Here is a 144,179-nt window from a genome sequence, read left to right on the forward strand (position 1 = left end):
AAAGTATGTTTTTTTACGGTTTAACGATGGATAGAAAACATTTGCTCAAAACAATTTACTTTGAGGCTACACATAATCCCTTTAACTTTTAATGTTGTTCATAGTTTATTTTCTAGCATCTTCAATTGTAAAATAACGAAACTATTTGAATACAGGTATCACTCGATTCATGAACGTTCGATTTACGAAATTTCGCGTTCACGCAATTGTCAAATTATGGACACTTCGATTTATGAAATCGAATTTCTGCGTGAACGAAATTTCACATGGCACGTGCCACGAGATCCAACAAGAAGCACCCGGGAGACTGCAACATTCATCCGCGACATCATCACGATATCCTGACAGTGCAACAGTAACGCATCCACATCACCTTTCCAGACATTCCAACAGGCAGATATTATATTTGTTTAAAACCCATTGTTATTCAATCGTTTTTAATGTCTGTTCTGTATTGTTACTTTTCTATTATATATGTGTATATTTTAGGTTAGGAGTATAGTTGTAATGACTGTCCAAAACACATTTCCTTATTTTTAGTATTGAATTCATGGGAATAACGATTCCGATTTTCGAAATTTAGTTTTTCGCGGCGTGTTTTTTGAAGAACACATCCCTTTCGTACATCGAGCTATACCTGTCTTCGCTTAGCAATAAGGATACCAACTAGCAATAAACTTGTGTACATCTTTTATTTTGTGTGTCGGCATAAAGCATGAATAAACTACATTGAATAGTAAAACACTCATCTATATTTAACTAAAGCATGAATTATGTTGAAACAGAGCGGCTATATGTAGCTACATTTCCACCAAAATTTTAATGTAAAAAGGTCTGCATGTGGACATATATTACTCATCAAAACGATAACGAAAAACACAATTGGGCTTAGTAGGGGTGGGATTAAAATTCGCATGCACAATCTTATTTCACTTTCGGAGCTCTGCTTTGCGCAACATTTTGGTGGAAATGTATGAGCAGAGGCCTTCTTCTCCTTATCATGCCTCTACTCGTTCCCCCCATCGTCTTCTTCCTTTCCTCCATCATCCTCTTCCACCTCCATGAGTTCCACCAGCAGCTCACCGGAACAAGAATCCTCTCCGGCCGCGTTCAGGGCCTTGCAGGTGTAACGGGCGTCATCTTCTGCCAACACCTCTGTGATGGTGAGGGTGCACGTGCCATTCTCCTCGTACTCCACTTGCACTCGCAGCGTTTCTTCGATCACGTCATCGTTCTTGTACCAGGTCACTTCGGGGTCAGGGTTGCCTAACGTGGTTTGGGAACAGAAATAACACGCAACTCATTATGCTCTGATGTGAAGAGTTTTTGGGTAAGAAAACATCACGGTTAAAAACCACGATGCATTGTTTTTATATATGCGGTTAATGCTGCATTGCTCAAATGAAAAAAAACATTTCATTATACTTCACCTTCAACTTTGCACTCAAACTTTGCAGCACTTCCTTCCACCACCTCCACATCACGGAGAGTCTTGGTGAAACGAGGCTTTATTTGCTGAGCCCCATTATCAGACTTAACAGGGGGTTCTTCTTTCTTTTCTTCTGAAAACAATAATATAATCATAGTAGTAACAAGGATAATTGGACCATTTCATTTGGCATACCTTTGTATACTCTTCATACAAGGACATGTGCTCACCATCATGTTTACACAGTATTTATTTGCACAAACCAGAGCGAGCATAAAAGAGTGGTGTGTGTGTGTAATTTACTGATGACAGCTGAAACGCCGCCGCTGTGCCAGGAAGGCTGTGAGTAAAGTCACACTCATTATTGACTGTACTGGGTGGCCTGCAGGGCCTGCCCTGCAGGCCACCCACTCACAGGGATGGATGGCACCTCGCCGCTTGCGTTAACATAAGCTGAAACGCACCTTAAAGTATTCTAAGCAAAGCATCAGACGATACCGCTCAACCGCGTTTTGAACGTTTGAGTCAATGGACATTGCGTTTGCTGACATTAAAACTGATAACACTCAAGTATGACATTCAACGCTGGAGGAAATCTCTGAAGTCCCTGCTTGTGCCGGGGGCCTTTATGCCGACACGAGCGTGAGCAAGACATCGCTGGGATGCACCTTTACCTCTCGACATTTTTTCCTGCATTTAAACAGCGAAAAAAAACCTACAAATATCCGAATCAATAATCATTCTGCATTCGTTGCAAGGCAAAGCCGCATAACATGCACGCATGATATTTCCAAATTAATCTGGCAAATGTGCACTGCGGTTGGGGTGTGGGGGGTGGGGAAGCAAACCGCAAAGTCGAATCTAATGAGCATCAGCAATCCACCGTTACGCGAGCCTGGTGTCCTCTGCACACACGTACGTTTCTTGACCACGCCGAGGTTGGCTTTGCAGGATGCTTTCCCCGCAGAGTTCTCGGCCAAGCAGACGTACTGGCCAGCGACGTCCTTCCCAGCCTTCGCCACCGTCAGCGTGCACGCGTCTCCTGCGCCGCCAACGTCGAACGGATCGACGAAGAAACGCGACTCAACCACGTGCCATCGCATCTCTAATTGTCTCATCTCCAGCTATATCTATGCGCCGTGCGGGCAGTGAGAGTTGTCGAACGATACTTCGCCACGCTGGTAAATGCGGGTTAGCGAAGGTTGGGGCCAGTGCAGAAAAACGTGATTTTTATGCAGCGATCCTAGACAATTTTGTGTTTCTCTGCATTATTGACGTTTTCACTAAAGCCCAAAAACAACGCATATTCGCATGGTGGTCACCCATCCAAGCACTATCCATGCTCAACCCTGCTAAGCTTCCCAGGTCTGGCTTATATGCACACTTAATCTCTATTACTAAGGCACGAGTTGCGTCAACACACACACACTCACACGCACACACAAGGCAAGGCGCACCTTCCTGCGAGATTGCGAGGTCCTTGGAGGGGCGGACGGCCTTTCCGTTCACGGTCCAGGAGATTTTGGGCGCCGGCTGACCCACAACCCGGCACTGAAGCACAACCTTCTCGCCCTCGAGCACCTCGGCGTCGGACAGAGCCTGCGAGATCTTGGGCGCAGAGGTGGCGACAGCCGGAGGAGCCTCCTTGACCTTGGGAGCAAAGTGCCCTTTCGCGGTTTTGGAGGCTTCCAGCGGCTTGGGCTGCTCACCTTGAGGGCTCTGCTTCGGCTGCAAGAAGATGTTGCCCGATAGTTTCTTCGGCTCGGGGGTTTCTTTCACTTTCACGTGGTTGTCGGGAGATGCCCCAGCGGCTGGCGGGGTCTTCTTCTTGTTTAGCACCGCTCTGAAGTCTACCTGTGGGCTCGGCTCCACTTTGGGCTTTGTCTGATTTAAAGCACGAAAAGCCATGGTCGATGTGGGGGGACGCGTGCCGTCGAGAAGATGTTTCGGTGGTCGCCTTGGGCTTTTGACTGACTGCGCTGCCCTGCTTGTCTGGGTGGGGATGCCTCCTCCTTCTCTGTGTCTCGCCGTGACACCGCTGGGCTGTACGGCTCGCGAGAATGCCGGCTTTCTCTGCAAACGGGAACCCCGTGCAGATGGATCACAACAAGGCATGCCTATATAGGGATAAAAGTTTCGAACACGGCATCACAGAGGCCCCCACGCGGATTTTCACTTCCAGTAAATTCCGCTGGCGGAATACGAAATGTTTCATTTATTTTTGAGTATCCTCTGATGTTTGTTGTTGTTGTTGAGGTTGGATTGGTGCCAATTTTAGAAGCAAGATCAAAAGTTTCGATGGATATTTTTTTTATATAATGTAATATAAACGTGCTTTTTTCACTTTTACCGGCAGTCTTTTTATAATGGTTTTTTTTCTCCCGTCGCGTGATCAATTGTTTTACTCCGGAGGTTAAAACTCCACTCTGCCCACACCGCTGCAGCTATTACACAATAATATATGGTAACACTACCTCGTTAATCATCATGGTGGGTATTTTAGCGTCTCTAGCTTATACACACTGCAGGACCTACAGGCTGTTTGACAGCTATCCTAATTGAAGGGGGTGGGGATATGAATGTGCAAGGATATTGGTAAAGACATGTGGATGTTACATTACACCACGCGGAAGCATATGCAGCCCTTTGTCAGTCCATTTGCTGGATGACAGCCTCCCCACGCTGCGCTGCCCGGTGGGGATTATATGACCATACTTCACCACGCTGATCAGTGCGGGTTGAAGGCAGGGAGCATAGACGTGGGAGCATAGACATACCATACAACACGATGGTTGTAGTACCCTCCTGCTGCCCATCACGTAGCCCCGTACGTACTATGCCAATCCTTTACCTACCACGTACAACAGCACATTGTTCCCATGCACAGCAACCTGCTACCATGCGCAACCTTCTTCAACATTCTGTTGTGCATGGTAACGTGTTGGGGACTACAGCCACAATTGTACCGTGGGCCATTGATTGTTGATATCGAGTCGAAATCTACAAAGTGCAGCAGCCACGGAGAGAAGGACATGTTAAATCAATTCACGGGGACAGAGAGGATAAGAGTGGATCCGTTTCTGTGCAGGCAGCAGAGGTTGACGGGGTTAGACATTGCGAACAGCGTGGGAAGGATGAGAAGGAGCATCCCACCCACTGTTCGTGCACCGCAGTATGTTATATGTTAGATAACGTCCACATTACATGTAGAGTTACCTCGATATAATTTTCACGATACGATATTGAGGCTCACGATACGACGATTATCACGACATCAGTTTTCGAGGACGCAATGATTGTATTTTAACGTCCCCGCGTTGATCTTGTGCTCTGCTTTCATTCCATAAGGCGTACAACGCACATGCTGTCAGTCACACGATGAAGGTAAATTAAATATGAAACTCCCGAAGGTCGTGATATAATATAATCGCCAAGCCGTCAATTAGTCCGATTAATATTATGTAGTACTCGTATAATGTACGATATATATTTATTCACAAATTTTTATTTCTGTTTTGAGTTTGTTAAATTCTGGATATCGTGTCAGGAATTAAAAACGTAAGGGAACAAATTCATGAGCAACGATCATCACGATCTAATGATATGCTGCACAACGGACGATACGATTTTTGGTGGATCTTGAATTGTACGATATATCGCAGTATCGCCAAATTGCAATGACCCGAGTATTTATATAGTACCGGTAATGTATCGTGTACTCCAGACAGATTCGCATAGACTCGAATTAAAACTAAGCAGATGTGACTGCATGTCCGCTGCTGCAGTTTCGGGCCATGTAAACCAGATCCCAAACATGGTCTTGCTTGCAGAAAAGTCCCTATCTACGTATGTCGACTGGCCCTTATTTGCACAGACGCCCAATTTGTCATGACAAACGAGAAAGCATCTGACGTCTAAATCAAGGGGGTTAACGGGGCCCGTCGTTGACCTTTTGCGTCCATTCCGCGCAGCCATCTCGGTTATTCTGAAAATGTTTGGTTGTGTTTTGTAACCTTGTATAAAACTGAATGCGACCCCTAATTATGTTTAACGTTGCAGGTCACTTCATGTGGCGTTACATTCACAAGCCTGTGTGACTCCACACAAGTAAGATATGCAGATTGCACAATCACTGTGGGTTGGAGGGTCATGCGGTAATTGAGCCTGAACAAGACACGCATCCGATGGGCGTAGAGGTGCGGTATCGTAGGATACAGTACAGCAAATAGGTTTATTATATAGGGTGTTTTAGTGTTTTCCCAATCTTCTGCTCTAATTTTTAATCTGGGCACTCAACACACAGAAAAATTCAACAAAAGAAAACGTGGCCAAACATCCCAAAGCAGGATCTTCTTGAGAAAGAGATATGAGATTGAGTTAAGCTTTTATGAGTAAACTATGTTGTGGCATGCATCAATTTTGTAACAAAACTACCTTTATAAGGCTGAGCAAAAATAAAAATAAACAATTGGCCTCTTAAAATATGGCAAAAATGTTACGATCTTCACTAATAAGCCTTGATGCGTATTCCATTGTTTGTATGCTGAAGAAGGAAGCGCGCCGAGGCTGTATGGTTCCACATCTATGTATGGAAATTGCTAAAGCGCACCCTTGTCCACGTCAATGGCAACTTCTACGTCAGCGAACTGTCAAGTTACGGATTTATATGGACAAAAAATAAGCAGGTTTTGTCTATAATGGCCACCAACTTTTGTTTAATCTGCAGCCGAAAGTAAATAAGTAACATCCGTTGTATCGATGTTTATGCGTGCTGCACTCTGCACAGAGTGGGTGTCCCAAAATGACCAAAAAATTGCCAGATTTGGCTGGAGGATGTTTACAGCACAGTTATCTCGCATCGCTGCCTCTTATAATTATGGATTTTTGTTGCAATCTATTCCAGATTATATTTTCTCATTAAGGCATTAAACGAATACTGGTGTGCGTGTTAATTGCACCAAAACTCGGTGCATGCAGATGTTGGTTCTCATCTTCACATGTGGTATAACAAGATGGGATCAGATGATGAATGAGGAAAAATACACATTAAATACGGAGGAATAAATCACGATCCTAATCTGACAGCAAGTAGAACGTGGCAATTAATATTATGCTGCGGGCTGGACATTTTCAAATTTCACCAATTATTACGATGAACCCCAGCTGAATAATTTGCAGTGCTATATAAGGGGTGCCCAGAGAAATGTCCTTGTGATTGGTCAAAAATGCATGACGACCAAATAGCTTTCTCTCTCAGCGCATTACTATGCCGTGGAAGAAGGTCCAGTTGCATTGATCTGTGTGTACGCAATGCTTGGCATAGTGCAACCATGGAACGTTTGCCCACCTGACAACACTGATGTCCAACTGGCAGGACTGCTAAAATTAAGACTGTATAGAAAATTCTAAATTGAGAGTGGAGAAATCAACTGGAGAAAAAGAGTAATTGAAGGTGTTCTTGGGGAGGTTAAGAAGGAGAGAAGTTAACTTAGAATGCAATATTTTTTCTAAATATATGCATTGGGCAATCGCAACGATGGAAGCTTGATAAATACATTTCTGGAAGAATATTGTGAAAGAAACCAAGAGATGGAAAAATATGATTTTTTATTAAATTAAAAGAAGGAGGGTATTACGGTGAAATGAAAAAGAAAAATCAAGTTCAGAGAGAGTGGAGAAAGTTTCCACCAACGACCTGCCATTGGGCATTTGATTGAAACAGATAAGTGATGACAAATGCATAAATTTGGTCAAACACAAATGAACACATTTAGATGATACATTTATATTATCTGTAGCTGGCCAATTTTATTAAATAAACCCAAAGTGCATTCACAACAACAAAGCCAGCATCACAAGACATTCATTCGCATGTTTTATTGTTAAGTGCTAATCCATCATAAAGTACCGAAAACAAATAATCTGATGGAATATTTGCATATATTAATTTTGACTACTCATCAGAAGCTGTAAACACATCAAGCATCACATGCAACAACAGGTGCGAGTCAAATAGTGTACTTTATTGCAGGATATTGTGAGTAAAACTTGCATTTATTGACAATATCTGTTAGTAGAAAATATGTAACCATTTGGTATAAGCTGTTAATATGTATAAATTAAACTGAAGCGTTGGGCTTCTAATAAACGGCTATTTTCGATGACAAACATCAATACACATTACTGACAATTACTGGTAACTGGGCTTTTTTTTTTTTATAAATTTTACTTTTTTCAAAATAAAAAATCAGTGAATGTGTTTTTGTTCTGGTTTTACATGAAAATTAAACAGATGTACACCATCAATTAAAATATCACGCAGGAAATAAGATTTTTGAAGTACACTTTTCAAGATACAATGTAAAGTCCCAGTTACAATGATGCTAAAAGTAGTTTTATTTGTAACATGATGTTAATTAAACACATTTGTGGATTTATATATTTTTCAAATCAAACCATTGCAAGGCACAACTGTTTAAAAAAGTACATATTGTAGCTTGAGGGTATATTTTAACAACCCTGTCGTTACCTAATACAGCGTGTTAAAAATTCCATTATTTCTTAACATAGAAATGTTCTATTTAAAGCTTTCGTGACTGCAGGGATTCATCTTCTTGGTTCTTTCGGTAAAGTCACGTAGAAGGGAAATAATAAAATAATACAAATAGAACATTAAATAATTCTCACGACGTTTCGGCCACAATGCAAGCAGCCGTCCTCAGGTGAAGAACAGGTCTGTCGGGAAGACAGCGTCATTCAGACGCTGTCTTCCCGACGGCTGCTTGCGTTGTGGCCGAAACGTCGTGAGAATTATTTTATTATGTTTTATTATTATGATTTTATTATTTGCCTTCTACGTGACTTTACCGAAAGAACCAAGAAGATAGAAATGTTCTGTAGCATAAAGCAAACATTTCCATCAAGAATGTAAATCCTAGAACTATCACTACTATTACAATGAAGAAAAAAAGAAAATAATTTATGCTAATTTGTGCTAATTTATGCAATTGATTTTTTTCCCATGACGGTGGTATCGAGTTGTGGGAATATGTAGCTCACGGACGCACGCAACACGTCACAGAGCACCAGCCTGAGCGACTTCGCCAAGTGGGCCAGCCTCGCAGCCCACTGGGAGTCTGCGATGAAAATTATTTCCCAACAGCAGAACACGTTTACCAAAACCGCAAAATCGCATTTGCTCTCCGCCAACACACTGGCTTAGCAAATCTCTTTCAGCCGTCCTAATATCACTTTCAGCAGAATTACGCATGACAGATTTCTCTTTGCACTTTAGCTCTCGATGGAAACATAGCAGTACATGCATATATAATCAAGGGGTCCTCTAGTCTTTAATAATTGTCCTAAACTCATACCCCCTTCATCACATATCGGAATCCATCTTCAGAGTAAAACAACAAATATTATAAGTACACGGTGCATTTATTAAACAGAGGAATGCATACATGTTTTACAAGTTGATGCTCAATGATACAATTTATAGAACGAGAATGATTTTTATTTCTGCATTAGTTCATTTATGTGTGCATTACAGAAAATAATACTCAAGAGATATTGTACAAATATATATGATTTTTGTAACCATGTTTAGGAGCCAAATATAAAAGATACAAAAGTATTTTTTCGTTTTAACTTTGGACCACAATTAAATGTGGATGGCTTTTAGTAGCATTGTGTACACAATATTCTTAAAATAATCTACCCAATTATCTCCCCATCGTATTTGAAAATGTTCGGGTACTTTTTTTTTGAAGATACAAACAATGTAAATGTAAAAATAACATTAAAACGACAAACTCCATTTTGGAACATTATCTACAGTCTATTTTAGTTGTTCTCATAAACATGTTGCAAAATAAAGTAAAATTTTTAGCAATATAATTAATCTGCTTTATACTTTTTCATGGTGTAGAAACCACAAGCCAATACGGATGGAAAAACACCTGCAAATCTCCATCTTTAAGTGGTCTAAACATTAGATACAAACGCATTACACCGGGCAATATCGCTTGATTATATAAAAAAAAGCAATTACGCAATTAACTCAAAACATTACCAACACATCATTTGTGTACATTCTTCATTAAGCTTTAAATAATGGCCTTGCATACCTTAACAGAAATATATTTAAACTACCTGTAAATATATTAACAATTTTTTTCTCAGCGTGTTCGTGGTGAGAGGATAAAATAACTAAAATCGTAGTTTTTCAACCATTATTTCAGTGTTACTATTTCTATTGCTCGTTGTGTCGCCCATTTTGTTATTTATTGGCGAGAAGACGTGCAGAGCACGTGGCCTCACCAAGGCCATTGATGGCTTTGCAAATGAAGGTGGAGCCGTTCAGCTCCGAGCCATCCGTGATGATGAGGGAGCAGTTGCCTTCCTCGTCGTACTCGATCTGGAGCTGACGCGACTCCTTGATAGGCTGCCCGTTCCGGAACCAGATAACCTCGGGGTCTGGGTAACCTGCCAGAGGAAAAAGGAGGTGTTGAGTACGATGGACTAACGGTTTGCTACCTATCCCAAACCCACAAACAAACGTGTCCATTTGACTTTGATTTAAAAAAAAAACATTGTAACAGCGTGACAGTCATTCTAGCAAGAATGATGATGGTTACACGTATATATGATAAGTTACACGTCATTTCAAAACGTTATACTGAACTTTTTCCTGGGAATGTGATGAATTCCGACAAGTTTATTTCCCCCAGTGTCTAGTGTGTACGTGTGATTCATTTACAATAAGTGCACGATGCTTCACACAACACCAAGTAAAAAAATAAGATTAAAATTACCTTCAATCTTGCACTCAAACCTAGCTGAAGAGCCTGGCACCATTTTGGCATCTTTCATTTTCTTGCTGAAGTATGGTTTCGTTTTCGATTTTTCTTCCGCAACACGGCTGAGTGGATTCACTGTTGGTGAATCTGGTGTCACTAGGGGTACACAGTAGGAAAGCAAACGCTTTCAGTTATTTTACAATGGTTACAATCAAGTGTGCAATCACATTAATCCATTATCAGCTCAAACCGAGATGTATGAATGGACATCGCTCAGCTTTTCGCAAACGTGTTTAGGTATAACGACAATGTGGACTGTTGTTAAATGTTGTTCCTTTAATAAAACCCAAGGCTCAGATGTCCTTCTTTAATTGAAAAGACAGTAGCGGTATTTTATGAGGCAGGCTTTTTGATCATATCATACCCCAAGTGGCCTTCTGAACATTTAACCATGTTTGTGCAAACATAAATGACAAGGCTTGATCTCGTCTTACCAGATACATCGTTAGTGGCAGGCGGAGATTTTGGGCTGGGAGGAGACACACCAGAAGTTCGTTTACCACCAATCCCCAGCATCGCCATAGATGAAAGTCGCCCAAGTGCACGTACAGCATTGCCAGTTTTCTGTCAAACCAAAATATAAACATCTCACCGATTCAGCAATAAACATTTATACTTACGAGTTTGTTTAAACGCTAAAAATGCATTGCATGATGGTGGAACTGTAATTTTTTTAAATGTATGTTCACACATCCGACCATTTGACATATCCGACTATATCTCAATCCTCAGTGAGCCAGATCCGCAACGTTGTAATGTATATATGAAAAATCGACGTCTAACGTTAGCCATAACAATGGCTTCATGAAAACAAAATAATCAAATATGTATGTTTTTACCATAATAGAGGTGTTTGGGTCAAATTGCGTAAATATAAACCCGCCACCACTAATGCTCATTAACAAACCTTACCTTATCAACAAACATTACCTTAGTATGGTTACCTTAGTAAGGTTTGTTTTACACATACTTCACATCTTTAAGGATGCGTCTTGGATTGAACACTGCGAGGACTGGAGCAATAATACACTTGTTGGGGTTTCCCTTGCGGTGTTTGCAGTGCTATCGTTTAAACCGTGGCGCTGCTGGACGGCGTTTTACCTGCCACTTCCTTTTGGTGAGGTAGCGCTTCATCCTCTCCTTTGAGAGCTTCTTGGCTGCCATGTGCTCTGTGTCCATCTGCAGCCAGGGATGCTCCACACACTGTGTGCAAGTCAGACGCTCCCTGGCAAAAAATCAGTTCAGGAATCTTAAAACAGTAAGCGTACAATCGCATGCAAAGTGATGTACATGCACAGCTAATTTTGTGTCAATCTACTTCAGGGCCAGTCAATCGGCATGCCCATACTTCACCACGCTGGTCAGTGCGGGTTGATGGAAGTGGTGAGCGTCGTAGATGTGGGAGCATATAGATACAGTCCAACGATACATTTTACCGTCCTATCCTCTCCTGACCAACACGTTGTACAGTCCTGGAGCACCACCTACGTCAACCTGGCATGCACGGTAGTCGCCCGTCCAAGCACCGTCTAGAATCAACCCTGCTCGGCTTCGGAGATCCGATGAGATCGATGACATTCTGGGTGATTTGGTGTTAAGGCAGCACAATGTTAAATGCATTAATTTGCTTAGGTTATTGACTATTACTGTACTGCCCGGTCACATTATATTCGTGATTCTTTTGTCTCGTTCATTTTCAAAAGCTATTTAATTTTCATAAAAAAATATTTTACGTAATATCCTCATTGTTTCTCTATTTTATTTCAGATTTGTACAATACACTTTACAGGCATGCAAAAGAAAACAACCACGACGTTTGTAGCAAAGGGAAGACAAAAAGTAAAGACGTACAAATTAAATCGCACAAAAAAATACCTTACTTCATGTTTTTCTGTAGAAGTTGACTGATGAAGTCTTTGGAATCTTCAGATATTTCATCGAAGGCCTCGTCGTCAAAATCCCACGTGGCCGATGTGACGTTTGCCAGGGTTTCGTTGTCATTGTCACCCATCAATGGGGACAAACCACTGACGCTGCAAACGAGGCAGCAGTGCAGGTTTAGTGAATACGGTAACCACTGAATAAACTCGTGCAGGGAGAGGTGTGCAGTGCTGAACGAACCAGGAATGTGTTACCACGCAACATATATATCCTTTGAATTAAAACATGTTCCGTAAAATATGACGAGAAAACCCATCACAACGTGAAAAATGCATGCAGGCCGGAAACAGTTATATATCACAACAAAGGCGTGCTCCGAAACAAGGCCGAGTGTATTGTATACGCAATGTGGTGGTCACATGACACGTATGCAATGTAAGGCATAATGGGAGTTGTGAGCACAACTTTTGCGTTTCTTTAAATCTAACTGAGCAAAATCAGTACTTACAGTATGTAACAGATGACACCCACGCTCCACATGTCAGTAGCATATCCAATGGGCTCGTAGTTTATGACCTCAGGTGCCACAAATTCTGGTGTTCCAAACATGACCTTCAGATTCTTGACATTTTCTATGAAATTAGAAAAAAGTCACGAACGTACGTTAGAAAAATGGCACCAACAGTGTGCGTTTTAAAGTATGGATGATGAACATTATACAAGTTTTGAGGAAGAGGTACAACAAAGATTCACCGGCATGTTGTGTTTGTACATTGCAAAGTGTAGTATGCATAGTATCAGTACATGTACAGCTATTTTGTCACTCCACTGCTGGATGAGAGCCTCTCCACATCATGCGGGTTGCGGGGGTTTATTTGACCATACTGTACCTCCATGCTGGTCAGTGTGGATTGGTGAAGGTGGGCAGCATAGACTTGGGGGAGCATAGAAGTACAGTACAAAAGTGGATTTTGCTGCACTGCGCTCTACTGCCCACAATATAGATCCTTAGCGTTATAACAAGCTGAGGTGCACGGTGGTCGCCCATCCGAGCACTATCCAGGCTGAGAGATTTGACAAGGATGAGGTGCACTCAGGGTGATTTGGTCATAAGCATTGTTTATATGCCAACACAAATACACATGCTCACATGCATGGTCTGAATAAAACGTCTCTCCATGCCCAAACATTCAAAAGCATTCAAACGAGCATTGGGAAGTGTTCAGGCCCTGATTCATTTGTGGACATTCTACATTCCAGTGGCAGGGGTCTTGAGTTCCACAGCATAACCACTATAAAGATTGTATATACAGTATATGACATATATATGACAACAACACGTGTCTTGTGCGTCATAAGCAACCCGGCTAGAGTGTGGTTACCCAGTTTGCGAGCTAGCCCGAAGTCGATGATTTTAATGCGGTTGCCGGTCTGGTTGAGGCACATGATGTTTTCTGGCTTGAGGTCCAGATGCACGATGCCCTGCCGATGCATGAACTGCACCCCCTCCACGATCTGCCGCATGTACTTGATGCACTCTCGCTCTGTCAGCTCAAAGTCCTCGTCGATGATGCGCTCAAAAAGCTCCCCGCCAGAAATCCTGAATGCACGTCCAATGCCAACACAACGACAATTACCTTTTACAACGGCCATGCAAGTCATGTCAACGTTATTCATTGTTTACGTATTTCAATAATTCTGTAATCAAGTTATATGGAGATGAAATACTGGTACTTACAGTTCCAAGACCATGATAATATCTGTTTTTGACTCGAATGCATCAACACACTGGACCAGCTTGGGATGATGCAACGAGTTCATAAGAGCAATTTCTTGATGAATGCTTTCCTTGTCCTTTGCTGTGAGGGCCTTTATAAACTTCCCTGCAAAGGTTTTCCCACTCTTCTTTTCCACCAGTTTGAAAACTTGTCCAAACCGTCCCCTGTTAAAAGTTAACAATTGCGTCCCACTGTGCATTAATGCCCATTACTAAGCATTGGGCACACACAAGTTATACTGCATATACCGAAATAATGCGATGGTTATAAGTGTTTGTGAATAAGTAAAAACGTTGTTCCGGAAAAAAAAGAATAAAACTTACGTCCCGAGGCGTTCTTTGACATCATAGATATCGTTTAATTTCTTGTTTGGATTGATAGAAACGTGTCCGTAATCACGAGTTTCATTTTCCTTTTCATCTAGAAAAAGAATAACTCATTATAGTATAAATTATTGCATTATATCAATCATGTATGTAAGGAACAACTGATGCATTAGGCCAAAAAAAGTGTTCATACGAACCATCATCTGAAAACTCCTCTTCTGCTTTAACTGCTATAAAAACACAACCATACCAAAATATATTATTGTTTTGAAGTGTTTTAATGCATCAATCCACCATGCATCTGTATTTAAACTCTCCTGTGATCCCATTGGCACAATGACAATTTTTAAATGGAGGCCTGGTTTAGGCAAAAACATTTTTTTACAATGTAGAAGATTCAGTGCAAAAACTAAAATTATTCTGTATTGGTAAAGGTGCTTCCCTGCAATTGCTTGCTCACAGCACTGATGGTGGAAGGGCCTCCGCTAGTGAGTATTTTGGCCTACTCTTACATGCTGGATAGACATCTTGGAAGAGGTGGGAGTAAACACATCGCACCCTACCACGTGACCTACCAACTGATTAACTGTAGCATACCCATATATACAACTGCCGCGCCTAGAGATTAAACCGGCGGCCTCGGGATTGCAAGTTCAGTGTGTTAACCATTATGCTATGGCAACATCCTATTAGCGTATAACCTTTGGTTATATAAAATGTACGTATAAGCTCACGAGGGAGAACAAAAAAAGGCAAAATTTGGAAAACGTATAATCACTGCTAGATCGTAACGACTGAAATTGTTACTCAAATAAGCATTCATTTGGCGACGAGGTTAGAAAATGTGGAGCACCATTGACGATGCCCGGTGAGACGAGCGGTGACTCCTGGCTGGGCTCGCTGATGCCGTAGATGTTGGCGGCGCGCACTCGGAACTTGTATTGCTTCTGCGGGTCGAGGCCCTGCACGCTGTACGAGGTGCTGTGGCACGTGGAGGTCAGCTCCTTCCACCGGCTCTCCCCCTCGCCCTGCACCTCCACCGTGTATGACTGCACGAGACTGCCCCCGTCGTAGGTGGGGCCGTACCACGACAGCGTCAGTGAGTTCTCCCTGATGTCCGAGGCGCACGGTTGGCCCGCGGGAGGCTCCGGTTTATCTGCAGCAGCGACGGGAAGGTTACGTTAGCTCAGGGGTCGGAAACCAAAATAACAAGCCGAGCTATTATTTTCTAATTCGGTAAAAATAACTAAATATTTCAGAGCCGCAATGTATGTGAATACGAGACGGTCCTTCATAAATAACATCGCGATGCGGCCCTTAAAGATCCGCAGGTTGCCAACCCCTGCATGAGTTGAATTTCGGTGGTGGTGTAATCCAGTTGCTGCTTTCGAGGTGGGATTGGTGGATTCCAAAGATTTGGTCGTGTGCCTGGCTGAAACCTGAGGTGGCCGCTAAAAAGGAAAAGGGGTGTCAATTTGTCTGCTCAGACGTTTGCGCGTTAGCCCATTGATGTGCAAACTTTTCTCTGTGTACTCTGGCTCCCTCCATCATGTGAAAAACATGTGAAGCAATTGGTCAAATGGCCACATTTACGGCCCCCCTGAAATGAGGTGTTTAGATTCAGTGGGACCTTCCCAGATAAATGAAACGCATTTGTTATTTTAAAATTTTCCTGGATGGTTTGAGGTTTGGGTCTTTGATCTTATGATAAACTTGAACCATGCCACTGTACTTCACACACAAATTATTCAGGGCCAGCAGTAAACCATGTCCTTCATTTACAGCACATTACCACTAACGTGCATCATTTACTGCAGCAGTGCACTTCAGAGCGATGCTGAGAACAGAGCCATATATGGCCCATGACGCACGGAGTGGAGAGCTTTGGTTTCTCGTATATAGTCGCTGCTTTTAGTATAATTACATGTAAAAGCTACATTTAAAGGTTCAAAAACGCTCACTTCATAAGCTGCACCAAAATTTGATTTGGCTCTTCATATATACCATATGAACGTGCAATAGTTGGTGTTTGTGCAATTGCTATCGTGGCTACAAAGAATGACACTCACTGTTGCTGTCAGTTTGTTACAAAGTGTAAATAATATGCACAAAACCACTAGAGCATCTGCAAATGTTTACATGTCCATTATATTTCATGAGCAGGAGCATGAGCAGGAGCTTTCACAGCCTACTAAGGAAAATATATATTTTTTTTCACGTCATGCTTTTCCTAATATGGCCTTCGGTTAACAAAGTGATCTACATTCTTGCACTAAAAGCTCACGGGTTATGGACACAGATTATTTTTAGAAGAAATACCAGTTTATGTCTGTACAAGTGAAACGGTGGCACACACAAGAAGTGGAATAACAGGAATAATTTGCGTTTGTTGTATTAAATTCTATAACTATGGCATCAATTTAAAATACAGCTGCCAACAATTATATTGTTACAAGCACACCTTTCGTCAACAAACACGGGCGTTCATGCGATGCACACGCGGAGGTGTTCGTGGTGTGGTGGCAGTGCTAGCCCATTGCTGACCTAAGCAAAAATGACCTTGGGACGCATCACGTGACTACAAACACTATGTAACTTAATGATATCACAGTTGTGTGAAATTATTACGTGAATAGACCAATTATAATTCACATCACTTTAAACTGTTTTTAAAAGCACAAGCTTTTCATCGTTCTTACGAAATTACTTTTGAGCTAATCTTTGCTTGCACCCCTATTTTTTTTTATGAATCTGGGTTTCTTGAACCACTCGGGGTGGGGGGTGTCCTGAACTTTCCCTAAGCTCGCGTACTCCCAGCGCGACCACAGGGCAGCTGTGCACCACTTCCTACCGACGATAGTGACCCCGACGAGCGCCTGGGTGCTCCCATGCTTGTTCTCCAGCACCATCGTGTAGCACCCACAGTCGTTGTGCTGGGACGAGGAAATGGTGAGCCTGCTGCTCGCGTCTTTCGTCTCGATCTTGAGCCGCCCACCCGCAGCAATCTGGCGTGCAAAAACGTTGGATTGTATCACGTCAGCCAGCACCGCGGAAGTTTTCCTTTTTTTTTAAAAGGCTACGTACGGAGAGGGTCACACTTCTACGAGTGGTTGTAAAGCAATACAAGTTTAATTTAAAAACATATGAAATCCACCAAAGGATGAGGGCTTCACCGCGGCCACATCGGTTTGACCGACCACACTTCACCACGCCGGTCATAGGAAGGTTTGGGGAAATGTTAATCATGTTGAATAAACATTTCAAATGCTCAGAGAAGGATGGAGAAGTGTTCAGATTACTTGGTGGTGCAGTCAGTCGTGGAAACATTATCATTCCTATGGCGAAGGGCTGTTTTATTGAGAGGGCAACCATTGTTGATTTCCCACAAATCAGTATTTTATGGCCACAAGGCTGTGGCGCTCACAGAGGACCATGAGTAAAGTGTTCGGCCACAGCAATATCTGGCCAGGTGCAGTATTCTGGCCGGGTACAGAGTTTCAATCAACAACTTATTATTTTACGGAGTTTTAACATCCATTGAAGACCTCACCTCCTTTTTGAACCTCAGCCAAGAAGCCTTGATGGGCGGCGTGCCTTCAAAGGAGCACATTAAATCCACCATCTCACCAGCTCGAACCTTCATATCTTCAGGGAAGCGTGTGATCTGTGGTGCACACGCTGTAGACTGCTTTGCATCTACACAGATTGAAACTCAACATTACACATGCACATAACAGCCTGTGTATGATTCATAATTTAGAATATGCATGAATAATAGAACATATACAATACCTGGTTTAGCAGAAATCTTCGGAGTGGGTTTCTTTTTTGGAATGACTGGTCCTGATGAACATTAAAGAAAACATTGCAATGTAAGCTGGTAACAGCGTAGATTCATGATTTAGTTTTAAACTGAAATCTAAAACAAATTAATCCAAATACACAATTTAATCGAAGCTTTGTGCATAGAGGGGCCTGTGACAGTGCCGTTGCACAACAACAACAACAACACCGTGACACAAAATGAATGTTTGTGGCCAGCTTGGTGGTCCTGCTTCCGCAAACCTCTGCCGCTAACCACCAGGATCGCGTGGTATGTCCTGACAGCTCAGAAGAAGCTGCACAAACACCTAGGAAGTAGAGGGCTCTGTGGGGTAATTTATCTGTCAGCAATTAAATAACTCGCCTGCCTTTCATCACCGCAAATTGCAGTCTGCCTTTATAAACAGTTTAAAGTTGCGGTTCTCCATTCGACAAAACACTCCAGAGAAATGGGAAACTGAGAATGCATTCGCAATGTAAAATTATGAATTAAGTTTACAAAAGGAATAACGTTGTAAAATAGATGTCCATATTTATTCAAATGAGCGATGCAACGATTTCACTTACCATCATTTTCGACTGCACTGACTTGAGTTTTGGGTTCGTTGGTTTTTAGTTTTGATATTGTTGGCTTGACTGAACATGCTGGATCTGTACAATGAAATAAGAATCATTATATAATTATTTAAGGTAAACATTTTAGCTAATTTTATGGCATAACGTAACACACAAAGGAAACATTTTGCATTTAACTGGACATGAACACCATTTGAAATAAATGACAACTTCCATGTACGTATACATTAAATATATTTTTTAAATGTAAATAACAAAAATCACTCATACTTTGGACATCACTTAAAAGGTAAGATGATATCTAAAACAGGAGCCACGGACATGACTCAACAAATTACTTTCTCAAGTGGACATCGACCAGAGTATATATATCTTCGTTTGTCCATTCCATATCCAGTAGAACAAGCAATTACATCCCCGAGTGGCCTCTGGTTGAATAATGAACAACCTGAACAACGATCACGAATAGCTACAGTTTTACCATCTATGTAGACCATGGCCGATGTCTGTGCTTTTCCAGCTCGGTTTTCGACTGAGCATGTGTACTTTCCCTCATCCTCAGGAAGAACCTCTTCAATCGTCAAAGAGCAAAGGTCACCTACAAAAACAAACCCGTACAATTGTTGTTCAACATGTGGCATTGGCATTCACGAGCCTCAAAATTACAAATAAGCACATACTCTTCGTGAACATCTTAAACACACAGCAAGGCTTCGGGAAACAAACGCAAAGCAAGGCGTATGGCGAGCCGTACCTTTCTGAGTGATCATTATGTACTTGGAGGGTTTCAGGACTTTTCCATCGACGCTCCACGTCTCGACGAGGGGAGGCCGCCCCGACACGCGGCACTGCAGCTGGAGGCGCTCGCCGTCCAGCACCCGTGTCACGCGCAGCGGCTCCGTGAACACGGGCAGCGCCTGCTCGTCGCCGCCACTGCCACCGCCACCGCCACCCCCCCGGGAGATCCCACCGGGGGACACGGTCTCGCAGCACCCGTTGGAACCCTTCGTACAGCCCTTAGAAGATGCCATCCCTCCTCCTCCGCTGCCTGCAGACTCCGTCAAGCAGCGAGCCGAGGCCGGGCGACTCTGGCAGCGGGGGCCGTCCTGCACGTCGCACTCCGTGGGGCAGTGCTGTGGATCCGACTCGGAGCAGAGGCTGCTGCTCCCACAGCCAGAGAAGCAACCAGGGTGAGACGACTCCGACGAACACTGCTCTGGCTCTTGCTCGGGTGGATCACCGCAATCCTGTAGGTGTATCCGGCGAAAACTTGGTTGCTTGGGTTTTGGCGCCGGAGGTGGTGGCTTACGCGATGGGGCTTTCTTGCAGGCCAATGTTGCTCGGAAATCCACTTGTTCAGCCTCGCGTTCCTTTATCTCTTCTTCACACAGGGATTTTGTCTTTACTCGTCGCGAAAGGTTTCCACGGAAGTCCAGCTGCTCAGCCTCTCTTTGTTGGCTCTCTTCTTCGGATGAGTGCTTGGTAGAGCTCGATTTCTTGGCCGCACCACTGAGGACGCTACGGAAGTCTTTCTGCTCCGCCTCCTGCTGTTTCTGTACCTCCTCCAAGCGCTCCTTTGTTTGGACCTTACGGCGCAGAACACCTCGGAAGTCTGTCTGATCGGGCTCGGATCCCTTGCATTCCCACTGCTGTTCAGGGTTTTCTCCACTCGGGCTGCAGCTCTGCCTGACGTTTGTGCTGGAGCAAAGGCTCTCCGAGTCTCTTCCCCTACAAGGCAAAAAGAGTTTTGATCACACAGTTGAATTGCTGGCCTGTGAACTGGAGCCAGCTGGCTGCACTCCCAAGTGACGTTTGTTTAAATGAATAAAGCCAGACACTGGGAAAGAGGCAGCGAACTTGAATTTGCATCGGTTACCGGTGACTGCTAAGAGCCCTTTTTGAAATGTAACCACGCCGCATGAAAGCGCACGTCTCAAGTGTGTTTGAATTTTTGTCAGCATCAAGCATTACTTTTAATTGATATCACACTTACCACCTTTGGTGTACGGAGCCAGGGCCTCCACCCTCCTTTACCACCAGCGATACTGTGCAGTTTGACGAGCCAACAGTGTTTCTGTGAAGAGCAAAAAACACATGTAAATTAATATCGCAATTAATCATTCAACTCTACATTTATTTCAAAATAAAATGACCTACCCGAGCATGTACAAACACAGGTTTTAACTGTATGCAGGTTTAATCAATTAAGCGGAAAGTGGAACTAACTCAGAATGACAATCTCAAAATAAGTCATGACAGCTTATTAGCTCTCAATGGATAGTGATCCATGAAGCGACCTCCCAGTTGGCTTGTGTGCCCTCCACAAAACTGTGGGAAAGAGGAAAGTGCCCCGCTCTCGCATTCTCTCTGCCCAAACTGCGTCATCGGCAGGGGAGAGTTGCACCGCCCCAGGACCCTGAGCTACATGTGATTATATGTAGAACCAACTTTACAGTTACCCTCAGGGGCTTCGTTTTCAGCGCTAGAGAATGTCCAGAGTTTATCTTTCCATCAAGTATAGAGGGGAAAACTGGTGGTGGTGTATTTGTCCCGTTGCTAAATAAAGCTCGGAAGGGCACTGTTTTTGTTTCAAATATTTTCCAGAAAAACAGGACAGATAATAACTTTAATTGGGGCATTACGGGCAAAGACATTGCAGGTAATTTAATCTCACTAGTGAATTGGTCCCCTTGGGCCAGCAACAGTATGCTCACGCACTAAACGCCGATTTTCATGGCAAACCCTGCATGTTTTCCAAAACTGATGATATTTTTACAAACTCCGTCCATAGGTGGCCAAATTCTTGAAATATTTCATCGGGTGTAAGAGGCAGTGTACAGTTGCCGTTTATTGCAGCTGATTGCTCTAAATTGAACTTGTAAATTAATGAGTCCAAACTCAGATTTCCCAAGTAGAATTCTAAAACGATCAATTATGCTATTAATAAACACATGTTTCATCCTTGCAGCAAGATTTATTTTTGTGTTGCGAGAAGAGCACCACTTATGTAAGGATATAACAGGTCATTTACATTTCAGGAATTGTTTTACCTTTCAGAAATGTATTACAACGTCCATTAGCAGAAAACGATACAATATCACATCTTTGCTTCTCACTGAGCAAGGAACCTCTTCAGCTGATTTCCCCAAACGGGAACGAATGATAATACAAACACCTCTCCTTGGCCATTAATCACTGCATAAATTAGATAAGGGGTGGAAGAGAGGTGCAGTTGTTACCACACTGCGGTATGAACCCAGTGACCTGATTTTGATTCCTGGCCACGGCGAACATCATTGGCCAAAGTTGGTGAAGTATGGTCAAACAACCTCCATGTGATTGACAAAATGCTAAACATTATTATTTGTATTGCTTTAAATTTGGAAAATGTGTAAAAGCACATACACGTGCTGTTAAAGCTTCCTTAGTATTATTTCCCACTACAAAAAGAGTTGCGAGCCAATGGAATATGTTTGGTATTTTTAATCTGCTTCACCACTGCAACTTGTAAATTGCACCACTGCCCATTGTCTCTAAACCCTGAAGGAGCTCAGCATCGCCCATGAGCATGGAGCCCATTTGACTTTTACTTGACTCACTTTTTTCATTGTAAAGTAATAACATTGCTATTATCTGTACAGACGCAACTGATAAAATGACAGCAACAATGATTAAAACGAAATAACTATAAAATAACACATATGTCAAGACATAAGACACTGTAAGATTAATTAAAAATTAAACAATGACTTAATATTTAATGAATTTGGCAGCGGCAATATCAAGTGTTCGTATATACATCAGTCCGAATGAAAGACAAATCCCCATGTGTAAACATTAGACCAGCGCTGAAAGCTGACATGCACATTATTATTTCTCGTTGTAATACTGCGACAATGTCATTCCATGTAGGAGGAGCATGCACAGCCCGTTTGTCAATCCACTGCTGGATAAGGGCCTCCACATGCTAAACAGGCGGTGAGGGTTATTTGACCATATTTCACCACGCTGGTCAGTGCGGGTTGGTTAACATGTGGAGGGATTACACAATAAATGGGTTTTGCTGGACTGCCCCATGTTGTTCACAATGCCTACTACACCTGTTGTTGCGATTGATGGTTGCCCATCCAATCACTGTCCAGGCGAGGCACCGATTAGCCTCCGAGGTCTGACTGGATCAGGTGCATTTTGGATAAAAGTGTATGAGGAGCATTATACGCAAAAGACATTTCACCTAATTTTTTATAAGTATTTGCAAGACGGCAAAGAAACGTGGAGGCACATCACTATCTTAGATTTTGAGGCTTTGCCCTTCGAGTTCATAAATTTGTTAACTTTGATGGTAACACGTGAGCGGACACTATTGAGATAAATCTTCACCTAAGTCCGTCAGAGTCGAAAGAAAAACCACCAAAGGGCAACGCATGCTGAATTTTTTTCGCACCGTACGTAGCCAACCGTGCTAATCGGAGGTGCGCGTTTACAAACGGCGCCTCACGGAGCGGGTTCACACACGAGGGAGAGGGACTCGTACTGGATTCTGACTTCGTAGAGCCCCGTGTGCTCGGGGCACACGTTGTGCATGACCACGGAGAAGACGTCGCCATGCCGCTGCAAAACGGTGTCGCCTCCCGTCGACAGCAGTCGCCCGTCCCTGTGCCAGGAGACGGAGGGGAAAGGATCGCCGGCGACGGCGCACGACAGCAGAGCGCTTTGCCCTGGCGCCGCCACGGCCGGCCGAGGCTTGCTGATGAACCAGGGCTGCACGCCATCCTGGGGCTCTGTAAACAGTGCAGCAGCAACAGCAGCGGCGGTGGAGGGTTCACGACAGCCGGTGATGCATGGGGGTCAAAGGCAGGTTAGATCAGATTAGTGAGATGTTATAAACACGACCAAAGCGTATTTATTTTTATGTTTTGTGGGGATCGTGACCTTAATTGGATTAACGGTACGGGACCCTATTCATAACACTGCTGAATATAATTTTCCAGTTGTTGGCACCAAAGAATGTGACATTTATACAATGTATGTGGCCGTCTTCCTTTAAACCAATATCAATGTTAACTGCGCCATTATACACGTGTTGAAAATACCGCGAGTCAAGTATTGCAATATATGCATTCCACAAGAACATTCTAAACTGCTGCGCGTAGAACACAAGCAAGTACATGAATGGTGTGTAAATTTTAATACGATAAAAATAGAATATTGAAATGGTATACGTACACATTATAATATTCTGTATTCTGTGCATTATTGTTATAGTATCACCAGTTTTAAATAAAGAGGCTCTATTTTCTTTAACGACTAGCCCCATACACATATAATTAAACACTGGAAGCTGCTGTAGTGTAATGGTTAGCACACTGGTACAATCTAGAGGTTGTCAGTTTTCAATTGGATCTCCCGCTAGAGGAGGTCCTTCCACCAGTTGGGGGCATGGGCCCGCAATTGCAGGGCTGCATCTTGACCAAATAATCTTCACCCACACAAAGTTATCGTCGTGATGCAAATCACACACCAAGTAAAGCCTTGCCGAAACTTGGGAATCTTTCAAAGGGTCCTGGAATATTTGGAATGTTTGGCCAATGTCACGAATGAGTATTTCGCAAGTGGAAGGACACCAAAGTTCCCACAGAAGACCCATAAACACGAGGGCATAATGCTTCAATATATGCGACTATCGCCGTATGAGGGAGTTACACTCCTCCAGGCTGCCATCTCTGAGCCATCTCACAACACAAACCTGCTTCGCTTCACAACGCTGACAAGGTTGAGTGTATCTGAAAGTGATTTGGTCTTATCTACTGGTTATGAAATGCGTAACTACAGCGTCAGTGGCAAATTTGACATTTTGAGAACAAAGGGACCTAAACTATGCACTGGCTTCCATTAATTTTCTATTAGCCACAGTTATTTCATCATATCGTGTTACTCTAGTCTGAGTTGAATTTAGCACGAGGTATGTTTTTAATTTGTATATAGCTCTCAACTTGTTTTGTTTGCCTCGTGTTTGTGTGTGTACATCATAAAATAACAAAGCAGACATTTCAGCTGTTTTGGTGTCTTTGTGAGTGTGAATGCACGCGGTGGGGGGGGGGGGATGGTGCAGTGGCTCCCGGGCGCCCATACAAACCCAAAGATCCGAGTTCAATTCCTGAACACGGCTCATCACTTGTCGAGTGATATCTAGACTGGTCCTGGGCACTCCCCTTCACCGAGGAGGTGAAGAATAGATGAGGTGTGTGGAGGCCTTCATCCAGTAGTGGATTGACAGAGGGCTGTACATGACCATATATTACAATGAACAGCCATCGTATTTCTCACCAAGTAAGTGTTGCTTGTGCGTTGTTGTTGTCGTTTTTGAAGGGCCCGGATGAGCCATAAAAAAATCAGACGTGCATCACTGCGCTTTACCCAAACGTACAGCCTGGCATTTTTGTGTCATAGCTAAAGATTTGTTGATTTAAAACGTTGTGTTCAGAGTTAGTGGCAAACTCATGGCTCTAATAAAACATGGAATCATTAACAATCTCCAAAACTAATTTCAATATCGATGATTAATGCCTTCCTTCCCACAGCAGCAATCTTATCAGCTTGATCACATTTTGGTGAAAGCTGCATGATTAATAACAGCTCTTTGCCAAACTACTGCTAGATGCAGGCCTCCCCATGCCATGTTCCTCAAAAGGGTCCTTTGACCATACTTCATCACGCTGGTCAGTGTGCGTTGACAAAGGGAGAGCGAGGACTCATGACCAGTTGAGCTATAACTAAAAAATAATAGTGATACAATCCTGCACGAATAAGTGACATGGTTGAGATCCACATTACTCCATACAGTTCACAGGAAGTTCATCATTCACACTTACATTTTGGTGATATACATTTTACAACTTGCAGGTTTCCCCACGTCTGACTCATCTGGATAATTTCTTACTGGAAGGTCATATGTGCTTGATGGGTGCTCGGAGTCTTACCCTGCACGGTGAGCAAGGCCTGGCTCTGAGCCTGCCCAGCCTCGTTCCAGGCTTCACACGTGTAGCAGCCTGTGTCCTCTGGAAAGACCTCCTGAATGTGCAGGGTGTGTTCGTCATCCTTGCTTTCCAACACAAAGTCCTCCGACTCCTTGATTTCATTTCCATTGTGCAGCCAAACTATCTCTGCTGGAGGAATTGCTGAAATGACACGTACGAAAATATATAATTAAACCTCCTCGTGTCAGGACGTCGGTTTTTCGCAGACACCCGTAATCCGAGTGCGGTTTTCCATGTTGGGCCGCGGTTTGAGCATAACGTCTCTCAAACGTTCGTCGCGAGTCACTGAGGGCATATTCAACTCAATCAATATGCACTCCTGCGGGCATCCGCAACCCCTGAAGATGTCTGCAGAAGTGCGTGGTGAAGGCTTGATAGAATATGTGCCAAAAACCCGGCCTCTCCTGGAAGACCACACTTGCATAAAGGAGGATGACATGGTAGGATGTGCATTTAAAAAAATTGACACTCACGGCCAACATCAGTTGCGATTATTTGAACCAGTCCTGGGCCTCCTCTAGGTCGACTCAGCCTCAAATGAGTACCTGGTGCGGTGTATAAACATTGCCACCAGGGAGACAAAGGCGACCTCTAACAGCAATTGTCCCAACAGTCTGTCCAGGCTATACGAGGGGGGGGGGGGGGTATTTATGTCTTTGTTGTTGTTTGTGTCGTGGTGAACGAGGCATTGGAATTGTACCTGCAACTTTGACAGTGAGATGGACCTCGCTGCCGTCCATCACCTGCAGGTCACAAAGTCCCTTCACAAACACGGGAGGCGACTGCTTGACTGCCGGCTTTTCCTCGTTCCTGCGGCTCGTCCTCCTCCGTGGCTCTACAAGGGCACCGTGGACATAAAACAAATGGATTTGTTTGCGTGTGTAGATGCGTGGTGGGTTCGCAGGGGTGTGTAAACATCGCCACTAGGGAGACAAAGGCAGTCGGGCGTGGTGCTGGCCACCCACCCCCTTCGTGTACCGTGCCAGTCTTCATAGGTGCTCGCAAACAGCACTTGCCCCAACAGTCTGTTAAAGGCTATTGGCAACGCAATCTATTCCAGTTTTTACTTAACGTTATTATACGCACCCACAAATATTTATTGTAACATTTTCCGTGTAAAATATTCATCTTCCAAAAGTAGCATAACAGCTAATGTCCTTTCATTCACATCTGATAAAACTCAAACTTTATTTCCCAAAATGCATTTTTGGGCACTGTTACATTTTGGCGAGTACAAACGTATGAGTTATGCCAAGCATCAAATTAATGGTCAACTGTCTTACCTTTCCGTTGCAGGCATGGCAAACGAGTGGATTTTTCCTCATTGTCACTCACGTGGACCACAAAACTGCAGGCCATTAACGAGAGCTGTTCTTTCCCAAACATTTACACCAGGGCTATTTTTGTTTACGAAAAAAACAACCTCGTGACGTGGAAAACTCACATCCTTTAATGGCTGAATCTATCCAACCTCCCAAAGTCAGTGCTGTTTGCAGCTTGTGTCTTGGCCTCGATACGCCGGTTACTGTACTAATCAGCTTCCATTTATGGTTAATCCCGGCCCCGAATGCAACCAACTGGATGCATGTTTTTTTTTAGCCTCACAAAGCACAATCCTATTAACAGCAATCATCTACAAGACTAGACGCCTAATGGCAGTCGATTGAATCACGTGGATCAGTTCCAGCTGCGTATGCATTTGAATCTGTCGGGTTCATTACCTCGGACTATCACTGTGGCACTGCAATAGGCCTTTCCAAGGTGGTTCTCAGCTAGACACGAATACACGCCCCCGTCGTCCAGGCCAGCAGCTCCGACATAAAGAGTGCAGTATCCATCACGGCAAGACATTACTGCACTGTTGACAGGCTTGTCTGCAACAATGGCAAAAGCAACAACAACCCTTGTTATGTTCATACGGCGAATGTGCAGTGCTTTTGATGAAAGGGGCAATTGAATGTGTTGTTTGGATCTGCAGTAAGGTCTGACCATCTTTTAACCAAGTCACCGAAGGTTCTGGCTTCCCCAACACGTGGCACTCCAGAGTGAATTCCTGTTGCTCTTCAACAGCACATGCCACCAACGGGGCAGAGAAACCGGGCGCCTGGTCTGCGTCTGTCACACCAGCCAACGAAGAGCCACGGTTTTAAGTAATCGTAAACCTGTCTGTATAAAATACCGTCACAAAAACAACCACTAAATGCATTAACGACGAGGCCTTTCCTGAAACCCGATCTGTATTTCTTTTACATGACAACAGATTCACTGATAATTTATTGACTTTGAAAGATGGATTTATAAATATTTCTATTATTATCGAAGAAATTCACGTGTGTGCATCTCACCTTTGACAATGAGTGTGAAGGTGGCCTTTGTTGCCTTCCCGTCACTGTTTTTAGCTGCACATGCATAGGCGCCTCCATCGTATTTCTGCACATCGAAGATGACCAACTGATGGCCACCTTGGTTCTCCTCGACCTCCCACCTCTCGCTTGTTTTTATTACGACGCCATCCTTTGACCACTCTACAGCTGGCTTTGGGATTCCTGACACTGTATGGGGGTTAGAAAATACACAGCTTCAACGATGCACTTTTAAAAGTGGACTGACCACACTTCCCTAAAAGTGGGAATGTTTCTATAACATGAATTCAACTATTGGCTAATTATTGCACAGATAATAGGAAAAGTGATATCCAAAAAAAACACAATTACGGTATTTATCAAAAACAAATAAAGCTTGCACGCTACTGCAGTAAAGTAAACATGCCATGTGCGAGAAGGGTAAGCAAGTGTGGCTCGCCTCTGCAGCTGAATGCGACTTCGTGACCCTGTGTGACCTCGCGGGACTGTGGAGGATGAGTGAACACCGGGCCCATGCTGTTTTCTTTCTTAGACTCTTCCCTCAAGGCCATTCCTGTCATCGTCATCTCTGCCGGGGCGTTTTTGTTTGCCACATCTTTTGGGGCGACATATTTGGACTCCACCCTCTTTCTCTCAAGTGGCTTCTGTTCAACTTCTTTATGCACGGCAACCTTTCTCTCAGCGTCCTTCTGTGTCATCGTAAGTGTTGGCAACTTCTTAGATGCTGCTTCGTTTCTCTCAAAAAGCCCCGTGGGCGGTGGCTCCATTGTCTCTGTCGCTACTGCCACCACTGCGCCTCTTCCCATTTCTTTTGACACTGTTGACTTCACATCTATCCCTGATAGCCCTGCCGGGTTGACCTGTGGCAGATCAGCAGCAACACCTTCATTTCCACCGCTCTCTTTCCTCCTCACCACATCCGGTATTGATGCTTTTGTCTCTGTCTCTTTCACAGCCAGAGACTTTATCTGTATTTTCTGGAAGGCTGATTTCCTCTCAGCTGGCTGTGCGGGTAACTCAGTTTTCTGCAACACATTGGACGCTGGTTTAATTCGGTCTGCACTCCTTAACAGTTGCTCATTTGTCATCTTCATTTCCATCGCAGCAGATGGCGTTTTGTTGGCTTCCATTGGTGCTGCCTCTCTCCTCTCTGCCACCTCTTGGGTGACAACTTTCATCGTTTGTTTCTTGGATTCAGCCTCTTCTGTGTTGATCTCTTTCTTATTTGTCACCTGAAGAGTCAACCTAGAACATATATATTCAAGATATACCATGTGTTTAACATTTTCGTAGCCATGTTTTGGAGTATAACAACTCTTCCTGATGACGAACGCTTGTGTTGCGATTGAAACATTAGAGTTTTTTGTGATTTTGTATTATTTTCTATGAACCTATCTACGTGACTTTACTGAAAGACCCAAATAATATAATTGTATTCCACTTAATGTACGTGACAAATGTCACAACCTACTACAAAACAAATATAAAAGAGCAATTGTAAATCATTCTATATCATGTTTGACACGTATAAGCAGATATTGCCAAATAATTTCTACAATATTTTGAGTGGTTCCCAACTTTCATTAAAAAAAAAGGAATTCGAACATGCAACCCACTTTTAATAAAATCCATAAAAGAATCAGCACTTACTCAGTGGATGATTTTTGAACATTCAAATGAGGTTTCAAAACAGATGGAGGCTCTGAAAACAATATAAAGCTGCTTTACAAACAATACACTATAATGAAGTATTACAATATGCACTTAATTATGTGTGATATAAGATATTATACATTATGAAAATGCCAAACAAAATAAATAATTCACATAACTCTGCAAAACCATTATAAATAAAAGACAAACTAAAAATGCGGAACAAAACACAACATTTTAAAATGTCTTAACAAGCAATGGGAGCATGAAAGCATTACAAATGAAGTTGATGATGGGCAAATAACAATGGGTTGTAGCCTTGAGACAAGAAGATGGATCCATAAGAAATTCATGAAACACAATCATTAATCTAGTTAAGGAAAACTATGCAAATATCTACAGCGAACAAAATCGAATAATCATATACCCCGAAAAACAAATCACAATTGAACACATAAGGATGATGCTCCCAATGTTCAATGTGAAAAAGTAACCACTGCCTTATATCACACAAATCAAGGAAAGCTCATCGGCCAGACTAATAACTGTGGACATCAAAGAAGTGAGACCAAAATGATTGAGCATCATCATCACCAGCCATGGTCAATCGAGTGCTGGATGAAGACCTCCCAAAGCTGCCACCATCTCTCACAATCCCACAATATAATGATCCACCTAGGTTCTGGACACCAGATGATTCCATCGTTCCATCTTCTCAGAGAACATAATTTTGAAGGTTTTTCATTCCTTGGCTGCCACCCCATTATAATTCTTGACCATTGGCCATCATCTGTTCGAGCAACATGTCCTACATGAGCCTACTTGTGTTTCATAACACTTTGAAAAAGACCATTAACCTACGTGTGTTCTCGAATCCGCGTGTTCATCTCTCTGTCTCTCAGTGCAATTCAAAATATGCTTCTCACCATGTTTCCTTGCGCAATGAGAGATGGAGTGATAGAGCTAATGTGCAAGAGTGAGGTGATGAGATACAGGGATGATGTGGGGAGGCCATCATTCAGCAGTTTATCGATCATGACGAATTAAACACACTTTAAATTCCAAAGTAGAAAAATATTTTTAAACATGCAAATGAGTATTATAATCCCATGACAGCCTCTGAGTTTCAATATTCTTTTTCGGAAGGATCCTGCATTGGGATGCTTTTCCATTACCATTCATAAGTGATTTGAGAACCCTGAGAAAACCTGTAAATATGACGGAAAACACTCAACCGACTCTGTACTTAAATAAGCCAGCCTTCATCTGAAACACCGTGCATGCACAGAAAATACGGCAACATACATGTTAAGAGTAATCTAAATCAGCAGTTATTATTGGATAAAACCTTACCATTAGAAATTTGAACGATCAGTTCAGCCGATGCACTTGCTTTCCCAGCTGAGTTTGTGATGGTGCACGTGTACACACCCGAGTCTTCCTCTTTCACGTCCAAGACCTCCAGAAAGTGTAAACTTGACTTCTCGTAAACCTTGAAATGCCCATCATTGTGCAGCTCTGTGTCTCCCTAGGCACAATCATAGACATGCAATTTTTAGAGCTGACGTTTGAGCAAGCAATGGAGTTACCCGATGCTAATTGCACAATGACAATCCTTGCAAGGCATAAGAGGAGAGGGGGGAGCAGGGGAGTAGTGGTCAGCACGTTGCCCTGTGACCCTGCCCACCTGTTTGATTTCAAGCCATGGCTAACATCATGCTGACCAGTATTGAGGTTTTTTCACAGAACCTCCATGAATGAACTGTATGGGGATGCCTTCATCCAGCAATTGATTTTCAAAGGGCTGTAAAGAATGACTACTGCATCATTCTTTAAGTAACAAGGGATAAACAAAGTGCATTTAAGGCGACCGCACACCTTTTTCCAGGTGACTTGGGGCTGCGGTCGTCCAGTGATTTTGCAGTTGAATTTTCCACCCTGTCCCTCTCGCACTACAGCCCTTGAGGGCTTGTTGACAAACTTCGGAGGGCTTTCTCCCCAAATACTTGGCCTGCTCTCCACCGGTGGAATTGGAAATCTGTCAGGATGACAGAACAAAGACGTACATTGACAAAGACACCTCTGGTTAAAGTGTCATACATTTCTCACTTAAAAATTTTTTTATTTGCAACATAGAAATATTCGTTTTGGTCAGTTTCCTTTTTTACCACTCGCTGTAATGGTGCCACGCATCAGGTACCTGGATAACTTGGCACTGGCCACGAGGGATTTCTTTTCTGCATCACAACCTGGAGGAAGAAGAAAAACATCCAAAAGTAGATATGCAGCGTCGATGATGAATCGATGAATCGTAAATTTCGTTTCGATAATTGGAGGATTTCAATAAGTGCACGTCACACGCACACAAACCTATACAAAGACAAAATCCCCCGTATAGCCTTACCAGACTATTGAGGCAAGTGCTGTTAGCGAGCACCTATGGAGGCTGGCAAGGAACACGATGGGGTGCATGACGAACACTACACCCAGCCGCCTTTTTCTCCTAAGTGGCGATGTATACACACCGTACCAGGTACTCATATGAGGCTGAGTTGACCGAGGAGAGGCCCAGGACCGGTGAGCGGGAATCGACCTCGGGTTGCCGGGTTCGTAGCGCGGCTCGCTAACCGTGGTCTTCCCACTCCCCACGTCACCACACAGAACACACGAACCCGAACAAGCCGCAACGCTCTCATCGTGTCGCGTCAAACGCTGATCGTCACCTTCCACTTTGAGCTCCACCGTGATCTGCCTCGTCCCAGCCTCGTTCCTCGCTTCGCACAGGTACTTGCCGGAGTCGTCCTCCCCGAGGCCCACAACCTCCAGGCTGAAGGCGCCCCTGGAGCTTCGCTCGACGCGGAAGTGTTCCCCCGCTGCCAGCGGCTGCCCATTCCTGAACCACAGCACCTGCGGCTCGGGGTTCCCTCTCACCTGGAACGGGCGCGACACGCCACACATGCCCGGTAACAGGAACGTGCTTAAGATCTTATCCTCGATTTCATCTAGTTTTTAAAAACAAAACGATAATCATTTTACATAACAAACGTGCGGCGTTCAAATAGAAATGTGTACGTTTTAATGAAATCATCATCAGCCATTGTCTATCCGCTGCTGGATCAAGGCTTCCCCATGCTGACGCCATCCCTCGGGATCTATCGACGCCACCATTCATCTCACTCCTGTATATGAACTAATGTCATCCCTCCATCTCCGACGCGTTATTTCCTTCAGCAGCCAGTCAATCACCAGTCTCGTCCATCGGCCATCATCCCATCTAGCAATGTGCCTTGCCCAAACCCATTTTTTTTTCACTCTCAATATGAATTCTAGAATTGGTGCTTATTCCCTGATTCATGCGTCCTTCTTTCAGTTTCTTAGTGCGATTCCAAGTAAATATGTTACACTTCTTTCGCACCGTACGTTGCCAACCATACTAATCAGAGATGTGCGGGAAGGACAACAAACTAAACACGTAAAAAAAAGTTCTAAAGAAATTATTTTCAATCTAGCATGCAATCAGCATGCTTCTCGCCATGCTTCTTTGTGTACTTCTCAGCTTTTGTTCCATTGCCTTTGCTAATTTCCACATTTCTGATCCATGTCACTGCTGGCACGACACTCATTGAAAACTTTCTTCTTAGGACGCATTGGTCAGTAACAACATACAATCTAATGAATAGCTTTTTATTTGCACATGGTATACTAATTCAAATTTATAATGCGAATTCCATCCTTGTATCCCAATGCGTGACTGGGGTGGAAACACATATGATATCAGCAGCAATAATTCACTGGTCAACACACTTTTTCTGGCATAAGGTATTCCAACGGTTTTAAGGTAATTTTGGGGTGCTGATTCCAAATCTGGCATCAGTTTTGTCAGGTTTTTAAGATATCAAATATTGCATTTTCAATAAAAACTGCAGAAGAAAAATATTAAATAAATGTGGATATCTACATAAAATGATATTATAAACACACTATTCTAAAAATACAGCACCACTGACTCGCAACAACTTGCAATCATAAGTGACAGAGTTAATTTCGGGTAAAATCAATAAAAATGGGGTATGCCGATAGCATAAAAATCAGATGTGATAGAGCAAATCTGAGATCAGATTTGGAATCAGCACCCTGAAATTAGTCTAAAACAGCTGCAAAAGTCCAGGCCCGAAATTGTTTTTTGTTGACCAGTGTAATGCTCTTTGATGGATCTCACGGTTGACCCTGGTGACAAGAAACGTCGTGATTTTTATTTTATTTTACTTTCATTAATTTTAATGTTTTACCTACGTGACTTTACCGAAAAAACCTAAGAATATGAATCCTTGCAGTCACGAAAGCTTCAAATCTAGAAAGAGGACGGTGTTTGTTAGCGACAACTCTTGTGGTCACCACCATTGTTGGTGCAGCGCATCGCTGATGGACGTCGACCTTCTTAATGTGTCACTCCCTGCCCCACTGCATTTCTGCCATCCACTGAACGTTATTGAAACAAATGTTACCATTAATAAACCCAAGATTAATTATGTTTAGATATCATATCAATAATGCACACACTACTTTGGATTAGGAAAGATTTATCTTTTTCTATGCCCATTTCATTTTTTTCCAAAGAATGTGAAAGGTGTACGCTTTTGTGTCATTTTCAACGCAATTCACGGTAAAAAAATCAAACTGCCATTGAGCAGTGTAGCCGCGTCACACTGAGAAAAAGTCAGGGCGCTAATGGTCTAATGGTTTTAATATAGGAACAAAAAGAAGACGCAGTTTTTCTGCAGTTATTTAAACTCAGGGGTGTTGAGCAGACAGATAAGGTCACCATGCACTCTTGTAAATGCATTGAATTTGTGTCCTTTTAAAGCAAGTAGAAAAACTTTCCAGTCTCTTTCAAACATTTCATATTTCAGCTGGCTCGGAATTTTTTTTGTTACGCCAGTGCCAAGTCATAGCCAGAAAAGGCGAGCTTTAGCCACCAGTGCCTCACAGTGCCACACCATTTTAGGGAATGTTTTTTTTCAGATTGCACGGAGGAAAGAAGTTCCCTTCCTGTGTACTGTAAACCATACACTGGAATCTCCTTCACCTTTGCTGCTTGCACAGACCGTTTTTTTTGTACCTCTGCAGACGCTGCTGCCTTGGCAAGGCCATATCTCTGATTGATACGGTATTTCAGTTTCCCATTAAGCAAGGCATGGGAATATTTTTTACTCTAAATCACTGAAAACAGCAGAAACACAGAATGTACTTTTGAAGGTGTCAAGTATTCCATTAAAATAGAAATTCATGCAATAGACTGAAGTACATAATCTTACTTATCCAAACCATGGTGATGCAACATTAAATTATAAAACCCTTTTTTTTACCATATATGGAACTAATTTCATGCCACTGAGCATAAACGCATTGACATGAGAATGAAGCTAACCACTGCTGGGAAGCATTACCTGCTGGACATGTCTCTTTATTCAAGCCTGTGATACCCTTCAAACAACAATATGTTCACATTGTTCACATACAATCGTGGATATTTTTGAATATTTACGCAAATCACTGAACTTGCTTTCGCCAATATACAGCCAGCATTGATGGGAATACTCTGATGTATGAAACCATTCCATCAAATGTGACTTTTGTCTTGCAACTTCAAGAACATATGGAATTACTTTTCCACGTATAAAATGGTGCTATTTTACTTTGAGACACCACCTACATGTGTAATATATAGGTGGTGTGTAATCTTTAAAACCCAATATTGAACTTTGTAGTACACAATGACATCAATTGCCTACCAAAATAAGTCATAATCCATTTTTCCAAACATTATTTAAAAGGCGACCATTACAACCCCGTACTCTTTTTTTCACTCGATCCCTTGATGGCAGACTTTCCTGCCATTTGCTTCCAACGTATGTCCGCGACTCTTCAAAACAACCCCCGCACATGTTGTAGAGAGCAATTACCACCGAGCAAAGTACATCCTGTCATTAGAGCGCGCAAATACATGGGAGCGCACCCATGACAACACAGCACCCCCTTGCTACTAAGCCGTGAACTTCAAAATATTCCGATTCAACGCTTTTTCTCCAGTCATTTTCCGTTTAATTATGAAGATATAGTGCTTTTATATTTTTTCCATGGTATTTTGTGTTTCATCAGCTGTTACATTAATATAAGGTTTGTATAGTCCCTTTCAATGTACGTTTTGTATTTCTCATCCATATGAATGAGGCAGCTATGGTGGTGGTGGTGGTGGTTAATGCCTGCACTGTAATGCCGTGATATTCTTAACAAACTTCATTAAACGTTCATCAACATGACCCATACTTTATTTACTGCTGGGTGAAAGGGTCCCCCACACCTACGCCATTACGTGCAGTGCTGCAATACCACAATCCATCTCGCTCTTGCACATGAACTGATCGTATCTCTCCATCTCCATATTGGGAATGTTCTCTCCTGGATATGTTTCCTTCTTTGGCTGCTATTCTGATACCACTCTTGTCCATCGGCCATGATAGCGACATAATTGTAAAGCTAGTACTGTAGTCATTTCCTTGCAGATCTGCATACAAAATAATCATATATGCACCAAATCAATCTTTTTTTTTCAAAGAAGAAGAAATTGCAGATGGTACACTTTGGAAAATTAACCAATGCCCTCTGTAGGATAAGAAGAGGGAATGCTCCCGCACTAGATAGAATGATTAACTGTGGTAATCGTTTATAAAGTGGGACCAGATGTAACACAATTAGCGGACTTATTCCCTCTGTGTTTAAACAGAAAGGCAATCGCTCAATTGTGAATGGCTGCCACACTAAGATTGCGTGTGTAAAGTAACAAAATGCAAATCAGATGAGGAGTCAGGCAAGGAGATACACCCTCACCAACATTGTAAGACGTTTTACTAAAATTGTAACGCGTATACATCAATGGGAGAGGGTATTAATCGCCTCAGATACGCCGATGGCGTAGTCATTATAACAACCAATAGAAATTAATTACAGGGAATGACTGAAGAACTTAACGATATCAAGATCCAGGGCTGCACTATCAGGCTTAAGATGGGTATGAGCCAAACACAAGTTACTTGCAGAAAGTTCTCCAAACACAAGGAAACAATTGTTGCATCTACGCCACTGGAAGAGCACAGCAGGACACATGTACACCTGGAAAGACTGTTGAAATCAGATGTGAATACAAATAATGAAATAAAGAGGCAAACAAGAGCAGGGTGCAGAGCCTTTGGAAAGCTGAATTTGATCAAGAAAAGCAACACAACTATGTGCTTGAACACAGATTGAAATATTCAAACATGGCACATTACCTACTTTGACATATGGATCAGAAACATGGGCACTTGCAAGAAATGGTACAAAAGGCTGAAAGCTATGCAGAAAAAAAGGCATGGAGAGGTGGATGTTGTGAATTATCCTGAGATCCAGAGAGAGAAACACATGGATCAGAGAACGAATGCAAATGAAAAACTCCGTGTTGACTGTTAAGGAAAGTAAGTGGACACCTCATGGGCAGAAGGAAATGATTGCCGATGGACGATGCTGGTGACGGAATGGCAACCAAAGCAATGCAGAAGCCCGAGGGGTCGGCCTCCGCAGAGATGGAGATGGAATGAAGAGATCGGCTCATGTTCATTGCAAGACTGCGAGGGTTGGGATAATAATGGGGAAGCCTTCATCCAGAGGTGGATAGATCATTATGATGATGATAATTTTGATTAAAACAATTTAACCCTCAAAAATTGTATCAATTGTCACAAATATGTTGTTATATGATTAAAGAATAAACTTTCTCTTGCCTGGATGTTATTGTCTCAATAGTATTGCTTCTAATTTTTATCCATCAGTTGTATAATTGTATTCGCTACATGACCCCTAATTGTAACATGAGCATATCATTTGCATTTCATTTTCGTCCATCATCAATCGATTCTCACGCGCATGATCGATGCGTGTGCCAAAAGTATAAGAATAAATTACAATCATTAATTCATGCACCGTTTTATATGTAATATATGTCATATAAAAGTGTTTTTTTACTGCTACGTTATGCTACTCTCATCATTCGCTGCTAGGTGAAGACATCCATCCATGTTGATGTAACAGCTGCCAAGTCCAGTGCCAACAACTTCACTCTCACGCATAACCAAATTGCCTTAGTTTGTCATCCCATAACACGAAGTCTTCATGACTGGGCCCTCCCAACCCATGCATGTGCCGCAGTGGTGAGCTGTTAACTCCCTTGCCTGATATGCAGGAGATCGTGGGTTCGATTCTGACCCTGATGCCACTGTATATTTGGAATTTGCATGTTCTCACCATGGTCGTGTGAAATTTTATCTGAGTCCTCCGGTTTTTCCCTACATATTTAGAAACATGCGTTTAGAGTATTTGGCTGCTATAAATCCCAACACAATAAGCCAGTTTGTTGTGCGATGCTTTGTGGCTGGGTCTCTTTTAAATAAGCCCTATAAAGCTCAGTGGGCCTTATCTGGTAAAATAAAAAAAGTAAGTTTTAGTTTTATGCGACTTAGTCAGGCAACTCTAAAGACACTGCTGTTACCGCACATGGGCCCAGCTAACTCTAAAAACACTGCTGTTACCTCACATGGACCCAGCTAGGCGCAACTAACACGGCCACTGTGTGAGACACAGAGCGAACGGGCACTGCCTCCTTGTGCTCGACCGAACAAATGCAGGTTCAGCTGCTGACATTGAATTTCACTGAAACCACTGCAGGCTGGCGTGCCTTGAAAGTGCCTTGCGTCGCACTCGCATTCGCCGTCACGACACGAGCACCCTCTCCTGGACACGGGGGAAATTAAACTTTTCCAAGTCTTCACTATCGTTATCAGTCATGATCAACCCACTGATGAATAAAGGCCCTACCCCAAGCCATTGCCATCGCTCACGATGCCGCGATGTGAATTATGCCCCTAGCGCCTGCTCACGAGCTAGTTTCCAAGTCTGAGCCTTACATTGGTAAAGAAAAATTGCACATTAATCACCGAAGATTATCAAGAACATATTTTGCTCTGCATTGCACAGGGTCACATGAGGGTTTTACATGGGGCTTTTTTTTTGGTTAGGGTTGAAACAAGGACTAAAGAACGCTGCGAAATGTCTCCATAATGCACAAAGATTCCGGCAAGTCAAACAAATCAGGAAAAGGGGTTTAGTTCGCATAAACTTCTCGACAAATAGCACACTATACACCTTTCGTCATGTTAGGGTTTGTTCTTATATGAAGTGGCATGCTACGTATATTTCATGTGAGACGTGAGTAATTAAGCCATGTCACTTGCAGCAAGAGAAACCACGTGCAACCTCAAGTATCTTCTCAGCCAGCATTGCATTGTAGGCGTATCTCTCCAATGAGAATCAAACACAACACGAAGCTTTCTTTACATGGCCCAGCTTTAAATCTCAAAGCTGGATGATATTGGTACCACTTTTCGTTTGATGTTCTCTCGAAGAGGAGGCAAGCATGCAGGCGTCCGCCGAGAGAAGGTTAGATGAGGTATGCAGCAAAGGCAAAGCGAGGACACGTCATACACGCACATGCCTGAGATTCCCACCAAAAGTGAAATGTGCATCTCGTTTATTCCACAGTCATATCATACGGCATAGTTATGGAGTGCGCCATATGACATACTGTATGAGCAATTGAAGCAAAGTGCATTAAAAAAAACCGCGAATATTGTTTTCTCAAATCTGTACTAAATGCTCTACCGAGATCTTTGTTTTGTTGAAGTGAACAGGGTTTTAACGTGCATTTTTATTTTTTACACAGATGCTAAGCAGGGCCCAAAGGCCAAAGACATCAAGTGGCCAGTGTGGCACATTAGGAATGGACCACTCTTTTAATTATTTCCTCGTGCAGCAAGGGGTTAAAGTGTAGTTTTGTGAAAGTCCTTATGTGCCGTGCAGCACATCAATGCATGTGTGTACACCAGCATGCGATAACGGAGTTGGGCCTGTAGGTGGCTGGCAGGGTTATTGATTAACCGGACGTGTACACCCGTCACGTGGTTAATGGCGACTCGGTTGAAGATTGCTGTGTGTGACACACGTGCTGTTGCATTTTACAGATTATCCACAATAAATGTGTTTGCCCTTGATTTGGAGCACCTGCCCACGTCCTTCATTTCGAGTGTGCAACACCAGCAATAAACAGCACTGCCAAAGAGTTAACGTGTTTTTTAGAATTGAGGAAGGTGATAAGAGCTTTGGAAAACAGACGATAGTAGGAGGGAATTCGAGGTAAGAAGCATAAAGAGAAGTGTTTTGACCTGTCTTGGAGACTGCCAATGTCACGTTGTTATGATCTCACGCAAAACCTAATTGTAGCTCGCGCTACAATCCCTTTTTCGTGCCAGAACCCTTCCGCATTATTTATTTATTTAAAATGTAACACCCTTTAGGCCGAGGCACCTCAGAGCCCTTTACACGCAATTCGTGACTTACATCACATCTCAGCTCAAATTTCAAAACCCCCCTCACCCCAGTGGGAGCTGTCCCTGTATGGCACAAGATGACTCAGCACCTGGCCTGTATATGGGAATTATTTTTCATATTTGGGCCATGACATCGGTGAACAATGGTCTACTAATTTTGAATGAAGTTAGGAGATCTTTAACGTCTACATTTAAGATGACGGCACGTGTGTTTATGGTGAATACTCCCACAATAATACCAGGGCAGCCTGCTGGGTCTTAACTGCGGGCCTCTGCAACAAGCTGCGACCTAGCTGAGCTACCTTTGCAACAATGTATCATTTAAAAAGGCCGGGATCGAGTCCCAGGTCAAATATAAACAAAGATTTGCTGCTGTATGATAGTATACAAAGCAGTTGTGTTATGTATTGCTTTTATTGGCCAAATAATATTAATTGGTATGCGTTGCAGAAACATTTTATGCCACTCTGTAACGATCCTATAAACCTCTCAGTGTGATAAAAGACACTACTATATTGTTTGGCTTGGAAGGCTTCCAAGTGCGCTTGATGAAGTGCATTAACGTCAAAATACCGGAGATTGAACGGTCTGCTATTCATTTTCCCTTTTATGTGTTCCCCACAATACATCTTATTCTAACCTTACCATGTTGCCATCTTAAAAATAACCATATGGCTGCAGGTTGCAGTTAATCAGTGGGTAATTAGGCACAGCAGGGAGCCATGGAGGGAGGCATTTGCAAAGCAAAAAAAATACTTATAAAACAGTAAGGAAACACATGAGCACGAAAAAAATGCCAGAATTATTTATTTTCGTAAGCAAAAGGCCATCTGCTTTTGTCAAGAACAAAGGACAATTCGTGCATTTTATTAGGTACCCCAAAGTCCACATGAGATAATGAAAATAAAACTGGGACCTATACATTCATATAAAGATGTTTTATTCTGATGAAATGAAACACAGTTCTTCAAAGCAATAGTGGGGGCGATTATTATTTTGCTTCAGACCAAAATGTACTTTGAAATGAGCACCCTTCAAAAGCCTCGTGTTACGGATTGTCCCCTTTGAGGAGAGTCCGAGAGAGACTTGAAAACTTACGACGATGAAAAAAATTGTGATGTATTAGGTTCATTGTGTGGCCATCTCTGGATAAGTGATACAATGAAAGTGGAAAAACTCTTGCGATGAAGTTACCATGGGATATCTGAAAGAAAATGCATTTGGGTTATCAAGCTTTGCAGGATAACCCTTATTGAAAAGATTCACACACCAAACATCAGCTGCCGATGAAATCCTCATCGTTTTCGTCACTTATTTTACATTGCCGTACGTTAAGATGGCATTTACAACTCCAAGTCAGATGTGCTGGCAACACGGTCATGCGTTGGTGGCAATACTTGCGGGCCAAGAGCCATACCAAACAGAACAGTTAGTTTTATAGAAATACAGGTAGTGTTATAAAGGATTAATGACCTCCACAGTACCATCAAGTGCATTTATTATATAATAATGTAGTACTTTAGTACAGCTAATTCGACTATATTTATTTTTAAAAACTGTTGCTCTCTATCTCCAAATAAATACGAAATCTATTCCAGTCTATCATCATACTTAGCTTTTCAGACACATTAACCAGCAGCAAATGTTTAAGTAGGCAAATCCTGGTTAGGCTTCACTCTTCCAGGGTCATCAGCAGAATCAGAGGTGCTAAACAAATATCACTCATTCACCAAATGCCATCAGCCAGGGCTCTGTCTCTACATACGTTTCTCAATTCCAGTCCTCCCGTCGCCCTGCGGTCGACCTTGTTGGGATTGCCAGTATTTTCAATGTACATGGTCACTGCACACTGCATGCGCCTGATGACTGGCAGTCACAAAAAGCTGTACCGTGGGGGGGGGGGGGAGGTCACGAGGTCTGGAGGTAAGTTAACAAACGCCGATATTTAATATTGGCCATCGGCAAGCAAGCAGTATTTTTTAAGTACAACAGACTCTGATCTGATGATGAGACCCAGAAGGGTAAAACCAGTCCACAGTTTGCGTGCTTAAACAAATGTTGCTCATTAATATGAGTCTGAAAAATCGGCGTGCCAATAAACTGCAATGCCATTCATATTTTTGTGGTGATACAGAGGGACAGTTTTGAATTGTTATACTATATTATCTTATGTTTGATTACATTAAATTTGAGCAATATCTGAACCAGCCTGGGGCTTCCCCTTTGTCGACCCACACTGACCAGCAGGGTAAAGCATGGTCAAACAATTCTGGTGAACTAACACACACTGTGGATAGGCCTTCATCCATCAACTATAAGTATACACCAATCATTTGGGTTGAGAATGATTATTTTCAACCACCATTTAAGTCAATGATGTGCACTTCGTTGCAGGCCAAGTTTTTTTTTTTCTGTGATCGCAACCCCTTCTAAACTTCTGAACATTCTGGATAAGACGGAGTCGATGTCTTAGACGTTAGTCTAATTTAGTAGTTTTTTTCACTGATGGCCAACACAGTTGACCAACTCCAGACATCGTGTGAGTAAAACACCGTAATAACATACTTTAAGTAAGTTAGTATTAGCATTCCCAGCTGAAAAATGATCTATCAATTTCGGTGCGGGAGCGGGGGAACGGGGAAATGTCATAAACGACTTCATATCTGGACCATAATTAGTTTAACACTAACTAAAAAAACGTCTATTATGGACCATAATCATTAACTATGCGAAGCTTGTCTACATTGGGCACATTTTTTTGACAGGTTACAAACACTTCAGCTAATTATGTTTGTCTTGATCAAAGGAATTCCACTTAGTGAGCTGTAATGATGCTACCACTTGGCCAATGCTCTAGTGGTACTTTCTTTTCACCCTTTCCACAGCTATTATGGAGAAAAAAAAATAACTTGGCTCTATTAGATTATTTTGAGCCTATTTAGCCTCAGGACACATACAGGTTTGTGTGTCACTATCATCAACAACTGAAGTCTACAGATTTGCCTAATTTAATAGCAACACTGATTGTGCCATTTTCATATTCTCAAGATACACTGACAGGCAACTTGACTCCTGCAGAACTCATCTTCTTGGTTCTTTCGGTAAAGTCACGTAGAAGGGAAATAATAAAATAATAAAATAAAACATAATAAAATAATTCTCACGACGTTTCGGCCACAACGCAAGCAGCCGTCCTCAGGTGAAAAACAGGCCTGTCCCCATTCAGACGCTGTCTTTCCGACAGACCTGTTCTTCACCTGAGGACGGCTGCTTGCGTTGTGGCCGAAACGTCGTGAGAATTATTTTATTATGTTTTATTTTTATTATTTTATTATTTCCCTTCTACGTGACTTTACTGAAAGAACCAAGAAGATGAATCCCTGCATTCACGAAAGCTTTAAATCGAAATCCTGCAGGATCAGTGGCAAGGAGGCGACAAGGAAAGCCGCCAGTAATAAATGATCGCAGACGCTCATCCAGGTGCAATTGCATCTCATTCTATAAAACAACTTGTAAACTAAATATAAAATGTATATACATTAGAACACATGAATACCCACCAAATTCAACATTTACTACTAAATTTACCCAAGAATGTCAATGTGTAACGTGCGTGACGTCACTCCACGTCGGCCAGCCCCCCTCATTAATAATCATGAGCGGGTGACGTCACTCCACATGTAGCACCCCGCCGCTCATTAATAATCATGAAGAGGTGACGTCTTCCAAATGGACACCCCCCCCCCAATTAATAATAATTATGGGTGACGTCACTGCACATGGGGGGGCGAGGCGCCTCCTTCCCCCTCCTTACAACCCTCACTACAAAGGCAGAACCCTCACGTCACGCGATCTCCGTCACGCTATTGAGACATCAAAGTAAAAAGGACGTCATGATGAACAAGGGATTATAATCTTTAAATTAAATAAGTCTGTGTCACCCGGCATTACAAATTGCACACGAATTGATGCAATGAATATCACGTCGCGGTCTGCGTTTCAGATTTACTGAAGTACACCCGTCCTTGGACAGGCAAAAGGCTAGTTAACTGCATCGATCAGAAGCTGAGCCATACCTGCCATTCGTCGATGATCTGAACAATATCCCACAATCATAGCTGAGATCCAGAAAGCCATCTTGTAAATGTGCACAAGCTCTGCGTGATGTGAATTTGAGCACCAAAAGGGCACGGACCATTTTGTGGGCTTCAAGGAACATGCCCAACAAACACGTGATCAATAACCCCACCACCAAACTGCATGGCTCCAATATTTTATGGAAACAATGGGCAACATTTAACCAGAACAGCACAAACTATGGAAGATCTGGACACCAAATGCACAATTCTGCACTGCCACAAGTATAAATGTGAAGACGGTGTATCTATAATTTGCCAACTCTCAAACACAGCAATTGAATGGCTAAATCACTTATAACTGAACCTCTAGTTGCTCTACATAATCCATACAAAAGAGTGGCTTATAAAAAATAGAATAGCTAACAATTTGGGCAATATCTCTTCCACTGTATCTGTGCTTGTACAGCATTACTAAGATGGTCCATTAGATCTATTAATATTTCATATACGCAGAATATAAAAGTTAAGTCATTATGTACAAAATCATATCCACATGCAATTGTTGGTTTATACAAATAAACACATTGATAGTGAAAAAGCCTTTTTAACTGCAGCCTTGCTTCTTTTGTCGAACTGGAGAATTTTCAAAGCTGCATTCATGTTCAGCAATATGAGCATCACAGTGACTGCACGATCTCTGCGGTTACAAAGGGGTAATATTGCACCGGGTTTACTGCCATGACCTTTTTTAACGATTGTTAGGCTGCCAAAGCCATGATTTGTTGCAGATCCCTGGCCTGTTGATTCTTTTCCCTTACCTTGCCATCAAACCGCGCCGTGGCGCCCAGCGGAGCCCGCGCATTTCGTGGAGCGACGGCAAAGGCAGGCGGCTCCATGGGGGGCCTTGCCGCAGACGGGAGCTCCAGAGTGAGCGTCGCTTTTGACACCCGCGATGGTGAGGACTTTGCGCTGATTTGGTTGTCGGCCATCATCCTGTGCGCAATACAGAAGGCGACAGACAGGATATTGGTAGGTGAAGGGAAAAGGTAAAAGCGCAGCCCTGCAATCGCTCCTTCATTCTGATGTTGTCGCAAGGGGCTCCAATAGAGGGAGCTCTATAGAGTCCCTCTAGTTCGTAGATAGGCAGACAATACGTTCCCATCATATATATGTCTCTCCACGTAAAAATGTTTACGAAGTTCTTACACAACCCATCAAAACGTACGTCAGATAAAATCTCACAAGTCAGATGCATTTCTTTAAATTATTTTTGTAATCCTATTGCACACAGGAAAACAAATATTGACTAAGTAATTGAACTATCTGTTGGATGAGTTTGTACCAGCTTTGAAGAATATAATAATTAAACTGCATGCCATATTTTGTGCTTGGAAAAAAAAGTTGCTAAACTTCGCTCGGGCTAAAGGAAATGTCTTACATTACCCAACGCTGGCTCTGTTTTTACAGCTGATGCTTACCACCGAGCTTCCTCTGGAGCAGGACACTGCGGCTTGCATGTGTGCGCGTACTCCAATGAATAATCACTGCCGAGTAATGCCGCCACGATGAGTGGCGCTTCACGAAATGAGAGTGAACGTGAACGAGTGTGGGAGGTTGGAGAATAATGCCACGGTTACGTAGCATGCGATAGCCCAGCGACAGGAGCACGAGATAACGGAGGCCGTGGCAACACGTGAATGCTTAGGGTCAAGCCACGTTAAATATCTGCACAAAACCAAGCACATCATAATTATGCTTCTGAAAGCAAACTAAAAAACATTTTTTAAACACGGCAAAACGTTTAAAATGATGGTATCAAATCAAAACATCCGCTATGGTCAACGATTGTAGAATAATTTCTTAAAACGATACTCAGCAGAGGAATAGAACAATCGCCATGGCTTTGTAACATAGAATAAGATAAGAAATTGAGTGATGGAACAGTGATTAGCGCACTGCACTTTGAACCCGGCATCCTGAGTTTGCTCCTCGACCGTGGGTGAGTGATATGTGAGCCGGTCCTGTGGTCCCCTGCTTCTGCACTAACCAGCATGGTGAAATATGGTCAGATAACCTCATGACTGGCATGTCATGAGGAGGTATGTATACAGCAGTGGATTGACAAAGGGCTATATTGATTTAAATTATCTCCAATTTGCTAATAATCTAACAAAAAATGTCCACCGTATTATTCGTTTAATGTTCATGAAATTGTATGTAATATAAACAACCCACAATAAATGCCCCCGTTTGTTTAAAGGCCGTGCGTTTATTCAAAGCAGAACTTAAGAGCTCAGATTTGGTGCAACGTATGCGCTAAACAGAAATGATCTTGAAACCATTTGGAATTAAGAGACTGTTGATTTGTATGTATATCAGGGTCCAATCAAGGCAATCGTGATGTCTCTTTAGGCCACATGGCACCACTTATGGAGGAGGCTTTGTTTGAGTACAATGGCAAGTAGTGGATCATCTTGGTGGTATTTGCAGCTTTGTACTGTGCTCACATGCTGTTGACATGAACAATTCAAGGACTCTGAGGGGCAGTGGTATGTTTTATGCACGCCGATCGCCCATCCAAATCACTTACAAGGCTCAAAATCTGATTAGCTTCAACCATCTGACGATATCGGGCATACAAACAAGCATGGCGATTTAATGTATTTATTTATGCTCGTCGAGGTGTCGCAGGCGTTGTGGGCAGCGAAGCAAAATCCACGTTAGTTTTCTACTCGCCCCCTACCGTTACCAAACCGCACCGACAAGCAGGGTGAAGTATCATCAAATCACCCTCAACGGGCCCGGTGCGGAGTGGCGAGGCCCTTATTCCAACAGTCGATTCACAGAAAATACGGCCTGTACGTGTACATGCACGTTGGCAAAGGGTTAAGCATGCACGGATACGCACAGCATGTTCACCATCAACCAGTTGGATAAGAGACATGTAATAGGCTAATGCATTTTAGGAATGCCCCTTCCTCAAGAGTAACACTAAAGACATTTCATTGGAGTGGCTGAAGGTTCGTCCGATTGTCTCTTAACCAAAACGTCAGCCTACTGCAGTTTCTTATAACAAACATGGTCAGGTTTAATAGCATATGCATGTATTTATTGTTTGTATTTTTTACACATTCTTTTCATCCATATAATACATCCATTCCATGTATACCGTAATTAATTCATAAAATACGTTTAATGGCATTTTACGTATAAAGGGTTTTATGTAAACCATATTTATTCAAGAACTTTGGAGGTTTAACTTTTAAAATCTACGTATATTCGGCACGTTGTATATATATAAAACTGTCTTTCTTTGTCTCTTAGGTTGAGGAAGTACAGATGCTTGAGGTTAAGGGAATGGGCCAGCAAACATTAATGAGACTGTGCATTCTTGCACTGTCTGCGACCCTTTCTGAGGCTGTTTCTTTTTTAAAATATATTGCGTGCAATTTACCGGCTTCTAATGTGTATACATCTTGAGACTAAACGCTGGCTTAGCACACAGTGAAATATAAGCCAGAGCAATATAAATTATTAAAGTGGTATGCACGTGAAAAAAAAAATAACCAAATTACTCTATATCCTAATCCAAATATTAGGCGCATTGCTTTAGGCTTGCACATTGCCTTCTGCTCATTTTCCTGGCACTCTCCTTTTTTTCTCCCTCTTTCTTGCACCACCCACCCACCCTATCGCATGACTGCCAACATTTCTGCAGGGCTAGGTACTGACTTTCCAGTAGCCAAGCAGCCCAAATGGCTCCCAGAATTCAATTTCGCTTATGCTTTGCCAAAATGGATTAAAAAACCCTCCACACCTGCTTTTGAAAGAAATATGCAAAACAGCTGTTGTTTGAAGTTATAAATCTCGACATTGTCTAAAACCAATGATCATAAATTGATTAGGCCTGGCCATGCCAACGGCGAATGATCGTAAGAATGCTTGTTATTAAGTATCATCCCTACAAATGCCAGATTTTACGAAAGGGGAAATGCCTGTGAGTATTGTTAATTTCACTTAGAGGGAAGACCTCTTCATACAAACCGCTTTGGATTCCACCGGTGATAGAACTGCACATCAGAACAAAAAGTGAAGTCTAAACACGTTATGATAAGAAGTATTACGTTATACGAAATTCCTGACATAGCTGCACACTGATGTTTGAAATATACTGCAGGGAAGAAATAAAGCACAGCTTTTCAGAATGTCTCCCACCTGTCGTGACTAAATCTATACGCTGCCAGACTGACAGCCAGCCAGCGCACGTCACATTAATGACACTACTCACGTCGGTGTTCATAGGCTGCTTAGTGGCCCCAAAAGGGGGCACGTTTCTACGGGTCAGTTCTACTATATTAACCTTCTGACACAGAGCTTTGTTCTACAAGCAATGAACACAATTTATGATCTTCTCATCAAATTTCACACGAATGAAAATGCATGCTGCTTGCTGTGAAATATGTATGAAAAATATGTGGCCAGACGGCTGCTGTACAATGTAGATTTACTTTGTTAGAGGTTAAAACAGGAAGTGTTTTACATATTATATGTAAATGCTAATGTTGATAGAGAAAACGTTCAATTAATGTTTACTGCTTGCAAAATTAGCACCATAGAATATTTTATTCTATGCAGTAGGCTCTGTAATAGTATAACCATATTTCCATGCTGATACTATAAAAAAAAGCATTTTAAGAGCTGGCTCGGGACCCAGTACGGTCTGGCAACAGTTTGAGATGACAGGTATTCTTTGTTTGAGTTCCAAAAGAAAATTAAGTTCGGCTGTATAGAAAAATCTTCTGGAAAGTGTGGTTTTCAGGTCCTAATGAATGCTGTATGTCATTTATTTTCTTTGGATATGGATGAAGTACAATATCTACAATCGGCATAAGACAATGTTTGAAGTGTTTGTAATAGACTGTTGTAAAAGATAATATACAGTACTGTAGTATCTGGTTTACATTAGTGTCCCGTCTTTTCAAATGCATTTTGCAAAAACCTATACATTTGATCAACAGCAGCTTTAAACATAACTTCCAATGCAAACAAATCACTTAAAAATATATAGAATCGTCAACGAATGCTTAAAATTAAATATGAATAGCAATACAAAACATCATGCAAAATTAAAGCTTGTGTTGACGTACAGAAAAAAACACGCATCATTCACTTCAACAAAAGAATATTTAACAAGCCATTGAAATGTAAATCACACCTTTTTTTTCTTCCCCCCACCAAACCTATCAACGCCTCACTGTTGCCCAAAATGTTGGTCCGGTGCAAGTTTGTTTACCGTACCATGGGAAACATGAAGCGCCGTGTCTCGTCGCGAGTACGCAGAAGCACCAGGGTGGCGTGAAGGGAACGGGGGGAAGCACCGTGTGGCGTTTGTCTATCGGCCGTGCGCAGACGTGCAAAACCCCGTGTGGCCGCAAAGCCTCGCAGAAAGCGATGATAAAGGGGGGGGGGGGGACGTGTGAACGCAAAGCCAAACGTCTCCAGGCAGAGTGCAGCGAGGGAGAGGGAGGGGGGAAGGGGGGGAGGGCCCTCCTCATATGTCGCTGAGCCACTGTTTGCCCCGGCCTCTCCCTTCCACTTCCCTGCCCCATTGGCTGCTGTAGAAACTTCTCTCTCGGCAGAGTCACAGACAAAACAACCACTTAGACCGAGTCAACAGCTGGCCTGCATATTCTCTGTGTGTGTGTGCGCGATTGCACGTATTGCTTAATTTAGTCTTACATATTTCCCTGCTCAAGAGGCAATTGCGTACACACTTTCAAATTAAATGGACAGGATCATAGAGCAATTATCTGCATACAACTGTGGAAGAACGAAATCAATTTAAGCCATCACCCTTCCTGGGGCAATAAAATAAATACCACCTTGTGAGAAGTCGATTGTGGCTGTTGTACGGACAGGCCGGTGATCTCTGCCATAATATCATGGACTCTCATCCCTGCTTTGGGACTGCCAACATAGTTGAGCAACACCCAACACTGGTCCGAGTACGTTTACACATTTTACATTGTTTTTTTGCAAAATGCAGTTTAAAAAAAAAATAATTCACCATTTAATTTTGACATAACCTTGAAATAAATAATATCCTGCAACCTTCATCATGCATGATCTATCAAGTGCCGGATGATGATCTCCCCAAGTTGTCACTATCCCTCATGGTCCTGCGATGTGTCAAATCCATCTCGCTCCTGCACATAGTCTGGACCGCAATCCTTCATCCCTTCTCGCCATACGTCTTTCCCAACCCCGCTTTTTTTAGTCAGTCATAGGGTATTTACTTTGTGTATGTTCTCTTATACGTGTGTGTAATTCAAAGCATGCACTTCTCGACGACTCTTTGCGCAGGTAATAGAGAGTACAATAATTACAAACAATTATTCCAAAGTCAGTGTTATGTCGTTTTTATATAGAAGAGAGGGGTCACTACACAATTGAGGTATTTAAGTTACGTGTAAATATTGAGTCATGAATTCTCTGCGAATTAAGTTCCAACCATTGGTCACGGTTCTCTGATGATGTCCATAGTTATACCTCGTCCAGCAGACTTCCCATGTTTCATACCGTGAAGGGTCGTGAATGCGTCTTCATGTGTAACATCTGGACAATTCTTCTTCCTCTCCATAAAATGGTTTCATTCCAAGGATATTGTTTTTTTATGTTGTTATCAGCATAACATTCCTCCACTAATTTTAAGATTGTTATCTCTGTCGTGTGCTATGGTCCCACGTTTCTCCTTAAGGGCTACCATCTGTGAATTTAGGAAATCATGAACCTGTTTTTTTCTGAAAATGTTACAATTCCAATCTTTTATGAGGCATTCCAATCTAGTTTTGTATTTTTCCTCTTCCTAAACATGCCTTACGTGGTTTCAGATAATTTCTTCTCTGTGGGTTGGTGAAGATATCCATCCAACATGCACATCAGACCACTATGGCATAGCAGAACATTGCCACATGTTACAGTGTCGGCAGAGTTTACATCATGAGTGGAGTATGTAGCAGGTTCAAGTAATCGTTGAATAATTGTCCTTGAATCAGTAGCACCAAATGTGAGTGTGGTATAACAACAACGGCAGTCAAAGTGATTGTATACCCAATTGAGCATTGAGGCGGTGCTTATCTCCTATTTACAGCCTTGAGGCAGTGGCGGAAATTCCACATTCCCATGGCAGGAGCGAGTCTTCCATAGGACCACCACTGTGGACTTCCGTACAATGTAGTAATAATTGTATTGACCCCAGAGGGATGATGGGCTGAGTGATCCCCCAACTAGGATTTGAAATCGCAGCCTTCCAAATGCGAGCCAATCTACTGCTGAGCGACCTCGTCAGACACTATAATAGCATAATAGTAACATAAATCTAAGTAATGTTATAATTTAACTATTTATATAAGTGAAACGTAATTAAAATTATAATACATAAATGTAAATGATTAAATATGAAGCCACTCCTAGTATCCACTAGAGGGAGCTCTAGACAGCCCCAGTAGAGGCGATCTTGGCCTACTCTTTCACAATGGCCAGACACTTTACCTCGCCACACCCCGTGACCTGCTCGTCGACTAAACGTGGTATATCCAAACTTGATTTGAAGCTTTCGTGACTGCAGTAATTACTCTTTGGTTCTTTCGGTAAAGTCACGTAGAAAAAAAAAATAATTGAATAGACGTTTCGATTGCAACACAAGCAACCGTCATCAGGTAAAACTAAATTTGAGAGAGAGACAAAACACAGACACGGAGACACACAGACAGACACACAAGCAGAGAGAGACAACACAGAGACACACTGTGTGTCTGTGTTGTGTGCTCTCTCTGCTTGTGTATCTCTCTGTGTCTCTCTGTGTGTCTCTCTGTGTGTGTCTCTGTGTTATCTCTCTCTCAGTGTGTCTCTCTGTGTGTCTCTGTGTTGTCTCTTTCTGCCTGTGTGTCTGTCTGTGTGTCTCCGTGACTGTGTTTTGTCTCTCTCTTAAATTTAGTTCTACCTGATGACGGTTGCTTGTGTGGTGTATCCATTTATACTGCTGGGTAGACAGATGTGGGTTTGGATTTAAGAATCTTGTTCATGCCGTGCTGGGGGATCAAACCGGTAACCTCTGGATTGCAAGTCCATGTAATAACTATGACACCATGTCAGCATCTATGGCAATATACATTTCAAGAATAAAATATATGATATAGTGGACGTTAACTTTTGACAGTTAAAGGCAGGCTGCTTAAGCATCATTACAGCTACCAAAAACTTGCACTTTAATACTCAGCAATCATTCAGAATGATTAATTTGTTTATCTTTAGAAATGTAATGCTGCGAAAAAACCCACCAAGAGACAATTATTTAGAGAATGTAAACTATTTGAGATGCTATTTTTCATCTGTAGCCAGCAGAAAGCATTAAAGTCGATCTCCGATCTCTAATGCGGATGAAACAATATCTTTATTCTGCCCACATAGTAACCACTGAAGAATGCATGACTGAAGACACCAGGAAATTGGAAGAAATTGAGGTTAACAGCTCACAATGGTTTAATCCTGGCTGTGGACATTCTACAAGGTCACAGTGAAGCCCAGGCAGAATGTCCTGCTTGATAAACACATTCCCTGCGTTGGGATCTAACAATTGATAAATGCCGTCAATTGTGCTGTAGTGAAATCAATTTACGCACACGTGCGTGTATGAAGTGGAAAAATTAGGAGATTAAAATCGCATATCATGCAATAAATAACCACAGAAAATGTGCCAGATTTTTGGGCATTCTTTACGTCTGGTAAAATAAATAGGTTATACCGCTTTTCCCGTAGTTTCCTCTGCTTGCGTGAGCAGCTGCTAAAATCAATGGAATTGAGCAAATGCAGTACTAAAGAAAACACCAGCTACAGTATAGCAGTTTGACAGCAAACATTCCTCAGCATTCCTTGGCAAAAAAGGAGCCGCCATAGCATTTGTTTAAAAAAAATCCACAGTTTCGCGGTATAACAAACATAAATCACGAATGTGTTGCTGCTTTTGTTTCTTTATTCAAGAACTTATAAAAGCCTTAGGCATATATCTGAAAATGTAATAGGAAGTACGATTTAAGGGTGGCCCTTCATCTCTTAATAAAAACATAGCCGCGGCACCTTATGTCTGCAAGAAAAAAAATCACGTGGCCAAACCTGAAGGTGACACAGAAATAACTTTCTTTCACAGTAGGTAAACCGGCTCAAATATCAAGATATTTTTTCGTGTGCATTAGAGTTTAGAATCATCATGGGAACCAAATACTTGTGAAGTTTCTGCAGAGCCCTAGAGAGCTGACCATAGGCTTATAAAACACCCACGCACACAACCTGAGCTGGGCCAGACCTTTTATGACATAACAAAGGAGAAACAATGCATTTATACCACACATAAGGTATATATATACAGTCAGCTGGAAACCAGAGCAGCCCTCATGTCCTAGCACTCCCACTAGGACTTGCCTGAGGCAATTGGAAAGGACAGCAGGGAATTAGTTACCAACAGCCATAACGTAAGTCAAAGGCTGTATACTTACACAAGGTCTCTAAGCACCCATCTCTTTCCCTAGGTAAAGGGCAAAACACTATGATGAAAACTGTATGCATCTGTAAGAAGGGCAATACGAAGTGTTTGCAAGAAGCAAAACAATACTGTCTTTGTATGAAATATGATTTATGTTCATTCGAGACGTGACTTTTCATCATCGCATCATCTACATTGTTTATTTTACTGTGCTAGCTGACCAGATTGCTGATTAAGAGCTGATGAACCAGCAAAGTAGACATACATTGCCGTGGATATATATTTATTCATTTAATGTACTGAATAGCACATCAACAACATGTTCAAACCCTGAAAACGATTACCTCAAACGACACAAATTATCATTCCATGGTTATTCACACCCCTCTCAATAACAGTGAGCAATCATGAGAAACCACTGAATTATCGTAATTACTTTAAACAAAGAACAATCTTTAGGCTGACTATCCGTGATTCTTTCACGAAATAAAACCTTAATGTTGACAGCAAATTGGCAAACGTAATGTTGACTGCTGCCATATAGTATTTGACCAATAAGACACATGAGCTAAAACGTTAAACAATGTGCAGCCTTGAAAACGAAATCGACACAGCTATAAAAATCATCATCGTGACCATCATCAAATCTTCCGCATAGTGTCTAGAGGCACGTTAGCCCGGTGGAATTAGATGGTCAAAAATAAACAAAAGTTACTGTAAAAGGCAGGCGTGTGAGTTCTCAGGCTGAAGGAAGCATTTGAACAGAAGACAAATGTGTAAATTATTTGTTGGAATCGTAATGAATTTGGAACAGTGCCAAAATAATGTATGCTTCTGTTTAATATTGGTGTGTGGAATTTAACATTGTAAAAAAGCTTATCCTTCCCCAATGCCAAGAAATGTTGTTTAATCGCAAAAGTATTGGAAACAGGCCCAAAACGGGCCTTGAACCTCAAGATTTATATTCCGGCATTCTAAGCATGGTTTGTTAACTCTTCAGACGATGACAACATTAAACTGTTATTTCTGCATGTTGCTTAAGGGTTGACCATCCAACTGATAACCATGCCAAAACGCAAAAGCTAAAAAGTATGTTGCAGTGTTAAAATCAAAACTGCGAACCACATATTGTTTATGAGAGGATGTTAAATATAGATCTAAATAATTACAGGTGGGTGGAATGGTGGCTCGGTGGTTAATACACTGGGCGATACACCCATGGCACCTCAGTTAAACTCCTGGCCATTTCTAACATCAGCGGGGAGTCAGATCAGAACGAGTCTGATTCAGTCCGGGAGCTCTACCCTTCACCAACCTACACTGACCAGCAACGCTGATGTATGCTCAAAACAAACCCCGTGACCAACTCAGTGTCAGGAGGCCTTCATCGAGCAGTGTATATAAAGGGCTATAATGTATTATTTGAATGTATTCTTAAACGTAGTGGGAGCCCATTAAACGGGCTCCCACAGCCGTCCCTCCCCAATTACGTACGTATTGCATGATCATGATATGAGGCTTCGGGCACATGCAAAGCTATTTTAAATTGTAGAACTCATGGGCATCAACTAATTTGCTGAAATATCTGGAGAAATGTGACTTTTTTTCAATTGCATAAACCACATATGATACCTTAATTCATTGCAAGAGTAGACTATCAGGATTTCTCCAGGCAAACATCTTTAAATACATACAAATTATCCGCGTATATATAGATCATAAGATAAATAATTCCTTCTTTGGGCGATAGACCTGTTCATAATTTTGACCCAGAGCCTATTGGTGGTCCAAATCCATTCTTCATTCACTATAATCCCTTTTGTAACGAATTGGCATGTTTTGTTTACGTGACAAACCTTACTAACTGGCTGTCGGGTGGTGCCGGGTTTAACGACACATTTATATATTTATGCGATCTAACCCCAAAAAAAACTGTATTATGGATGATATTGGTCGCGAAAGCCTACGTGTTAACCTGACCATTCATTGCATGTGAATAAACATGTTTCACAATATATTCTATAAGATTTTCACCACAGGTTTGTGGAGGTCAGATAAATTCACCTTCAACAAAATCCGGTGATGTCAAAACGACTAAACTGAACTGAATATCTACACCAATTCTGGAGCATACATTAAAATGTATTATTTCATTTATGTAGCTGACACTGTGGCACATATCTACCCGTGTAAATTAATAACAAATGCTGCACCTTTTCACTTACACATAATTTTGGTACTTTATGCGTGCCACTTTATGGTATGTCACTGCACTGCCAACAATTCTGTTGAGTTTTAGATTTGCATTGAGTTTATTTTATTAAGGGTAGACTATTTACTATACTCGTCACTTGTTGGAAACGTGATGTTCTAAGAGCTTGTGCTGACATTGTGTAATTAATCATGTCATCTGGTATTTAATGTTTTGGGGACGAGTAGCGGGACAGTGGTTAGTGCACTGAACTATGAACTCGGTGATCTGAGTACAATTCTAGGGCGATCTAAATCACCACGCGGTTACATTTTTCTCTCGTTTCTCAGTTAAAAGGCAAAGATGCAGGTCTGCTTACTGTAGCCACTGCTCAGAGAAGGGCCTCCGCGAGAGGGAACTTGGTCTACTATTCCACACTGACCCTTGGAAGGGGCGGGAGTAGTCCCATACTTTACACTGCCACTTGCGGCCTGCCAATCGCCTAACTGTGGTGAACCCATTTACACTGCCGGGTGGACATAGACCGGGGCATTTAAGAAACTTGCACCATTGTTTCACGTTGCCACACCGGGGGATAGAGTCGAATCGGCGACCTCTGGATTGCAATTCCGGTGTGCTAACCATTATACCACGGTATCTACCTTTCTCAGTCTCAGTAAAAAGAGTAAAATTATATGTATTCCTAGACACTTATATACATGGTTCTGAAAAAAAATGTTAACACTTCTGAGAATTTGCAACAATACCACACGAAATCTGCCTCTGGGCTCTGGAGACCACCTGGAGAAGATTCCAGGCATGTGTTGACAATGATGGCGAACAAGTGGTGGCTTTTTGAAGCTATTAACATACATTTATTATCATGTTACAGAGTATCATCCGTTCTTATTCCACTAAAAACGATAGTCTCATATAACTGTTAACATTTTTTTGAAGCATCCTGTATGTGTGTGTGTGTGGCAAACCGGTAACCATTTTTTACAGATTATTTTAATGTGGTTTCCGGTAATAAAATATAAAAAAACGATTTTAACAACTCCGCTATTAAATTCCCAGCCAAGACGAACATCAAGAGCACAGCAGTATGTGATATCTGAACCTTTGTCGAGTGTCGTCTTTCACCAACCTCCACAGATCACGGTGGTGCAGTAAAGTCATACAACTCCCATGCATGACTGAACTTCATCTAGTTAATTGACAAAGGACTTGCAAGTAGCTGAAGTGATGTTTTATTATCTCATGCACAGCTATTACCCGAGAAGTGTCAGTGATGACAATACAAATATAGAGGCATACATTATGGGTATAGTGATTCACTCAGTTGTGGTCAATACAATGTTGTGATTCAGGGTCATTATGTGATTTAAGAAGCATAGATTATTGTTTTACAATGTGGAGGTGAATGTTTTTCGTTTACAGTTCAGCTGAACCAAAAAGAGATAGAACCGGGTACAGTGCATGTTTGTATGTTTGTTGTGTACTGTATGTGTATTTAATCGCAGTGCAATGTTCATTGCTTTGATGGATTTCCTCTGGTGTAATAATGCAAGCCCAAAAGTTAATTCTCCAAAAGCAATCAAACAGCAATAAATATCGCACAGCATTTTATAAAATTTACTTTCACGGTAATTTTTTGGGGATCTAGGTTAAACTTTTAGAATTCAATTTGACTGTGAATTTTGGATAGAAAATTAGTTTTTATCAAATCGGCAAAATTGTCACCTCTCGCCCTATCTGTGTCCTGTGTCCGTCTCTGTCCGAGTCTCCGTGTCTCGAGCCCCGTGCACAAAGAGTTTGTCTTTCTGCAGAACTACACCGAGTGTGCCCCTTTGCGTAGTAATAGCGGTGAACTTAACTTGGCGGAGGCATCACGGCCATTCACACTTTTACATTCCAGCTACAAAACTATATACAAGGTCCCCTCTACTTACGAACATTGGACTTAAGAACTTTCAGAGATACGAACAAACCTGTCTGTATGTCCAATTGCCTATTCGGACCGAGATTCGTAAGTTCAACCGCCGCGCAATAGATGGCGGTGGTGGCATGTACATCTGTAGAGCGTGAAGAACCAGTGGCATCTACATCTAAACACTAGTTTATACAACTGTTAAAGCCATTCCCCGTGTTTAGTGTACATGCTGTACAACATGTTTGGACTCGACATGAGTAAAGTTCGGACTTACGAACAAATCGACTTACGAACAGGCCTCTGGAACCTAACTCGTTCGCAAGTAGTCCTTGTACTGTATATATATAAACTGGTTAAAACTTGTAACCAAATCCCTTTTTTCCATTCTGGAGCAACATTTTTGTTATGAACGTTGCTTTCGGTTAATGGCAATACGCGGTTACAGTACTTTCTGTTTCAGGTTTTCGATTCGACTTCGCTGGCCTCTTAATAGCTGGAGGGGTTTGCCGTGAGCTCATTACAGTACCGTACACCGCACATGAATCAAGAGGAGTAATTGGTTTAACAGGCACAACTGAATGCATGTGTTGTGGAGCTTAAAAATTCATAGCAATTGATGAATCGACGCATCGTTAACACGTCTGGTCTGCGTACTGGTGTAAACACTTGCATTTGTTAATTACTCTGTGTGCTTTGAAAAGCAAAACATAAATATTTAACCTTGTTTGTACAGAAATTAATCATTTTTAAATATGCCCCATGCTACAAAGTTCGAATGTAAAATGTTTGCTCTTTTTTGAGCGAAAAGCTGTTAATCAGTACTTTGAACCAAATACCTTCATGACATAACTGTTTTCTACAAATTATTGGCTGGCTTATGACTTTATACTGTATATAACTTGACAGTAATGTATTGTTTCATTTATTGCAGTCTGAGTGATAAATAAGCTTCATGACGAATCGCACACTTGTGTCGGAACTGGGCAAGTGAAGTAAAGTATCATTGCAACTGCAATTAAGTGATAAAATAACAATACCAAAATTTGTGTTGTTGTGCATTTAAGCCAAATGATGGATGAGTGCCTCATTTTGATTAAATAGCAGTCAAGATAGGGCCAGGGCAAACCGCCGTTTTTGCCCATGGAGCTGGGTGGCTATTATTACACAGGAAATGAACGGTGTAAGTTACCTGACATCTTGGCATGCAACCTGCATTCCCCTACTAAGTGAACAGTGACCAATTGGTTCCAACTGGAGGAGGAGGAGGATGAAAGAACAACACAAGATGGGCCCAAAATTTCACGAGAGAAAATAAACTAGAATGCATTTCTCTGAACAATCAGGTCATACATGCGTCTCCTACTGCGCATGCCACCAAGGACCACCCACATTCCAGCATTGACCTACATACATTAACAAAGCAGCCTGCACAGTCACAAAATAGGTATCGGTCAAGGGCATGCCGTCTGTGTTTACACCTCCTTATTTGTTGTGAATCTACTATCCTCTTGGTAGAAACCACGTACTCGCAAGAGCATTGTTAGATACAGGTGCCTCTCCGGGAAGCTATCCCTAGAATTGCCTGGCTCTAGGTGTTCTAAAGGAGCCTCTGGTCAAAATAAACGTTCAACAGGTGGATGTAATCAGTGTCGGATTCCCAAACGCTTACGTCGTTTTATTTTAGCACAGTGTGTACCGCACAATATTTTTTTTTATAATTTGTATGTTTTTTTTGGAAGTCACAATGCTTCGCCAACTTACCAACGAATATATTCTCTGAAAAATATATCGGCTACATATTTTAAGGAAAATCTGTTTAAAAGTTAAAGGAAAATGTTTGTACTACCACAATGTAGGATGTGTTTCAGTGACAAATTAATTAAGGGGTTATTTTGAAAATTGCTAAGAATAAATTGTATGATTTTCAACGCTGAAACTCTAGAATAAAATGAAAAAAGAATATAACATTTTCTTTTCTGGAGCATACAGTCTCAAGATCAAGCAGTGTAAAACTCTGATTCAGGCATTATAGAACTTCTGCCAACATATGGTAGATTCTCCTCCTGACTATCCAGCTCCATTTCATATATAGCAACAGCAGAACAGTGTCCAGTCAATCAACTATTTCTACGTTTCTCAGAGCTGTATTTTTGGCAATGAGAGTTGATACATTTGACATTTTTTGTGAAAATGTTGTGCTTAATTCTTTGAGACTGAGGTCAGACCACCAAACTTGCCGTACATCAAAGCCTTTTCAAATTTTTTTCCCTTTAATTGTGATGAAAGGTCATTGCCCAGAAAATAACGTTTCTCGTGTATTTTTCAATTGCAATATGGCAGTGCCTGGTGATAATAGGTATAGACAATCTCAGCTTAAAATTTTTAGAATAGGCAGCTACATTTATCCAACCTTTCCATGAAGTCAACACGTAACCACATCAGTATTAGCTAGGCCTGTAATAATTTGCCCCGCTCACCATTCAACGAATTGCCAGCTTTAAGGATTGCAATTCACTTCAATAATCGATTATTATTCTTATCATTGTAGTAGATGTAGCACCCTCTCGGCTAGTGGAAAATAACCGATTCTTAGACACACGATTCGTTGCATGTATCATGGACGTAGCATTCTACTTTAAATTTATTAATAGACGTTTCTTTACACCCCAAGTATTAACTATCCATGCCACTCAGCCACCTATTTGCATGCTTTTTAAGCTATGTGTCATATACGTACACAAAATACAAGTTTGGGCATAGCTCGGAAGAGTTTTTTTTTTGCCACATCAATTGACAAAACATAATTTAAAGCCTTCTTAATTTGAGCTAAATATTTTCTAACTGTGGGGTGCAGTGGAGTGGTAGCACAGTGGTTAGTGCACTGAACGATAAACCCTGCACTTCACTTCAATTCCCTGCCACGGCTATAACATCATCAGTGGGGAGAGATATTTGAACTGGTTTAGGACCTTGTCTTCCACATATCCACATTGACCAGCTTGACGAATTATGGTCAAACAATCCCCACTTTGTCGGGAGACCTTTGTCCAAGAGTGGATTGACAAAGGGCTGCAAGTAACCTTTTTTTTTCATTTGTGAGGTAAGCAGCTTTGCATGCTCTCACCAACGGTAACACATCATTGTCACAATGAAATAAAGATGTAAATTGTGACGTGGAACATTAGTCCATTGAGGGGGTGAGAGCTGCCACGCAAAACTAAAATCTGCAGATGCATTTGCTCGTGGAAATGTCGTAAAATACTGGGCATCTTTTCATCGTAAAATACTGGGCATCTTTTCATCGTAAAATACTGGGCATCTTTTCATCGTAAAATACTGGGCATCTTTTCAAAGGTAATCCAATGACAAGACCTATGAAAAATGCCCCGAAGTAGTCTGCCAGATCACGTTATTTTACAACTATGGACTGTATATTGAAAACAAAATGCCTCATTTTCTCTCTTAAATTAGTACAAAACTAGGTGCACGTGGGTCAACATGAAAAATGTCATCTAAACTGGGAGGCATGGCAATTCTTAATTTATCTGGTCATTAGTTTATTTCAGTTTTAAGGCTTTCATATTCACGTGAATGTACACACATTAATACGTGCATTACGATTAAACATATACAACTTAAGAAACTTTTCAATGCGAATACAACAAATGTTTTGGGTTTCTTGTCAGAGAATTAAATCACATGTTTTTGAAATTTACCACATCTTCAGGGTCAAGTGCAGTGTCCCAATGCGATCGAATGAAGGCTAAACTAACGTTGCCTAATTTAAAACATAATGCAGCCGGCTTTAACACAGAAAAAACCAACGTTATCTCTAGCAGCTGCGCAGTCACGATAGGACTATGCACTGTTACTGAGATGAAATAAGGAACACATACAGTATATACAACGGAACTCAGCCAATCGTCTCCCAAGGGTAAAACGTACAGCACCACGTTGTGGAACGTCAACACAAGCCGTCTTACGTGGGACTGGTCCCTGCCATGGGAACTTGGAATTTATTTCTAGCTCAGAATCACCCTAATGGTCATTTGAGAAAGAACAACTTTGGAATATAAATAAAATACTATACATTACTCTAAAAGTAAAAAAAATGTAGCCCTGCAATTACAATTACTTGCCTCTCGCCACCGCTGATGAAAGGGCCTCAAGAGGGAGCCCAAGATACTCGCTGTTCTCGGGGGTATTTTGGCCTACTCTTTTACCCTGGCTAAGCATAGTGGAAGAGGTGGGGGTACCCACACTTGACTCCACCACCTACAACCTTCCAATATGTATCAATTTCTACTGCTGCATAGACAGAGGAGGGGAATTTAAGAACCGTACCAATTATTTCAACTGCCGCACCTGGGGGATTGGACGGCCTACCTTTGGATTAAAAGTATGTGACAAAGAGCTTTATAGCTCATCGGATTCCTCCAGTATAAATACATATTCTGATTCTGACACCACAGTAGTATGCATTGTATTATGTAAAAAAAAAATATATAAAATGAATGTCTACGCAAAAGAAAAATAACTTTAGCAGTCTTCAGCAATAGATGATGCGGGTTGGCGTGCATTTAAACCGTGGGCGGTATTCACGATTAAGAGAGAGGCAATTAAGGCGAAGATCTGCCAGGAGGCGTGAGCAGCAGCAACAAGCGAGGAGGAGGAGAGGGGAGGATGAAAGATGAGATAAAGTTCACAGACGCAGAGAAAGGAGAAGGGAGTGATGGCATCAAAGAGATGAGTGGGAGTAAAGGTATGAAGAACTACAAAGAAGACGACGCGAGATCTTGCAACTGATATACAAAGTGAATGCAAAAGGTGCATTTCTTGTTGAAAGCATACCAGGTCTTTTACACAAACGCTGCGACCAAAAAACGGCGATAAAAAAAATCAAGCAGCGTTTGTTGAAATGAGCTTACTTTTATTCAATAACTTAGTTGGCGACACTACCTTGGCAGGAGCGCATGCGAGCACAAATTACAAAAAACAAACCCGACACGTTAGTCAAAAGCACTGCACAAAGGAGGAAAACATATCTATAATTGGACGACGTTTTGGACAGCGTCCACGTTTCAAAGCACATCGATTACGTGAATTAGACAGGAGGCACCAATGAGAAAAACCAGGCATGGAAACATTGCTGTGTGCCCGGTATGCAACCGTTGACTCACGTCCAGGGCGCGTCGTCTCTCCCCTGCATTCTTTGACACGGCGAAGCGATGTGGCCAGCCAGGTAAACACGCACTCAATGCCGAGCGGCTAGCCAGGTGTGTGGTCCACTACGGAGAGGCGAGAGAACGGACATTGCGTGGGTTTCCAAACACATTGCGAACAAAAAAAGTGAGTGAGTGAGCTTCAGGTGCGCGTGTGGGACCACGGGTGGGGTAGCGGGTACCGCTACGCTGCTGCGCTACGAACCCGGCGACGCGAGTTCGATTCCCGCTCACGGCCAACGCCGCTGACGATTATCTGAACCGGTCCTGGCCCCCCATCCTCCCTCCCTCCCCTAGGTCGACTCAGCCTCAAATGAGTACCCGGTGCGGCGTCTAAACGTCGCCACTACGGGAGACAAAGGCGACCGGGCGTGGTGCTGGCCACCCACACCATCTCGTGCGCCGTTCCGGCCTTCGTGGGTGCTACTCGCTAACAGCACTTGCCCCAAATAGTCTGTGAAGGCTACACGGAGGCTCTTTGTCTTGTCCGTGTCACTCCGACACTGAGACGCACGCGCGCTGCAGCTCCACCGCAACGCGCGTCTGTGCGCAGGGTCGAGTGAGCGCGCTTGGTTTTAAGGAATGCAAATATCAGAGCTGTTAAACATAAACAGAGCCGGTCGTGGGTGGGTATACGTGTGTGTGCGCGTGAGAGTATTTTGTGTTGTCGCGTGCTTTTAACAGTCCGAGTACAATGGAAACACCGACTTGCTCAGAATACGGCGAGCGAGTTATTGTTTTTTGTTTTGAGAAGTGACCACGAAGAGTTTGCCGCAACCATCATCATCAATGCCTCTCGGCAGGCACCCGTGCCCGCTCAGTCGTCGTGTGTGCGACAGTGACGGCGCCTGTCAAACCGGCTGAAGGAGAGACATCGGCGTGGAAAAGGAACGCGCTGCGCATCGACCGCGGTGTGAAAACTTCAAGGCGTCTATCGTTGCGACGCCGCGTTTGTGTTTTCTCCAATACCGCCTCTCAATGCCGTTCGCCCGACTCGCACACGCCACGCAACACCGCAGGCAGGCAGGCGAACGCGCTCACGGTTACGACAAAGAAAGTTTCGTCCATAATAGTTCATCAAGTTTCGCATCAAACAAAATACGACGTGACCATCACAGAATACAGTGCTGTGGTGATGTCCAAAGATCACGCCTTGATGTTGCTGCTGCTGCTGTTCCTGATGCTGCTGCTGCTGTCCCTGCCTGAAGAATGCCTCCTGCTTCTGCTGTTGTTGCCGTCTGCAGCAACGGTATGTACTGTTGATGCTGCTGCCTGCAAGATTGATACGTGCTGCTGCTGTCTGCAAGATTGATACGTGCTGCTGCTGCCTGCAGCGATGGTATGTGCTGCTGCTGTTGCTGGCAATGGTATGTGCTGCTGTTGCTGGCAATGGTATGTACTGCTGCTGTTGCTACTGCCTGCAGCAATGGTATGTGCTGATGCTGCCTGCCTAGAGTGAATGATGGTATGTGCTGCTGCTTGTCTGCAGTGAATGGTATGTGCTGTTGCTACTGCCTGCGGCAATGGTATGTGCTGCTGCTGCTGTTGCTGCTGCCTGCCTGCAGTGAATGATGGTATGTGCTGTTGGTGCCTGCCTGAAGTGAATGGTATGTTCTGCTGCTGCTGCTGCCTGCCTGTAGTGAATGATGGTATGTGCTGCTGCTACTGCCTGCCTGCAGTGAATGATGGTATGTGCTGTTGGTGCCTGCGGTGGCAGCAGCGTCCTCTGAGCACGGGGTCGCGCCCTCCCTTGTGACGCGGCCTGGAGCCACGCCCACATCCCTCCCGTGCGCGCGACCACGTGTCCATCAGAAGCGACGACAAATTAAAAAAACAACTCAACACACGTGCGACGGTTCGAGGCGCGTGTTCCTTCTCACGGCACATGCATTATAGCACATACATGCCGGTGCACGACTCCCAACGCAGTACAGTGTCACCGAATAATGTGTTTGCTAACATACACTCGATGGATTCGGGCAAGTAACCGTGCACCAATAGATTCATGCCGATTATTTGCACTCATGATAGATGCACCGAATCGCGCGTCTAAGATTAGATATATTATTTTAAATGTGTGGTTCGCCCATCAAACTGTGAATCCGGCTACTGGAGTTCGATTCTTGGTCAAGGCTGACATTTGTGGCGCGTGGTATCTGAACCGATCCTGAGAGTCCCGCATCACCAATCCAGCCTTGCGAACACCCATCGCCAATCCCGAGTACAATCAAACAACCCACTTACTATTTAAAAAAGGGGACTATTTTGTCGTATTACACACGTAGTGTCGTACCTGTCCCTCCGCTTGGCGCGGACAGCCCCGGAGATTAAATCTCCATGGGCAGAAGGTACTTCTGGTGGAACGGCAGAGATAAATATCAAAATAAAAACAATCCCACAACTCCTGGAAGCCCCTTCTCGAGAGAACCTGGGACGTTTAAATATCAGAATATGTATTTATAGAGGAGGAATCCGATGAGCGATAAAGCTCTTCTTCACGGATGTTCAGTAGCGCTGGGTCAGAACGTTACAACAATAAAACATACGATAGGAGTGCAAAGTATGGGAAAGGTAAGCAAATCATTAAACAACATACAATTAAACTAACTTATTATTTTACCAGTTAAAGCCCATTGAGTTGTTAGCTTATTTTTCAGAAGCGACCTGGCCACAAATGGTAACTCAACGAAGTGGCTTATCATGTGCTTAAGGTAAGCTTAGGAAGCCCTTCTCATTAGAAATCTTCTAGCAGATAGTAGCATCTTCCAACGACAGTAACGAGAATTGACGTCTTTCGGAGGAAGATCTTCCAGAAAAAGGCCACGAGTCGTAATCCATCTCGTGGAGACGCCATCTTCGTCAGAGCGCAAGTCCAGGGCGCATTAAGCGTCGCTAGGGCCGCGCTGCTCCCTGCAACTACACCTGACAAATTATACCTGGGAACTGCCACGGGCAGCCTGAAGATCAATGGAGACGGGCTTGGAGACACTGCGATGGGTTTGGAGAGTAAATCCATCGGGCGATATGCCAGAATTCTGGCAAAAATCGCCTAATGATGCTGGATGTAATGACCAGCGAAACGTTTTGCTCAAATTGTAAATGTGAATGTACTCTCCAACACACTGGAGGGTTAAAGTAGTAACTAATTGGCACGTTTTGTTTACATGGCAAACCTTACTAGTTGGCGGTGTCGGGTGGTGACGGGTTAACGACACATTTATACGATCTAACCCAAAAGCCTTTGTTATGCCTAATATTGGCCGCGAAAGGCTGCGTGTTCAAATTAAAGTCAATTAATATCCCTCCTTTCACCAGAGTATGTCAAGATGGGTGATCACAGCACCCTTGTGGTGCCGCATAGGTAACGTGTGACTCGCCAGTCATTGTGTGAACCTCGGGTCGGTGTTGTACATCGATGTATTTGTACGTCGAGCCCTTTGTAAACCCACCGCGAGATGACAGCCTCCACACGCATTGCTTGTTATTTGACCATACTTAACGGTGGTCAGTGGGAACATGGAAGTACAGCACAGCAATGGATTTGGATGCACTGCCCTCTGCTGCCCGCGTGTTGGTGTGAACGCGTATGCGGTTATCATTGGGATGCTCTCGGCACAAAGAGCAGCTGGGCAGCTTTGCGTTTGTTTCCTACAGCAAGCGAATGGAAACGTTACTGTCATGTCTTAGTCTTGGCCGAGTGTTAATTTCCTGAAACGCTTTCAAAACTCTTCGTCTCCAATATACAGTTTATGCATATTTTTTTCAGTTCGACCCATTAGTGTCTTTGGCCGCACAAACACACGCGCAGATATTTTCAGAGTGAAAGCGAAGAGTACATAGCGGCGTGCACAGAGGTCATTCCCCGATTGCCTGAGATTATCAGCCAATCTCACTTCAAAGCCAATCATTGCCTATCTCACCTAAACGTCATCAGTCCAGTCTATACAAGACCACCCCAATGTCATTACAGCCCAACACATCCTAGCCTAACATGTGCAGGATATCTAACTCACTTTATTAGAATCCAGCACATTATTATAGCTCATCCAAATGCAGCCTGATTATAGCCCGGCACAACTTATCCCATATCATCTTGTCCATCTACAACTCTTTACATCACAATTTATCATAGAATGGCAATGCCTGAAACAGCCCACGTAGCCCATCACATCTCAACTCAACTTCAACACAGCCCAACCCACGTCAAACCAACCCAACTATCCCATTAGAGCACAGCCCACGTAAAACCGGCCCACCTAACCAAATAATTGCACCTTAACTATACTGTCCAATTCATGTCAAAGCAGCCCATCGTTACGTAAACACAGCCCAACCCATATCAAACCAGCCGACCGAGCCTGTGGCAACCCAGCCCATGTCAAATTAGCCGACCCATTCCACCGTAAGTTAATCGCAGGAAAAAAAATCATGCAATGGAACTAGTATTTGCCAAACATCCCAATGTTACCAAATTAGATTTAAATTATTCAATTGGGATTAGACAGCGACTACGCCCCCTACGGCAATAACTTGGCAGGGTCTTGAAAAACAGTTGAGATACAGAGTAAGGCTTTCCTGTGTAAGCAAGCGTACACTTTTTTTAAACAGCCCAGCCCATGTCAAAGCACCCACGTCAATTCCACCTTAACCTAATCACTGCCCAGATCACGTAAAACCAGCCCACCCAGTCCGTCACAGCCCAACCCACACCTGACGCGCTCAGGAAGTTGGCCAGGCACAGGTGCAGTTACAGGTGGTGAGAGTCAGTGGGGATCCCCAGCCGACAGGTGAGTGACTTTGACATCCTTAGTAACACCTCGTCGTATCACACGCAAATTAAAGCGTTGTGAGCGAAATGAGCGATGAAGGGGTTTCAGCTGCCCAGGCGGCATGGCTGCTGTTTTGAGGATGTGCTTACACCTACCTGGGCTGAACGAGCCCGGTGTGTGTGTGTGTGACCCGGCTTGAAGGGTTTAGCACTCAACCCTTGCGGGTGACGTGGAACATTGCGTCGCGTCTGTAAAGCAGCAGGCAAGCGTCGCGTTTGAGATTTCTCACCCGCACGACGTTATCGGAACGGCCCGAAACGAAACAGGATACCTCTCTTTTAAATTGGCCATCCCGTGTCGTAATGAACGACTTATTTAGCAACGGTCAACGTGTGCTAAGTTACACGTAGTCGGCTATGTGTGTGTAGATATGTAAAATGATCAATTAAATAAACACGTGTCGGCCACATGCCCGTCTTCCCAGCATACAATCGAACGATATGAACGCTGTGTCCTAACAACATGCTAGCTGCCGTTGTCGTGTTTTATAGTACACGTAGCAAAGGCAACGGTTGTTAATGGTTATCTTAGACTTTTCCAAAGACATCTGCTCTTTTTTTAAGTTGGTACATTTCAGTACTCGAGTAGCTAGCTGTTCAACATATGTTAGTGGCATATGTGGATACTGTACTGTAATGCACAGTACTGTAAGGATTACAATTGCTCAGCAAACCCACACATATCTAATGAGTACTGCATTATCAGTGTAACAATTGTTTTCATTATCTCCAGAAGAATTCCGAGCTCGTCAGATCTCGGAAGTTAAGCGTGTTGTAGCCTGGTTAGTCGACTTATGGGAGCCTGCCTGTGAATACCAGGTGTTATAGGCTTGTGCTCCGTGGTGCTCAGAAGTACACGAACGGATTCTTCAACCTGTACCTCATACGGCTTTTCGAGTGTTGCTCCCTTGCACGTGAGTAGATGTTCTCTGGGTACTCCGGTTTCCTTCCATATGCTAAACCCTCGTGCAAATGGCCAAACATTTCAATGCAAGACTCTCCATGGGACAAAAAGTATTGTGCATAAATACATGACAATCGTATGAATACTGCAGAAGGATAATGACCACAGCTGTTCCATACATCAATATACCCATACAATAGTCTATAGAATCATATGATATTCTAATGTATAGAGATATCATGTATGGGGACATTAAATGTCATCATCCATGCTCTATCCAGTGCTGGATGAGGGTCTCACCAGGTCATCAACATCCCTCAATAGCCCTGCGACATAACCATCTGCCTCCTGTACATGTATCTGATCCAAGTAATATTTACTGAGTGAAACTCATCTGTATTTTCAGTAGTATGATCGAGCTTTTTTTTCCTTCCAAAAAGCACTCCTACCTGCTATTGCTAACTCTTTCGTTCATAATTTTGCCCCCAGTCCACCTTTCTTCTTCTTCCTAGCGTTGTTCCCGCTCTGGCACAGGGTCCGCTTTTCGACATTGTCTTCTCCATTTGGCTCGGTCCAGGGCATCTTCGGGGGATGCGTTGACCGTCTTCATGTCTTCCTTTATTCGATCGATCATCCATCGCTTCTTCGGACGTCCGCGTGGACGGCGGCCCTCTGGCTCAATACGCATGGCAGTCTTGGCCACTGATAACTCTTCACTTCGCATCACATGGCCGTATCACCGAAGCCTTGCCTCAAGCATCTTGTCCGCAATGGGGGCCACACTAAGTCGCTTCCGAACGTCTTCGTTCATGACACGATCCCATCGAGTCAGTCCAAGGCTCCATCTTTAATTATGATTAATTGGACCTGACTCAACACAAGTTGTGTTGCCTCGACAAGCACCTCCATATGTTTCGCAAACCTATTGGATACTTTACAAACATCATTGCCATTCAAATGTTGTGTTTCTTCTTATATATTGGTGTCGTCCATAACTCTTCCATGCATGTAGGGACGATGGTGGATCGGGCGGGTGGGGGCATCGAGACATCACAGGAACTCTTAAGGAAAGGAGGCGGGCCTGGGCAGGGACGATGATCGATGGACTAGATGAGTAACAATGAAAGCCAAATGAGTTCAGGAACGAACGCGTCCGGGAGAACGACAACTGTGGAGATGGAGAGATGAAATCAGTTCATGTTGAAGAGTGAGATGGAGTGTGGCCTTGCAGGAACGTGAGAGATATCGATAGCATGTGGGGGCCTTCATCTAGCAGTGGATAGGCTAATAATGGAAGTATTTGTTGGTGAACATTTGTTTCAAAGGTGGCATTTTCATCATACCGTACTGTACTGTAAAATACACTGCTACATGCAGTGCTGTGTGTGGCGCAAGTCAATCTGTTCCGTGGAAAATGCAGTTTGGTGTGGTCAATTGTAGCCTTTGTACATTCTCCCAGGAGGTGTGGGCTGTGTCTCACTCCAGTGGGTGTCGGCCCCCATCACTGTCGTCAGCCCCTTAACCAGGGCACTTAGCCTGGAGCAGCAGATCAACATCCTGTTCAGTGCAATACAAATACACTGCATACAGACGTATTCATCAACGTCGTCATCGTCACATGCACCACCCCCTTGTCTTGAGTGAGAGCTGTGTCACTCGGTTTCACGACTCGTTTGCCATAACAATACTATTCTCGACGAGCCAATGTTGTACCTAGAATGCAAATGTTAAACACTTTGATGATTAAATGAAAGTGTTGTGGGGTTGGGGGTGGAGTGGGGTGGCATTGGGTGGCCGGACTGAGACACTTGTGCCAGTGATTGAGTTCTGAATTGGCTTTCTCCCTCCCTCCCTTTCGCAGGCTATGTAGTTGCCTGGAAACAAACCACATCTCAACGTCATTTGACCAGGTCGTGGACGGAGTTTTCAAAGCCTCAGCAGTGGCCCAGGGGCTGTTCCATGGATTCATCGTCCGGCAATGCGACTGTGCATGACGGGAGTCATGTTAAAAAATAGCTGACTGTTCCCTTTTAAACATTTCGCTGACATTATCTTGCCCAAGCTGAATTTTTGTCCTTTCGTATTTATTTATTTTTATGGGCCGTTCGTGACACTAGTGGTTCAAGATCTCATCACACGAAAATGAAACATCATCTCAATTTTGGTAAGAGCTCATTTTGTGTACTTTATTTTTTTACACGTGGGACTGCCTGTCAACGGTACGGTGTTAAATGTTAGGTTGTCACCATAAGTCACAAACGGGTGACCATGCAGTGCAATTATTCAATACTGGATGATGGTTAATAGTTGCTACTTTAGTATGGGTATAACAACACTGTAATTCCATTATAAAATGTTGAGATTGAACTTAAAACCTTGTAATGGACATTAATAATAAACATTTTAAATTAAAAATGTTTGTCAGCGGACTTCTGGATGAAGGCCTCCCCCATGCTGTGTTGGGCATGGGAGTTGTTTGACCATACTTCACCGTGGTGGTCAGTGCAGGTTGAAGTGGATCAGATATCATTCACCACTGTGGCCAGCAATTGAATTTTGGTCCAGGGGAGTTCGTTGTGCAGTGCAGCAACCACTGTGCCACTACTCCACAAGCGCATTTGAATACTGTAATGGGTTTTATTATTGTACAGAGTGTACTGGATTTGTTCTGAAAAAATGTGTGCTCACTTATTGTGTTTGCTTTATGGTTCATTTCCAAACAGATGTGTATTCTAATAACGCTTCTTAAGCTCTATGCTTGGAAGAGGATTTTTATCTTTTAGTTGAAATGCTTTTAGGGTCTTCATGGTCACTGATGATAGAATATCAAGGACAATTTTCTTGTTTTGTTTTCTGTTTAAACAGGAAACAATTTGGGTAATATTTTGCTGAAATGAAAACTGTGTTTTATTGGGGCTTGGAGACACTTTGGAAAATTCCACTTTTTGCTATACTGTAAAGTATTTTGTACAATTTCCATATTCTGCATTAGGACATTTGTTAAAACTAGGGCTGTAGTGGATATGCACGCCTATAATCAGCACTTTGGAGGCAAGGATTGGTGGATCGCACAATGCTGTGAAACTCCCTTCCCGTAGGCGTTGAGGTGCCGTACCCTGGCTCGCCAGGACAAGGCAGTACAGCAAGTAGACGATTGTGTTGTGATTGAAACGTCGTAGTTTTTTGTTATCTTTTTGTCATTTTCTTTCAACCTATCTACGTGACTTTACCGAAGACCCAAAGAAAATGAATTCCTGCAGTCACGAAAGCTTTAAGTCAAGATTTGATTCGCCATCTGTTTCCATCTGTACGAGTGTAGTCCCCTCGCGTCCGTGGGTTTACTCCGGGTGCTCCGGCTTCCTCCCATATGTATAAACTCCTCATTGATTAGCTGAGATATCTTGAAATTAAAACCCAATGTGGCAGGACCCTTGTTAAAAAGTGTGGCTTTCCTGGATAAATAAGTAAATGATAAATAAACGAAAACCAAGCGAGGTGGTATAGACACCGCTGTGTATATAGTGATTGAGCTTTTGTCATCCTTTTAATGTTTCGTGGCAATATTCTAACGATTCTGTCTATTGATGGTAGAAACTCTTTTAAAAAGACATTTCAGGCAAGAGCACGGTTGGTAATCAATTATTTTATACTTAGATTGACGTATCCACAGCCTTGATAAAAATTCATATCAATTCTATGTAAAATTGAAACGTGAATAATTTTATACTCATAATTGGTTCTGCTGACATTACCATAACAAATGTTTCACAAATAATTGGAGCCCAATGTTTTGTGAATCGAATATACCTTTTGTTCAAAATATTCAGGCATATCGATTGCCTTTTTATGGTTGCCAGTGTTAAAATATGGATTAATTCTGGACTTTAAATGATTGTCTATGACAATTTGTGGTACATTGTACAAGAAAGTTGTTAATAATACAGTCAAGAAGCATAAATTACCATTTAAACATAAAATATGACCATGTGGAGATGGAGCAATGACATGAGCGTGTGTGCAGGAGCTAAATGGATTGTTTCTTTATGAGACCAGGAAGGATTGCAACAAATTGAGGAAACCTTCAACCAGTAGCAGATAGGCCATGGATGATAATACATTTGCTGTATTTAATAAACAAGATATAATTGTTTTTTTTATTTGCTGTAGGTATCCATGGAAGCCCATACCCTTAGAAACCGGCGAATGATCGGCCGAGTTCATCCCGACTCCAGAGGCGGCACATAAACGCACGGGCACAAGGGTCATCACGTCCTCAGGTCGCCATGTCTGGGGAAGACCAGGGTGACAGGACAGCCCTGCTCGCAGCCGCCACGGCGAAGGCAATGGCTGCAGACGACGCCGACGAAAAGGCCGAGGCCACGGACAGCTATGGCTCCACCAAGGAAAATGGGAAGGTGCAGGACCTCTTCCACGAAGAGACTCAGGCAAGCGATTCCTTTCCCACGCACTGTCGCCTGTGCCGTGAATCTGTTGTTATGCACGCGATCAGTAGTGCGTAATAGCCACGCGTCATTGTTTCTTGGAGACGGATGCCCGCACACACTAAAATGCTCTGTACGATGGTGATATTTGCCCCTTTTGATTTATTTAAGATTCTGCCCACTTGCTGTGCTGTTCTGCTCTGTACTGTCAGCGATCGGTGATCTCGATAACTTAACACATTGCAACAGGCTTGGGCTTGGGGTGCATGGTGGAAAGCCAAGTTACTTGCGAGGAAGCCTTCCCTCTTTGGCACGTGGACGGGAGTGTTCACATCCTGCCTCGTCAACATCCTTGGGGTTGTTTTGTTTCTCAGGACGGGCTACGTGGTGGTAAGGAGATGTCTGGCTGCAGCTTTTAGAGAAACTGATGTTACTGTGACTAATCTACACTTCAGAACCTCTCAGAATCTGCTCAGCTTAACTGTGAATATATTTACTTTTCTGCCAGGCATCCGCACACCCATGGGCAAAATGTTAAATGGACTTTGATGTAGAAAAGGCACTGATGGGTAACATTCATCATGATTTCATAAATTATAACTTTTTTTATTATCCCCACACTTTGGAGGAGAATCACCAGAGATCACTGATTGTAAGTGTAGATAATGGGATACACGGCGAGTGATGGTGCTGTGGTTAGTTGGGCAAACCTGGCTACTGGAGTTCATTGGTCACTTGAGTTTGGTTCCAGCCAATGGCTAACAACAGTGATATCTGGGACCTTCTTTTTGCCAAGCCGGACTGACCAATGTGGTGAAGTTTGATCAAACAACCTCCATGACTGCCACGGCATGGAAAATCTTTCATTTAGCAGTGACGAAAGTTTGTAAAAAAAAAATTATGTTAATGGTATAATTGACTGCGCTGGCCGTTACAACTTTGCACCTGCTTTGTGGGAGTGGCTCCAAATGAAAACATGTGAATATGACTCATTGTAATTTTTATATGTAAGGTTGTGTTATATTGATACTGAGCCTGGCAGAAAGATAAATATATTACATTTAATCATGTCACCTCTTAGTGGCTGCATTAAACATATTTTTTTCATTTCAGATCACATTTCATTTATCAACACATGCTGACATATACACACTTTAATTCCTCTTCATGTATGTATGTTGAACTTCTTTCGCACCATACATAGCCAATCTTGCTAATCAGTGGTGCGGGGGAAGGACAACGAACTAACACAAAAAGCAGTTCTAAAGAAATCCGTTTTTAATATCGATGATTTGAAAGTGCTTAGCTCCAGTGGCTTCCTAATATCCAGAGGAAGAGCGTTCCAAATGGTGCAATTTGTCGACCTTTATGTTGAAAATTGAAGAGGTAGTAACCATGTGGGCATGAGTCCTTGACCCAACTCAAGCTACGTTTCTCCGTCTCCTGACACTCCTACAGCCACCCAGCCAAAACATCATATAAAACAAAATAAATGTGCGAGTTACAGTACTTATGGCATTGGAAGCATCTACTTTTTCCCCGAAAATTTGACACATTTTTATTCAGTCAGTCGGTTTATTTTTTCTGAAGCCCATTGAGCTAAGATACTTTCTTCAATGGCTACCCAGCCAAACTGGCAATGAACATCATTATCCATTGGCGACGATGTTAATATTGTGACACTACAGCACGATTTGCTTTTGTGGTACCAAACTGCAATGACAACTGAATGCTACACGGATGGCTCAGGAAGGGGCCTTGGCAGTTGTCACTGCCGAGTTCAGGCTATGGCTGTCTGAGTGTTCATTATTTAGGCATGCAATGTGCGTTGCCAGTGGCTTCCTAAATATAATTTATCTTATCTTGTGCTAATACAAACATATAACGGATACCCCTATTGTCTGCTTATCTATTTTGTTATCTTATCTTAGATTTGCAATAAAATGTTTTTTTTGCTGAGGCTCCTCACCATAGTGTGCAATGTAGCACATCCCTTAGTAGTGCATTTTGCTGCTCTATTGTTAGTGTTTGGCTGAATCGTAGATCCAGTTTCATAATTTATTTGTTTTAAACCTTGCATGCTTGCTGGGGCGGGGGGGGGTGATGAAAATGCTGTGTACACCTCTGCACAATGCTTTTCAACGTCCCATGCAGACCACAAAATCCCAAGTTAGCCGATGAAACCTCTCCTCATCTAACTAGCCCCAGGAAACGTGCCCCTGTCTAACCTCGCAGCTCCTTTCCACCGCCCCTGTGCTGGTGCAGAGCGCTGCGGGTAGCCGGACCCCCTGGTGGAGGAGCCAGTTCTTCGTGCGGGAGCCCGTGCTCTTCGGCATGTGGGACGGTGTCTTCACCTCCTGCATGATCAACATCTTCGGGGTTGTGATCTTCCTGCGCACAGGCTGGCTGGTGGTAGGCTGGGCTGGGACCAGGGAGGCTCCAAGTCGGTGGGGCTATTAGCGGAATTGGCCGAAACTTTTTTTTAATTGGTGCTCAATCGTCAGATCTGGTTAGGCAAACAGTGCATTTCCTGTGTTGGTCTAGACAGAACCTTAGAGGAAGTTTGATTTTCTGTGCAGTCTCTTACTCATCCATATAAACCTAACGTTTATCAGATTTCTGGTCCATCTAATTAAACAAAAATTCCCCCAGACTTAAGTACAGTACTGTATTGCACATGTACATATGTAAGTGTGGATAAAGGCCAAACAAGCATGACATCAAGATGATATGCTATGCTATTAATGGTCAGTGTTTGCAGAGTGGTCATTGGCAGCTTGATGACACTCAGTTCCACGTAATCAGTTGGATTAAGTCATTCTACGTCACTTAAAATATTTAACCCGTGTAATTCAAGAAATGCACTTGTTACCCACCTGGTCTAATGATGTGCACCTGCATTTGCAAATTCTACGTAATTTGCCTATACCAATATTATTTTCATGTCCGGCTCACCGAGTGACCTACACGAGAGGTTGAGATGGGCGCTCCAGGCCTCACAGTGCACACCTTTTGTTAAAGACCATGCCATGCACATGTTCGGAGTCTGTGTTAAGCCTAACTTTTTTGTAAAGAGTGAAACATTTCTAGACATTATATATACATAGGTATTTTTTTGTCGTAGTGTACAATAACCTAGGTATGAATACTTGTGAAATCAAAGAAGTTTAGGAAGAAAAAATAATAGCGCTACTTTTTAAATATCTGTTAAACTTTTATTCTTGTAGTATGATCGCAGTACTCTATCATTGAATGTAACAACAGTAAAATGCCTTTACATATTTTACGATCGACAGTTTTCCACTCAAAATTACATTTGAGACGTGTCCCGCTCCAGGGACAGTGTCTGGCAGGGAGTTTGACGGGGGGGCGGGAGGGGCGATAACACCTGCCAAACGGTAATGTAGGTGTCCTAAGGTGAGCTCAGAGGGGACAGAACCCTCCCATGGAGCAGAAGGGCAAACGTTCGGAGTACCGACCGTTAAAACCGGGCCTCTTGAGCCTTTTGACTTTTTTTCTGGGTTTAAAGCAATATGTGTCAGAAAAGTTAACCTCGGGTTATAAAAGCAGAGCAATGGTATAAAAACAGTTGTGGATGGATTTTCCACCTGGAATCGCTGCGTATCAGAGAAGTACATTTGTGTTTTTAAAAGAGTTTAGTAGCCTACTCTTTCCTGTTCCCAAGAAAGAATGTTCCATAAAATCACCATACTATAAATTAATTTTAATTTTGTATTCGCCTCAAACATTCTGAAATATAATAGTAATGGTAAATGATTTCTAAGAATGGTGAAAACATCCCCAAAACCGACTGTAGCCTCAATGCAGAAAGTGCAACGCTTTTCTGCAAGACTCTCCTTTATTCATGTTGTATTCACTTGCATCAAGGATTTTTAGGTGCAAAGAACATATTTAAATGTTCACTTCTTTAACAGCGCTTTTTAGGTGCAAAGAACATATTTAAATGTTCACTTCTTTAACAGCGCTTTTTAGGTGCAAAGAGCATATTTAAATGTTCACTTCTTTAACAGCGCTTTTCAGGTGCAAAGAACATATTTCAATGTTCACTTCTTTAACAGCTCAATAGTAAATAGCCAGTATGATTGTAAAGATGCAGCCATTGATCAATGAATATGAATCCTTAAACTAAATGATACATGCATCGTATTGCCTGTGTCCTGATGAATGTGTTTCTTATTTGTATGTTGTATGCAATGGGTTCACGTGATCCCTGCAGTCTCTTGAGGCTGCTACATTAATTGCATTGTGAAAAAGAGAAGCGATTCCTGAATATAAATAAATTACTGGGGAATGGGGGGGGGGTGAGTAGTTAAATGTCTAAGAACCAGCATATGGATAAAATTATCCATTATGAACGCAATGTGTGCATTGAAAAGTACGCATGCAAAGTGCATTCCCAAAGAGTAAATGCAGCAGGTTTTACTAACCTAGAGCCTCAAAGAGCCTTTCACTGGCCCGAATAAGTTGACATTTCCCAAATGGAGAGCGAAACGCTCCAGAACATTTGTGCGTGCAAACAGAAATTACCAATTTATCTCTCCAACAAAACAAACCACCAGGGATAGAAGCAATTATTGTTTTTTAAGCGTCCACGTCTCCCGTACGTAAATCAAGGAAACTCTTTGCAGTAATTTTGTGTTTTTGCTGTATGGTGGTTACAGCAGCCTCGCTAGATGAAGCACAGAGCATGAATTACCATGTGGCAGACGTGCGTCATGTCACAGGCGAGCACAAATCCGTTCCGGCTCAAGGGTCATTGGCTGTAGCCCTTGGATGAGGTACATTTGCTCGATGGACGCACGCAAATTCCTTTAGAATATTTATGAAGGTTGAAGGGTATGTTGATTTCACATCTAAAGAGCATGGGAAGAACAGGGCTGTTGCTATACATATATAATAATATATGTTTCAAATGAAAAAGCCACTACATCATATGCCAAAAAATTGTCAACCAATCTCCTATAACACTGTAAAATGGTGTTCTCCAAACAATGCGAAAGTAGATAAGGCTCTCCTACATAGTACAAACATATTGTATAGCTCTGTCATTAGTTCAGTTTGGTTACATGTGCAGTATATTAGTCCACCCGTTGCAAAAGCTGTGAGGCCTTGAGGGCATGGAGCCAACTGTCCTGTTTATTTCTTGGAGCTGCCCTGGCCCTATTCCAGATTAATCCACAGTCTGTAAAAAAAAACACTGGGATTTTTTTTATATTCAACATTGTTGCTGGTAATTAAATTAAAAACTCGTGAGATCATTATGGTATTTATGCTGAAACGGCAATCGTGTCACGAGCAGACATTGTGCTACACGTGTCGCAAATTTTATCCTTACCCGACAGGGTTTTTTTCTTGACCCGTGCATTCTGGTTTTACAGGTCTAGAGCTACTGCTCCTGAAATGTAACTTGTAGTCTGAAACAAAACAACCACGTAACGGATATGTGTCCAAACCCCAAAAACACATAATGACAATTATCCATTACTCTGCTTTAACCACAGTATGCTGAATAGAATTAAAACTTTTTGAAGACACATGTCCTTAGATCAAAGGGAAAGGCGTTAGTGCTGTTCTTTTGTGTATTTTCAAATAACGTTTGTACAGACATTTTATTTGTTTATAAATGGTTGTTAAATAAGGATGAGCTACGGTGTCCTGGATCACAATGTTAAATTAATATGTTAAATAAGACTGCTTAACAGTTTTATACAAATCCTAATACCACAGCAGTCTTCCACATGTTACATTACAGAGAAAATAATACAATTATCCAAAAATAATCCTATTACTACCTCTTTAAACGAATATCACAGCCTGATATAGACCTACACCATTGTATTTGTATTTCTAATGCATTAAAAGTAGATGATGACAGTCAATCATAACATTCATGTCAATACCCAGATAACTTCGTCAAAATTAAGCGCCGCTTTCTGAATAACTTCTATGGACATTCCATCCTAATAAACACCCCTTCCTCGTTTAGACCATCCGGCGTTTCTGTCAGCTCACATTGGCATACAGTTCTCACCGGCTATTGGCATTATAGTATAATTTGAACGAGGGCAATATGCATACGAACTCATGTTCTTGGTTCCTTTGGTAAAGTCACGGAGATAGAAAACTAAAATCTAAATTAAAAGCAAAACACCCACGACGTTTCGATCGAATTCCTGCAGTCATGAAACGTCTGGCGCGACTGCTTCCTGTGTCACCGTGCGAGCCGTCACTCCCATTGACGGCCAGAGTACTTGGCTCGCCATGACTGCCCGTGCCAGGGAAATGCCGGCGTGCTGCTGGGGGTGCTCATGGTGTTCCTCGTGATCCTCGTGGCCCTGGTGTCCGTGCTCTCGGGCATCGGCGTGTGCGAGCGCTGCAAGATCGGCAGCGGCGGCATCTACTTCATGATCTCCACCGTGCTCGGAGGGAAGGTTGGCGGCACCATCGGCCTGCTCTACGTCTTTGGGCAGGTGACGGGCGCACCCGCCGCGCCGCCGACGGAAAATGCTGGGGAGGAATCGTTCGAAGTGGCCTGGAAAAGGAAAAAAATAATAATTCACAGGATATGTCGATGGTTGACCTCCATATCCTTGGCCGATGTACATTTGTTAACCCATCAAACTCCACGAGCTTGTGTGTACAGGTACCCCCTGCAATCGGGACCTTTGTCTAAAAGGTCTCACCTGGTTCTAAATACAGTATAGGTAAATTAATTGACCTGAACACTCAATACATATTTGCAGTGTATGTACTTTCAAGATTGTATCAATAACATAATACTTGCTGTGGTGCAGTGCATAAGGATGACGTTATTTAAACGGAGCGAGTTGCAACTGCTGCACGGAAGATGCAGACACAATCTAATTTCCCATCTCTACTGCGGCTGCTGCTCAGTGCGTAGTGGGCGCTCTGTACGTGACGGGCTTCGCCGAGTCTGTGGCCGACACGTTCGGGCTATCCAACATCTGGGCGGTGCGTGGCATCGCCATCGGGGTCGTGCTGGGCCTCCTTGGCATCAACCTGGCCGGGGTGAAGTGGGTCATCCGCCTGCAACTCGTGCTGCTGGCGCTGCTCGCCGTGTCCATGCTCGACTTCGTCATCGGCTCCTTCACGCACCTTGACCCCGGTGCGTGCGTGTGGCCGAGCTATGGAGTGTGCAGGCGGTGCAACTGTAACGTGGCCCACAGGTTGGAGGGTTATGAAGAGGGGGGAGGGGGGGAGGGTAGGAAGGCAGACAGGGATTCCCCATTTCATCTCTTGTACCAAATCCCGTGCCAATCACTTTACACCGTGGATGTGTGTGTGTACACACGTGACATGGTCTAGAAAAGAGATGGACTGATGTGGTACAGAAAGAGGTGGAGCTGATTGGACTTGCCGATGAATGGTGCCAGCAGTGTCAAGATCGGCCTCTGTGGAGGAGATTCGTGAAGGATGCTGCTGAGGATTTGGAGGCAGTTACACTCCGGCAACAATGCAGGCCAGAGGAGCGATACTCTCAAAAACGAGCAGAGCGGCCGGCGGCAAAAGCGCAGAGAGTTAGCACAGTGGAGAACACAGTTGGCGCATCTGCCAGTCATCGCAGTCAACTCGTGGCACCTGGGTTTGTTCCATGACCTCCTGCCAGCGGGCCTTCGTCACTTCACCTGGCCTCAAAGTGCACCTCGCATAGCACAAGTGCCGTGGTGATATCACCAGCACTTAGTGGTGCATGGCGGTTTTTATGTTACACGTGAATCCGTGCCAAAGAGAGCTGTTGCCAAAGGTGGCAAGCACACTTGGGAAGGTCAGGCATGTACGTCTGTATTGGCCGTTCAAGCCACATTCACACTCAAATTTACCCTTGCACCACTTCTATCCCAGTGGTGGTTTTCTCCAGTATATGGCTGTGTGTACAGGAGCAAATGTGGAAAGGTTTATGGACTGGTTGACAGGGTGTTAACACGTGGGTGATTGGATACGTGGAATAGAGCCTCGGTACTCAACGTCTAGCCCTGGGGAACAACCAGAGGATAGCTTTTAATGCCAACATTTTTTTGCAATTTATTTTATACAGTACGTGTCAATGCACATATGAAGCAAGTGGCCTACGTTATTTGAAATTGATGAACGTTAGACTTGGAAAACTAGACCATGGTATGAGCTCTTTTGTAGAGTTTCAAAACTATGGTATTTGTGTCCAGATGTCGAGCATGCTTGTTCCGGTGTCAAACAATATGCTGGTGGAGTCCAACTGTGTAAAACATTGTCCGCTTTGCACGTGGAATTTTAAGAAATCCCATACCGCTATTTGAAAGATTAGGGCATTGTTTGCCAGCACTGTCGCCAAATTAACGGCACTAGTCAGAGTGACCCTAAACAAAACGGCATGTCCTTGACAAAGACATACGTGTGACCTTCAAACAATTTGAATGGTCTGTGACGACGGTGATCGCATTGTCCTATTCAGCGTCGCTGTATGTAACTGTTCTGAAAGTTAGATATAACAACAACAAAAATGCTGGCATTTTCAGTGGCACTGTGCATGCGTGTGTGCAGAGAATGGATTTGTGGGCTACACCGAAGAACTGTTGAAAAACAACACCTTCCCGGACTACACCCCTGGGGAGAGCTTTTTCACGGTGTTTGGGGTCTTCTTCCCCACTGCAACTGGTAAGCAGATGTGTCAAACTTATGCAGAGACTGATTATGGTATAGGCTACTATTGAGTAATGGTTAGCACACTGAACAGAGGTCACCGGTTCTACCTGCCGTCGCCTCTGTACATCCAGCAGTATAATGACACCACAGTTAGTCGATCTGCAGGTCCTGTACGGTAGGGTAAAGTTTGGGTACTCCCTCCTCTTCCAAGACGGATGGTCTAGAGAGGCTTTCTGGAGTTCCCTCGAGTCGAGGCTCTTCCATTAGCAGGAGCATGAACAAGCAATTGCAGCGCAGCACCTTTACTTTGATTATAATATGATATTTTTTCTTGTCACATTCCTCTATCGGAGCAATTACTAATCGCAGGGCATGGGAACTACATTATTACATTCATATAGATAAATTGCTTTTAATAGCTCCAATAGAGGACTGTAATTCTTAGCTAATTCCCCCAGTTCACTGAAGATAACCCACGATAACTTCATTGGAAACTTGACGGGCAACTTTTGATTGTGTTCATTGTATCGTTTGCCCCACAGAGGGCCACAAAATATACTAAAACAAATTCACTTTTTTCATCCACTTATTGTCTACACTGAAAAAAAACCTATTTTCTGGGCAATGACATTTTAATGTAAAAAAATTATACGTAATAAATCTGACTGTTGCGTGCCTCAGGTGTGATGGCCGGTTTCAACATGAGTGGAGACCTCAAGACGCCATCCAAAAACATTCCCGTGGGGTCCCTGGCTGCAATTGGCATCACGTGAGTGCGAGATGCTTGGGACGCGGAGTGCCCTGCAGTGTCGCCCCCTAGTGGAACACACCGAGGCTCCTATTTTTTACATGGTGGTCCGGATGTATTGTGACCCCCCCCCGCCCGATTTAATCCTCTAAAACTGAAAACTTTGCATACGAATGGCTGTGAAAGCAAAAAGGAATAATTAAAGGGAAAAATGGTTCAGGGTGATTTAATTGCAATCGAGAGTAGTTTAAACTGCCGCACGTGGTAGTTTCAGATCAACGTGCATTGAGTCATATCATAGCAATTTTTATGATTTTTTTTGTATTAACACTCAAGATGTCTAAAAAAAGCCAATAATGCCAGCATTATAGTTTGTTGCAGCTACTCAGACAATGCTTCATTAATCGGACATTAAAGTATGCATATTAATTGTAAGTATAATATAATATAAACTAAATAAATATAGTTTAGGCTAATTAACAAAATAAGTGAAGTGATGAAGAATAGTGATTGTTGAAAACTCATCTCTTTAGAACTGCTTTTTGTGTTTAGTTTGTTGTCTTTCACCCGCACCTCCAATTAGCACGGTTGGCGATGTATGGTGCGAAAGAAGTTCAACATACATACACACATACATAGTTGTCACCTTGTTTCTTTGTTGTTGCTCACATTGCTTATTTTATTAACTAAACCAAATGCATGTCAAGGGCAGGAGGAGAGGGGCATGAGACCGACCCCTGGTGGGTCTGTCTACACATCACATGTGGTACTGGCTTGCTTGCCCAGTATTAACATATTTGAATGTATTTGCTATGGTCTCCTGAACAGAAATAATGCTTTTAAAATATTTAAGCATTGCAAGCACATTAACATTTTTTATACTTGTTTTTTTTTCAATGGAGGTTAAAACAACAGGCATACGTAACATTTTGGAGTTTAGAGTCAGGGTTATTGTTAAAATATAAACTGTGTTGATTTAAAATGGAATGAATTTTGGCAATATTTTCAATAATTTAAACTATCCACTCTTAACCAATATTTCTATAAAAGCATAAAAAAATGTACGTGCGAAATTAATTAATACTTGGCATATAAACTAACTGCCACAGAGCTACTTTTCAAATAGGAATGACTCGTGCCGAAATAAATATTTCCGCTTGAAACAATTCCATGTGTGACACCTGCATGCCCTCTCCCACTGCCTGTCCAGGTGGTTCCTCTACCTCGTATTTGTGCTGCTGCTTGGAGCCACATGCACCCGGGAGGCTCTTCGCGTTGACTTCATGATCGCAGAGAAAGTGCGACCCTTCATTCTAAACTCATTATATCGAATATTTTGACATGGGAGTTTTAATCACACACATTTTGTGTATTTATTGTTTTTTCATTATTTAACGTGTAATATAACAGGTAGATGTGCAGCCCTGTCATTTCTTGTTCACGCCACTGCTGGCTCGAGAGAGCCTGTCTAGAGGGTACTACGCTTACTCTTCACACACTGTACAGATGTCTTGGACGAGATGGGAGTATAGACACCCTGCCCCACCACACACGACCTGCCAATTGACTGTGGTGTCCCCATTTACACTGCTGGGGTGGGACAGGAATCTTGACAATTATTTCAACTGCAGTTCTTGAAAATCGAACCCGGCTACCTCTGGATTGCAAGTCCAGTGTGCCAAACATTACACCACTGCAGCATGTTACGTGAAGTATAATGATCTGCCTCAACAAATCGGAATATTTGGTATTTTTAACCAAATAATAACCCAGTAGCTTCTGTGGACTATAATGTATGTTATACGCTGGGGTTCAATGTGTTAGGTGTCTCTGGTGGGATTCCTCTTCCTGGTGGGGCTGTATATCTCCTCGCTGGCTTCCTGCATGACGGGGCTTTACGGAGCGCCACGCATCCTGCAGTGCATCGCCCAGGAGCGGGTTATACCCATCATCGAAGTCCTCGGCCGAGGGGTGCGTCTGACACTTCACCTAATAAACACGTGTTTCTCTGAGCTAAAACACCTGCAGCATCCCAAAACTAAATTTTATTTGCTATCATCAACCGTGACCAATCCATTTCTGGATGAAGCCCCCCCCCCCCCCCCCCAAGCTATTGCGATTTCTTACCATCTTGTGATACAACAACATGTCTAGCACCTGCACATGAGCAGTGGACATCCTCTCGGGCATGTTCCCTTCATTGACTGGTAGTCCATCATTCGTGTTGACCACCGGTCATCATCCATTCGAGTGACGTGTCCTCCCCAAGCCCACTTGTCCAAACAGTCAATATGATGCCTGTAACTTACATATTTTCTTTAATCCATGTTCTTCTTACTCTCAGTTAAGCTCCAAGCATGCCTCTTTGTGGAATTGTCTTTAATTTCCAAGTAATGTTATTAAATACAATCTTTCATATGCCCTCTCCACAGCATGGCCCAAACAAGACACCTGTTTATGCTATCGGTGTGGTGGGCGTCATTACCACAGCCTTCATTTTCGTAGGCCAAGTCAACATCCTTGCGCCCATCGTCACCATCAACTTTCTGCTCACCTACGCCACCATCGACTACTCTTACTTCGCGCTCGCCATGAGCTACGATGAGCAGCAGGAGCGAAGGCTGAGGCTGGCCTCTGGTGGCGTGAAGATGCAGCCCAAGCCGCAGGTTGCAGGTGGCATCAGGTCTGGACAGCCAAACGCAAGCGGCTACCAGCCTCTGATCGACAGCAACGGCGATGGCAACGGCGCAAACAGGGCTGCGGGCCAGGGTTCACTGCAGGAGTTCACCAAGGACATGGACCTTTTGTTTCCTAAGGAGTCCTCGGGCAGTTCTAAGGCTGACGCCAACAGTGGTCAGCAGCAGGCGCCCAAAAGAGGTCGATCTCGTAAGGCGGCCAAGGAGACGTTACAGGACAGCTTCATGCTGGACCTGGAAGGACAGATGTTTAAGACAAATGATCCCGAGAAGAGAAAATATGTTGATCCAATGAATGACGTTTCAGCCGAGAGTGACGAGCAGACGATCCACCAAGATCCCCTTCAAGACCTAGCCTCTTCGTCGGATTCTTCCCAGCAGGAAGCACAAAGTAAACCTAAGTGGCAACTCAAGAGAGGCTCATCAGAAAGTGACTCAAAGAAAGGTGATGAATTCTAATTTAATATTATCTTAACGAATGTGAAATACGAGTGTGTCTTGTTTGCTCAATGTATTATCAAATATGCTGACACAATATTTTACAAACTGTCATGGTTTATCCTTTTTGCTTTTGTCTTGCGATTCTTATTTTCCCAGTCATAATTATGCACGGTCACTAAAAATATCACCTGTGTTTTTTAACAGATATTGCAGAATCACGAAACCCATGGGAGGCAGAAATCAGCCAAATGTCAAACAAATTCTACGCAAAACTGTGCAATCGCTGGGTTTCTTTGCTTGGGGTATGTTTTATTCTGCATCAAATGTACTGAAATGCCGTTGCAGTCCACTGTGCCCTTTCAAATATAAAATACCGATATAATTGTGTCAAAACACATCCACATGGAAAGAACACTTTATGGGCGGACAGTTGTATATAAACAACTCCCATGCAGAAATATCAAACTTGCCTGAATATGATCTGAAAGAGAACAATGACTCCTTTATGTCATTCTTTATTGCTGTCAAACATACTCAAATTTAAGTGTGCAATTGGCACGTAGGTGCCCTTATGTTTTCACATTTATTAAGAGCAGGAAAATCCGATTATTGAAATTATTACACTGCCAATTATCGAATGGATTACTTGAAAAATCAGATTACGTAAAAGTTTGGAAAAAATGCATCTCTGTCGCCACACGTGCCGCTGGACGGGAGGTGATGGGCGAGGCGTATTGATATCATCGTCGTCATCAGCCGCGTCACACTTGCAGGGGGTTACCTGCCCACGGGAAGTGGGACGTCGAGGCATCTGCCATGTTTAGAAGGGCCTGAGTAATCGTCCATAAAAGTAGTCGACTACAATGTTTTGCTGACTAATAATAATTTAAACTTCTGAACAGCATTGACTCACTCTCACAGAGAGAAAGCGACTCAGGCGCGAGGAGGAACTACAGACAAGTAGGCAGTGAGCCGGTGCCAACAATCGGCCAAGCTCTGCAGTCCTCTAGATATTCATTTGTTATCAGCCAATTAATGATTGTTTACTTCAACTAATTGTCCAAGCTGTAATATTTATCAATATATGTATCGTATACAGCACCCTTCATTTAAAATACATAAATTGGATATTTGGAGTAACAAGTTGTTTTGATTAGAAGCTGCTTTGCAAGTGAGGCGATTGTAAACCACAGAAGACAATGTGACAATCATCCATGTTATTATGTATCTACTGTTCACACACACTTGCTTGTACATTTGAATTGATATTAATGCAGTGAATACAATTTGAGAAACAGTATACAGGATATGGTGGAGTCATTATCCAGCAACTTTTTGGATTTCCCTTAACGGTAGCATTGTCAAATCAAATTTTACAAATCGAACAACTTTTTGGGACGAGGTCATGCTGCCGATTTAGGAGCGACTTCAGGCTTATATTAAAACATCCTGTATCAGTTTACTCCGTTAAATCATGGATAACTTGCCTTGCAAACATTTTTAAAACGTTGTCTTACGACATCTCACGACTTTTTGAGGTTCGTTTGGTAACTTTCCAATTTAAGGACTTGGCAACCACCGCTGGCTATGGCGGGCGAATAATCATGGTCCGTACTGTCATGTGATGCCTCAGTGAAAACGGTGCGGTGCGTGTGCCCCCAGATGCTCGTCTGTCTCGTGGTCATGATGGTCATCCAGTGGATCTATGCGCTCGTCAACCTCGTGGTGGCGCTGCTGCTGCTCATTTATATCGGCCAGTCGAGCCCAGGGTTGCCTCCAGGTGAGCGAGGCGTAGAGCAACAACAACTCCTGAGCCATTCAAGTCATCATCACCATCGTCGTATTTGTCGCACACATTATACCGCGCCTGTACATCTCGAGACACCAGAACAAATGGATGTTAGAGAGAACCCCTCAACAATGAAGTGATTGCAGGCCAAACATTATGTTCCTAATAATACGCTATAGACAAATACAGTTAATAGCCCTCGTTGAAAGCGGCAGATCCATGACTCAAAAGTGCCGCGTTGAGCGAAAAACACGGAATGTAACGATAAGTTTGGCAGGATGCGACGTACGCACACGCAGTACGACGGCGGGACAAATAACGTTACTGGATCATTCCGCTCATCCCCGCAGTCGTTCGTCATCGAGTGCTCAGAAACCGCATAAGAAATTGGCGCATTCCGTGTTATCACGATGCCCGTTCCGCATTATAACGGTGCGTGTTCCACATTGTGCGTTGTGAACTCACATTAAGCTAGGACTTACTGTATGCACAACGAGAATAAACAGAATGTCATGAGGATTTGTATTTGATAAACTTTTTTTTATTACTGTTTGATCTGCAGAAGAGCTATTGCCAAAAATGTCAGTTAATTGTGTTTACATTATTAGACAGAGATAATAATTATGATTGTGGTGGGATTATTTTATTTGTGCTTGTGCACCAATGTCAATCAACTCAGTCCCTTATTGTTTTGCTTGATATAAATGTATGATGCGTGTAGTTTAGAAAAATGACAGAACCTAGTAAAATTGCACTTTATTTGCCGTAAAACTGCACTCTTTATTTGCAGGTATTGCAACGGACTTCAACTTTTTCACTTGGTTAAAGTCCTTGTTCCTGAGAATGTGCAGGTAAATAAATGCTCAAATTACCAATTGTATCAATGTCAAGAGTAAGCGATAAAATATCCACTGCTGGATGAAGAGCCTGCCCAGGTTGTTGCCATCTCTTACGGTTCCGTAATGCCACAAACCATCTTCTGCACATGAGAAGATTTCATTCAAAATCTTATTTCCTTGGTGGTCTACCACTGCTTTGGCTGCCATTCCAAAAATGCTTACATAATTTCCGTGTTTCATTGATATAAGTGTAAGTTTTGTTTCAATTCGGGCCAATGTCACTTTTTACTTTTAGAAGTGGGGAAAGACAAACATTTTACACCTCTCACCTTCATTGTAATGTAATCGTATTTCAGAAATAATGTCCAAAACTCAATTATCTATCGACAAAGCACAACCAAAAAGAGGGGCAATAAATTTTTGGTGCAATTGAGAATATAATGTAATCCATTATTTATGCAAGTTCTATTCTGTCAGCCAATTAAAGTGTTTCTCAGTTCTATATTTCAAGTTTTTGTGACTGCAAGGATTCATACTCTTTGATTTTTCGGTAAAGTAACGTAGGTAAAAAATTAAAATAAATTAAATCACGACGTTTCGGAGGCAACACAAGCTTCCGTCTTCAGCCTTCACAGTAATTTTGCTGTGACGGTTCCATCTGAAGACGGAAGCTTGTGTTGCCTCCGAAACGTCGTGATTTAATTTATTTAAATTCTTTACCTACGTAACTTTACCTAAAAAACCAAAGAGTACGTTTCTCAGTTATTTACTCCTCCCATACCTGCTTCAGTACTATGAATAGAAGTGCGAGGACAGCTAATGTGACGTAAACATCTAATTTTACACTACCTGAAATCAGATTATATAATCAGTTGTAAACTGATGACGCCAATGTCTGATTCAAATAACACGTCACTGCCGTATTTGCCTATCTAGCACGATATGCAGTCAAATTCCTTTATTGACAGGCTCATTTGGCTCAGGAACGCGAAGCCTTGTTCTTACATGAACAAACCTTCCCACAATGCATTGTGCCAGCAACATTTTCGAACGTTACTTTTTATACGAGTTTATTTAGTCATATTTTATATTATTGAAGGGTGTGTCTGGTACTTGATAGCTATTAATATGCCTATTTAAAACCTCGTGAGAATTTTATTGTTTTATTTTTATTATTTCCCTTCTACGTGACTTTACTGGAAGAACCAAGAATATGATCCTTAACTCTGTCTCGTATTCACATACATTGTGGCTCTTGATTTAGTGTTTTTGTTCCTAAATTCGAAAAAAATGGCTCTTGTTATTTTGGTTGCGACCCATTGCCTGAAACGCTGTTAATGAAATGTATATTTTTTCTTTTAAGGCAGTGGTGTTGATGAGCATACGTTTGTTTAATTGTGCTTGTGCACTACTGCCAACGCAGCAGCATCATCACATAATTTGTCTAGCAAGGTTTAGGTGCGCTGAGGCTTTTCTATTCAGGTATTCCTTTTTAGCAGCGCTTTTTGTCTTGACCGTTTATATGCAAATTAAGGCAGTGTGACAATTCCATTTATATGGCTCTGCTGCGGTAAGGTAACGCATTAATACATCACGTTACTATTTTAATAACGGTTGTGATTGATAGTCCTATGGAGCATGCGTGCTTACCCATAATTATTTTTGTCTAGCGCTTAATAACGTTCACTCGACCTTGTAAGTGCTTCTGTTTTCTATGTATTGATGTTTGCTAGGGATTGTGCATACGTTCTCGCTGCCAAATGCTTATGCGCTAGTGCTCACAAATCGTGATAATTATGGTGCTATTCTTCATATTAACAATAATTACTCTATATTCTTACTATTTTGCTTACTATTACAGCAATCCCTCACCAACCACAGGTATTATGTTCCTGGAAAAGGCCGTGTTAGGCAAATCTGCGGTTGGTAATGTACAGGGCCTATGGGAAATAGGGGGTTAGGGGAACCACAGCCACGGTCAGAACAGAATCGTCATAGCTTAACTAAGTCACCTGTTTATTCACTAAACACCGAATAAAATACTGTACATTACACAATTACATACTAAAACATTAATTTAACTTTCCATACTTTTTTATATTGAGGGTAGATGCCAGTAATTACGACAATGATGATGACAATGAGATAATGGGGTGGTTAGAAAGGGGAAGGGGCTCAGCCCACAACAAACAGAAGCTAAGTGTGCAGTTGCAATGCGACGCGGTCCATACCCTGTGAGAATCACAACAGACAGACGACCAGCTGATGAGCTGCGACGTGTGCTTACCTGTGCATGCATAACATTAGCAAACAGCATTTGGTAAATTTGTATAGAGATAATAAACCATGTGTACATGAATTCCGCGGTTGGCAAGTTCGTGATTGGCGACGGATTGCTGTACAGGACAAAGCACAGAGCTGGACTCATGCCGACCAATGCTTCCTACAATGCTGAAATCACATATTGTGCTTACCAGTGTTTACACTTGAGTGCTACAACTTCATAGTTCGGTGAACTAGGGTACCTACCCATTTAGGATAAATTGAAGGGATGATGGCCGAAGGATGAGACCGTTGATGTAATGGCAGCCAAAGCAGAGGGGCATGCTCGAGAGGCTGACCGCCCCAGATGTATGGCACAATCAGAGCAGCTCATGGTGTGGAAGAGAGAAGTTGTGGCATTAATAATTAAAACCTGTGACTGTTGAGAAAACCCATCGCAACAAAAAAAAGTTTCTGCAGGCTGGAAAAACGAATATCAAATATGACTCATCAATGCAGTACAGGCTGAAATTCTCACTTATGCCAAGTCTATCACTTGGAATTGGTGACTGAGCATTGGTGATGAAACTGTACTGATCAGCCCTAATGAGCCCTGAGGACGAAACCGGTCTACAGCTCACTCTTTTTCGATTTAAAGCTTTCGTGACTGCAGGGATTCATCTTCTTGGTTCTTTCGGTAAAGTCACATAGAAGGGAAATAATAAAATAAAATAATAAAAATAAAACATAATAAAATATAATTCTCACGACGTTTCGGCCACACCGCAAGCAGCCGCCCTCTTGCGTTGTGGCCGAAACGTCGTGAGAATTGTATTTTATTATGTTTTATTATTTTATTATTTCCCTTCTACGCGACTTAACCGAAAGAACCAAGAAGAGTTCACTCTTTGTCAATCTGCTGCCTGTTGGTTGTTCACATTTGCACAATGTATTAATGGTGACTTAGGACAAGATAACCACAATGAATGTCTTCAGGAACTGTTGTATGTCGCATCATGGATGAGGCTGAGAGCTTTTGCACATGCAGTGCACGTTTTCGGGTGTTGTTGAAACTGGTTGTGGCTTCTTGGGACTGTGAAATGGCTATAGTGTGGGAAGGCCTTCATCTAGCAGTGGATAGAACATAGCTGACGAAAATAATTACCATTGTAACCGATCACTTTACACGCAACAATTGTTTGCTATGCTTGACTGTGATATATTTAGATAGAAATTTAAACATTTAACTCTACAGTGAATTAGTTTGGGATGGAGCCACATATCTTGCTGCGTCTCCCAATAGGTGACCTAAACCCCGAGTCAAATTAAACTGAAAGTTCCATGTGCCCATTGCTGATGAACACCGGTTGTTGTGCCACTCATTTCAGGAGAGGACCAGCACCGAAGGAGCAGTTTGTCGTGACTCCATCCCTCCTGCCGATGGGCCTCTCAACCACGCAGCTCACGCAGGAGAATGCGGATTTTGCCTCGCGTGACCGTTTCCACCAGTCATCCGTTGTGCAACCTGCAGAATTCAACCACAAGCAAGATTAGAAAAGCTGGTTGATAAGATTTTACAATGGAGTTTATTATATATTTTACCTACGATAAGTCGTCCGTGACTCCTACCATTGTCACAGTTTTTTAGAAGTTTCTGTGCTCAATGTGATTAGGAGAGCTAATAAATGGCAATCTGGTATGTGTATTTTTAACCAATGTAGCCTAATTCGTGTACACTCAAAGCTGAAGAGGTACATGTTGAACAAAATAAAGATAAAACAAATTAGAATAGGTTTTACCCTTTTTGGCAATAAAACAGGTGTCAAGATGTTCAAACACAAAAAGATATATTTTGAAAGGAATCAAGTCTGTATTAACCACACATACTACGAGTGCTTGATTCTCTTTTATCGTTTAATTACACGTTCTTGTGATAACCACACGTACTTGTGGTGGTACGCATGGTTAATAGACTTGATTATCACGAGTGTCAGACCAAAGAACGGCAAAAGGCGAAGAGTACAAAGACAATGCACATATCAGACCATTCATAGCTGGGGCTGAGCAGCTATATCATGGGGCCTTTTTTGCCAGAACATCTTAACACCTGTTGTATTACCAGAAAGGGTAAAACCTATTCTTATTTTTCATACTTTGATACTGGCAGAAAAGGGCCCCAAAATAAAGGCTGCTGAAAAAAATACTGTATTATTGACATGTTTACAAATGAAAGAGTGAATTCTTTTAAACAAAATGAAATATTCACTTGACCAGTGTTTTTCCTTGTGATGCTTTGATTTTTCTTATCATTTATTGGTGTAGCTGATGTGATTTTTACGACACGCAAAACACAGTGCAAAAGTAAAATGTGAAAAGTTGAAATATCATGGTGAAAACTCATGACGTTTTCAAGACTCACACAAAAAACGATCGCATCCCTGTGCAAGTGAGATGGTTTTGCTGGGCCTTGTGAACAAGACGGGTCTGGTAGGAAGACTGACTCCAAGGCAGAGCCTCATTGCACCATTGAGGCATCTCAATGGTGCAATGAGGCATCTGGCACGCAGGACATGCGAGATGCCAACAGTTGAGTAGTCTGGGCACACAACGACATTGGCTTGGTGTAAATATACCCAGTTGTAAGTGGATGTAAATAGGTGAATGCATAATCTGGAAACGCAATTGTTTACGTGATGCAGCAAAGTAAATGCAAAGCTATATTATAAATTATTTTTACCAAGTTTGAGCCCTATGGGGTGGAAATTATCCAAGGAGATCTTGAAGATCAAATCAATGGTATGTACACTTACAATGTATGATTCATTTATATGAATTTGAGTGTGTTACAACACAAGCATCGTGGTCATGTCATGCAAAGAATAAAGGGCCACATTCTCGACTTGTAGAAAAGACTGAAACATGTTTTCACGCAAAAATATAACGAGAATGAAACCTCGTCAAGGTGAAAATCTAACCTATATAGTCCTCAGCTTCCACAATGACAGAATCACCTGATGAGATAAGTTATGGACTTTTATTAATCCACTGGATGAGGGCCTCTCCATGTCGTGTTGGTTTGGAGGGGTTGTTTGCCATTTCCTGCGGTTGAAAACTGAAATCAGGTTGAGAGGTTTATTGAACAGTGACCTAACGACTATGTGACCACAAATCGCGGGATATTAGCATTACATTATCAGCAAATATATGTAATTTCAACACAAAGTGGGGCTCTGTGGAGGCAAAAAAGGTGGGTCCTAGCTGGGCTCTAAAGCCTGGCATAGAGACGGGCACAGAGAAAGATATGGAGAAAAACTGAAATACAGCAAGGGACGGTGAGAAAAAGACTAGGAGACCGACATAGGCAGATGCAAGTGACAAACAAAATGCTATGGGCCTAAAGCAGTGGGGTCTCTACTTAAAATCCAATCTGACACCACTTGATTCCAGAAGAAATCTACATTGGATCATGTTCATCCATAACATCCTTATTGGAAAATATGCGCTATACTTAGCAAGTTATATTACCCTATTGTCAAACCCAAGAAACCTAAGATGTCCATCTAAATGCCTTTCAGCTATCCCAAGAACAAGATTTTGGAATAGGTGACAAAGCCGTTGCCTTTACAGCACCAATGTCTTGGAACAAGCTTGTTTCCTCCCTTAACATCGTAAATATTCCTTTCAAAAATATCCTGAAGCAGAAGATTAGTGTTGGATACAATCACATTTGCAAATGTGATTTGTAACTTTGATCCTGACCTTTGTATCAATAGTTCAATGTTTATGTGCAATTTTATTGAGGTACTGTGTGTTGTCTTTGTGTTGTCTGGGACTGTTTTTGTTGTTTTGCTGCCTTTCCCAAGTTCGGCTTTAATAATGTGATACATTTATTATTTTATTTACATACTTTAGTGACTTTCTTACTTTCTCTCTACTTTGCACTATCGTTTTTTGTATTCTTTGTTGTAACTTGCTGCCAACCCACCCCTACTGGACATCTGTGGAAAAGAGCTTCATAGCCAACAAAATGCTGGAAGAAACCCCACACATCTGAGGGGAAACACTCAGAGCTCCGCATAGACAGGTTTGCAAACCCATTTTTTTACCGCAACCTTCAGGCCACCTCACAGTCCAGCCGGATTGGGAGTTTACAAATGTGCATGATTCACCAACCCTTGCCTTCAAAGAAGCTACATTTTAGAAGTGTTTGCATCTCTTTGTCTAGTGTGTGATAAATTACGACAATAAAGATAAGAAATTACCCCATGGCCAGTGGGTAAAGTCCAGCATTATTTGTTGAGGTTTTCAGTCAGAAACAAACTAACCATGTTTTAACAAGCTTTTCTATAGTGATCGTTACGATGGCATTCTGGATGCAGTACAGAATGCCATATTCCAGTGACAGGGCTCATACTCTTCATAGGACTACCACTTTCATTTAGATGCTATGGCTGACCTCAAAAATGCCAAAGACAGTGACCAAGGAGGATGCACAATCACGCCAGTTCTCTGACCTAACACAATCAGTGGAGCTGATTGAGGGAGCCAATTTTAAACGAGGGTCGCAGTCGATTACACGTGGACTCTTTAACTGCCTGTGTCTTCTTGGACTGCAAGTGCAACAACCTGCCACAATCAGTGCACCTAGCAGCAATGAGGAACCTTTATTTTGGTGTCATATTATAAGCTACCAGGTATTATATTGTTGCAATTCACTACTTTACAGGACATCTGGCATAAGAAAAAAACATTAGCAAGCTGCAGCGTGTAAAAAAGTCTCTGGCACGTGTGACGGGTACTGCAAGATCCAACCATATCCGTCCAGTGCTCACAGAGTTGCATTGGCTTCCAGTTGCCGAATACATTATAATACCGCACTCATTACATGTGTAGTCACCTGTTCTTGCGCCAGTTGTAGGCACTCCTATAACTATCCGTATGGTCACATATACTTGACTTCTCCCCGCTCTTATCTATTCTGCACCTCACTTATCCAGCACACAGCAACTTTGCACTCAGCGACTCCGCACACAGCAACTTCGTACTCAGTGACTGCATCTCCACCGCTGCTCTCACCTACGCTCCCTCAGACCCGCTCACCCGTCTGTCCTGGGCGGGGGGTTCAGCCAACACCCGCCTGGTGACGGCGTGAGGGTTGAGGTCCCGTTGACGGCTGGAGCGGCAGCGGCGAGATGTCTTCACTCTTGGTTCCCGGGCAACAACCACCTCCGCTTACGCACACTCCCCTTATGTTTTCCCTCATTCCGAGTCCTCACGTGCTACCCCTCAAGCTCCCGCCAGGCCGGCGCCTGTTGCCCCATTAATCCCTTATCATCACCCCCCATTTCCCGTCTCTTCGACGGCAACCTCCGGTCACAGCGTACCCACCTGTTCGACCTCTGTTGCACCCTCTTCTCCCCTTAATTACTGGCGGTTTGTCGGTGCAAACCTCATGTTGCAACACGCACACCTGCTTGTCCTCAGTTGCACCTGCTTAAATGTGCACACCGCGTATTTCTCTCCTTTACACATGCAAAGTGTTTGCCACAAATAAACCACAATACCATGCAGATCTTGTCAAGGAGCATCACCATCACACAAACTCCAGTCATCCCCGCAGTGGCTTTTGGATAGCCATCGAACAAAAACAGTCACTGCATTGCGTGCTTTCAGATGCGCTTCTGCGGCCGTCTGGAATGCTATTCTTTCCGATATTAGGAAGCCACTGGAGCTATCCACTTATATAGATTGAAAACTAATTTCTTGAGAACTGGTGTTTAGTTTGTTGTCTTTCTCCTGCACCTCCGATTAGCATAGTTAGCTACATACGGTACAAAATAAGTTCAACATACATATATAAAGTATTTTAAAAATCTCAGGTCCAAAGAGCTATGCGGAAGAGGCAGATCAGATTGTAATTATATTCATGGAATTCAAGTGAGATTTGTTTTGCTCATATTTATCTTAAGCTTGACTTAGCAGCCTTCTTTGTGCATTCCTTTTTCTATGACGATGTTGTCAGAAAATCTGAGATGGATATTATTTCCGTTTATTTTCATGAATTTATGTCCCAAATTGATCTTTAACATGATATATTCTAAAATTCATGTGCATAGCCTTGCTGAGCGGGTATCGCCTTGGCCAATTCCTTGTTTTGTATTTTCTTGATATTTTCACACAATCTCTTAAGAGTTGCAGTTAGTTATTTGTTGATGATTTGTGAGAGCTTCGATGACTGCATCTGTTCCCACTGATACCAGCATGGTTCGGCATTCTAAAACATGAAGGTTTCTGTCACATTGATTCATTCTGAATATTAAACATGAGAATAGCAGAATTATACAACGTTTATTGATAAGAGGCCGTGAGCATATTCCAGCTTGCGCAACTTTCCAACAAAGTTCATTAAAATGAATGAACAAACAATTTTTACAGAACTTTACAAGGAAGGTGTCAAAAAAGGTGTCAGTTTTGTTGCCAGATAAAAGGGTAAAAAACTATTATCATATTTTGCTACTGGCAAATGAGGTTCCAATGGTGTAAATGCTTTCCCCGAGCTCTCATACTCTGATGGTGCATTGTCTTTGAGTTGTGTGCCATTTGGCATCATCTGGTCCAACACCATGTGAGACTAGGCTCTAAGAAAAGCTGTCTCAGGTGTGGACCAATCAATTTCAAAGACAGTGCATACATTATCAGAGTTGTGTTTTTTGTTTGCATTCTGACCGCAGGTATTGTGGTCAATACAAACATGACTCCTTGTAAAAAAAAAAAGGTGTCGGTTTTGTTGCCAGATAAAAGGGTAAAACACCAATTATCGACTTATTCAATTACAAGTAACATTCACAATAAGGCAAGTTGCAGGCTTCGTTGTTAATTCGGCCTCGTATTTATCATACCAATTTAACAGCATTATCAAGGCATTTACAGCATTATAACGGTCATTCTAACATTATACAAGCATTCCCAGTATTAGAAGAACATAAACGAACTCACAGACAATGCGTCTTAAAGTCCCACAATGTACAGTTACAGCCGTCTTCACTGGGACGCGATTTGTGCCACCATTTTGAACTGTGTAATGGCAGACGCCAGCCTCGTGGCTGAAAGGCTGTCAAATCGTAACTTCCTGGTCACGTGACCAAACTCAACCTCAAAACAGGAAATTCCTGTATACACACACCCCCACATCTGCCGTGAGGCAAAACACCTGCCGTGAGGCAGAACAGAGAAACAGGCTGCTGAAACAAATCCTTATATTGTGAGAGATTAACATGTCAATGTAAACGAACCAACGCAACTGTGGCTGTGCTAGTGAGACATCCAGCTCGTTAGAAAACGAGGGAAAACAAACGACACCACATCGAGGGCAGGATAGAGAGACACACCCACGCACAGAGAGAGACACTGTTGCGTTCTTTGTACTAGTTTTGCCATTTGATAACGTTGAGAATGATTAAACAGGGACTGAAACTACATATCCAGTACTTGCATATGTTAGTTACAGACCGATAGTCACCACTGTGGAGGGGTTTTTTTATTGCAGGAAGGATGCACAATATGCAAATATCGTGTATAATGAACGCAGCTGTTGACTCACATTCACAAGTCGTTCTTCATCAGGAAGATGAAGAAAGACTTGTGAAGGGTCCCAAGGTTAATGGTATTTGTCAAAGTGATGTCGTAATATGACTGAAACAGCAACATAGAAGTCAGATATTTTGTGGTCTCAGCATTCTTCACATTTATGGCTTAATAGCCTCCGGGTTAAAGTGCTTCCTACACAACCATTTTGTCAAGATTCATAGCCCAATAGCCTAATGAAAAGAAATCAAGCCAATGTCAAGCTGTCTTCGTGCATAAATACACTCACCACACGCAGCACTCATCTCCATTGGGAGTGATGAGCCAGAAGTCGAAGTTTAACGTTCCCACGGCAAAGCCCAAATCTCTTACAGAGGCAAACTCTACAGCATAATTGCCATCACTCAGGTCTCTCTCGCAAAAAAGGCATTCAACCTCAATGGACTCGCAATCGGCTCATTGTCCATCCACTGCTGGATGAAAGCCTCCCTACACTGTCTCGGTCATGTGGATTGCTTGGCGATACTTCACCAAGCTGATCAGTGCAGGTTGGTGAAGGGAGTGCTGTGCAGGACCAGTTGCCTTACGTTATGCACCTTATATACCCTATGTTTTAAAACAAATATTAATGTATATATTCACACTCTTTGATTCTTTCGGTAAAGTCGCGTAGTTAGAAATTTAATTAAATAAAAACAATTGCAGGAATCTATACTCTTTTGTTCTTTCGGTAAAGTCACGTGGTTAGAAATTAAATAAAATTAAAACTATTTATTGTACAGTATTTCTAACTAAGTGACTTTACCGAAAGAACCAATGAGTATGGATTCCTGCAGTCACGAAAGCTACAAATCAAGATTAATGTATATATTAGCAATGTAATAACTCAATTGTATCTTGCTCTGAAACTGCCACTTGTAAAAAAAACGTCTAAATTAACTCGCACTCACATGTTCTTTGGCACCGCACATAGCCAACCGTTCTAATCGGAAGTGCAGGGAAGGACAACGAACCTGTCAATCCATACGGTTTACCCGTATTCTTGTACAGGGAAAGTTTCTTCCTTATGATGGAACTTTGTACAAAGCACGTTGAGATTTATTAGGGCACGGGGTGACCAATAAGGTCTGAATTGATCTGTAAAGATGTAGGCACTGATAAGGGGTTGACAGGTATGCAAATTGAACATCAACATTACCGCCAGGGAGCCCACGGGTATGATTTTTCGATGGCGTCTGCCATCTGGAGGTCTCCTCCATTCGTGTTAGAACCGGCCATCACACCTGCCGTGCACAAACTGGAGGGCTGAACGCGTACACTGTTCAGCATGGTCCTATAAAACTTTTTGTAAGTAAGGCTTATTTAAAGAATGAAAATGCAAAGGGGCAACTAATGTGGGGTCACACGACATCTGGACCACCCTTCACACAGAGTTACAATGGTTTCCTGTCCGGTCTAAGCATTTACTTTATCCAGTGAGGCGAAGAGGCGAGTTATATGCAAGTTGTGAGCACATCTCACTGGCATTTGTAGAACGAATCTGACAAAACATATCCTCAGTGACCCAGGCTAGCTGTTAAGCCAAGTTAAATTATTTACTTATTAACGCTGTTAATTTCTAGACAAGTATTCACATGTTTAGGAGCAGTAAAATAGTTATCCAGTGAACAAGTATGAAAAGATACCACCCATTTTTTAAAATCTCAGTTCACATGTTGTGCAATAAAATGTCATGGGTATTTTCACGTCAGCCCTGAGATACTGGTTGATACCTAACATTTATCTGCTTTGGGCGAGTCTACCCATTTTACACGGAACGTTGGGCCAACATTGATCCAACACGTGCTAGCATTGGCCCCACGTTGTATGCTTACTGGGTATCCATATGATAACCACTGCTGACTTCCCACAAAAGTGGTAAAGTACTTATTTCAATGACCCTCGAGGGATGCAATGCTGAGTTGACCTCCAACCAGGATTTGAGCTTGCGATTCCTGGCAGAGCAATAAACTAAGTGCTCTGAAATTTTATCATACACTGCATAAGTGACTACATAATACTATCATATTTGCCATGTTTAGGCACATCATGAGTTCAGGGAAATTATTTGGTCAACTCTCAGGAAGTTATACACGTACAAAACTACAGTATTACTGTTATAGAGAACAGTCCTCGTGAATAGTTAATGTTTGATGGTGACCCGCAGAAAGTCTCTGGTTCTTGCATTCAAACGTTCGAACTATAAGTTCCCTTGCGTGAAATGGAGCTCATAAAATTCAAGTAAAATTAGCTCCAGACAACGGACTCTGCGCACGTCTGCCACCATCACAGGTGGCTGTATTATGGACTTGTGACGACGTTTTACTATTTAAGTGCTCGTGTTTAGCACACCACAATCAACGGAGCAACATGTGTAAGTGGACTTTATTCAGTTTGTGGAAGGCATCGTGGCTTTTTTTTACACACATATATACCTCAAACAAACTTTTAACAGTTTTACACACCTTCTAAATATAGCAGGCCAAAGGTAAATGCAGAATGAACTCTGAAGGCTTTAGGGCAAAATAGAAAATCATAGGTGAATTCAATCTTGTAGGGTTGTAAATACGGCAAGTCATCCTAAGACATGCTACTAAAATACGACTGTATATGCAGTTAAAAAAATAGAAATTGTAAATCGAACTGTTATATGTGGAACATTTTATAAGATTTAAGGAAAAGTTATTACATGTTTTATTTAATAGTGTACATCATTGTGTAACGCATAGACATATCAACATGCAGTACAGTACTTAATCATCACACAACTTCCATTGTAAGTTGAAGGTGCTCTATTTCGACTGACATCTACAATGTGGTCTAAATATTATTTCTTTCTCAGCATTTATAAATCAAACCTGTATGTGATGATAAAACCCCTCATAACAGAAACATCTCAGCATGTTAGGAATTATTAATGAGCACATAGGAGTCATACAATTGTTATTCAAAAAAATCAAAAGTTTTATTTTCACGACCTTACACACCTACGATTATGGAACTAATAAATGTGAACTGAAGGTCACAAGCGTGCTTGCCTTTTTCTTAAAGTAGTGCCATTTAAGATGATAGTGCCGGGGTTTAATTGTTTGGTTCACACCAGTATCAATAGTGTTTTAAGATCATTTGAATGCCTTTGTTTGGTGACAGTTTACGTGTATGCGCAGCTGAGCTGTGTGAAATCAAGAGAAAGATTAAATACAATTATAAGCGTAGGGCAATGGCACAGTGGTTTCATTTTTTATGTTTCCAGTGATGTTCGTGAACAATTTATGTATTGCAAAAATAAATAACACAAGTTAAATTAATTCAATAATATACTATTACACTTTTCAAATTAGAAAATAAAACACTGCACATAATTTAACAATATATTGTGTTTATCAAAAAATATTACGTATTTCCAGGGTAAATCATAATGAAAATAATTTACAGCTCTTTGTCAGTTCTCTGCCAGATGAAACCTTCCCATGCTCTGTTATTCATGGGGGTTGTGTGACCATAACATCTACTGCACTACATAGTGACAGAACAGCGAATATGGCCCCATGTCCTTGGCACCAGAACCTACAATACCTTGGAGCTGATCTGCCAACTGACCATCAGCTGGTCATCTGTAAGATGGGCCTGTCATTCTTCCACCGTGGTAGTGGGTGTCCACCTCGGACCGCATTCAAACCCACAACAGCTTGGTCTAGGCTTCCTGATGAAGGTTGCAAGCGCAAATTTTCATCATTGCTTGCAGATGGGGTTGGCACCGTCCCATCCCCTCCTTCTGATGCCAAGGGGAAGTTCAAGACTGTGACTCATGCAGCTGCTATGGCTGTTTTGGGGACACGGTCCAAACCTCCTCAGAAACTCTGCCTGACGGAGGAGGTGTTCCGGCAAACTTATAAAATAGCAGCAGGCCTCCTCCAACCGTCTCCAACATCCCATTTCCGAGAATTGGGTTTACTGTAGCTTTCGCTTGGAGGTTCAGAAAGCTGAATGTCACTGCGAGGATAAGTGGTGGTCATGGGTTGCTCATAAAATGGATTCTGCCTCAGTCACGCACAATCCAAAATCACTATTAAACTCCATCAAAAGAAAGACTTGCAGAATCACACCTATTATCATCCTTAAGGAAAATAATGGTGATCTAATCCCTGACCCCCAAGAACAGGTTTGTTCAGCATTTCTGAGGCAAGATGGGGTTGACCTTTCTGGAGTTGCGATACATCAAATATTAGAGGAATTAGCCACCCTCTGTGAGTGGCTGGCTGACGTGCCATCTGTTTATGAAGTTCCGAAAAGTGATCCAGAGCCTGAGACCAGATCTAAGACCAGGCAGAGATAACCTCTCAAGCTAAATGCTAAGACAGGGTGGTATTTGTGTGCAAGCTGCCCTATATGGCATCATTCAAATCGTCTGGTCCACAAGACATGTTCTGCAGGATTGTAAGGATACCCTGGTGGTCCCCATTTTTAACAAGGGGGACTGCACTGATTGTAACAACTATTGGGGCATATCCCCAGTGTTCCGGGAAATATTCTGGTAAGTAGTATTCAACATTGCCTTGCCAAGCAGACTGAGAAGAGGCTTGTGGAACCTCTATGTGATTTCAAACTGGGCCGGTATTGGATGGACGCCATATTCCCTGTCTGTTTGCGATAGGAGAGGGGTAGGACATTTCATCAGGACCTACATCTTTGCCTTATTGACCTGGTCAAGGCCTATGATATATCAATAGGCCAGGGCTCTTGGTTATTCTTTGTGGTTTTGTGGTCCCTGACCTGCTCACAATCATTAAGGCCCTTCATGATGGTCGGCAGGCCTGGTTAAAGCTGAGCGGCAGGGACTTGGGAGCTATTTTCTGTTCACATTGGGGTGTGACAAGGATCTCCTCTATCTCCTTCACTATTTGACATCTTTTTTGACCACGTAGTTTGTGACGCTTTCCATGGCTGTACCAAAGGAAATTCCATATGAAGAGAGATCGCGAGGCGTGAGTGAGGGGCCTGGGCAGGCTTTGGGTTAGGGTTAGTGAGAGCAAGGGAGCCGGGATAGAGGGGAAACCATGACACACGAGAACACTTCATAAATGCGATGTACTGAGAAGAAAAGAGGCATGCAAGATGGTGGAGGCGAGACCGGAGAGTGGGCTAATACAATTATTTCACATCATATTCTTCACATAATGGACACATTATGCAGACCACATTTAGACAGTGTAGCAACATGAAATCACATAACCTCAAAAAGTTGATTTCTTTAGTGAGTCTTCCAGTGGCACAATACATCTTATGAAATGAAAGAGGCCATGAGGTGTCCACCATCTTAGGGCAATTGATGCTATCTTGAGAGAGGGGAGGAAATTGTAGGAGAGGAGAGGCCATCTTAGGAGATGAGAGGCGATCTGTTGTGGGAGGAGGATGGGTTCTCAAGATGACGATGGGAACGTGCTGCTCCCACCCTCACCAAAAAATTCCTGAAAACATGCAAAGTTGTCAGAAGAATACAGGAGACCTTCACAGAGAAACTGACAACTGTGGAGGCGCTGGTTCACTTTTTGAGAGCGCAGCTGCTGACTTTGGAGGAGACTCTGAGACCCAGCGCCTCGTGGTGAACCTTGCACTCCCCTGAACCTGCCTAGCGAGTCTCAACCAACAGTATTCTTGCGTGTGGCAGTATGTTCAAGAGCTAAATGACAATTTTGATATCTGCTCGGAAAAAGAGGGCTTCAGGAGATAATTTGTGTAGTTTTGCTATTCCTCCTTTGAAGGAGCTCAGACTACACATTTACGATATAGTCCATAGTTTGGGTTCACCTACCTGATGGTATTATAAGGGTAACAAAACATGTCACTGGTGGGCTTCGAGAATGCTACCGTCTCCCGTCCTCTGTCGAGATTTATCTGCCAACACAGGATTGCTCCACCTTTCAACCACCAAGTGTTGTCTTATCAAATACAATGCACATCACCTTGTTTTGTACATTGCTGAGCGTAGCATTTAAAAGGATAGAGATACAGAACTGTTATCCACCGTGATATGTGAAACCAATATTATGGATCAAATTGTTCGTGCGGTTGTCCATGATTCTACTCTTCTTATTCGCGGAGTGAAATATTTACGGTTAACCCCATGGATAATGGGATAGTTTTGCTCACAACTCCTCTTATCCAACGGAAAAACGTGCGTGTTTTTTACATTTGGACAAACGCAACGGAGACTTTTTACAACTTGTACTCTTGTTTTTTTACATTTAGACAGTGCCAATTCATAACGGGAGGTGATCGTCTCCAAATCTCCAACCTTCCCCTCACATATAAGTATATTTGATTGATTTAGGGGTATTTGTGAATTGTTTACGATATACACACTTGTGAAATTAAAGCATGTGCACTGGATTCGACGACTGGAAGTCAGCCATTGCACTGAATCTTTACCATGTTTATTTGTATGCGTTACCAGTCATTATTCCATTTGCCTTGTTAATTATGTAGTATATTTACACGAAGAGCCCAGTCGTCAGTGTTAACATCAACATTTCTTTAACATAGGGTATGGCTGAGAGCATGTGTAGGTTGTGTAATGAGATATTAACTATCTTGCTTGGTATACAGAAGGTCGTGGGTTCGATCCTGACCCTGACGCCTGTATATTTAGAGTTTGCATGTTTCTCTCCCTGTGGTCACGTGGATTTTTCTCTGGTTCCTCCGGGTTTTCTCTCCACATATTTAGAAACGTGCGTTTAGAGTATTTGTCTGCTCTAAATTTCCAAAAGATAAGCCACTTCGTTGAGCTGTCATTTGTGGCCAGGTTGCTTCTGAAAAAAAGCTTTATATCTCTCTGGGCCTTACCTCATAAAATTAAAATGTTTTAGTTTAGTTAAAAGTATGGTCCAAGATATGTATAGCAGAACATATACATGCTTAAAAATAAATACTTGTGAGATCGAATGAGAAAATATGCAAATTACGATTATAACTGTCACGTGTTCGAGGCTGAACAACGATCTCGTCAGCAATAGGCTGAGGCTTGTTTGTTATCTTATCTGATAACGAAGTTGAGGGTGAGGTTCACGACTATATAAGCATGGCTCATTTCAAGCCATCTCAAGAGCATAGGGCAGTTGGTTTTAACACTGCTTCTGGAATAAAACACAAGATAGCAAATACAGCACAAGTTCTGGCTGCTATAGGATAATTAAAAACGAAGTATTTTTTTTCCTTTACAACATTTAAGTTATTGTTTTTATTTGCGAGATGGGCTGCCGAACGCTGACCGTTTTCATCAGTGGCCTTTTGGTCTTGGCTGCATCAAGTAAGTCCAGGGGTCGGGAAAATGAAACAGCAAATTAAATCAGGGACTGTATGCATACCTGTCAACAGCGTTGGTCGCAAATAGGACTGTATATGGAATTCATAATGTAATTTCATAATACTGGTAGCATGACTAATTTAACACTGTTTTATGGTTTTATGCGCAGTACATAGTTTATAGTAGTTTAGACAAACGTCAGATCATTTTTTTCCTTTTAACATGCAGCATAAAACACGATTGCTCTGCTTTTAATATTTTACATGATGTTAAGCACTTCTGTATGGTTACATTTAAACTAATGTAAATGCAGGTAAGGATTGGACACAAACGGCATGGTCCTCTATGTCAGAGTGGATATATCATGGATTTCATATGGATTGTTGGGTGTTTAATAATAAGTATTCGAGCGTGTTCCAAGTTGGATCTTGGCTGTTGTAATCAACAGTAGTGTATGGCAATGTTATTGACGAATACATTGAGTTTTTTATTGTTATTCGTGCTTGTGCACCACTACTGACGCAGTATCGCGAAACATTTTGTTCGTGCTTATCGGCATATTGTGTTTTCATTATTTAGCGCAGTATTTAAAAAGCAGTTTAACACGTAGGCTTTCGTGACCAATATTATTTATAATAAATGTTTTGGGTTAGAGCGCGTAAGTATAAATGTGTTGCTAACCCACCACCACCGACACAGCCAGTAAGTTTTGTCATGTAAACAAAACGTGCCAATTAGTTATTACTTCAGCACACCGGTGTGTTGATGAGTAAACCCATAACATTTACAATTTTAGTACAACGTTTCGCTGGTCATTACAACCAGCTTCATCAGGCGATATGCCAGAACTGTGAAGAAGTCTTCCTCTTTTGGTCTTAAATAGAGAAAAGGCGATGTCATCACTGTGAGCCTTTCAGGTGCGAAGACCAGAGGGGGATTCATGTAGTCAGAATCAGAATATTTATTTATAGCGGCAAAATCCGATGAGCTATAAAGCTCTTTTTTAAATGTCCAATAGGGGTGGGTAAGAACGTTACAAAAGCAAACAATACAATAACACGATAGTAGTCATATAAGTTACAACATTAATACAGGATTATGTTAATCTGAGAATATGTAGTACTTGATAACGGTTCGGTTATTTCAAAAGCACCCCTACCCTGCTCTCCTTTGCCTTTTCATTTAACCGTGATGATCTTGATCTGCCTTCACAAACTGCCCTAGGGATACATATTCTTACGTGTTTACCAGGTGTAGTACTCTAACAATTGTATTATCTTCCTTAGTGTACCTGTTGTACATGTGTTTTGTTTTGCTTGCATTTATGGTTATCCAAACTTTACAGCCGTCTTCATTAAGTTCTTCAATCATCTCCAATTCCATTGGTTGTTTATAACTCTTATCAGCAAATCTCAGGTGGCTCGTATTTGATCGATTTACGTTTCTGCCTTATTATTTCGAATAACATTTTGATCAAACTTCTGTCGCTGTGAATAACTTTGGTGAACATAACGATACAATAGCGGGCAAAAAACGAATAGTCTGTTGAAAGTGTGGGGAAAATATTAAAAAGAAAACAGAGAACAGTTTATCTTAAACCAAGAAAGATATGTTGACGAGGAGGAGAGATATGAATAAAATAGATAGAGGCTCAACAATGTTTTTTTATACAGAACAATATAGACCGCTATAGACTGATTAGGACATTATTAAATATCTCATAGCAAGAAATGGGAGCATGAAATCAGAAAAAAGTAGGTTGATGACTAGCAATTCACAAACCTCAGAGCTTAGGGTTAAAGATAGAATGATAAAAAAGAGACTGGAAGTTAGAATGTATATGTAAATGTATTAAGTTATTCATAGAAAAAAATATGTCCCAGGAATCGCCATTTTTCACGTGAAAATTTTACTCAAAATGTCACACCTGAAAAAGGAAACTGTCCTTAACAAAATGAAACAATTGGAGCAAATTCTAGAACTGGTTGACAAAATGCTTACACGATTGCACATGAACGAAATAGCTCAATACTATATCATTTTATTTTTAAAAGGTGATACATTTTACTTGAGATAGACTTATAGGATGCATATGAATAATTTGAGACCAACCATCTACACGAGCAAGCCTGGTTAAGAAAAGGTTTCACTATCATCGGACACGTACGTAATATTAATCAGATTTTGGAAAAAACTAACAAATGTCAAAATATCATTGGACCGACCCTTCATAGGCTTTTGGATAGCCATTAAACAAAGACGGTCACCGCATCGCGCGCTTTCAGATGCGCTTCTGCGGCTGTCTTGGAACGCTCTTCCTTACAATATTAGGAAGCCACTGGAGCTATGCATTTTAAAAATCTAGATTGAAAACTCATTTCTTGAGAACTGGTGTTTAGTTTGTTGTCTTTCTCCTGCAACACCGATTAGCATGGTTGGCTACGTATGGTGCGAAATAAGTTCAACATACATACATAAAATCCTTTAGAAATAAGAAAACTGAATTAAAAAATTGGAACTACACTCAGCTATCATGAATAAAGTAACAAACTAATTACAGTATAAAGGAAGCTAGATACCAACTTTTACCCAAGTTATTTGAATCAACATTATATTGTAGTAATATTGTCATATTACTACAGAAATTAGAAAAACTATTTAATTCGATATTTCTGAACATTGTAACTACTCGTGAATAATACATTCTAAAGTTTAATAAAATAATCATGTCGGTTTGTTAAGTTACTACAGTGCAGTAGCTACTTAAAACAATACAATAAATTTATTGAAACGCTTAAATTAAACTAAAAATGTGTTTTTTCCAGGCACCTCGACATCAACTAATTCACCAGGTGCCTCAACACCAAATATCCCACCAGGTGCCTCGACACCAAATATCCCACCAGGCGTCTCGACACCAAATATCCCACCAGGTGCCTCAACACCAAATATCCCACCAGGTGCCTCAACACCAAATATCCCACCAGGTGTCTCAACACCAAATATCCCACCAGGTGTCTCAACACCAAATATCCCACCAGGCGTCTCGACACCAAATATCCCACCAGGTGCCTCAACACCAAATATCCCACCAGGCGTCTCGACACCAAATATCCCACCAGGTGCCTCGACACCAAATATCCCACCAGGCATCTCGACACCAAATATCCCACCTGGTGCCTCAACACCAAATATCACACCAGGTGCCTCAACACCAATTATCCCACCAGGCGTCTCGACACCAAATATCCCACCAGGTGCCTCAACACAAAATATCCCACCAGGCGTCTCGACACCAAATATCCCACCAGGTGCCTCGACACCAAATATCCCACCAGGTGCCTCGACACCAAATATCCCACCTGGTGCCTCAACACCAAATATCCCACCAGGCGTCTCGACACCAAATATCCCACCAGGTGCCTCAACACCAAATATCCCACCAGGCGTCTCAACACCAAATATCCCACCAGGTGCCTCAACACCAAATATCCCACCAAGCATCTCGACACCAAATATCCCACCAGGTGCCTCGACACCAAATATCCCACCAGGTGCCTCGACACCAAATATCCCACCAGGTGCCTCGACACCAAATATCCCACCTGGTGCCTCAACACCAAATATCCCACCAGGCGTCTCGACACCAAATATCCCACCAGGTGCCTCAACACCAAATATCCCACCAGGCGTCTCGACACCAAATATCCCACCAGGTGCCTCAACACCAAATATCCCACCAGGTGCCTCGACACCAAATATCCCACCAGGCGTCTCAACACCAAATATCCCACCAGGTGCCTCAACACCAAATATCCCACCAGGCGTCTCGACACCAAATATCCCACCAGGTGCCTCAACACCAAATATCCCACCAGGTGCCTCGACACCAAATATCCCACCAGGCGTCTCAACACCAAATATCCCACCAGGTGTCTCAACACCAAATATCCCACCAGGTGCCTCGACACCAAATATCCCACCAGGTGCCTCCACACCAAATATCCCACCAGGCGTCTCGACACCAAATATCCCACCAGGTGCCTCAACACCAAATATCCCACCAGGCGTCTCAACACCAAATATCCCACCAGGTGCCTCAACACCAAATATCCCACCAGGTGCCTCGACACCAAATATCCCACCAGGCGTCTCGACACCAAATATCCCACCAGGTGCCTCAACACCAAATATCCCACCAGGTGCCTCAACACCAAATATCCCACCAGGTGCCTCGACACCAATTATCCCACCAGGTGCCTCCACACCAAATATCCCACCAGGTGCCTCAACACCAAATATCCCACCAGGCGTCTCAACACCAAATATCCCACCAGGTGCCTCCACACCAAATATCCCACCAGGCGTCTCGACACCAAATATCCCACCAGGTGCCTCAACACCAAATATCCCACCAGATGCCTCCACACCAAATATCCCACCAGGCGTCTCGACACCAAATATCCCACCAGGTGCCTCGACACCAAATATCCCACCAGGTGCCTCAACACCAAATATCCCACCAGATGCCTCCACACCAAATATCCCACCAGGCGTCTCGACACCAAATATCCCACCAGGCGCCTCAACACCAAATATCCCACCAGGTGCCTCCACACCAAATATCCCACCAGGTGCCTCGACACCAAATATCCCACCAGGCGCCTCGACACCAAATATCCCACCAGGTGCCTCAACACCAAATATCCCACCAGGTGCCTCGACACCAAATATCCCACCAGGCGCCACCACAACAACTATTCCACCAGGCGCCACCACAACAACTATTCCACCAGGCGCCACCACAACAACTATCCCACCAGGCGCTTCCACAACAACTAAACCACAAGGTATGTACAAGACAACAGCTCCTAGATCAACTATAGTGCATCATCCATGACAGCATTGCCTACAAGCAAATCAACAGCTGCATCTACCACAACAAAGACAACATCTGCACATGTATCTGCACCAACCACTGCTGGCAAATCACTTATGGCATCCTGGATCACCAACAACTAATCCACCAGTCACCTCCACAACATATTTTAACACAATCTCCATATATATAAGGCAAAGTTGTGAATGTGTGTCTGTTCAAAATGTTTAGCGTACTTCCCGACATGCAACAAACTTGAAATTTGCCATGTGGGTACTTTCCAGACTGTACACCATGCAAAAATTATAAAAATACACTTTTGGTTTTTTTTGGGGGGGGGGAGCTCTATAATGCATATATTTTTTGCACGGCAAGTGAGCTGTGACGTCAAATCTGTCACGTGGCCCGCGCACGTGGAAGCGTAACGCATTGTAGTGTAGTGGTTAGCGCGCTGCGCTACGAACCCGGCAACCCGAGTTCGATTCCCGCTCACGGCCACCACCGGTGACGATTATTTAAACCGGTCCTTGGGCCTCCCCTAGGTCGACTCAGCCTCAAACGAGTAACTGCTGTGGTGTGTGAATATCGCCACTGGAGAGACAAAGGTGGCCGCGCGTGGTGGATCCAAATCCCGGGGGTAGTACAGCTAGTACTGTATAAACTTCAAAGGGAAATATCGTTTTTCACGGACAATAGTGCATACATAAAAAGTATAGAACTCTTGTTATCCACGGTGATGTAGGAGATTAATATCGTGGATCCTATTATGCGCAAGCATTATCTACAAATTTCACTGCACTTGTCCACGGGAAAAAAATTGTATATAATAGCGGATAGTTGCATTAGTTTGCAACTCAACTCCTATGGTCTGCAAAAAGAGAATGCTGATAAGAAACGGTTCCACAAAGCATAATGACAACCTTTTTCGATAATCACGTTTACAGTAATAGGAAAAATATGATGGCTGGTAATAGTTTTCATGGACCCAATGGCTCCTGCAGATAATAGGGGTTGTGGGACTATGGACACACATGCAGTTGCATACACACATTGCAATGCATTTACTGAACAGTGTAATGTAAAGTACGTGCATACAAATAAAACTACTTTTTTTGTTTCATATCGAAGTTCATCCATGCGATGTCCAGCCTCCACCATGCCCTTCATTGGCCAAGTGCATTAGGAACAACGATTCGTTCCGATGCGAATGCCCGATAGGATATTACGACGACGAAACTTCCAAGGCATGCGTTGTCGGTAAGATTTTGTTGTCAATGCTTCATCAATATGACATCGCCAACACATCATTGCCTTCCCATTACAGTATTCTTTATTTAAGCGACGTTAATGTCTCTCTGTTCAAATGTGCAACTTCGTTGGTAGCCATCACACAGTGGTGGAAATTCCACATTCCTTTGGCAAGGGCCAGCCTCTGCAATTGGCAACCACTAATGATTTCCAACACCTTTACTCTTGTAAATGATCCCAGATGCATGATGGGTTAGTTCGACACCTGGCGAGGATTTGAATTCACAACCTTCCCATTGCAGTACAGTATTTCGAATGTGGTTTTATTTTCGGAATTCTGTTTTAATTGTACTTCCATGTCCTAACATTGTGTTCACCACACAACACAGCAAAGACATATGGTTCGAGTTTACACATTTCGACACCATTCTCTGATAAAATGGAGGACCCAACTTCAGAAGAATTCAGAGGCATTTCCATACCCATTCTAAAGATGGTAAGTAACGCAGGCCTTATGTCTTCTCATTGCGTTTTTTCTTTCAAATTACTTATTGTAAAGAAAATGAATTTTATTTCCATGAGACTTGTATGCAAACTGAAATACATTAGTTACTTAAATAGCACGTCAAAAACTATGGTAATATCGTGTATGCAGAGAGGTGTACATGTTTTGCACACAGGCTTCTTGTGTACATCGGCTCAAAAAAGTCGCCTTATCCCGAAGCTGCTAAATAAAAAATGCCACAATCTCGGTGGTGTTTTGTTGTTGTTAACTGGTAGCCAGTGCAGAATATGCAACAACAACAACAAATGGTGGCGTCATCTTGGCATGCAAAGCAAGCTCTCTTGCGTTTTTTTGCAGTAATGTACACTGCAGGCTGCAATTTATCTTTCCTGACAATTGTGTTAACAACACAGATAGACAATATCAGCTTCCTAAATGATTAGTGATGTGGGTGTGTTGTGCTGCACATTCGTTAAATGAATCCTGTAAAATGCAGCATTACAATTGATAGTTTATACAAAAATTAAGCCAGCTTTTGACGAGTCAGAGCAATTGCAATGTTCATTTTAAAGTGAATAACTAGAAAATAACCTGAAGTGACAACATACAGTACTAATCTTGTAAATTTTATTTTAAAATGTCGAGGTTTTTAAATCGATACTGTACATATTTCTACTACAGCTCAGTTCAATTTTTGGAGGTCTTCCAGATTATAAAGGATCTGCAGTCATCAAACTAAGGTGAGTGATCACTCTGTACCAGTCACACTACAAAGACAAAGATCCCCCGTGCAGCCTTAAACTGTTGGGGGGGGGGGGGCAAGTGCTGTTAGCGAGCAGCACCTATGAAGGCCACCCTGGCACTTTGGCAAACGAAGGGCCGTGGGTGGCCAACACCACGCCCGGCCGCCTTTGTCTACCCCAGTGGCGATGTTTACTACACACCGCACCAGACACTCATTCGATGCCGATTCGACCCAGGGGAGGGCCTAGGACCTGTTCGAATAATCGCTATCACTGGCGTTGGCCGTGAGCAGGAATCGAACTCGGGTCTCTGCCGGGTTCATAGCGCAGCAGCGCGCTAACCGCTGCACCACCGCTCCCCAAAAAACAACCACGCACAGCACCTGCGCGCAATCTTCACGAGCAAAATCAGTTGTTTTAAGTTCTCTAAACTAACACTGTCGTCTCTAAACGTGTTCTCCACAGAAGTGGCAGCGTCTTTGCAGAGGTTGTGAACATGTTTGATACAGAGTCTAACGTAACAGAAGAGTTTGTTTCATCAGAAGTCAACGAAACGATTACGTTATGTACAGGACAAGACAGTAGTACAGTATGTGGAAATTTGCCCATTTTGTCAGCAAGTAAGTGACCGATTGCTTATCCTCTATAAGACTTATTTTTAAAGTACAGTACACATGCCATATAATAATAAGAAAATATTAAATGTGAAGGAGTGTATAATATGTTTGATTGGCCTTAATAATGTTTGATATGATCACAACCTGAATACTGTTCAGTCACACAACCAGTTGTCCGTGACACAATTATCCGTGAATTCTTTTTTATCGCAGTTGGCAAAACCCGGTTCTCTCTTCCAAACATCCGGGGAGCGTGGCCATCCAAATATCCAGGGTCCAGACCACAGATGAATGGACTTGTTGTCAAATTCTTACAAACTATATTATTTGCCCGTCCAAGGACGGGTGCATATTGCAGTAAATCTGAAATATTCAATAGAAAAAGTGTTGAGCTCATGATTATTAATGAAGGGGGGGGAGTTGCCCAATGTGGAGTGCCGTCACCCGCTAATGGTTATTGGGGAGGGGTGCGGCATGTTATTGGGGAGGGGTGCGGCATGTGCAGTGACGTCACCCCCTCATGGTTATTGGGGAGAGGTGCGGCATGTTGAGTGACGTCACCTGCTCATGATTATTAATGAGGGGAGGGGTGCAGCATGTGGAGGGCGCGACCTTCTTGTGCGTTAGTGTAAATTTCCACGCAGGCATGAATATTAATGAAGGGGGGGGGGCTCTTTTGCAGTGACGTCACGCACGGATGTAGCACTGTGCTGCGTAGATCTATTTTTTTACCGTCATTTTCTGTAAAGAAACGTCATATTGAAGCTACTTTGTGTAATACATTCTTGAATTCAGCTCGACCTTCCCTGCGTTAGTGTAAAAATCCACCCACTCATGAATATTAATGAGGGGGTAGGCCTCCTGTGGAGTGATGTCACGCGCGGGATGGACAGACTTTTCTGGATGATTATTATAGTAGGTAATTCCCTGGGTTTATCTGCCCCTGGGACCAGCTCCTGATACCACCAAATCAAGTATGGGGTGCAAATGCCAATGCAGCGCTTTCTGTGCTACGTTGTTGAGATGCTTGTCCTTCAGGCTCTCCAAATACTGATGGCAAGCAGAGCTCCTTTTCCCATACTTATGTTGCACACTCGAAATGAAGAACGTGGGCAGGTGCTCCAAATCGAGGGCAAGCACATTTATTGTGGTTAATAGCAATCTTGTGAAGAATAGCACCGTCACTTTGTAAAATGCCACAGCACGTGTGTCATGAACAGCATTTCTTCCGAGTCGCCATTAACCATGTGACTGGTGTCCAAGTCCCGTTAACCAATAACAGTTTGCTCTTAAACCCAATTCTACTACTGATAAACCATCTTTGTCTGACAATCACATTTGCACATCACTATTCGAATATTCCGTTAATCCTAAGCTGTATGTCTATTTATACCATCCACTTATATCGGTATCTTACACTCATTATATGTACTGTATGTGTACAGTATACGTACTGTATATCACAATTGTAAAGCTTACTACTTTACATGTGTTCTATTCTCAATAGCATTACAAGTAGTCATACTCTGGGTACATGGGCATGGTTATAGACTAAACAGTATTAGAGTTAAAGAAATTACAATGACAGTAGGTAATTACAGTGCGTCATCCTGACAATGCACAGTGCTAAAACGCCTCTAATTGCATATATCACAAACGAACAATTTAAAGCCAAGCTTAAAGTCTAGAACAAGTCTAGAACTAGTCTAGAACATTTATATAACGATCAAAAACAACCTTTGGGTCCTTTACCTGTAAAATGCAACAGCACGTGTGTCACAAACAGCATTTCTCCCGAGTCGCCATTAACCATCTGACTGGTGTCCAAGTGCGGTTATTCAATAACCCTGCCAGCCACCTACAGGGCCAACTCAGTCATCACATGCTGCTGTACACAAATGCATTGATGCACTGCACCGCACATCAGGACTTTCACGGAACCACACTTTACTCCCTTGCTGCACAAGGACATAATTAAAAGAGTGATCCATTCCTAATGTGCCACACTTATCCATTGGAAGAAATGTGTACAATTGCAGCAGCAGCATCCTCATGACTACAGAACACTAAAATTGTACTGCACTGCATTTCTTACGTGAAAAAGAACAACCACTCGAAAGACATGAATTAAAAACACCGTCACTATAACTGAAGTGCAACTTTTTTTTATATATATATGTAAATATTACTACGTGTTATTGCACTTTCAAAATATCAGATCCACAACAAATATTTGCCATGTGTAATTACTTGTATGTCGTTATACAGGTGCAATGCCCACGTGTGCACTTGGTGCGTGCGACTCAAACACATCTAAGTGCGTGGAGAAAGATGGTTTTATGAAGTGCAATTGCCTCCCTGGGTTTATACAACAAGAAGGATATGAACGTTTATGCTCAGGTACAGCAACGCCTATTGCGGCTCGCATTACAGTACATTTTTAATCAAGAAATTGCTATTTTTTTACCTTGTTATGAAACCTGAAAAAACACGTGTTTTTTATCTTCACAGTTTGCCCCATTGACTTCAAGGAGGAAAAAGGAAAATGTGTCGAGTAAGAGTTGGGGAGTTGGGACCCTCTAATCTCTTTTTCTTCAATGAGAAGCTTTACTGTGCTACAGAACTCATCTTGCTCGTCTTGATATGGCGTACACACATGGTGGATCCTATTATCCATAGGGTTATCCAGAAATGGACTTCACTCGTCAGTATGGAAAAGTCAGATAATCACGGATAACTGGAATAATTTTCTACAGGAATCCACTTATCCATGGACATTTTGGAAATATTTAATACGCTGTAAATAACGGTAGATAACATGACGATTAGAGGCCTGGGAATTGGAGTTTTCAGGGAGCCTACAGCTTTCATGCATAATAGGAGTCGTGGGTAATAGGGTTGTGGATAATAGGCGTTATATGTATATATATCAAGGTTAATTGAAGTTCTATAATTGTATAATATATTCTATAGGACTGTAATATTATTGTATAAAAATACAATACATATATTTCTGTACAAAGTACAGTATTTAAAATGTAATAATTGTTTCATAGCAATGGCACTACTCAGTCTGGATTCAAGGTATTTTTTCTTCATTAAAAATATCAACGCAAAGTGTGCATTGGCAGGTGCTCATTAGTGTCTATTCCTTGGAAACTGACAGATTGGAGAATATTCTCTTTTCGTTATAACGAAAGCCACTCTCCCCAAATTAGACCAAATTTAACTTCTCACAAAGTGATACTGATTTTATTGACCCCAAAGGGATGATGAATCGAGAGCAAGCCCAGCCTAGATTGTAATCCCCAGCCTTACAATTGAGTTACAATCATGAACCAGATTTCAATGCAACGCACTACAATGTAGAGTGTTGTACCGATGCAATTATGTCATTCCACGGTAACACAACCATGTACACAATATTTACGTGAAAACTCACGAATGACAGATGGACACACGAACACTGATAAAAGGCATACAGGGAGTGCACCCTAAAGGTGCATTTCCCAGCTGAGAAATGTGTTGTGCAACCAAATCGCTATGGAAATCTGACAAATTAATTACCTACGTATATGTGAACACTGCGACATCGTGTCTGTTCGCGTTTAGTCCACTTAAGAAATTCAGTTGCATGCAGCCACGTTGCACAGTTGTGGATGACCAGTTAGCAATGTTAAGTTGTAAATGTAACAAGTTGTTTTCGCCATCGTGAATTGCATTGCTTAATATTGTGTCTACTCTGCAGGTGTCCGAGTCCGGCCTCTGGATACAACTGCATGATCTGCCCAGACGGCTACAAAAATGAAAATGGAACATGCAGGACGTAAGCCCTTTACTACGAGTTTAATTAATTTAATGGACATCATACATTACATTGTTATATTCTTATCGATCTAGTATGAATACAATAATAATTTACTGTAGTTTTTTATCCAGTATTGTAGCAATGGATCAAGAAAGTGTTTTCTATAAATGCAAGCAAATTAGAGTGTTATTATGTACATGAGCTGTGTTAAATTATCATCATCTGATACGTTAGTTTCCAATACAGTCGTGTTAGCAGAAATAAGTGGTACAGTACAATGCTCATTTTCCACTTTCACAATCATAAGTTTAAACGTAGCTATCGCTTTCCCAACTTGGTTTGTGGGTAACCAACAGCCAACGAATGGTGTGATAGTTATGAACGGGGTGTAACTGTATACTTGTTAAAGTGAAATAATTCTGCTTCAACGTCCCCGTCATTATTTCACCGTAAAGAGAGCTGCCAACTAAAATATGCTTACTCTGTGTCACAGGTGTTCCTTTGGCTACAATGGGAAAAATTGCCAGGATGGTGAGCAACACACACCTAAAACAACACACACGCATCTAAAACCATGTGATAAGCGTAGGAGTTTTACGTATTCGGAGAACCCACCAAGTTGTTCTGGTAAATATTATAAATAAAACAAGTTTAAATGTGATATTTGGGATGTCCAGAAGAGCACTGATTAAATGGTAAAAGCACATCCCTGGCAACATATTTTGTATTAATCTGTTGTATGTTGGAGTATGTCATTTGACATAGCTATGAACTCGTTTTTAACAGTAGTGTTGGATGATAAGAAGCGTTTGCTAAAGTGAACACAAAAACCTAAGTGTTTCATTTTACCTCAGTTACGGAATACATAACATTGTCGTCTGAAGAATGTTTTTATTATTATGACCAAAGAAGTCACTAATTAAATAAATAGCTTCCATTGCAGCATAGAAAACATCACACAGGATGCTAGGCTGCATTGTTTTCATTTTCCTTAGTTAAAAGCCTTAAGTTAAAGAGAAACATGGCAACCCTAGATATGCCCCTGAAATTTCTGCCTATATTACCTGCGACAGGGCACCTGGAAGCCTTGATGTTACGCTGAACAAAGAGGGTAAAGCACAGTGAGTGCTTTGTGTTTTGATGATATTGGCGTGCCCTAACTTGATAACTGGTATCGCATCGTCCACCTGTGTAGGCTCTCTCTTGGCACTGGTGATCGTGGCTGTTTGCTGTGGGGTACTGATACTCGCCTTGGGAATCACATTAATCGTGACGTATATCAGGTGAGACTTGGCTGTGTGTTTTCAATTAATTTTGTGTGCTCTAATTTCTACGATATAACTAACTGCTCGAATACTGTAAAAAAAATGTAAATGGTGAAGCCCTGCAATTGTTTGAACTTGCCAATACTGACAGATCGGTCTCTACTAGAGGGATCACTTGAGACAGATATCCCTCTAGAGAATACTTTGGCCTACTCTTCGATGGCGGCCAGATGTTTTGGAAAAGATGGGAGTACCGACACTTTGCTCCACCACATGTGAACTTCGAATCGACTAAGTGTGGTGTACCATTTATACTGCTGAAATACTATGAATGTCCACAAATGTATAAAATGTTTACTACAGCGCCCATGAAAATGTGAATTATTGTACTTGCATGCCTTTGAAAGCTACCTTCAATTAAAAGTGAGTATCTTATTTGTTTTCTTGTGTAGGAAAAGGAAAGGAAAGGGATACAGCGATGATGGAAACGATGCCACACCAACACTTGGATATTCACATATGTAAGTTTTCCACATAAATTATCATTAAGGTCCAAACATATATTCTTAATATCTACAGATCTGTGTAAATCACAGGTTGAAATGCCTGTTTCAAGTGCAGCCTCTTAATCGTGCCCTCATTTGCAGGAAATTTAATGCAATGGAAAGCAGTGAAGAGAAAGTCAAGTCCAAGTCAAAATTGTGGTATTCAAATGTCTTCAGTCCCACGAATCATTATAGAAAATATACGTTTAATATGCCATACCTACATTTTCACTATATTAAAGTTGGATTTTCCTTCCATAATAAGGACAGCTTCTTAATTGTATTCTTGTGCGCAGGAAAAAGAAAGAAAAGGTTGCAGATATGGACGGCAATCCACCTTCAGCTCTGTATGACTTTTACACGGCGATCCCAAGAGTTTCTGCTAAAGTAGCGAGCGAGTCCTTCAATCATGCTCAGGTAATATAGCTTCCCTTGTCAATAGTTTGATCACCTTTTCAATAACCTGTATCTGTGGTGTTTGCCTGTTGAGATTACCAAAATCTATCATAATTGTAAAACATTGTTATAAAGGGCAACAGGTAAAGGTGCCACCCTGCAATTACGGTAAGGCCTCGGCATCCGCGAGGTTTAGGTTATTAAAAATCTGCACGAAAGTATAATTTGCGAATGTATACACTATATTTATTTTGGAGAAAAGGAGGTTAAGTTCCTGTTTTTGACTGAACATACGGGAAAAAATTTAAATGTTTCATAACATTATTCCTGTACTGTACACGTAAATAACATTCATATACTCAATTAAATTGTAAAATAATACAAATAGTTAATAACACAAATAAAACACAACACATCAAAAATTCTGCCTTCAATTTGGAAGTAAAATTTTACCTTGGATGATCATTATTATGGGGATTTATGATCATACTACTTTGGCAGTCATCGGTGCACTTTCCGCCACACTTTCCCTAATTGCCTCTTCGTTTTTCTTTATACATCTGACTGTTGACTTGTTTATCATGTAATAGCGGCCAACAGTAGACGCACTATCACCACGAGCAAGTCTCTCCAACAACTCTACTTTTTGAGCTAAACTCATCACTCTGTTCTGCCTTTTACTCTTGCTCTCACTTCCTCCACTCACTTGATGCTTCGACCCCCCAAAAAATACCACAAATAAGGCAAATATGGTACAAAATAATACAAAAGGCAACGGCACTTGAAGAGTAAAAGTTTCAGTATGTGGATGGCGGCACACAGCCACAATCCATTACTGGTACTGCGCAAGTATTGCACCCCTCCCCATGATCCAATGTTGCCGAATCGCGAATAGTTGAAGGAAAATTCCGAAAGTTAAATCATATGTACTGCTGGGTGGATAGAAGCGGGGGAAATTTAACAAACGTTATCATTTTTTATTTAAAGCCTTCGTGACTGCAGGGATTCATATTCTTGGTTTTTTCAGTAAAATCACCTGATGATGATTGCTTGTGTTGCAGTCGAAACGTCGTGAGAATTTTATTGTTTGAATATGAAACTTTATCATTGTTCAACTGCCACACTGGGAGATTGCACTGGAGACCTCTCTGGATTAGCGAGTTCAGTGTGCTAGCTTTTATACCACAGCAACACACTTAACTGATATTAAATGTGATTTCCATGTTATTCTTGATCATGGCGGTCACCTGCAAAAAAATTATATTTGCCTAACTTAATTAACAATAACACTCTGACCTGCCTCACAGGCATCTGTAAAAGACTATCTTTATATTAGGGTATTTGTGAAATATGTTTGGTGTTGCAGAAATTAATTCAGATACCATATTTCAACGTATAAAGTAAATTATGTTTCTTTTGCAGAATTCATCTCGGAATGCAACTGAAGACGATGACTCTGACAACAAAAGAAATTTTACTGGACACACAAATGTGGCTGCTAAAAATGATCATGACACCTACTATTAGCCTAAGGTGCTGTGTAATCTGTAGTTTCCATGGCTCTCAATTATTACATGAAAGTTACGAGTAAAAGGACCTCCATCTAAGTACAGTAACACCCCAATTTACGCCCTCCTGCTTTATGTACTTTTCTTATAACGTACTCAAATAATTGATACCCAATATAATTTTACGTACTGTGTATCTCGCGACAACATACTCGAGATTTACTAACTTAACCATTTAGCCCCAAATTGTTTACGTGCCAGATGGCACCAAAGTGTTAGCATCTCTGACTGCTGTAGTCTATTTCATGTGTACTCTATTAATATTTTTTCCCCACATATTTATGGCAACTATTTCTATACTAGCTTTTTTGCCCGTCCTAGGACAGGTGCATATTGCAGTAAATCGTAAATATTCAATAGAAAAATTGTTCAGCTCATGATTATTAATGAGGGGGAGGGGAGTTGCCCCATGTGGAGTGACGTCACCCGCTAATGGTTATTGGGGAGGGGTGCGGCATGTGGAGTGACGTCACCCCCTCATGGTTATTGTGGAGGGGTGCGGCATGTGGAGTGACGTCACCCGCTAATGGTTATTGGGGAGGGGTGCGGCATGTGGAGTGACGTCACCCGCACATGATTATTAATGAGGGGAGGGGTGCAGCATGTGGAGTGCGCGACCTTCTTGTGCGTTAGAGTAAATTTCCACGTGCGCATAAATATGAATTAGGGGGGGGCTCTTTTGCAGTGACGTCACACACGGATGTAGCACTGCTGCGTAGATTTATATTTTACCGTCACTTTTTGTAAACAAAATGTCATATTTGAAGCGACTGCGTAATAAATTATTTAATTCGGCTCGACCTTCCTCTGCGTTAGTGTAAAAATCCACCCACTCATGAATATTAATGAGGGGGGTGGGCCTCATGTGGAGTGATGTCACGCGCGGGACAGACAGACATTTCTGGGTGATTATAGAAGGAAAAAAACCTAATATACGTAATATAAAAGACAAGGTAAAATATCTTAAAATATCAATAATATACACGTAATTTTTAGACGATGGTTGTATGCGCAATATGTTACTGGGCATCCTTTGTTTAGGAACTGAGGCCTCTGTTTAGGTACTGTACCACGTTACGACCAACCAAAAATGCTTAGATTTAAGTACTTTCGATTTACATTCTGGCTTTCAAGAATACATCCTGAGCGTAAACCTGGGTATGTCTGTACTTGGATGTTACATGGACCACAGCAGACACTACATAAATGTAGAAAGTCATTATAACTTATCGTAGGAATGAGATTACTTTATTGGAGCCGAATGGAATAATAATTCTGGATTGCGATTTGTCCCATTCATAATTTAGTGTTGCAGAAAATTCAGTTCATCAGAATTCCTCAAAATCTATTCTGCTTGTCACCCATTTACAACTTTTCATGTTCACCTATATCGCTTACAAATAAAGTTGTTGCTATATGTCGCATGTATGTTGATTTAAAAACACATTGATTTACTGTTCAAATGAGCACATTGATTTACTGTTCAAATGAGCATTGAGGCGTACTTATTTGCATTTTAAAGCCTTGAATCATCAATAAAAATTTTTTACACCTATGTTAGGGGTCAGTCTATCCATAAGACAACCACTGTTGACTATCCTACGAATAGGTACTATTATTGTACCAGGTTTTTAACTTGCTTCCTTCAGATTGCGAGCCGCTCGCTTTACCATTGAACCACCAGGATTGGTAAAAATTAACCCTGATGCTTGGTAAACATATAATAATGTACGAGGGTCGCCCAGAAAGTAATGCCCCACTAGCAAGGAATACATGCCCTCGTTTCTCGATGGCGTAAAACCATTGAGGTGGAAAGGGATCATGTGGAAAAGATAATGTGCATGTAATTAATAAATCTGCCAATTCTATTCGTAGTTTTCACTTTTCAATACATTTTGGTTGAAAAAAAGAAAGTGGGGCATTACCTTTTGGGCGACACTCATACTGTGAAGTATGGGAGTATAAGGAATTCAGTTTTGAGAACATCTGTAGATAGCTAATAAAATACCAGAATACGTTTATAACTCGATGATTCCAAACACGAAAACACACAGCATCATGATGCCCCTGGGACCACCAGATGATGATAGTGCTGGTAACAAGCTCTATAAAGTGTAATATTGCAGTGAAACGTAAACAATTAGTGTCTATTATTGAAAAGCTCATATACAGTGTAGTACTCTATTGGATATTGAATGCACATGACTATACACATTTTATGAATCACTGGCATGTGTAAGAATAAATGCAAGTGATAGTATTTTTACTTCATAATTTTGAACAAATGTATACAGTAGTTTGTAAGTAATCTTCTCCATTGTGCATGTTAATTGCTAAAATCTGACATCAAGTAAAGAGAAGGAAAATGACCAAGAGCCACGCAACAATATACAATAGACTCGATTATCTGCGTGTCGTTTATCCAATTTGCGGATTAACCGCGCACCTGAGATTTTTCCATGCATTAATAACTCATGGATTTCCCCTTAAGGCCGAAATTAATAATCTAAAAACAGTTATGCACTGTTATTCTTGGAAATGTTTATTAAAAGTCACGTGCTTAAACTGATATATGTGCTCCGATTCATCCGAATTCCACGTGATCACCCCTATAGTACAGTAGTTGCATATCTTTACAATAGTAGGCGGAGTTTGATTTTAATTGCCGTGGCTCTGCTATTTTCCACTTATTGGGCAGAGTCTTCTGCGGGGGAGCAGGAAAGTATCATCAATGAGCACGTGCATCTATTGGTCGATCATCGGTATTGATAAAAAATCTAAAGAGTAACGATCCAAATCGTCAGCTGTGCTTCATTTTGAGTGATTTATCCAATCATTTTGTGAGTTTTAATTAACAAAACTGTGCGATGGACTTGCGTAATAAAACCAGGTCAATACATTCTTTACTGGAAATGTTTGTTTTGTTCATTAGCAAACTATTTTTTTACTTAAACATAATTATACCTATATTAGTTGTGTTTGGCAAAGAGATCCACAGAAAATTGATGTTTGTACTCTCCCCGATTTTTTATTATCCGCGACCTTCCTCCCCATCATTAGCGCAGATAATCGAGTTGACTGTATTACGATTTACATGATGAATAACCCGTTTTTTCAAGTCACTGGTGATTGAGGACCTGCTTACGCCATGCAGGTCATGGGGGTCATTTGACCATAGTCTGTTCTCCGATAACGCGGTAGTTGGTTAAAGCATACGCATCTCATGATAACACGTGAGATGTGTATGCAGGCTGAACAAAGACTGAGGAGCATGGGTAGCATCTCGATGCATCCAGCAGCATCCCGCCTTATATGATGTTGTCGAGTCGGCCATACAATCGCTTATTCCTACTCGCGCAAAGTAGTTTTGTTCACTCATTTACGTTATATCCAATTCGCGTCCCCGTTATAAAAAAATGTGTTGCCTAATAGATTACTCGCATTATATAAAATTTGCGTTATGAAAACACCACACATTGTAGAACAGATTGTATTTCACCTTGGTGTGTGCAGGTTTGTGAGGGCGGGAAGGATACGTGGGAGCATGAATGACTGCTGCTACTTAACCAAAAACCACATAGCATAGCCACATACAGAATATGGTAATATGCAAAACGTGCTTCAACTAGTGCAACATGGTATGTAACTGCCAAATGGGATATATAAAGTGTATTGACTTACGTGTTGTAAATTCATTCATTAAAAAAATGTCAAGTAATGCTTTGGAGATGTTTTTCCAAAAGTCTGAATGGTATTGATGACTTTGGTCGCCAACCTCGACGTTTTGGCGGAACGCTCTCGTACCCCATTGGCTGGCTTGGTCCAGCTGTCACGGCATCTACATTTAAATGCGAGCTTCGACTCGCGATTGGCTGCCGGCGAGCGCACGCCGGAATGCTGGGTCGTGATTGGTGCAACGATTTGAGTAACTTGCGTTGGATTGGCTTCAGGTTCCAGAAGCGGGGGGTGGGGGTTGTTCGCTCTTGAGTGGTTCCTCGGTTAACGATATTAATTGGTTCCCCGAAAACCATCGTTGATTGAAGCTGTCGTGAATGTTCATAGGAAATACATTTTAAAGGCTTGATCTGTTCCTAGACGATCGGAAGTTGACTTTTTTCACCCTAAAACATCGTTTATAATATTTAAACACGCATTTTTTTAAATGAACGTTAAAATAACATATGAAAGCATTAATATTAATACAAACATGGATAAATAATTAATAAATAGCATAAAAGGTGCATAAATAGAGCATAAAAAATGCTTACATTAAGCTAAGGGGCCGTCCATAAATGACTTCATGCACCTGGGGGGGGGTCAGATATTTGTGACGTTGTGTGACGAGGGGGGGGGGTCATAAATGTGACGTCACATCAAAATGCGCAACTTTAAATATAGACAACACGTTCTACTTAATTTAATACTTTTAAAGAAATGTTTTCTCCTACAACATCAGTGCCACATTAAATACGCACTACAATGACAATAGTTTAAAGCGATTTGAAGCATGTTTTATTTTGTGGGGGAGGCAGAGCTTTGTGACGTCATATTTGAGGGGGGGGGTCTGACTCTTTGTGACGAAGGGGGGGGGGGGGGCAAAAATCGTCCAAAATCGCGTGACGTCATTTATGGACGGCCCCTAAGAAGATGGCTTAAGGGATTGATGGAGAAGTTGGAGTAGGAGAAAAAAATATCCTCACTTTCTTGGCTTCACATTAATTTTAGGCCCCATTGTTATAGATCTTATATAACTTTTAAGTCAATAAAACACTTAAGTATTCAAGAAGGCTGTATCCATACGCGGCGCACATCAAACATTGATAATTAATCTAGCCAGTTTCTCTCAAAACGCTCATTAAAGGGCGTCGCTGATTGGCTGAGGTCTGCTGAGTCCCCTTAGGAGCGCTTGTTAATAGAAACAATGGGACCCTATGGGAGGTGGATCGTTAATCAAAATATCGTTGATCGATGACATCGTAAACCGAGAAAACCACTGTATAAGGGCTTGAGGACAAAATATATGGGGCTCACTCGGCACGGTACTCGCTATATGATGTTTTGTCGGAAATTAACTGTCCCCAGCTAACTACGTGGTGAAAAAATATGTTTTATCTGCAAAAAGCGAATCACACCAATTTACCTGTTAAAAAAACGTTCCATTGGTAATATCTGAACCAGTCCTCTTTTCCCCTAGGTCGGATCGGCCTCCATGAGTACCTGATAAGCTGTGTAAACATTGCCACTTGGGAGACAAAAGGGGGCCAGGTGTGATACTGGACACCAACCTTCTCGTGTACCGTGCCGCCGGCCTTCATCGGGGTTCACTAACAGCACTTGCCCCAACAGCCTGCGTGTGTTTGTAAGAGTGGGGGGTGTGTGGACATGAGTAATGGACTTAAGGCTGGCCCCTACCACCCTTGCTTTCTCATGCAAATGTGCAACATCCACTTGCATAAATCCTGGAGTGAATTTTAAAGAGTTGCCTCATCCGTTTGGTATTTCGGCCCCAGATCTCAATGCCGATTTCAAATTGAACCAGGTGGCAGCTGAAGGAATAGACGTGCCTGTCCAAAATACACAGTATTGTGGTAGACAGCTCAAGAAAAATCGCAGCACGAATACAATCCTTGAATACATTCATAAAGGAACTCTACACAACTCCACGCAATGGCGGTCATCACACGAAGGAAGCGACTTATTCTTGTATATTGTTGTGATTGAATAGCAACGAATGTACATATGAATTATTTAGCCACGAGCTTCTGGTAATTCTGACCAAAGACCTTTTTCTGCATCGAAACATGTAAAGGCGCAAGTCTCAATGGTGGTCTTCCACTCTGTTTGGCAGCCACACTCGCAGCTGCGCGGTTTTCTTTCATCGGTGTCGGTCAGAAGGTCAAATCTGTAATAAAATCCCATCAAACAACACGCAAAGATGTGCAAAGAGCAGTCACTGCGCGTATGCAAACACGACCATGAGCGTTGTTTGACCATACTCCACGTTGGTCAGTTGCGGGTAGATGCACTGTCTCGACTGGGGGGAGGGGGGGTGTCCAGGACGTGTTCAGATACCGCTCTCCACTGATGTAATAGCCATAGCCAGAAGTGCAACTCATCACTGGGATGCCTGCGCATATCCCTCCTCTGCGTCACGGCCGTCGCACCCACCGCAATGCAACGCAACACTGCACCGTACAGCCGATTTGCGCTGTGGTTGGAATTCGATTGAAAACGACTCTACCGTTAGACTCACGATCTTTCCGGGGGCAATACAATTCGTACAGTCGGTGGTGGCTCCCCAAAGAAAATACTTGACCCGGACATAACAATGTGGAATTTACATTGTGAATATGGGTTCTGGGTGATCAATGGCGATGGACAACCACCTCATAAGTCATTTTAATTTTAGCCGATAAACACTTTGACAGTTTGTCTTGCAGTCGAGTGCAATAGCAGATGTGAGGGAATGTTTAAAATGTGCGGGACAATGTTATACAGGAGTTCTCAATAAAACCTGTAGCTCCGAAACAGTGTTGAGATCAATTTCACAGATCAGCAATCACACGCCATTTCAACATTTCACACGGAATATATCAAATGTGTACCGCCTTATTTGCACGTGGAGTGCATATTTTATTGAAAGACGACATACTGTCCAGCAGAGGACTCGAGTCATGTGACTTGGACTCGAGTCAGACTCGAGTCATGAATTTGATGACTTGCGACTCGACTTGGACTTGCATAACAATGACTTTGTCCCACCTATGAGATGTGGACTCGAGTCATGTGACTTGGACTCGAGTCAGACTCGAGTCATGAATTTGATGACTTGCGACTCGACTTGGACTTGCATAACAATGACTTTGTCCCACCTCTGCTGTCCAGTAAACTCTACCTTTGCACCGCTCAAGTCATATAACCATTCCACACACGTTTTTGTCAGCAACATTTTGTATCCGTAAAAACCCTATAACGTTTAACTCTAAATTATAAACTAAATAGCACCCTACTACTGTTGCACATTAAACACGCTGACGCATCGCTTCAGATGGTCTCATTCCACGGCGCACGAGCTCCTTTGTACTGACGTCTGGGAGACGTAGACAATGTGTCTCTCACTCATCCAGTAAATTCTGGGTCAACGTTGAGCCAACGTTGGCATGTGGTTGGAACCGTTTGACCAATTAATTGTTCAGCGTTCCAACGTTTCCTGTCATATTCTTAGGTTTTTTCGGTAAAGTCACGTAGGTAAAACATCAAAATTAATGAAAATAAAATAAAACAAAAATCACGACGTTTCGGAGGCAACACAAGTCTCCGTCATCAGGTGGGAATTAGCTAATTCGGCTGTGACGGTCCCACCTGATGACGGAGACTTGTGTTGCCTCCGAAACGTCGTGATTTTTGTTTTATTTTATTTTCATTAATTTTGATGTTTTACCTACGTGACTTTACCGAAAAAACCTAAGAATATGATTCCTTGCAGTCACGAAAGCTTCAAATCTAGAACGTTTCCTGTCGTTTGCTGTCCATCCAAAAGGGATTGGGAGATATACATCTCCATTGTTTCTGTTTTCTGCTCTTCTGAAGCATTTTGAGACCGCTCGAGTGTTAGATGTTATCAACCATTCGCAGTTTTTGCACATCCCTTTGGTAAATCCAATTAAATATGTTCTGCTTTGGCTGCCATTGCATTGATAATTTTATAATTGGCTTCCAAACAATCTCGCCACACCTGTTCTACTCATGGACCCTTGCTTTCTGCAATTGTAAGTGAACATTTCGTTTATATTTCCTGCTTAATAATTTTACCTCTGTGGTTTTTATCAATCACGTGCATTTAGCTATACTTTATTCGTTGCTCTTGTGACAGTCTTATTTACTAAGTGGTGAGGTACTGTGTGAAGCAAACCATTTAACTATTGCAGTGAATATATTTTTCATCTTTTACACAACTTTACATTTTTGTTTGAAATTTTACGTACCAATAAATAAAAGCGTTGCTATGATACATGTGGAGCTGAAATGCTTTAGTAATTTAAATTATATTCGGCAAAACACACTTGATCAAACAAACATTGGAAAAGAAACGCCATGGAAAATATAAACGAGAAATGTAAAAAGACAAACAGGAATAGATTTTTATTTAAAGCTTTCGTGACTGCAGGGATTCATATTCTTGGTTCTTTCGGTAAAGTCACGTAGAAGGGAAATAATAAAATAATAACAATATCAAACAATAACATTCTCACGGCGTTTTGACTGCAATACAAGCAATCATCATCAGGTGTGAAATCCCTTCTACGTGACTTTACCGAAAGAACCAAGAATAGGAATAGATGTGTTAATCGAATCGTGATCCAGAATTGTCAAAATAAGTCGAATTGCCAAATGCTGGCTAGTGATTCATTTACATGCCTGTTGATTCTCATTATGTACAAACATAGATTTAAGCTACAAAAGTATGCCGTTATGTAAGCTTGTTATGAACATGATTCACATGTTGTCGGATGACTAATTCTGCAGAATGAATTATTCCCATATCCTTCATTCAATACACCTGCACTAACAAACCCAGATGTATGTGGTCATTAGTGAAGCTTTGAATGAATGTAAGGCTGTTCTTTTTTTCAAAATGAGAAGTACGGGCATTTTAGAATGATCTTATGATGATTCATATGTCTCGTGGAAGTGTATTAACGTACGGGGTTTGTGCAAACATGAAACATATACTCCCACAAACATAGATAATTATCATTGCTACATTGCAACATTGCATTTTAAGTGTTCATGAAACATTCCATGAAGGCATAATGGACCTGGCACAAAAATTCCAGTGATGAAGTTCCAAAAATAGATTCGGTCATAAAATATAAATTTAGATGTTAAAATTTTCATGGCAGTACGTGAGGAAAAATAACATGGCAATGATTGTTTTTTTGTCATGAGGAACTTCATAAAACCCTTCCTTGATGCGTAAGCCCAATAACAAGTTGATTATAAGTCTGAACAATCCACGTGAAGGTCACGATTGACGTCAGAAAGGTGGTCTTGAGATTTTACGTATATGTGGACCTTGTTCTTCACCATCGTGACATCAGTTTGGCATTTCAACAGAACTGTTAAACTAAAGTTGTGCAAGACACCCACCGCAACCAGTTCATCGTATGCCAAATCAATAGTGCGATAGTTGCAGAAAAGTGGGGGCCAGATGTCAGAATCTAATAGATATACATAGACAGACTGCAGACCTTTAACTGGGCATAGGAGAGACAGTGGTATGCAGTCACTATCTCAATAGACCCTGCAAAGTCCAAGTTCAGCAGGTCTGAACGGCACTTTCAAGGATATAAAAAAATTATTACGTAAAGGAAATCCTGTACAATATTACACAATGTAAGATAAGTAAATCTAGGGACTGTACTTTGAATATGTTCTGAAAAATAGCAATTATACAGTAATGATTCTACTGTAATGAATTAGTCAAAATCATCTTCAGCCACTTTCTTATCTACTGCTGGATTAAGGCTTTCCAACAGCATTACCAACCCTCAGTCTTGTGATGCCACAACCCATTTTACTCCTCCACATGAACCGAGCCCATTCCTCCATTCCATAGTATCACCCATCAGCCATCTTCCCTATCAATGATGTGTTGTGCCCAAGCCCTTAACAGTCAATATTATATCTCAAATTTGCAATCATTATCTGAACAATGTGTTCCTCTTTTATTCTTTCAGTTGAATTCAAACCACACATCTCCCCATACTTCATTGCACGTTTTTGTTGTTAGTGTTCATCTTTATAATCCGTACATCATATCTGACATTATGCGATGATATAAAATTAAGTTTTATGCAAGCGCTGCAGCCTGCTTTAGTTTGCCTCTTTATTTTTATTATTTTCATCATGATCTGGCTTTAATACATTCCTTACATATTCATATTCTTGAGTGTTATCCAGTTGTCTCTCCAAGCATTATTTTTTTATGTGTAAAAATGTGTTGTACATGTCTTTTGTTATAGCTTATATTTACCTTCAGCCCAACTTATCAGATGAAGATGTTCCAGCTATAACTTACACCTAAAGCAGTTTATTTCATTTATCGAATGCTTTTACACGTGATTTTTACACAGATCACCAGATACACGAGATAAATAATCAAGTAAATACGTATGTATGACGATGTGACGTGAATGTACGTCAGCCCACCTAGCCACAAAGCCATATGACAGCCTCCTCGTCCAGCACGTGCAAGGTAGCAGTCCACGCCCTGGCGGACTTCGCAGCCGGAGACGATGTGCGCCATGGTCTCCCGCTCCCGCATTCACACAGTGGGCTGTCACGTAGTACGCCCCAAAGATGTTAAGCAACGGCACACATCCCCTGGTCTCGCCGTAAACGATTTAACTGAACTAACTGGCGCCTTCGGAGGTTGAAGCCAGGAATGTGCCAGACGGATATCTGATAAGGTCCTTGTTAAGGCCCATCTACGCATCTCCATTCCTCACCCCAGGCAGTGCGGGTATCCCACATACTCAAGTCTTTGGGCTGTGGTAATGCCCACACTGGGTGTCTCGACTTCAGACGCACGGGTGGAGGCTTGAATACGTTGAAGGGAGGGGGCAACTCCGGTGCCACACGTACCTCGTCCTGGAATCTTGGCGGCGAATGTGTTGGTGGGTGGGATGTTGCAGAGTACTGGCAGCCAAGGTAGTGAGGTTGTTGTCCTAATTGTACTGGAGATGGGTCTCATGGTGACATTCAGCTGAGTGTCCACCAATTTGGTGTGGTTACTATCTGAAGCAGTAATCACTGTCCTTACAGTGAGGGAAAAAAGTGTTTGATCCCCTGCTGATATTGTACGTTTGCCCACTGACAAAAAAATGATCAGTCTATAATTTTAATGGTAGGTTTATTTGAACAGTGAGAGAGAGAATAACAACACAAAATCCAGAAAAACGCAAGTCAAAAATGTTATAAATGTATTTGCATTTTAATGAGGGAAATAAGTATTTGACCCCTCTGCAAAACATGACTTAGTACTTGGTGGCAAAACCCTTGATGGCAATCACAGAGGTCAGACGTTTCTTGTAGTTGGCCACCAGGTTTGCACACATCTCAGGAGGGATTTTGTCCCACTCCTCTTTGCAGATCTTCTCCAAGTCATTATGGTTTCGAGGCTGACGTTTGGCAACTCGAACCTTCAGCTCCCTCCACAGATTTTATATGGGATTAAGGTCTGGAGACTGGCTAGGCCACTCCAGAACCTTAATGTGCTTCTTCTTGAGCCACTCCTTTGTTGCCTTGGCCGTGTGTTTTGGGTCATTGTCATGCTGGAATACCCATCCACAACCCATTTTCAATGCCCTGGCTGAGGGAAGGAGGTTCTCACCCAAAATTTGACGGTACATGGCCCCGTCCATCGTCTCTTTGATGCGGTGAAGTTGTCCTGTCCCCTTAGCAGAAAAACACCCCCAAAGCATAATGTTTCCACCTCCATGTTTGACGGTGGGGATGGTGTTCTTGGGGTCATACGCAGCATTCCTCCTCCTCCAAACACGGCAAGTTGAGTTGATGCCAAAGAGCTCCATTTTGGTCTCATCTGACCACAACACTTTCACCCAGTTGTCCTCTGAATCATTCAGATGTTCATTGGCAAACTTTAGACGGGCATGTATGTGCTTTCTTGAGCAGGGGGACCTTGCGGGTGCTGCAGGATTTCAGTCCTTCACGGCGTAGTGTGTTACCAACTGTTTTCTTGGTGACTATGGTCCCAGCTGCCTTGAGATCATTGACAAGATCATCCCGTGTAGTTCTGGGCTGATTCCTCACCGTTCTCATGATCATTGCAACTCCACGAGGTGAGATCTTGCATGGAGCCCCAGGCCGAGGGAGATTGACAGTTCTTTTATGTTTCTTCCATTTGCGAATAATCGCACCAACTGTTGTCACCTTCTCACCAAGCTGCTTGGCGATGATCTTATAGCCCATTCCAGTCTTGTGTTGGTCTACAATCTTGTCCCTGACATCCTTGGAGAGCTCTTTGGTCTTGGCCATGGTGGAGAGTTTGGAATCGGATTGATTGATTGCTTCTGTGAACAGGTATCTTTTATACAGGTAACAAGCTGATATTAGGAGCACTCCCTTTCAGAGTGTGCTCCTAATCTCAGCTCATTACCTGTATAAAAGACACCTGGGAGCCAGAAATATTTCTGATTGAGAGGGGGTCAAATACTTATTTCCCTCATTAAAATGCAAATCAATTTAAAACATTTTTGACATGCGTTTTTCTGGATTTTGTTGTTGTTATTCTGTCTCTCACTGTTCAAATAAATATAACATAAAAATTATAGACTGATCATTTCTTTGTCAGTGGGCAAACGTACAAAATCAGCAGGGGATCAAATACTTTTTTCCCTCACTGTATAAGCACTGAATGAAGGAAAGCTCCAGGATTGGATAGACGAGCTTTGCATATCTTGAAGAAGTGACAGCAGCTGTTAGAACAAGTGAGTGGAGGACGTCACATCTGTGATGTCACCAGCATGCGGAAGCGTTATGCAATGTGCCTGCTGACGTCATCCCCCCCCAACCCTCCGCGTAGGCCGTGTATCCGCACAAATGCGCGGCTGGGGGGGGGGGTAAATAATGGATATATTATACTAAAACTAAACTATTAATTACCGTGCGAAGAACAGGTACGCCTGCTAGTAATGAATAAGAGCAATCAATAATTTAAATATAGTCGGATATCCCAACTCTAATAGGCAGCCAGGCTGTCGAATCTTGTGGCCTCCAGGGCAATGCACCCTTCACCCTCACGGCTGGCTTCCTGGTGTCATACTCTTAGGTTTTTTCGGTAAAGTCACGTAGGTAAAAAAAACTAGCCGGTGAAGCACATGCTCCAACTGCCACCTCTCAATGGATCTACTTTTGCCACTTGTGCCCAATAAAGTGTTTTTATTCCAGGCCCAATTTTCAGGGCTGCTTTGGTTTGATAATCATGACTTTATATTCTTGGTTCTTTCGGTAAAGTCACGTAGAAGGGAAATAATAAAATAATATACATATAAAAATGCAATTTTTTTAAATTGTTCTATATTTATATTCTTTTATTATTTCCCTTCTAAGTAAATTTACCGAAAGAACCAAGAATATGAATCCCTGCAGTCACGAAAGCTTTAAATCAAAATATCATGACTTTCTTACAATAAGTTTAGTTAAAAAGTGGCACTCTGGGAAAAGTATTTTTTCTTTCCATTAGCCATGGTGTCTGGCCTACTTGTACAGAACACGAAATTCTTGTCTGTAACTTCCTGGTCAACATTTTCAGATTACAAATTAACACATAGTTAACAAATATATTACTATACAGATGATATAAACACTTTAGACGTTGATCAATTGTCTATTAGTAATCAGCTCATTATTGTTGTGCATTTTCATAAAAAAAAATGGGAAACGGAGAGAGGCTAATATTCTCCAAGGGATAAATTAAGGTTTTATGAATAGTGGACACAGGGTAATGATTAATCAGTGACGGCCTGACAAATGATTACCCTGGCCGGAGACTGGAATAACACTGGGTGGACACCACACCTTAGCCTTAGTCTCGAGATTTTCCTGAAGTGAACAATACTGAAGAGAATAACGCCAAGGATCTTCACTTCAAAATGAATTGCCACGCGTTTGCTTTTCTCTGCGCTGCCCTGCTGAGCTCGACTTCTCTGATTGCATCAGAAGGTAATTGTTTGTTCCTGAAAGCATGTAACCAACTGTAATTTAAATACATGCTTGAAGAACCAGCATTAACATGAAAATATTTGTTGTGTCTTTTTTATATCAAACTTACCATGTCTCTTGAATTGCAAAATGACTTGCATAATCAAAACAGATCTAAAATATTTAGACTAATTATTTGGTGATATTGCAATAATAGTGATGTGCAAGGACAAATAAAAATAATCTCAATACATTTCTCAATAACACTGCCTTAAAAATAAATATTTATCAAACATATTTTAGGTGACATTTCAAGCAATGGCTCTTCTTCATATTACATGTGGTATGAAGAAGGCCCATTTCCCGAAACGTCACTTATATATTTCCCTTTGAAGACAGTATTATTGAAGAATGTGTTGATTTTTTCAGTTATTCTAAATGAACCATGATTCTTTACATTGCATTACCTGTAATAAATAACTGCGATGAGAGAAGCAGCAGGAGTGATCTCCCATTGAATAAGTAGGGCCCTGCGGTGGCGGACTGCTAACTACCTTGCCTGGTATACATGAGGCCATAGGTTCGATCCTGATCCTGACCCTGACTCCTGTATATTTGGAGTCTGTATGTATATCCCTGTGGTTGAATGGCTTTTTCTCCGGGTCCTCTGGTTTTTCCCTCCACTTTTAGAAAAATGCGTTTAGAGTATTTGGCTGCTATAAATGTCCACATAAGCCAATTCGTTTCGCTATCATTTGTGGCCAGGTTGCTTCTGAAAAAGAGCTATATATTTACATGTAAAAAATACATGTGTTAATATATTTTATATTTTTTAATTTTAAATTTTTTAAAAATTAAATACTTTTAATAAAATGTATGATTCTTTGGGATTTTCCAGCAGGCCTTAGCAACATGTGAAGGGGAGTAGAGTGAGATCCTGACCCTGACTCCTGTATATTTGGAGTCTGCATGTCTATTCCTGTGGTTGAATGGCTTTTTCTCCAGGTCCTCTGGTTTTTCCCTCCACTTTTAGAAAAATGCATTTCGAGTATTTGGCTGCTATAAATGTCCACATAAGTCAATTCGTTCCGCTATCATTTGTGGCCAGGTTGCTTCTGAAAAAGAGCTATATATTTACATGTAAAAAATATATGTTTAAATATATTTTTTAATTTTAAAATTTAAAAATTTTTAATACTTTTATAAAATGTATGATTCTTTAGGATTTTCCAGCAGGCCTTAGCAACATGTGTAGGGGAGTAGAATGAGATGAGAACAAGACAGTCAATGGGGAATTGTGAAAACACTAAGGGCGATCATGATGTTGACATGGGAAGGATTGTACTATGTCACTGCAAGCATTAAGTACAAAATCAGGCAGCATATCTACATATCTACATGGTCTGGTCATAGTGCACAGAAAATCCAAATGTAGTCTTCCGAAACAGTTTTTTGGAGTAGCAGTTACAACAGCTGCTGTGACAAAAAAGGTGTATTCAGATGTTAAATAATAATTGTAATAAGTTACAATATTGAAGCCCAGCAGCAAACATAACATATACCACTGAAGTTTTAAAATTGTTTTTATTACAACAGCATTTAACTTGTGGATATTTTTCATGAATGCAATGTTCAATGACCATTAATTGTGTGCATCTGGATTTTCCCCCACACACTTCATCAACCACCCGAATAAACAACAACCAATGGTGAAACGGCATCAATCACAGTGACCACGGAATGCATAACAGTCGACACGGCCTCAACCACAGTGGACACGGCATCAACCACATTGGTCACGGCATCAACGACAGTTTACACGGCCTCCACCACAGTGGGCATGGCAACAGCCACAGTTGACACGGCATCAACCACAGTTGACACCGCAACAACCATAGTAGACACGACAACAACCACAGCTGACACCGCAACAACCACAGCTGACACGTCAACAACCACAGTTGACACCGCAACAACCACAGCTAACACCGCAACAACCACAGCTGACACCGCAACAACCACAGTTGACACGTCATCCACCACAGAAAACACGGCCTCAACCACATTGGAGACGACAATAACCACATTTAGCACTGCATCCACCAGAGTTAGCACGATATGCATCACAGTTAACACGGCATCACCCACAGTTGACACATCATTCACCACAGTGGACACGGCATCAACCGCAGCGGACACGGCATCCACCACAATGGACACGGCCTCAACCACAGTGGACACGGCATCCACCACAGTGGACACGGCATCCACGACAGTGGACACGGCATCCACCACAGTAGATACGGCCTCAACGACAGCGGACACGGCATCAACCACAGCGGACACGGCATCCACCACAGTAGATACGGCCTCAACCACAGCGGACACGGCATCCACCACAGTGGACACGGCATCAACCACAGTGGACACGGCATCAACCACAGTGAACACGGCATCAACCACAGCGGACACGGCATCCACCACAGCGGACACGGCATCAACCACAGCGGACACGGCATCCACCACAGTGGACACGGCATCCACCACAGCGGACACGGCATCAACCACAGCGGACACGGCATCCACCACAGCGGACACGGCATCAACCACAGCGGACACGGCATCCACCACAGTGGACAGGGCATCCACCACAGCGGACACGGCATCAACCACAGTGGACACGGCATCAACCACAGTGGACACGGCATCAACCACAGCGGACATGGCATCAACCACAGTGGACACGGCATCAACCACAGCGGACATGGCATCCACCACAGCGGACACGGCATCCACCACAGTGGACACGGCATCAACCACAGTGGACACGGCATCAACCACAGCGGACACGGCATCAACCACAGTGGACACGGCATCAACCACAGCGGACACGGCATCCACCACAGTGGACACGGCATCAACCACAGCGGACACGGCATCAACCACAGTGGACACGGCATCAACCACAGTGGACACGGCATCCACCACAGCGGACACGGCATCCACCACAGTGGACACGGCATCAACCACAGCGGACACGGCATCAACCACAGCGGACACGGCATCAACCACAGTGGACACGGCATCCACCACAGTGGACACGGCATCAACCACAGTGGACACGGCATCAACCACAGCGGACACGGCATCAACCACAGCGGACACGGCATCAACCACAGCGGACACGGCATCAACCACAGCGGACACGGCATCCACCACAGTGGACACGGCATCAACCACAGTGGACACGGCATCAACCACAGCGGACACGGCATCCACCACAGCGGACACGGCATCAACCACAGTGGACACGGCATCAACCACAGCGGACACGGCATCAACCACAGCGGACACGGCATCCACCACAGTGTACACGGCATCCACCACAGTGGACACGGCCTCAACCACAGTGGACACTGCATCCACCACAGTGGACACGGCATCCACCACAGCGAACACAGCATCAACCACAGCGAACACGGCATCCACCACAGCGAACACGGCATCAACCACAGCGGACACGGCATCCACCACAGCGAACACGGCATCCACCACAGTGGACACGGCATCCACCACAGTGGACACGGCATCAACCACAGTGGACACGGCATCCACTACAGTGAACACGGCATCAACCACAGCGGACACGGCATCCACCACAACCTCCCCCAACACAGCCACAACCACGACAACCACCCCAACCACCACAGCTACAACCACCACAACCACCCCCAACACAGCCACAACCACCCCCAACACAGCCACAACCACGACAACCACCCCCAACACAGCCATAACCACCACAACCACATCGAACACAGCCACAACCACCACAACCACCCCCAACACAGCCACAACCACCACAACCACACCCAACACAGCCACAACCACCACAACCACCCCCAACACAGCCACCACCACACCCAGCACAACCACACGAGTGACAACTGCAGTTTTCCCAATCACTCAAGCGTCTACAACAGCAATAGGTAAGCTGCTTCTATTCTTAACATTTACATGTGCCACTTATCACCATGACATAAGGCCCCTTTGCATCCATGGTCATGAATATGTCATCCACGTGGCTTACTCGCAGGTGGAGTTATTTGGCTCTATACCAGGGGGTCGGCAACAGAATAATAGAAGTAATATTAAAACATCCTTTTTTTAAATCAAGCTTTAATGAAATGTACCCTACTCGTAATGGCAGAACTCCACGAGGCTTGCCATAACGTAAGGGACCGTGGCCAATTACAGCCAACGTCAGTTTACCGTGGACAATTAGACCCAAGGCGAAACATAACATCTAAAAAAGATTGTTTAAAATTTTTATTTTTTATTTTTTATGATAGAATATAGTATTGTCATCAATATGACACAAGTATACCAAGTTTGCAGTCGATAGCACATTGGGAAGTGGGTTAAAATTGAGTTACAAGATTTGAGGATATAACAACAGACAGCGTGAGTTAAATAAAATCGTGTAATAAAAAGAGGTTTTTTTTTTAATTCGGTAAAAAAACAACGCAATGTTTCTAGACGGTGGTCCCTAATAAATAATGTCACGACGAAGTCCTTAAAGAGTCGCATGGGGCTCCGGAGCCGTAGGTTACCGACCCCTGGACTCTACTTTAACCATGCGGTACATTGGGTCTTTCGGTAAAGTCACGGAGATAGGTTCAAAGAACCAATCTACGCGTTATTTTCTTTGAACCTATCTACGTAACTTGACCAAAAGACCCAAAGAATATGAATTCCTGCAGTCACGAAAGCTTTAGGTCAATATGTATACGGTACATACTTTATACTTCACCACGGTGGTCAGTTGCGAGCACTGACGTGAGAGATTTAGTGTGGGGTAGGGAACTACTGCATACCTGTCAACCCCTTATCAGTGCCCTACCTTATTACGCACCAACTCAGACCTTATTGGTAACCCCGTGCCCTTATAAATATCAAACTTCATCCTATAAAGTCCCATTACAAGGGAGAAACACAAATAGACCAAAAAAAATGTGTCCGTATGGACATGAAAACTCAATTTCCCTGCACAAGAATACAGGTAAACCGAATGGGTTGACACGGTATGGAACTGTGGATTTTTGCTCCTGGGGGCTTTTTGCTGCTCTGCTCTCTGCTGCCACTTCCATAAACCCACATCCAGGGTCGTACATGAGAAGAAATTCCTGAGAGAACCCCCTCGATCTGGTCCTCACCAACTAAGCCTCTACGTGCAAGGAGGAGGGGGGGTTGACGCCAGCATTGACACATATTTTTCCCTGTTTCAGCACGTTGATCTCAACAACGTTGGTTGAACGTTCCGTTCCTTACTTGGTGGCACTTGTCATGCGCGCCCCCAACAATACGTGCAGTGTGCTGTTTTAATGCGAAGCGGTACTGTCTCAGAGACACGGTGGTATCTCCAGAATCATAGAAGCACGTTGGTCTCCTCTGACCCCCCCCCCCCTAGTCTCACAGATGCGCAAATTGTGTTTTAGCGCCATTAAGGGGCTTATGAGACTCTATGCAATATTAAGTATAATGTACAGTTTCTAAAGTATTATTTATCATTAGATTGTGAATGTTACGAGTGTTGCTACAAACTTTGAGAGCACAATTAATGTTGTCTACGTATCCCACTTAGTTGACGGTGTTTGCAAAACGTCTTCATGCAAAGAATTTGAAGACTGCATACCGAAAAACAACAGACCGGAATGTAGATGTCATATCGGATTTTACAAAAAAAGCGATAAAGAAAAATGCTTGCCAGGTAAGAGCAAAATTATTGTCGACGAAATGCAATTTCATAAAAATCAACGTTTGTTTTGCTCACAAATTGAACACAAACAATGGCTAATATATTGATGTCACGAATTACAATCCCGTGGAACTCATTCGCACTGCATGGTTCGTTTACATAGGCTCCTTTTTTTCACTGTATAATTTTTTATGGTCATGCAATCACTTTTTTTTTATCGGATGATATCCACCCAATATTTTTTTTATTAAAATGGAATTCTCAAGGTACAATAGCTTTCGTTTTCGAATTCTTGCACACATTTGTGACTATGTACCCTACAATATTTCTTTAATTGTTAAATTAGAATAATTTAATCACCGACAAAAAATCGTGATGAGGATAATTCGTAAGGCAACATGTGTAGTGACTTGTTACATCACTACCGTGCGGGTCTACACACACACACACACATGACGTCACTACGTGTGCATGCGGGAATGACGTCACAGCCGGGTCGTGGGGCCTGGAGGCCGTGGTATCAGTACCACGGGGGTTGTGTGAGGCCGTGGCACTTTGGATGAACCCGACTGTACACGTGACTGGATCAAGGTGGGGGCCGGGGGTACCTTGGGGGCCACGTGGACAGAAGAAGAGCCTTCTCGAGAGTTCTCGAAGGTGGGCGTGGCCGGGGTGTGGCCTGGCCACGCCGAGGTGCATATAAGCAGGCTTCACACCTGGTGTGGGGCTGCTCGGGTCTGGGATGAAGATGCCTCGGGAAGATGCCTCGGGTCTGGGATGAAGATTCCTCGGGAAGATGCCTCATGAAGGGAAGAGTCAAGCCTCAAGTCAGCGTGGCCAAGCAGTAGCCCTCCTGGCTTGGTCACGCTAGTTGTATCAGAGTGTCAGTGTTAGCGAGGATAGGTCGGTGGTCACCACCCTATGTGCAGTGTTATCACATGTTGAGTAATGAATAGTGTTGCCTCCCTATTCCAGTGTGTGCGCCTCGATCGAACCATTACACATGTAATACACAATTGTATTTGAAGTAAATATCTTAAGGTGCATTACATATGACATAAAAAAACTACTTAATGCAGCGAATTCAATTGAACATAATAATTGTGTCAATTTCCTGAAAGGGAAAACTTTCAGACAACCTTCTACAAGATTATTTGATATTTTACTCTAATACTTTAACACCCAGAACCTTGAAGTACTCAGAGATCATTGCTATGTTTTACAATCATTAATTTGCTTTTGTTTTTAATGGGAAATATTAATTGTTGGTGGCATTTCATTCTATAATTTTAAATACTAATTAGTGTGCATTTCTTATGACTGGAATGTTGTAACATGAATATTACACATGTTTTCTGAATTTGTGTTTTTATTATTATTTCTTTTTAATCTTGCAGTAAAGGCATTTCCAAACACATGGCATACAGTTAATAGGGAATTCCATTCGCAAATGGCAAATAGAAGCTCAGATGAGTTTAACGAAATTGAAAACACCTTCCAGAAAATGGCAAGTATTGTTCTTATATGCCTTTTAACATCATATTGCATGCGAGGGCTTTTGCATACAAAATATTCTTTTCTATGAACAATTGTAATAATCTATAGAGGGTTTTTTGTTAGATCGCATAAATATAAATGTGTCGTTAAACCCGCCACCACCCGACAACCAAATCGTAAGGTTTGTCACGTCAACAACACGTGCCAATTGGTTACTACTTCAGCACACCGATGCATTGGAGAGTAAACCCACAACATTTACAATTCATGTACGACGTTTCGCCAGGAATTATAACTAGGAACTGAATAAATTATATTTCACAAAGTAATATGAGCTTATATTAAAATAGTAAACTTTATCAAATAGGTAAATGTAGTTTATATGTATGTGTACTGATAGTGTGACTGTCTATTCAAACAAAGTATTGTACATATTCTTTTGAAAAAAGCTAACAATTTTTAAAGACAACATGAACTTTAATATACTTGTATAGTATATTACTTTAGAGGCCGACCGAACCTGAATTTCTGGTTTCGGCCGAAAACGAAACCAGACCGAAAGTAAAAAATTGACTTTCGGCCGAATGGAGGGGGAAGAAGAGCGCCTTTTATCAAGGCGCTCTTCTTCCCCCCTCCAACCCAGCTTAAATATACGCTCCAAGCTTGGTGGTGTTTCATTCTTCACCTGAGGACGGCTGCTTGCGTTGTGGCTGAAACGTCGTGAGAATTATTTGATTATGTTTTATTTTTATTATTTTATTACTTCCCTTCTACGTGACTTTACCGAAAGAACCAAGAAGATGAATCCCTGCAGTCACGAAAGCTTTACATCGAAAAGTAAACCGAAAGTTTACTTTTTGGCTTCGGCAGAAACAGAAACTATGCCGAAAGAGGCCATTTGCAACTTTCGGTGCCGAAACCGAATTTCGGTCGACCTCTAATTAGCAGACCATGGTTGCGGCTGTAACCTCGCTTCCAAGCTGCTGCTGCTGACTTGTGTGTGTTTGCAGCCTATCGCATAGGATTGCCTGGCGCCGACTGACCGGCTGATAGGCAGAATGATAGACGTAGCACGAGCGTTATATTCTAAAAATAGATCTTCGGTTGACGAATGACGACCGAAAGTCAATATCAGTTTCAACCGAAACCGAAAGTAAACCAAAAGTTAAAACAAATTTCGGTCGGCCTCTATATGACTTTCATATACTATAAAGAAGTCTTACTGCACAATGTGAGCAAAAACTATTGTTATCGCTGTAGTACTGTAAATGTTAAAACAGAATGGTGGAAAATCGCATTGGTGATTCAACAAACAGTATTGTATTTTGCCATTGCATAATATCCCTGTTTTGTTGCAGTTTAAAAATAGGTTCGAAAACGTGACTGGCACGTACCTTAATGTCAGCGTCATCAATATAAGGTAATTGTCCATTCATTTTTGCTGCAAAGTGGAATTTTAACAACCTATGCCAATTTTGTAAACAAAGCATTGGCTCAAGACAGTGACAAAATACAGTACCATATTTTACTGCATAATTTATACAGTTGAAGACAATTCAACATACACAGGGTCACCTGGTTGAACAGCGTGGTGCATCACAACTCTGCTCAATCTGCCCAACCAATGTTCACGCTTTATTTAGATTTGCTCTATTATTCATATTTGTCTGAATATGTTGTTTAGATTAGAGTACGGGTATGTTGTTACCCCGTAACGAGTCTTCAGTTACTTAAAGTAGGTCATTGCAAATTTAATTCCAATTTAGATTTTCGTTATTAAATGTTGTTGAATCGGTCGGCTTAAATCGGACCCACAAATGTATTCAAATATATTACTGTGTTAAACAATATAGTTGATCAGTATCTCAAAGCTCCCTTTATATACACAACATACAACAACTAAATTGCACTAGACCACGAATTGC

The 144,179-nt window shown here is 42.3% G+C and overlaps 3 protein-coding genes and 1 long non-coding RNA gene across 10 annotated transcripts; 2 read left to right on the plus strand and 2 right to left on the minus strand.

The window, feature by feature from the left end:
- Positions 1–647: 647 nt before the first annotated feature.
- Positions 648–3,570, minus strand: LOC144942672 (palladin-like). The gene is made up of 4 exons (XM_078869475.1): positions 2,887–3,570; positions 2,349–2,471; positions 1,431–1,562; positions 648–1,266 (listed from the first exon to the last, which is right to left on the minus strand). Exons 1-4 carry the CDS (start codon positions 3,542–3,544, stop codon positions 1,007–1,009), a joined length of 1,173 nt encoding a protein of 390 aa, XP_078725601.1. The 5' UTR covers positions 3,545–3,570; the 3' UTR covers positions 648–1,006.
- A 3,657-nt stretch (positions 3,571–7,227) lies between these two features.
- LOC144942591 (myosin light chain kinase, smooth muscle-like) lies at positions 7,228–63,417 on the minus strand. 3 transcript variants are annotated; one of them, XM_078869441.1, is made up of 33 exons: positions 63,370–63,417; positions 63,123–63,230; positions 45,099–45,273; positions 32,450–32,657; positions 31,927–31,975; positions 31,605–31,764; positions 31,080–31,254; positions 29,724–29,775; positions 28,513–29,318; positions 28,056–28,262; positions 27,700–27,825; positions 27,432–27,584; positions 26,411–26,545; positions 25,654–25,851; positions 23,208–23,454; positions 20,667–20,747; positions 19,428–20,401; positions 19,155–19,271; positions 18,665–18,748; positions 18,068–18,118; positions 17,826–17,971; positions 17,127–17,280; positions 15,129–15,431; positions 14,473–14,502; positions 14,273–14,369; positions 13,910–14,113; positions 13,554–13,771; positions 12,680–12,803; positions 12,171–12,323; positions 11,392–11,515; positions 10,725–10,854; positions 10,246–10,386; positions 7,228–9,916 (listed from the first exon to the last, which is right to left on the minus strand). In XM_078869441.1, the coding sequence occupies exons 2-33, from the start codon at positions 63,149–63,151 to the stop codon at positions 9,711–9,713; spliced, it is 6,057 nt and encodes a 2,018-aa protein (XP_078725567.1). In that variant the 5' UTR covers positions 63,152–63,230; positions 63,370–63,417; the 3' UTR covers positions 7,228–9,710. The 3 variants fall into 3 exon arrangements, with proteins under 3 accessions (XP_078725567.1, XP_078725566.1, XP_078725568.1); XM_078869440.1 differs by having other exon boundaries at positions 14,473–14,505; XM_078869442.1 differs by lacking the exons at positions 63,123–63,230; positions 63,370–63,417 and adding an exon at positions 49,579–49,716 and having other exon boundaries at positions 14,473–14,505.
- Positions 63,418–63,736: 319 nt separating this feature from the next.
- On the plus strand, positions 63,737–93,183 carry SLC12A8 (solute carrier family 12 member 8). Of its 5 annotated transcripts, none has more exons than XM_078869443.1 (15): positions 63,737–63,790; positions 70,758–71,060; positions 73,064–73,341; positions 75,604–75,750; positions 79,638–79,829; positions 80,254–80,485; positions 81,898–82,011; positions 82,681–82,768; positions 83,958–84,045; positions 84,572–84,718; positions 85,180–85,888; positions 86,089–86,186; positions 87,547–87,664; positions 88,464–88,524; positions 92,163–93,183. In XM_078869443.1, the coding sequence occupies exons 3-15, from the start codon at positions 73,180–73,182 to the stop codon at positions 92,326–92,328; spliced, it is 2,322 nt and encodes a 773-aa protein (XP_078725569.1). In that variant the 5' UTR covers positions 63,737–63,790; positions 70,758–71,060; positions 73,064–73,179; the 3' UTR covers positions 92,329–93,183. The 5 variants fall into 5 exon arrangements, with proteins under 5 accessions (XP_078725569.1, XP_078725581.1, XP_078725574.1 ...); XM_078869455.1 differs by lacking the exon at positions 63,737–63,790 and adding an exon at positions 64,224–64,413; XM_078869448.1 differs by lacking the exon at positions 63,737–63,790 and adding an exon at positions 64,378–64,503.
- Positions 93,184–118,730: 25,547 nt separating this feature from the next.
- Positions 118,731–119,463, plus strand: LOC144937806 (uncharacterized). The gene is made up of 3 exons (XR_013637779.1): positions 118,731–118,783; positions 119,218–119,286; positions 119,413–119,463. It is a non-coding gene; the product is annotated as an uncharacterized LOC144937806 (long non-coding RNA).
- Positions 119,464–144,179: the final 24,716 nt, after the last annotated feature.

Source organism: Lampetra fluviatilis, chromosome 2 (genome assembly GCF_964198595.1).
Source record: "Lampetra fluviatilis chromosome 2, kcLamFluv1.1, whole genome shotgun sequence".
Lineage (NCBI taxonomy): Eukaryota > Metazoa > Chordata > Hyperoartia > Petromyzontiformes > Petromyzontidae > Lampetra > Lampetra fluviatilis.

Bases quoted from the DNA above. Each gene is read 5' to 3' on its own strand.
- LOC144942591 (XM_078869440.1), bottom strand. From the start codon at position 63,151: ATGCAGGGGAGAGACGACGCGCCCTGGAC. The intron at 14,506-15,128 runs GTGCTCCACATT...GTGTTTTTATAG, and splicing joins CTCACCGGGCATCGTCAATG to CAGTTAAAGCAGAAGAGGAG. The intron at 12,324-12,679 runs GTAAGTACTGAT...CCTCGTTTGCAG, and splicing joins GGTGTCATCTGTTACATACT to CGTCAGTGGTTTGTCCCCAT.
- SLC12A8 (XM_078869443.1), top strand. From the start codon at position 73,180: ATGTCTGGGGAAGACCAGGGTGACAGGACAGCCCTGCTCGCAGCCGCC. The intron at 73,342-75,603 runs GCAAGCGATTCC...GTGCTGGTGCAG, and splicing joins TCTTCCACGAAGAGACTCAG to AGCGCTGCGGGTAGCCGGAC. The intron at 84,719-85,179 runs GTGCGTCTGACA...CCCTCTCCACAG, and splicing joins TCGAAGTCCTCGGCCGAGGG to CATGGCCCAAACAAGACACC.
- LOC144942672 (XM_078869475.1), bottom strand. From the start codon at position 3,544: ATGCCTTGTTGTGATCCATCTGCACGGGGTTCCCGTTTGCAGAGAAAG. The intron at 2,472-2,886 runs GTGCGCCTTGCC...TTGGCGGCGCAG, and splicing joins CCTCGCAATCTCGCAGGAAG to GAGACGCGTGCACGCTGACG. The intron at 1,267-1,430 runs GTGAAGTATAAT...AAACCACGTTAG, and splicing joins GTTTGAGTGCAAAGTTGAAG to GCAACCCTGACCCCGAAGTG.